Raw genomic sequence first — 144179 nt, forward strand, 5'->3', positions numbered from 1 at the left:
CACACACACATTTTTATGTAAATACAGTACTCATATATGAAATTCTAAAAGAATTAAAAAATCTGTTGTTTAAGAAAAGTAAATGAAAAAGAGGCTAAGGATGCAGCTCAGTTGGTAGAGTGCTCGTCTAGGATGCACAGAGAGCTTAGTTCAATTCTCCGCATCATATAAACTGGGATGCTGGTCCATGTCTGTAATCCCAGAACTTGGGATGTGGAAACAAAAGCATCAGAAGTTCAAGTTATTTTCAGCCACATGGTAAATTCTAGACCAGCTTGGAAAGCATGAGACCCCTACTGAAAAACAGTAACAAGAAAAAATGAAGATGGTAGACCAATAGTTCATCAGTTAAGGACATTTGTTCTTGCAAAGGACAGTGCTTTGATTCCCAGCATCCACATGGCGGCTCACAGCCACCCATAACTCCAAATCCAGGGGATCTGATGCTCTCTTCTGACCTCTTCAGAGTGCACAGACATACCTGCAATCAAAACACTCATACACATGAAATAATATCTATAAAAGCTTTCAAAGAAGAAAAAACAGCTGGGCAGTGGCACATGCCTTTAATCCCAGCACTCGGGAGGCAGAGGCAGGCGGATGTCTGTGAGTTCGAGCCCAGCCTGGTCTACAGAGTGAGCTCCAGGAAAGTCGCAAAGCTGCACAGAGAAACCCTGTCTCAAAAAACCAAAAAAAGAAAAAAGAAACAAAGAAAGAAGAGAAGAAGGAGGAGGAGGAAAAACAGCAAATCAAAGATGCTGTGGAAGGAGGACCCGGACCCGTTATATACTGCTGATAAATGTAAACTGGTACAGCCACTCTGGAAATCAGTGTGGCGTTTCCTCAAAAGCTAAGCATAGGAGCTGGAGAGATGGCTCTGTGGTTAAGAGCGGTTCCTGCCAGTGTCCCAGTTTGCTGTCTGCTGCTATGGTAAACACCCAAACCAAAGTGACTTAGAGAGGAAAGGGCTTGCTTGGCTTTTACATCCTGACCACAATCCATCAGTGAGGGAGTCAAGGGGTGAATTCAAGCAGGAGTGGAGGCAGGAACCATGAAGGAAGGCTGCATACTGGCTTGCTCTTTATGGCTTGCTCAGTTTGCCTTCTCACACAGTTCAGTACTCAGGATTAGCACTGTCCACAGTGGTGAGGCTAGAGCCTCCCACATCAGTCATTAATCTGGAAAATGCCCTCACAGGCCAGTCTGATGGAGGCAATTCCCCAACTGAGATTCCCTCTTCCCAACTGACTCGAATTTATATCAAATTGACCAATATCTAACCAACACATTGGACTAAGTTTGGTTCCTAGCTCACAATCACCTGTAACTCCAGTTCCAAGGGATCTGATGCCCTCTGGCTTCCATGCATTAGCTGTTGTTTTCCTTGGTGCTTGATGCTAAGTCTAAAACTGACCTGATTCTGGAAAGTCCCTTTGGCCACAGCTGCCTTCGTGTGCAGAAGCCTTTCTAAAGAAACTCACACTCACCGAAGTCTTTGGCACCTGTGACCACACAGCCGTGTTCCAGGGTCCAGACACACACAACTAACCTTGATAACCAAAGCCAGCATTTGCCATCCCAGAAAGTGGTCAGAACAGCCACCTCAAGCCTGAGGGGTGTCCTTGAGCATTCTCTGTATTTGCATTAGGAGCAGCTGTTTTCACTGGATCTTACAGAGTGAGGAATGAGGAGTCTGTACTAAATTTGTCTTGAAAACAAAGTGCCCGTGAAAAGAAAGCAGTGGCCGAAACAGAAACCAAAACGATAAAGAAGTGGACAGTCAGGGCAAGGAAAAGTTGCCCTGGTGTGATTGGCGGTCAGAAACCAGGTGACCCTGGGAATGGGACAGGACATGAAGGCTGCTGGGACCTCAGAGGTCACTTCAAGGACATCTGGGGAAGAGTGGTCTCTGTATCTGTAGCTGTAACAAGGAACTCTACATTTTAGTGGTCCACAGGGACCACATCTTCCTCATATGTCCCTCCCTCCCTGGGGTAAATGGCCACATCCTTGAACACTGGAAGCAAGAAGTCCTGTTTCTTTGCTTCAGCTACGACTCCCCCCTCCAAGTTCATCCAGATGTTAGCACCTGCTTCCAAGGTTACTGCAAATGATAACCCACTTCAGTCCTCCTTAATTCTCTTGAGCCTCTGGACATATAACAGAAGAGGTGAGAAAGGACCCCGACTTGCCATGTTTATGGTGGGGGGCAGACTGCACCCCAACCTATGAGGAATGGTGCCTTCATTTCAGCTGTGTGGGAACAGAGGCAAAGGATGCTTGCAGGGAGAGTGAGGGTTCACAAGGCCTGCTAGCTCCACGCTCCTTTGTCCTGGAATCAGCCATCTTATAAGCAAGCTGCCAAAGCCTCGTGCAGGAAAACAACAGAGCTCCAGCAATGTCAAGTAGCTGTACAAACTACCTAACCATATTAGGTCTCAGTTTTCTCATCTCTGAAATGGACATGGCAGTAATGCCTACATCCTTGGTCTGCTAAGGGAATTACACTGACAAGGTAAACAAAGTCCCCATTGCAGAATCTAGTGTGTTGTCAGGATGATAGACAGCCGATCTGGACATTGCCACTTTCCATCAAGCAAGTTATATGAGTGAGGATCCAAGTGCTTGGGAAGAAAGGCCACCTGAAGGGGAGAAACCCTGAAGGAACCCAGGGAATCTGAATGAAAGGAGCTGGTTTCTAATCCCACAGGGATGAGGATTCGGCCCGGCATGTCTTGAGGTTCTTGGCAGGCATTTCTGAGCAGGTGCACAACCCGCCACTCATCCTGCCTCCAATTGTGTGTTCTCTAGCAGGCCAAACAAAGGAGTGAACTCTAGACCCCAGCATCCTGAGGGAGCGATGACATGTCTTGATGAACAGGGTAAATCCAGACACCTCTGAGGGCCCTTGTTACATTCTTGAACTGTAGGAGAGGCCTCTGCTTGGGTTTCGGGTGTTCTTGGCCTCCTCACTGACCTGGGGCACTATTTCCTCCTCCTCTCCCCCCGAGCCTCCCCCACCTTCTTAAAAAAAAATGTTTAAAGGGTTTTGTCGGTGAATGAACTTATTCATGAAGCAGGCATGATGACAGTTCGCAGAGTTAAATGGGCACTTTAACTGTGTGTCTAATAAATCCGCAACAAAAATAAACAGAAGGGAGGAGGGCTGGGGAAAGAAAGAAGTCAGGCAGGCTGGCAGGCATGAAAGGAGCCTGTCACACTGATTTACACAGACCCTTAGAGAGCAAGGTGTCCAGCCCCTCCGAGGCCCAGTGGACCTGCAGGCCAGTCCCAAGCAGCCAGGTAGAAGCCAGCTCCAGAGCACACCTGGGTGGGGTGTGAATGGTGGGCAAGAAATAATGCGTCCGTTGCCCATCCGAGAGACAAGAGCGAAATGCAAGGAGGCAAAACCAGACTAGTGCTGAACCACCTCGGGATCCACACCCAGATTACAAATGGCATGACCAGGCTCTTTCTGCCTACCCCAAATCATCCTCCACCCAGGATTTGGGAGACGAACCGGGATTAGAGACATTCGGGTGAATTTAACAAACACCTGTTGCTCCTGTGTTAATCAGCACTCCAGGTGTACAAGGGGCCTGCATAAGACCTTTACCCTTTCTCAGCCAGCCCAGCATGGTAAGGACATGCTTTGCGGTGTATCTGCCGTGAATCACCTTCCTTGCCCAGGAAGAACGCCGTCACACAGGAAAAGAGAAAAATGTCTGTATAGTGAAAACATGTGAGATTACAGATTTCTCTAGGATTTGAATCCATTTGAGGGCAAATCCACCCTTCCTTTTCTTCTTTGCCCATCTCTTGCCCCCACTTAATGCTATTTTAAGACTAGGCTCAAAAAAATGGATGTTAAAATGCTTGCTGGGTTGTGCCTATGGCTGCTAATGGCTCTCCGGAGCCCCAGGTGCCCGGGCTTCAGGTTCTGCCAGCTCTGGGGCCCCTCTCAGATCGGCTGCCGTCTCCATCGGCTTCCACTCTGCGAAATGGAAAGTATGCCTCTGACCGTTGCTCATCCTGTGCTTTGGAGCTCGGCTCCATCCTAAAGTCAAGGCTGTAGGCACAGCTGTAGGCACGGCTCAGACCGTCTTCACCTTCTACCCAATTCTAGGGCTCATCTTCCCACTCCTCCTCTTGTCTTCGTAGGCCAAACAGCCTCCTGACTCTCCACCAGCTCCCCAGTATCATTTTGTTCTAGACAGATTTTAATTTCTGTTTTAGATAAATACTCAGCAGGCATTGACCTTCCCCCAAGCCACACACCACCCACACTGCACGGGTCTCTTGATCGAAAGCACTTTGAGGATATCTTCAAAGCCCTGTCCAGACTCTTTCCAGAAGGAGATGGCACCATCAGTGGCCTTTGCATGGATTCGCTGTCACCCTTCTTTCTGCACGGCTCACCCAGGGGAAGGTGGCCCAGCATTATTATCTTGGGTTCTGGAAGAATTTTAGCAGGCAGTGAAGCTCTTTTCTTTGACCTTCTTGACTCCGAAAACTACAGACAACTCCAAACTCCATGGACAGAGCTGCTATTCTGAGGATGGCCAGGGACCAGGAGAAGTACTTTATGATGAGGGGCCTCGGACTTCATGACAGTAAGCAGTGCAAATTTCTGTAGAGATAATAATAATAATAATAACAACAACAATGATAACAATAACCATAGCTTAGCAGGAAGCCAGGAGAACACAGACCGTCTAATTGTACAGCTGCAGGCCTTTGGAGACCTCAGCAGAGAAAGAGGAAGTGCCAGCACATAAACTGAGAAACAGCCTCAGGGGATTTATGCGCTAAAGAGGGGAACAAAAAAGAATCCCTGTCCTCCTTGGGAAAATGGCAGGATGCAGCAGCACTTACAAAAGGCGCATTAAGAAGAAGAGGTGAGGGAGGAATGAACAGGTCAGACTGGCGAGAAGGTGGGGTTAGTTACAGAGCACTCTTAGGAGGTGACTTCACACTGTCCTGCTGAGGTGTGAGAAAAAGGAGTGGAGAAAGGACACTGTCTCTTGGGCACAGGGCATGCTGGGGTCCAGTGGCTCAGAGACAGAGTCATATGACTCCAGGAAGCAGGATGTCTCTGTGCCTGGAAAGAGTGCAGCAGGCATCGAACATGACCATGGAGACAGCAGTGAGGATCTCGGGAGGAGTCAAGAAGCACCAGCCAGTCCAGGCTTTAGTCAATGCGGGCAAGGAAACGCATAGAAACCCTGAGAGAGGAGTTCCTGTATACAGTGCGTTTCAGCTCTGCCCCTAATATCCATCTCTGGTTCCTTTCAAATACAGTAAGGAAGGACCTACAGACAATTTTGAGAGGATTAGGTCTTGACCTAGCCACAGATTTAGGCAGGAGCTAGATGAGTTTGGGGGTTTATGGCTCATCCTGTGAGACCCATTGCATTACTGAATTCTGCATGGTTTGGGTACCTCTTAGCAAATCTTTAAACCCAGAGCACAGTCATGTGGTTAGATCAGCTCACTGACAGTCTACAGTGGGCTTTACAGCAGGAGTCTCTTTTCCACCAGAATGAATGCACCTGGTGAGAGCCGAGCCAGAGAAATCTCCTCAGAAACCTTCAGTGGGACAACAGCATGCCCATCACAGGCCTTTGTCTGGGAGGAAAGAAGCCAGGCTTATGACGAAGACTCTTCAGGGCCTGGGACCCTGGCTTGGTCCTCAGCATGGCTCGCAAGCCACTGCAGGACCCAGAAAATGGCATTGGTCTGTCTCTGACTAATGGGCTTGTATGAAACTGAAAGAATCAGCCCATTTCACGGCCTATTGTGGAATAGTGTACACTGTGTGAAGGTCTGTTGCTGTGATTGGTGTAATAAAAAGCTGAATGGCCAGTAGCTAGGCAGGAGAGGATAGGGGGAATTTCTGGGGAGAGAGAGGAAGAGGAGGAAGAATCTAGGTATACAGATTTCAACAGCAGGCTCGGAGTAAGTTGGGTATGATGTACTGAGGAGAGGTAACTGAGGCACATGGCAGAATGTAGATTAAAAATATGAGTTAACTAAGTTATAAGAGTGAGTTGGAAATAAGCCTAAGCTAAAGATCTAGCTTTCATAATTAGAGATAGCTTTCATAAGAGACCCACCTGCCTCTGCCTTCTGAGTGCTGGGATTAAAGACGTGCGCCACCATTGCCCAGATCAAAATCAAAATCTCTTGGGTCAGTTGCTCCAAGCAGATTCTGAAAGTGCCTAAGCTCGTTCTCTTCCTCTGGAAAACTTCAAAAATTGGCCAGAGACTACCCCTTACATTAAAATCTGAACCCTTGGTGACCATCGTCCTTATTTCAGAGAAGAGGGAGAATGCATTCACTTAGCAAGGCCTGTAAAAGGAGAAAGGAAGTTAAGAGGCACTAAGAAATGCTGGGGGTGTCACTCAGTAATTTGTTCGAGAATTGCTTAGAACAACCTATCTACTGGGACATTCCAGAGAGACTTGTGAGGCTGGTACCTGGATGTCTATCACAGGCCCTGAGAAGTATGTTAAAAGGGAAAGACAGAGCTGGAAGAAGGGAAGGGCTTGGCTTACAAATGAGGCCTAAGCCCTTTCCTTTCCGCTGCTGGGGAAAGAGACATCATGCCCATGTTCATGTCAGTATTACTCACAATAGCGGAGGGAGATGGCCGTCAGTCCCAGGGTCCAACTGACAGATGGATAAAGAAACTGGTACATAACTACCATGGACTACTTACTATTTAGCATGAAAATGAGGGACACAATAACTGGGTCTGAAGGTCATCATATGAGTGGAAAAGGGGAACAGCTATAGAAGACAACCCTGACATGTCCTTACTTGGTTTATAGCTGCTCAAGCAGTTGAGGGTATGATAGAAGTAGAGCGTAACCATGGAAATGACCAGATGTTAGGGATGGGGGACTAGGTCTGCAGAGTAAAGGATACAAGATTTCATGGAGCTGAGGAGATGGCTCGGTAGTTAAGAGCACTGGCTGCTCTTCCAGGGGACCTGGGTTCAATTCCCAGCACCCACACGGCAGCTCACAACTGTCTTTAACTCCAGTTTAGAAAATCCAACAAACTCACATAGAAATACATGCAGGTCAAACACCAATGCACATAAAATAAAAATAATCATTTTTTAAAAGATTTCAGTTAGGATGAAAAGGTTCAAGAATTTATTGTTCAACATGGTGATTATGGGTTTTAGAGTATTAAGTAATTAAAAGTTGCTGCCAGTAGATTTTCATATTCTAGTCACAAAATAATGGTATATTAGATGATGCAAATGCCAATTTGCCTAATGTAGCCATTTTACATTGTGTGCCGATTTTAAAGTATCAGGTACGCCTTAAGTATGTATAATCTATATCTGTCAATTAAAAAAATAATAATAAAGGCCCCGCCTGGCACATCTTTGATTCATCAGAAAAAGAGAAAAAGAAGCATTGCTCATCTGAGCTAGAGGATAAGCTAAGAGCTTGTAAGTGGAGGTACCCTTGGGCTGGGCCTTACCAAACACAAGGAACGATAATCCCAGGTCTTAAATTCACCAGTGAAATGTCTTCAACCCCTCCAGGCAAGAAACAAACCAAAGAGGATGGGCCAAGGCATAAGCTGGAATGAGAAGCACCTGGAACCCAGCATGTGGGAAAAGCAGCATGTATGTGCACCAACAGGTCGTAGTCAGAGCACAGTAAGGGGCATAGTAAGCCCCTGGGGCAAGAGACAGAAAGCCCTCATCCACATGCTTACTCTGGCCACTGTGCGTAGTATTCTTTGGCTTGTTGTGACACCACCTGGTCGGCAGATTGTAAAATTGTACTGCGGGGTGGGTAGAGGTGAGGGAGACAGCTTTCCGCACACTTGCTACAAGCCACCTCACACAGGCAGCCGGGTGTGGTCTGCACAAACTGGTTCTCAGAGGCCAAGTCCTTGACTCCTTTGTCTGTTCACAGGAGTAAAAAGAAAGATGGCCTTCTCTGCTCTGCTCAGTAGCAGCGGGGTAAGGTCCGCCGCGGCCGCATCACGGCTGCTGCCATCTCACTGCTTGTCAATGGAGAGAGGCAGGCAGCCCAATGAGTGCACACAGGCAGGGTTTTCCCTGTTTGCCTCTGCAGTGTGTTATAGGACCGGTTCCGAAATAGTAATCAGCTCTGCCTCCTAGTTGAGGCCTTGTTAACAGCTGGCTGGTATTCATTCTCCAAGCCTACTTGGCAGAGTTGACAGTAACCGATGACTGGCTAGCCACTAGCTAGGCGTTGAGTCCTGAAGGGCATCACAGGGAAACAACCCTAAAGGGGACCCTGAGAAATCAAGTTTCCCAGCCAGAGTACATGAGAGTCAGACAAACCCTCCTTGTGACATTTGGTGCCTGACACTGCCCCGGTCTTACTTAAAGTGGGGCATCATTACTGCCTCTCCTTTGTTTTCCTCTGATGCTGGGAGTGGAGCCCCAGGCCCTGAGCATGGAAGAAAGTGCTTAACCGTTGGGCACCAGCCCCAGTCTGGGACATTGCTTTTAGATTCGACGTGACTTTACACGGCTGGGCAGTCTGTTCTTAAGTCTTCTTTTCTTAAAAGTTGGATACTCCATACAGAAAAGCTGGGAGGACCAGCGAGAAACCAATACAAATGATTGTGTTTAACTGTTGGGGGTAGAAGCAAAGCTTATTTTTATAGTTCTGACCTTTTAAAGCATATCAGTTAGTTATTCAAAAGATAAAACAGGGCCAGCCTGCAAGACAGCCGAGCAGGTAAAGCCACTTGCCTCCAAGCCTGATAACCTGTGTTCAGTCACCAGAATCCACATGGTAAGACAGAACTGATTCCCACAATTTGTCCTCTGGCTCCCACACATACTGTGGCATGAGCACCCCCACACACACACAGAAAGAGAGAGAGAGAGAGAGAGAGAGAGAGAGAGAGAGAGAGAGAGAGAGAGAGAGAGAGATAGATTCAGGCATTCACACACACATGCAAATAAAATAAATATATTTTTAAAAGGCCACAACAACTTTTTTTTCTCACAACTTTTAAAGTTGAAGCCCCAGATGTACAGCTGCTGGCCATGGGGTTTCTTCGTGAGGGCAGCCCAGCTTCCCAGCTCCCTCACCTTGTGACCACAGCATAACTTCTGGGGCTCCTGTTCTTAGGCATTAGTGGTCTGGCCCAACCTTTTGCTTTGTAGATGGGGAAAGGAAGGTCCAGGGAACCTGGCTACCTCTCTTTCCATAGGACACTTCCCAAAATAAAGAAAGAAAGAAAATAGAACAAGACAATCCTCTTGAAAGATTTATTTTTAATTAAAAAATAAAAGTTATCTTAACGTATCTGCACTTGCAGCTCCAGGGATGGCAACTTAATGAAGCGGAAAAGCCAAGGCGCCTAAATTCTTTGTCATCTGACCATCTTATAAAGGTACAAAGGCACACGTCTCCAAACTGACAAGCAGAGAGGTCCCTAGTAACTCGCAACTCCCTCCAACTCCTTTTTTGCCTGTCTTCAACAGTTTTCCCCACCCCACCCTCCAAAAAGAACCCCCAAAACATTCAATTCTCTTAAAACTACAGAAATAAGCGCTGGGTCAGCAAGGAGCCTGGGCAGGCTTCTCAAGCCCGCCCACCTACCTCTCCCTGCTTTGCTGACTGGCTGCCCAGAAGGAAGCAGGGAGAAGAGAAGCCCTCCCTGCAGGCCAGCCCAGCTAGCATGTCACACTGACAGGCTGCTGTATCCAACCCCACCGCCATCACCCAGCCTGGGCAAACAGCTCCAAGGCGCTATCTCCCTTACTCAAGGGTATCTGTGGCTAACACAGCCTTGCAAGAAGGGCAAGTCCCAAGGCAAACAAGTCTTCATCAAATGCTCAAGATGAAAACGCCGCTGGGAGGAGGGAGACGGTTGGCGCTCCACCCACGTGACTAGGCTTTAGGGGTCTTCTCTCCTGAGTCTCCTTGCCTTCTCTCTCTTCCCTTATTCCCAGTCTCCCCCTCCCCCCAACGAACTTTAGTTTAGCTTAATGGTGGGGGTTCAGAAGCAGCTTCTGGCAACTCCTGGGGCTGGTGAGATGGTTCTGCCACCTCCAGGGGGACATGGCATGCTTTGGGTTCCTGGGTATCACAGGGCTCCTCGTGTCCCTGCAAGGACTCCAGGTGCTCTTGGCTCTGGGCCTGGCTGTTCATCTTCTCTTCGGCTTCAATCTCCTCTGATGTGGGAATAGAGTTCTTCTTGGGACGCCCCTTAGGTTTTGTGGGTGCTTCCTGTCCACCTTTAAGAACCTATGTGGGAAAAGAGAGAGAGAGAGAGAGAGAGAGAGAGAGAGAGAGAGAGAGAGAGAGAGAGAGAGAGAGAGAGAGAGAGAGAGAGAGAAGTTATTGAATCCAAGAAATCCCTCCATCCTGCACCCTCCTGGTCCTGGTCCACCCTCACACAGCATTGTGTAGTTTCCCTCCCAAGAGCAAAGCCAAAGGGTTTAGCCACATGTATTTTAAGGCCATCCCCTGAAGTCAGCTTCTTCCGTGTCCAGTGGACTTTGAGTTGGCATCATATACTTTGGCATTTAATACCCTGATCATAAACACAGAAAAAAAAAAGTCACCTCCTTTGGAAAGGAAAGAAATTAAACCTCAAATGCCAATGTGATAACTATCAAAGTGATAGATTAAAAGGACGAAATCTGTAGCTAGCAAGCAAGAGAAGAAACACATTGTGTGAAAATGGAGCCTGATCATCTTTTCAAGACAACCTCACAATTCAACTTAAAAGCTCTAAAACATGAACCCCTAAAAAAAAAAAAAAAAGAAAGAAAAAGAAATTCCTCAGGATAAATTCTCGACACTCACTCATGTCTAAAAAAAGGTTGATCTGCAAAACATAGTAAACCCAACATTGGTTATAAGAGCAAAAGTTAGAGTGGGTACCCTAAAAGTCAGATAATTACAGTAAATTCCAAAGAGAGATTCTTGATAACCAAAACAATTGTTATAGAGGAGAGTGTTTGCTTGGGAAAGATTAGGAATATATTTTTACAAAGAAACAAGTTACAATACAGCATAGTCTAACTTTGAGGTTAGAGAGCTGTATGCTACCTTGTTTGCAAGATCAAGATCATGGATAATGTTTCATCTTCTATATTATGTTATTTTCTAAGTTTTCACCAAGGACCATTTATAAGAATTCCTGTTATCAGAAGAAAAGGTGTTAAAAATAAATACATTCTACTGTCTTGTTAAAGAGGTAGTTGGCCATCACACAAAGAGTTGTAACCACAAAGGCTAAATTCCAACTCTGCCACTTCCTAGCTTTGTCTGTGGGAAGCTCTTTAAAGAACCAAAGCCTCTGTTTCCTAGTCTGTAAAATGGGACTCGAGAGTACCTTCTACCACAGGGTGACTGGGAACAACCCATTGTGTACATGAGAAGCCAGGATGGCTACTGAATGGCAGCTCTCTTCTGCTCAGAGCAGCCTCTCCCTGGCTGACGTCTTTTGGAAGCCTACCTGCCCTGCTCTCCTGAGTCAATCAAATTCTCTCCCCGTGTGCCCTATGAGAACTTCCATAAGAACGCCAGCTCTACATGCATATTTGCCAGCCCATCCCACTAGCTCCCTGTGCGCAGCAGGCATGTGACAACTATTATGGACAGAACCTTTCTCAATAAACACTTCAGAAAGTTGAAGAAAGATCAAAAAGCTCATCATGGTGACATATGCCTGTAATCCCAGAAGTTGGAAGGTGGAGGCAAGTTGGGAGGATTAGAGTTCAAGGTCATCTTTGATTATATAACAAGTTCAAGGCCAGCTGAGCTACATAAGACCCTATCTCAAAAAAAATAGAATTTAGGGGAATGGGAAGGTATATATGTATATATATATATATGTATGTGTATATATATATATATATATATATATATATATATATACTGTATACATGTTGGTATAAAAGATTTATATACTTATCCCATTTTGCCATCCACTTTGTGATCTACCCAAGAACCTCCATGAGACCGATAGAAATCACTTTTTCAATGTTCATAGTTTACTTTGGAAGGTAATATGCAGCCCTCTCTCCACTATCTCCAAACCCCGATTCTCTGTAATTAATGTTCTGGGCAGCTAGTGTGAAGAGCTTTGCAAGGGCTTGAATTAAACGGAGAAAATGTAGGAGATATTTTTTGCTACTTTCTATATTAATTAGATTCATATCTCTGGGGCATACGACCTGAGATGAGCAAACCTGTCTGAAGGGAAGGTTTCTTTTCACTCAGTTTTAGTGGTTTTACTTCATGGTTGGCTGACTACTTTTGGACGTATGTTGAAGGCAGACTATCATGTGAGGGCATGTGATCGAGCAAGTTGTTAATTTCATGTGATCAGGAAGCTAAGAGAAACAGAAGGAGCTGGGGTCCCTGTATCCACTCAAGAACACTTCCCAATGGCCTAACTTCCTTCCACTAGGCTCCACGTCTTAAAGCATCCATCATTTCTCTGCCCCCAACAGCATTACAGGGTAGAGATCTAGAGATGGAGCCTTCTACGCACGGGCCTTTGGGGCCATGCTAGATCGGAACCACAGAACATCTCTAATGTATCATTGTCTTCTCATCATTTGCACAGAAGCTCCTTGGGGGCAAATCTCTCCGGACACTTCCGCTGTCAGGACCTTTCTATGTAGTCACTGGGCATTTATCAACCCTGTCTCTCTCTTCGAGGATAAAAGAGGACCTTCTTGGGCTGAACTTCAAGAATGAGTACAGTAACTCACCAAACTTTAACTTCTTATTAAAACAGCTTTGAGATATAATCTGCATGCTTCATGTATTTAAACTGCCCAGTTCAACAATGTTTAGTTGTAATTGTCAACTTGGGCAACTATCATTGCAATGCAGTTTTAGAGCATTTTTCCTCATCCCCAATAGAAACCTTATATCCATTAGCACCAAATCCCCATTCCCCACAACCTCTTTACCCTGCGCCTCGGCAATCAGTAGTCTTCCCTTTCTCCTTATAGATGAATCCATTCTGGACAGTTTGTATAAACAGAATCCTAACATGTGGGCTTTGCTTACTTCATTTGGCATAGTGTTTTTAAGATCCACCTAGGTTGTAGTATGTTCTACTACATAATATTCACTGTATGTGTGTATCGAAGTTTGATGACTCACTCATCAGCTGATGGACAACTGGGTTACTTCCACCTTTGGCTCTGTGAATAATGCTGTCATGAACATGGGTGAACAAATACCTCTGCAAGTTTCTGCTTTGACCTCTCTCTGGTCCATACCCAGAAATGTAATTGCTGCATCGTATGGTAACTCTATGATTAATGTTCTGAGAACTTTTTCTAAAGTAGCTGCACAACTGTGCATCCCGACCAACAATGTGTGTGGATTTCAGTTTTCCACTTCCTCTCCAACGTTTGTCATTATGCCTTCCTGATCATAGCCGTCCTTGCCAGTGAGAAGTGGGGTCTCATTGTGCTTTTGATTTCACTTCCCTAGTGGCTAACAAGGTTGAGCAGCTTTTTGTGTGCTTATTGGCTATTTGTACATCTTTTCATAAAATCCAACTTAGTTTTTCTGTTGCTGATACTTTTTTTGTGTCATATATCAGAAGGCCTTGTTTAGTCCTAAATAAAGATATTTATTTATGTTTTCTTCTAAGGCTTTTATGGTTTACCTCTTATGTAGATTTGTGATCTGTTTTGAGTTAATTTTTGTGTATGAAGGCCAGGAAAACTATGTATTCTCAACAAACACCCCTTTTCCAATGCAATCCTTCTTGACTTACTTGAACCCAACTAGATAGCTCACACGAGACAGGAAGGAACCTTTAACAAGGGATAGACACGAACAGAAATCACCTCTGGAGAGACGACACCCCGTCTTCCTTTTCGGGTAAGTCAGTATCTGATTTTGATGTCAGTGCTTTTGAAAGTGCCTGGCTGTGCCAAGACAGAATCTACATGTTGAAAGCAGCTCCATCGGGTATGAAAGAGGTTATACAAAACGCAGTTGCCCCATGCAGTAATCAAGTTAGAAAAGGGCAGGTCTAAGGAAGCCACCTAATTGGCAAAGGAAAGCCCAGCAATTAGAGAACACCACCCACACGGCTTGGATTTACCCCACCTGGCTGTTTTCCTACAGCATGAAAAAAAAGTCAAAACAATCAAACCATTTTCTAAATGGAATAAAACATTCCAGTGCAAGCAATAATTAGAAGACAGCTACCCTCCTGGCCGCTTTCCGAATCGACCTCTGGTCCCTGCCTCCCAGCACACCTGAGACATGCAATTATCCCACACCCGACCTGCACCAGGACTGCACACCCCCGCGAACTCTGCAGCCTTCTCTGGGGGCTTGCTCCCTCACTAATTCCTAGAGACAGTTTGTTCCTTAGTTCAGAGAGGGCAGGCAACCCACTGGACGTGAGGTCACATGCTTCTCTGTCTCTCACAAATACATCTAGAACAGTGTGCTTTATTAGCTGTGTCTGTTGGCAGTCCCCCTCTGAACTCTAAATTGAGAAAGGAGAATGTCCTGTAGCTGAGGACGTCAAGATGGATCTTTTTGCTTTCTTGCTGAGGTACTAAGAAGGGGTTCAGGCAGTCACCTCAGAGAGAACAGGATGGCAGTGTAGAAGGGTAAATCTGCCTTCCTTCCTCTTCCAGACAAGAAATGGTTGACAGAAAGGGCTTTCAGGGGTCCTGAAAGTGAGCCAAGGGCAGAGCTACGCTTAAACAGAAGACCCCCAAACCACTCAAATCTAACATTCTTACCAGCAATTTATTCTGCTTAATGTGCAGTGGACATGTAGGACACGCCACTGTTTTTTCTGTTTCCTAGTCATCTGCACTTACCCAACAGATGCCAGGTTTATAGAGTTTTGTTTCTCTCTCCCCTCTTCCCTCCAGCATAGTGGGGACCACAGAATTGATGATGGTTTCAGTGATGCCAGAGGAAAAATGTCTGGGTTCTCCTGCATGAATCTCTCTCAGAGCATTACTGCTCACATTAGTTATTTGTCCCAGGCTGAAGACCCAGTGTCATACAAGGTCTCAAACTGTATCCCAGTGCCAAAAATCGGACCAAGAGACCAACAACCCAGGACTCCTCTCAACCAAAAGAGCAGCTTGAGGGGTCCTGGAAGCCTGTAGAATTCACTTTGGCTTTACCTATTGTGGCCTCCAAAGGTTCGGATTATCTGGAAACATGGATTTTGTAGATAACAAACAATAATAATAATGGCAGCTAATATCCCTTATCTGTATCTTGTGTGGCAAGCGCTGCCCTAGATATTTTGTAGATGTTACCTCAGTTAATAGCACAACTCTGTGAAGTAGAGTGGGGTTTTATCAAGGAGACACATAGTAACCTGCCCAGGGTCATACAAGTGACTGTTGACTCTCTAGAGACAAAGCAAAAACTAGGAAAAAAAAAAAAGCATGACAGTATAGAACACCCACATTCTGGCCTGGGATTAGATCCTCTTTCAGAAGAAAATTGAGTTTTAACACTGCAGACACTGATTAATGAGATGTTTTCAGCCTGATACAAATGCTGTGGATCCACAGAAAAGCGATGTAGGATAAGCACCCCATCTAATGTGCAAGATTAAATTTACTCAACCCGCTATAGGTTACAGATGCTGACCAGTCAAAACTCGTCAGAGATCCTATCTTGCTCTTGGCAGCCTCAGGAGTGAGTCTGAGAATCAAACACTAATCTTTTTCCAGTTCCAATTAGGTTACTAGCCTTGAGACATCTTTATTACCCAATTATCTTTTTCTTTCCTTCTCAGTACCTGAAGAGATAGCCTTGAAAGAGTTTTTAGCAGGAAAATAAGTGAAGCAATCCGGAGCTCAACAATGCCTGGCTGTTCTGAAGGAGTCGGGACTCAACACTCACAGCTGAACGCCAAGCCCTTGTGGCTCCCGCCATTTTGAAGTTCCTAAGCACCCCAAAGCGTTCTGCCTGCTGTCAGATCCCCGACATCACAGATACATTTCCATTCATCCACTGAAAACAGCTTCACGGGGCCTCTTCCGCAAAGCCCCCCTTCTCTTCTGCTTCTGAAGCCTGTCAAACCTTGGTTACTTTGTGTAGCTTGGTTTTCAGGTCTGTGTCCCCGACGTGACTGAAAATATTTTTACAGTTTGTATGTTTTGATTACTATTTCTAATTAGCACGCCAAGCATTAGATTTCACTAAGTATTTTCAAATATCATTTGCTTGTGGTGACCTTCCCTCTTTCTTCCCATTCTCGGCCTCCCCTCGCACTCCTCGCCTCGTCTTTCCTGTCCCTTCAACACCTTTCTCTCCTCTCACAGCCCTTTTGAGTTTCCTGACTTTCACACTCACAGCCACCACATGGAAACACAAAGAATCGCAAAAACGGTTTTAAGAGGACAGATTCCGCTTGTCACTTTGTCTCTATTACCTGTTATAAATTACTTGCTCCATATGTTACTATTGCTAACATGAACTAACAGCTTTGTTCTCTTCTCTCCAGAAGGGACCTGAGTTTGGTTTGCCTAGAATGTTCTCCGAGGCTCAATCTGCAGTTACTTCCATTTTGATGTGTATGGTTGATAATCACCACCAACTACCCCACAACTGTGCCAGCAGCAGAGTGGCTCATGAAAAACAAGTGACGTCAGGGCCCAGGGCGCACGCGTTGTCCCACGGGGGACTGGGCGGTGCTGGCCCAGAGGACTGGTTGTCAGTTCGTTATTCAAATGACTCATGAGAAGATTGCTGATAACCAATTTAAACAATACTCTGCTACTCGGGAGACATTGATTTCCATGATGATGATTGATGAGGAAAGAGGTAGGTGGTGGAACTTAAAAGGAAAAGAACCAAAGGGACGGGCCCAAAACGGGCAGGGAGGGGCACGCAATGGGAATGCAGTCCAGCACCTCTCACTCCCAAACTCGGTTCCTTCAAAGAACGACACTCCCCCGACCCCAGTTTCTACTCTAAGTTTTGTGTGTGTAGAGCCTTATAGAACTTTTAAAATGACTCTACTTGTCTGAATTTCATTGTCCTTCAGTTTCAACATCTGTCTGCAGCTGTCATCACTACCTCATCTGAACTCTTTGGGGGCTCATCAGCTCAAATGAAATAACCACACTGAGTCTTTCTGCACCCCCTTGCTGCTTCCTGGGCCTTCTTCCTCCAGCTCCACAACAAATTCCACTGGAAGCAGAGGTTATATTTTCTTTTCTTTCCCATGGTGCCTAGGACAGGGATGGCTAGGTGAGGAACAGCAATGTTTGGATGAAGGATGTTGCAGCATGGTCCCAGAGGTGGGACTTCAAGGAAGTGACCACATTATGAGGGCTCTGACTTTATGACAGGTTCATAAACTGATAGGCCACTGGGAGGTGGGAACTGGTTGAAGGGAGCAAGCTTTGAAATAACCTGGCCTGTCCCTAGCTCTGACATAGGTCTCTGAAATCAGAATCCCCAGGAGAAGGGCTTATCCTGCTACACAGGTGACTATGACACCCACCAATTTTAAAGATCCCTGCATTCAGGGACATAGGCACAGAAATGTGTCTTTTTTATGATTTTTGCTACCGCCTGGAGGGGAACAGAGTTCTTTGGAAGCACTAGCAGGTGGGATTCAGAATAGCAGCTGGGAAGCTTGTAGGCTTTCTTCTTTGATGTCTAAGGAAACTGAAGAAGTGGGAAAAAAGACTATCTCTCTGGTTAAGAGATGAAGTCAAGTTCAAACAGCCTCCCTCCCAGCCAGCACCTTGGAAGACCTTCCTGTCTTGATGCCCAAACTACCAATGGTCCTTCCTGCCTCCCCACAGCCCCACGGTGGGAATTCCTCCCAGAAGGATGGGTGCAGGGTTACACTCTTTGCCCTTTCTTACCATCTTCTTCCATTTCATCCTGCGGTTCTGATACCAGGTCTTCACTTGCAGCTGAGTAAGTCCCAGAGACTGGGCCAAGTCCAACCTAGAAGGCATGAGATATAAAGGAAGCGTGAGGAAGAGAGGAGAGAGCAAGAGAGGTAAAGTCATGCCGGCACCGGGCACTTGCTTCTAAATCTCAGACTGTCACCATTAGACCAGTCTGTCCCCAAGAGGAAGAACGTCTCCCTTCTGAGAACACTGTGCAGGGAACTGGAATGCTTAGAAATAGTGACCACACTCGAGAACACAGGCGAAAGTCCTTCTCCTACACATATTCTCTGTCTAAAATGAACCTGGACATCTGAGCCTTCAATCTTCACCCTGATGCCCAAACACTGGAAATTAAAAAGTAAAGGTATACTTCTACAGAAATTCCACTCATCAGTCCAGATCCACTGCTGGCAAGTCCCCCAGTTCCCATGGCCTCTCTTACTCAGCAGTCCCCCATTGGAGCATGTTGTCAGCTATCTTCAGAGCATATGTTACTTTAGCCTCCCCAGCTCGAGACCAAGTCTTTCACTTAATTCATGTTCACAAAAGTACCTACTATTGCATGCTAAATCCAGAAGCAGGGTTCATGCATAGCCTTGTATATGTGGTTAGGTGCATGCATGTTGGTGTATGATGTGTGGACACCCAAAATTGATGTCTGGTATCCTCTTCCATCAAACTCCACTTTATTTATTGAGACAGGATACCTTGCTGAACCCAGGGTTCTCTCATTGCCCCAGGTATCTCCTGTTTCTGCCTAAATGCTGGGATTACAGGGAGCAGCCACACCCGTCCAGCTTTCATGTGGGTTCTGGAGGTCTGAACTTCAGTCTTTATATTTGTGAAGCAAGTGACTCATCCACTAAGCCATCTCTTCAGTCCCAGGAATTGACTGTAGCTGCCCTAAATTATTATAATGATTGGAATGTAAAACCATAACGAGTCCAATGAAGCATTAAATCCATAGTCCCTCCTGCTTTCTATGCTCATCATGTTTCTACTTTTCTCTATGGTCTTCTGAAAAGCCCTTAAGTGAAAGCCATTGTCATAGAGTGTACAATGGGAGGTAATTCCGACAACACAGCAACCATTTCCAGAGTGTGACAGCATCCCAGACACAGGTTAAGCCCCTGTCCGGTGCTATCTTTTCATCATGCTGGTATAATTATTCCCATTTTACAGATAGAAGATTTAAAGCTTAGAGAGAGATTAGAATTTCTCAACCATATAGCCAAATTCTTCCTGACACTTGATTTTCTTTTAAATAAAGTTTATTGGAACACAGACAAGTTTTTTGCTTTCATATTGCTCATGGCTACCTCTGTGACACATCAGCAGACTCCAGTAGCTGTGACAGACCACGTGTCCCCCAAAGCCTGAACTGAACAGTCTTCTGTCTCTATTTTTGCTGAACCCTGGATCCTGGACTGAGAGTGAAATCCACCCATGGCTGACCTGTATGCCACCTTCTGTGTGAGGACCACCTTTTGGGTGATGGCCCACCTGACAACACTTCTCTACAAAGCAGAACTGTCAAAGGGACACAGATGCCACAGCCTGAGGGCACAGCCATCACTCCAAATGGAGCACATGGGGGAAGGGGCAATTAGTCAGGTTTCTACCCTTAGTCCTAAAGACTGCAGCCAGGGACCCGTGTGGTTACCTGGACCCCATGTGGAGGGACATGAGACCTGAGAAAACATGAGCTGACTGTCTGCAACCTCCCTGAAGCACCAAGCCTGCGGAGTGAGGCAGCTATGACTGGTCCATCAGCTTGAGCGACGACCACCACTACTCGAAGCTTCCCGGGTTTCTGAGAATTGCCACTTGCCGATCTAGGGCCTGCTATTTCTTGCAAGCCTGCAGAGGCTCAAACCTAAGCCACAGGGCAGTTCAGGTGCGATGCCTCAGCTGCAGCTTTCTCCACCTGAGGAGACCTGGCATTGGCAGGAACATTGAGCTCCGACCCTGGTATCAGCCAAGTCTTAATGCTCACAGGCACAGCTGCCCAGGATTCCTAATCAGGGTATATTAATTAAGCCTCTAATAATAATTTTAAAAATAGAATCTGCCATCAAAGGAATGTTGAGCCTGTCTCAAAGCTCCATTCACACGTACCTGGTCATCCCTGCAGAGGGGCTACTGGCAGCTGAGCATTTTATAACCAACCAAAGCATTAAACTTCCAGTGCCAATAGCACTTAGCTCTTCCCATTAATGAAGCACTGTGCCCTAAGCAGTCATTCATATGACCCAGGGGGATCCCACGGTTCTGGTCCCAGGGTCATTCTAGGCTCTGGTGGACCTAAGGGTCCGCTCAGGCCCCTGCAGGGTTTCCCTGAGCCTGGTTCACCTGAGGCCATCAGGTGCATTAGTCAGTGGAAGGCTCGTGGTTCTGCCACAGCATTAGCAAATGCTGTTAGCTCACTTGGGAAAAATGCATCCTTGACTCACACTGGCTGCAGAAATGTCTCACTGTCATCAGCTTTCTCTCATTACCTGCCACCGTTACAAATTCTCACTTCCCTGCACATCCACTCAAATGGAGTCACCTAGGAAACCGGGGAAACAAACACGAAGGAGGCGGGCAGGCACTGTGGGAGGAGGGAGTGCTCATGGCTCTGGTCACGTAGGGAGGTAGGGAACATGGGGAGGGCGGGTTGAGGCATCAGCCTCAATGCCAGCCAGATGGTGTCCTCCTCCCTAGGCAAGTGAATCAGTTCTGTGTGGGTCACCTGAGAGATGCCTGGGCAAGCATCAGGAGGCCCCAACAGATTTTTTTTTAAGAACTAACATTTCTAACTTTTTAGAAGTCCTCTGGTGTCTGAGAAATAAGCCTAACTTTTATCCGTACTTTCTGAAGGAAGCCTCTTAGATACCACAACCTTACAATTAACAATGATGGCTGCTCCACTGGTTACACGAGTCCGCGAAGCTTAGTTACCTGCTGTCAGGGCAGCACGTGTATTAATTCCCAGTTCACAGACCTGTCTGCCCAAATGTGACTCCCAGTGTAAAAGTTCAAAGCAAAGCTCACTTCTCCCCACCAATCCCAGCCTATTTCCACCTTTCGGCTTCCGTGAATAGCATCCTTGTTTCCTAGTGGCCTGCCTCATTCAGGGACCACAGGACACTCAACTCCCACCCTTCTCCCTCATCCGGCATCAGTGCTGCCCATTCCATTTTCAAACATTCCCCCCTTCTCCTCTCACCTCTCTATTCCCAATGTAACATCCTGCAGCTATCCCTTGATTCGTTCCTAACTGGCTTCTCTGCCCCATCACCTATCAGCTGTGGTGCTACCAAAGCTCTGATTCTAAAACGTAAATCTGGCTCTTATGGGTCAGTGACTGCCTCAACAGCAAGACCTTGTTCTTCAGCCAGGCATCTGAGGTCTTTCTTACCCACTCACACGCTAAGTGGAAAGACTCATGCTTGCGGTTCCTTCAACCTGCCCAGGGAGACAAGAGTCTATGCCTTTTGAGGGCATCCCCTCTATGTAGGATGCTCTGTCTCTTCTGGACCCAAAGCTCTTCTTAATGGCTTCCCTGCCACACTTAGCAATACCTTTGGGTTTCTATGGCAACATAAGGCACCAGTTCTGGCTCACTATGCTACAGCGATGGCAGTCATTCTGCCCCATGATTCCTTCAAAGCAGGGCTCCATTCACTGCCTTCTGGACCTCTGCCACCCTGCTCTGCCAGCACCCAAGAGACCCTCAGCAAGCAGCCGGCTTGTGGAACCAGCAGACAAATTCTCCCTGAAGGAGTGATTTGCAGATTGCTCTTTCACTTCCATTTTGTTTTCTAAACAACTACTAAATAGCTTGAGACATTCATTTGCATTTACCCCCCATTCTCTTTCATAGGACTGGGGTCAACCAAATATGGACAAAGCAGTTAGCAAAAGAAAAAAAAAAGGATTTTTTAAAAAGACCTGGAAAAGTCCCCCCAATAAACAGTCTCATTCCCTGAACTCAGCCATCTTGGGTGAGATAAGGCAACACACCTCAGCATATTTTGTAGTTAAGATACTGAAGACAGAGGGTGGGGTATCAGGGCTCTACCCTGAAAAAAAGCAAGGGTTACAATAGCCCCACATGAGTTGCAAAGGGGTCTAAAGAGGAGACTTCCCTCCCTCTCTGCAGGGATCTCTGCCAAGGGGCTCTGCTTCAATCCTGATCAGACACACTATAGTGTCAGAAACCTCCTCACCTGAATCAGCTCAGGCCTTTCCAAACCAAAGCCAGGCCAGCAAACTGAGTCCACTAGGTGTTCAGGGTGGAAAGGGAGGGCTGAAATCACAGCTTTGGTGTCCAGGACTAGACCCACTGCACGAAAAGTTGGGAGCTTAACAAACCCAGCTAGTTTCCTGGCAGAGAGCATGGGCAACTATTTGCCAGATGTTTCCCTGCTTGTTACACTGAAGAGGTTTATCTAACACATAGAGGAGACAGAGGAGAGCATACATTCAGGCTCTGGGCTGATGCACGAGATTCAGGTGGGCTGCCTCTTTTAACCCAACGTTGACAGGACTTGAGCAAAGGAATGGAATCTGAACCGAGAGTGTAACCCAAAACTGAATGTGCCCTCCGTGAATCCACACCCCACAGAGAGCAAAACTCTTCTTCAGGGTGGTACCTACGGAGAGTGCCTTCCTTATGCCCTCACCTGTCTGGCGTAGACAGGTACTTCTGCTTCTGGAATTTCTTCTCCAGGCCCATGAGCTGCAGCTCCGTGAAGATGGTGCGACTCCGGCGTGGTTTCTTCTGCCGCTGCGTGGGTTGTTCTGTCTCAGACTCGCTGCTGGCTAACGCCTCAGCGCCAGGGGTCTCGGCGGCAGTAGCGGTAGCCTCGGTGACTGGATGGCGGGGTAACACTGGGGTGATTCCCGGGCCGGTGGGAACCAGGTGGGAGATGACTGTGGGCTGTCGGGTGATCACAGAGAGGAGAGGATATGCCCGTAAGGAAGGAGAGCCTGGAAAACAAAGAATCAAGTCACCACAGAGTTCAGGAGAAACCAGGGACGAGGAGTCTGAAGACAACCCCTTGCTAAGACCTGCATGAATGCTGGGCCTCTTGCTGGTCAGAAGATTCAGGTGAGGCAAGCAAAATGAAGAGAAAAGCAGCTCAAGATCCTGAGCCTCAGGGTGGGGCCAGCTATATGGAACTTGCTCTGGCTTGGTGTTTGAGGCCATCTGTGCCCCACTTAACCAAGAAAGGTTCTTGGACTTCCTCTCTTTTAAATAACTCCCCTTCCCTCTGTGAACGCCTAAATTCTGGGTTCAGGGATATAGGTCAATGGAACTATGCAAATAAAAAGCACTAGCTAAGAGGCTAGAAACATGAACTTCTGAATTCCAATAACAGATCTGTAATATGCAAATTTCCTAAACAAGCAAACAAACTCCTATGGTCTTCACCAAAGACCTGCTTATAAAAATCAGACTCAAAAACCTCTGTGCCTTGAATCATAACGATGTTCAGAGCAGGAGGATGCTTAATGATTATCCCACTCAACTCCCTCATTTCAGGGCAAACTAGTCTAGAAAAGTTAAGTGACTTGCCTAAGACAACATAAGCAGGAAAAGCAGATCGAGGGGTCAAACCACAGTCTTCTGGCTCCAAGTCCAGGGCTCTTAGCATCAGGGTCATGAGTCACATGTTTATAAGGGGGAACCAACAGATGTTTGGTTCACATAAAAACTTGGCTCAATTATGACTGGTTACCAGTGGCACTGTTTAAGGAGGGTTCTCGGGCTGGGTTAGAACTGTCTGGGGTTGATTAACAATGTCTGCCACAGGCAGGTGGTGGGTGCAAGGGTTCAGGGACATATGTACTGGTTTTTCACTGCTTCTTAGGAATTTCAAAGCAAAACCGCTTTTGCAGCTAACAATCTAAGTCTATGCAGTGCACATAAAAGTGAACACTTTCCTTTCACTGTTTAATAGTATGAGGTTTAAAGTGTCCAGACTATCACCTTTGTATCTCACTCTGTCTCTCTGGTCTCAGTTTTGACATCGAGACAATAAGAGTAGCTAGCTTCAGAGAACTCTTCACATTCTGACATACTGATGAAAACAGAGAAGACTAGGGGCTGTCCTTTGAACCTCGGTGCATCCCTGCCAGTGGCCACAAGGCAGAACAAATGAGAGTCAACCAACATTCACACTAGTCCTGGGCTGAAACCAACTACATCATAGCAGCCCCCGGGTGCTGCCGTGAACCGGCTCTCCTCTAGCTTGGCATCGCTCTTGTATTCATCCCTGTGTCTGTGTTCTGGACGCCAGGCCTAGTCATGAAAACAGATAACCACCCTTGTCCTTTGAGCATGCTCTAGTGAGGCCCAGCAGAAACCACAAAGTTGTTAAGTAACAATAAATCACCAAGTGCAACAACTTCCAGGAACCCTAAAGCCAACTCTGACACTTGAGGTTTTGTGTTGTGGATTCATTTTAAGAAACAATAAAAATCAGGGCTGGAGCAATGGCTCAGTGGTTAAGAATTCTGTTCTTCCCAAGGACCGAAGTTTGGTTCCCAGAACCTGTGATAGGCAGAACACATCTGTATGTAATTCTAGTTCCAGGGGATCCTAGGCCTCTGGTCTCCAAGGACACTGCGATCACTTACACATATCCGCATACTGACACATAAAGATAATAAAAGTTAATTTAAGGAAAAAAATTCATCTAGAAGTAGTACTTTATGAGCTGAAAACCAAGATCCTGGTTGTGGACTTTTGATCTCTCAGCACACATGAGAATTGACACTACATAAGAAAGTCTACAAGCTTCTATGAAGACAAATGTTTCTCATCTCAAATCACTTTCTAACAAACTTCATTCTTTGTGAAACAAGTTTCTGACCTAGGAATTTAAGAGTTTACCAGGTAGGAAATGGAAAATATCTACTTGTAAGTCTAGGTTTTTATTACTGTTCTCATTTGTAAAGGAGTTGAACTTTTTTCTTTCTTTTCTTTCTTTTCTTTTTTTTTTTTTGCTAAAAGTGGTATAATATGTTGTATTGATAAAGATGTGGAGTAATAGGCATTCATATACTGTTGCTGGGAATATAAAAGAGGAAAAAGCATTTCACAGGTTCATCATCAACATCTACCAAGTCACTAGCAGAAAACTTCAGATGAGCTCTACTGTCCTTGTATACAGGGTTGTGTGTGCCAGCATATCCACTACAGTCTTGTTGACAGTAGTGGAAAGGGGACACAATCCACAGACCTATTAAAGAGGACAATGAACTGGGTTTTATTTGTAGTGTGAGCTATCTGTATAATCTGATAAACACATAGATGAATGGATAAACTAATTATCCAAATATATATTATTCAGTGAGAAAAATACAGTATAAGATTTGTGTCATCAGAAAAGCTGTATGACCACTGTTACAAATGCATTCTTTTTTAGAAAACCATTATCTCATGAATAACAATAACAACCCCCAGGGGGAAGGGAAAGTAAAATAGAATAGAAAGGAATCTATTGGTATTGATCTCATCGAGGATGTAATCCTCCCAGAGTACTCTCTGAGCATGGACTATGGGCCATAGCCACTCTGGAAGCCAGGGTTACAGCTATGAATCAAGTGAAGTTTCATCTACATGGTGTTTGCATATTGGTAGAGAAGGTAACAGAGTCACAGGTGGTGGCGAACTCTCTGAAGAAAGATACAGCAAAGGGAGAAGAAACAGAGCAGGCGAGGGAAGGAGGTGCTTAGAAATGGAGTCAGGGAAGGCCTCTGAGGAAAGGTGGCCTTGCAGAGGACAAGTGTGCTAGAGTCTGCAGAAGACACAGGGTTGAGCACCAAGGCACAGAACCAGCATGTGCAAACCCATTCAGTGGGACAAGCTTTGAGTCAAAGACTACTAAGTGGGCAGAAGTGAGAAGAACAGAAAAGTTCAGAGAGACCTGATGATGTCAGGTCACATAGAGACGTGATTCCAAAGGATGAAAAGCCATCCATGAGAGTCCAGCTGGGCAAGGAATCTGACGTATTCATTAATCTGGCCTAGTCATTAATGAGCTTCCTGGAGACTGTGGAGAGCAGGCCACAGAAGCTGCTAGGGAAGCTACAAAACCAGTGAGAAGTCCAGGCCAAATCCCAGGCCCTAGAGCAGCAGTTCTCAACCTGTGGGTCATGACCCCCTTGGGGGATTGAACGACCCTTTCACACGGGTCAAATATCAGATATCCTGCATATCAGATATTTACAGTATGATTCCTAACAGTAGCAAATTTACAGTTATGAAGTAGCAATGAAAATAATGTTATGGTTGGGGGGTGGTCGTCACAACTTGAGGAATTGTATTAAGGGTCGCAGCGTTAGGAAGGCTGAGAACCACCGCCCTAGAGGCATTTGTGGCCATGGTGCAGTCCGATTCTGGGTTTATTTCACAGATACTATGACAGGGTCTGGTGGACAGTTTCGGGTGACAGCCAGGTTTTCTGTCTCAGCAAATGGAGAAATGGCACAGAACTTCACCACAATGAAAAGCCTGATCAAAGAGCAAGGACTGCCATGGTAGACAGGAGCTGTTAGACATCTCTGAGGTGTTGAGTAGGCAGCTGGGTAAACCAGTCTGGAGTTGAGGGAAGCACGAAGCCGGAGGAGCTTTGACTCACGAAGTGTATGAGACATTTTGAGCCATGAACTGAATGAGATCACCCGGGGAGTGAGTAGAAGAAAGGAATAGAGATCCACGGACTGAGCCTGGGGCATATCAACGTCTGCGTTCATGAGGAGGCAGAGATGCCAGCCCCAGACAGCAAGGAAAGGACAGAGGAATCGAAAGGCAGCATCCCCTCGTGTTCCAACACCCAGATGACATGTCTGCTGCATGGACCCTCTGTCACACGCTTGTGTTACTTCTGTCAATGTTAAAAAGGCAGAATTCAGTTAAATGAGCCTTAAGTTCCATTCTCATTCTAAAGTTTTGATTAATTTTCAGTCTTTCTTGAGCTTCTAAGGAGCCAGGCAAAGAGAATCGATGTTTTGTGACACTCTCAGAAAGCAAACCGGGAGTTCTGTTAGGCAAAAGGGACTCTCTCTTCATCATATCAAGGGTCTGCAGAAGTTTTTCTTTATGCCGGAAGATGTTTGAATCTAGGTTGAATTATGTTCTTTCCTTTAGAATAAATTTCACTAAATGTAGAAAAATAAGAGATTTTTCTACAAGTGAAAAAGAAAACAGGCTTGGGTGGGAAAAAAAAAACCCTATGCTTCCTAAATTATTTAAAAGTTTACTCAAAATAGATCATTGATCCCAAACACACAGAGAAAAATCTCATAGCTTTGGAGGAGTAGGCTGAGAATTCTTAGTAGTGGCACCAAAAATACAATGCATTTTTTAAACGGAAAAAAGAAAGATGATCTTCATCAAAATTAAATCTTTAATATACAGCATGTTTTTTCATATGTGGAATCTAGACGTGTGTGTGTGTGTGTGTGTGTGTGTGTGTGTGTGTGTGTGTGTGTTGCAAGGGGGAGGGGGGAAGGAAAGAGAAAGGAAAAAGTAGAGGCAAAAGATGTCTTAAGAGATTTCGAGATGGGTAATGGAACATATTGAGACAGAAGTGGAGACTGGGAAGAGAGAAAGAGGACCAAGAAGAGGGGCAGCAAGGGGGATGGGGGAGTGCAGTGGAGGAGCGAGATGACTAAGAATAAACTATAGTGACAGACATCTCACTACTGACACTTGCGTTACTTTGTGTTCTAACTTTGGCCATGCGAAAGGTAATATTAAGGAAAGGAAAAGGCATGCCAGATTGGTGTGTGTGTGTGTGTGTGTGTGTGTGTGTGTGTGTGTGTGTCAGAGGGATATGTATCACAATTCATAAATGATTTGTATAGAGAGTATATTAAAGATTTCAATTTGATAAAAATGAGCAAAAGTAGGCAAGGTGTGGTGGTCCATATCTGTAATCCCAACACCAGGGAGGTTGAGGCAAGAGGACCACAAATTAGAGGCCAGTCTGGGCTAGATAGTGACAACTAGTCATACGTATTTTAAATATATCTTTAATGACACAGATTTGAAGTTTTATGTAAAAACATCATCAAAGGTGATTAGGATGATTAGTCACTGTGAAATCAAACCTGAAATTCCACCATACAGGGTTAGAAATGTCCACAACTTTTTATAAGTTGATAGAATCAAGTGCTGACAAGGAAGAGTAGCAACTGGAATTCTTACGCCCCGCTGAATGTCCAACCTTCTTTGGAAATAAGGCTGGCAGTTTCTTACAAAGTTAAACACAGAGACACTATATGACCCAACAAAGCAAGTTCCTAGGTGTTGATCCAAGTGAGAAGAGCACACAAAACCTACAAGCTGATGCTTACGACAGCTTATTAGCAATTGCCAAACACTGGAAACAATCCAAGTGCTTCTCTGCTAGAGGGGGATAAATAAACCAGCATTCTCAATGAACACTCTATACTACCCAGAGAGGAAAAGAGAAAACTCTGGATGCACAGAGCACAGGGGAATCTCAAATGCATTGTTCTAAGCAAAGCACTAAATGCTGCATGATTTCATTTGCCTGACGTTCTGGACACAGCATAACTGTGTTAGGAACTGAAAGGTGCTGAAACTATTTTGCATCTTGATTCCAGCAGTAGTTATACAGCTTTTTGTTTTCGTCAAAACTCATATCCATATAATACTGAAATTTTACTGGATGCAAACTAAAAGAAATGGAAAACAGCTCAGATTTTTTAAGGCAATTTTTTAATTTCCACACATTTGTATTCTCAGATGTCATGGATCTGTATGTAGGGTCCCCCCACCCTGGGTTCTGGAGATTGAGCCTGGGGCCTCACATATGCTAGGCAAGCATTCTGTCACTAATTAAATGTCTATCTTTTGATAAGTTTTTGTTTGGGCTGAAGAAATAGCTTGGCTGTTAAAGGCTAGGCTCACAACCAAAACTATAAATTTTTGTTTATTTGGTTGTTGTTGTTGTTGTTGCTACTGCTCTTGTTTTTTAAGATAGGGTCTCATATATCACAGGCAAGCCTTAAACTTTCTATGTAGCTGAAGATGACCTTGAACTCATCATCCTCTGCCTCCATCTCGCAAGTGTTCAGATTATGGGAGTGCACCACCATACCTGGCTGTTATTTGTTATATCTACCTTAATCATTTTGTTTTTATCACCAAATGAACACACATCATTTAAAAAAAAAAAAGGAATACAAAGCAATTCAGAGTGTATAAGGTAAAAGACACCCCCTCACTGTTGTTAACGCCAAGTTTCTAAGATAAATGCAGAAGTGCTGCTGTGTGCGTGCAAACACACGTATACCAAATCTAGTGATATGTATGAACTTTGAAATGCATAGCTGTGAGATGTCAGTTCAGTGTAAACAATTCTAACACCATAATATTGGGCTATTCAATCGCTTAAAATGCCAGCTTTAAGATTTTGTAAACTGCCCCCCCCCAAAAAAAAGAAGCTGGGAAATTTTGTTCATCAGAATTCCTATAACCAGAATCCTGAGACTCTTGCTTCCTAGACAAGCTGCCAGACCGGGGAAGGAACTGCCCTTCCCAAGGCGACCTCTACACAGGAGTCACACAGAGAATACAAGACAGGAGAGGAAAGAAGGAAGGCTATGACAGGACAAGAGTGGGGGGACATGTTTTAGAGGGTGTTGAGAATCTGCAACTTTGATAAAAGTGGAGGCTATAAAGAGAATGATTCTGGAAAGGGTATTAACTAAGAGGTGTACTACATAACATCCATGGAAAGCTTAGAAGGGTTTCCTACCCAAGGCTTTTTTTTTTCAAGACAGGGTCTCTTGCTATGTAGCCCAGGCTAGCCATAAACCCAAGGCCCTCCTGCTTTTTATCTCCCAAGTGCTGGGGCTGAAAGTATGTAGCATGTATGGCTCCATGCCAAGCAAAAAACAGATTTCTATCATCTTCAAATGTAATTCTACACATACAGTGTACCACTTAGGGCCCTAGAGGTGGTTGGTTGATATTTTATATAAATACAGTCTGATTCTGAAGTCTGTTCTACTGTATTAATTTCATTTTGACTACTGCTAGACATGGGAGCACACTCTTGACACTCTGGAAGCAGAGGCAGGTGGATCTCTGTGAGTTCAAGGCCAGCCCAGTGTACATAACAAGTCCTAAGCTAGCCAAGGCTACATAGAGAGGGCATGTCTCAAATAACAACAAATTCACTTTATTCCTATAGGTTCCTTAAGATATTTTTTATAGATAGACCAAGTTCCCCTTTATTCTTTTCATAAATCTTGACTGTTGTCATTCATTACTTGTCTAATTGAACTCTTTTAAGAAACAACACACACGCACCCCCAAAAAAAAATAAAGAAGCAAATACCAATAATACCTTAGTAAAATTATGCTAACCTCAAGATTAATTTCGGAAAGGAGAACCTTTGATGATCTTACCCTCTAATGAAGGTGGTTTCCAGAGATTTGTGCAGTTTGCTCAATAAAAACTAAAACCAATGAAAACCTCTAAAATCCTTTCTCTCTCTCTCTCTCTCTCTCTCTCTCTCTCTCTCTCTCTCTCTCTCTCTCTCTCTCCTCATCTTCTGGTGGGGCGTAGTACCTTAGGGCACATCAGAATCACCAAAATCTATAATATCAAGTATCTTAACTGAATATGCTAATGCAAATTCAGTGACAAAAATTACATCCAGCTACCACCACCTAAGAGCACTTCTAAGGTTGAGAACATACACAGAGGGAGGACCACCATCATGAGAAATAGAGTTGCAGTGAGACTCAGGCTTCTGTGTATTTGCTGTATATCTCTAAAGTGTAGAAGCGCCTAGCATGACTGGGCTAAGAGCTGGTGGGTAATGAGTGTGCATCCAAGTCACGAGTCTCCTGAAGGGTAAATCCATACACACAGAAAAGTGAGGCAAAATGCACTCAAGTCAGATGCTCCTGTCTTTTCTTGTATGACCTGATTTTCATCAAAAACAGCTCTGCTCAGAGTTTTAGTTTGACAAACCAGTTGCATCACCATTTCATATTCCCACCAAAGTGCCGAGGTGGTCTAGTCACATGCCTACATTTTTACCTAAAAGTGGGGGGGGGGATTTACAAATGAATGCGTAATTCTTAGAAATTATCACTAAGAATGTTGACTGAAGACAGCTGCCAGGCTAGCCTGGACCATTCACATGCACTTGTGAAACCCAGGCAGTTATCTGCCTGAGAGGGAGTGATGACTGTAATAAACTGGACACTCTATTTAAACAAACATATTTTTCGTTGACAGAAGGAGTGTAAACATGACCGCACTGGATACATTTTCTAATAGCTGTTTTTCTTCAGCTTAAACAGTGTTTTCCCATAGGAAGAATAGAACGTAACTGTGTGTATGCTATATCTACAAATACTTCCCTTGCTGAATGTTTGACCTTTCTGAGACTCTGCCTTTGGATTTTAAAACCTGCATATATTAGTGGTTGACTGATGCCTAGGAACATCCCAAGGGTTTGAAGAGATAGGCTAAATAGAGTAGTCACAACTCTGGATTCATGGATTCTGCACCCATGAGTTTACCCAACCTTAGGTTGAAAATATTTTTTTAAACAATTGAGTCTGTACTAAACATGCACACCTTTTTTTCATTATTCCCTAAACAATTAAGTATAACAACAATTTCCATAGTGTTTTCATTGTGTTGAGTATTAAAGTCATCAGGATAAGGCTTACGTTATTTGGAGAACATGTGCCCTTTTATACAAGGAATCTGTCCATCCATGTGTTTGCATATCCACAGAGGCAGGGTGACCTAGAATCAATGTCCGTAATTACTGAAGGATGACAGTACTTCCAGATTCCACACACTGTATGTGAGCTCACATGTATGTACATGCCAGAGCAGGCATGGACGCCATCCAGAGATGCCAAGTCCTACTATATCTCACTTTTAGTCATGGCTGTACTTGAACCGTAGGGCAGAGACCCCAGACAATAATACCTTCTCCTACAAATCTCCTGTGGTCTTCTCTTCCATTTCTTCAACATACTAGTTCCCAAACTGCCTCTCCACACCCACATTTCTGGCTGACACAGCAAGGGCCAAAGGTCAGAATGAATAAGAATCTCTAAGCTGCTGATTGACTCATTTATGTTCCAGGAATGTGTGACCTATATATGTGTAGAATGCTTCAGAGCAACCCAAGCCGCACACACAAAGAGGTAGATGCACTCAGTCAGCCTGAAAGAGACTTGGTGGAACAACTGGGTGGCAATAGCTGAGTTCCCTGGGGGATAGGAGGATCACATGATCACTCACATCGAATAATTCCAATAGGGCTTCATTTCTCACAACTGGGTGGTAGATTTGAAGGAGTCTGGGGGAAGGGTCTCTGCTTCTGACTCTTAGAGTGATCTGGGGCAGATAGATGTCAAATATTCCTTTGTTTTAATGTTATCATCTATAAAGTCAAACACATACCAGTTCTTCCCATGTGTGACTGTGAGAATTAAATGAATTAAAATATGGGAAGTGCTCAGTGGGCACCAGATTGCTCTTAGTCCCCTTTGTGTCGTCTTTGACTCACTTACTTGTGATTGAACCACAAAGGGAGTAGTAGGCTTGACTTTCTTATCAAGAAAGCAGGCTTAAATTTGGCTTGGTGGTACAGGCCTGTAATCCCAGCTAGTCAGGAGACTGAGATGGGGGATTGCAGGTTCAAGGCCTGACTAGTCTGGGAAGTAGTCAGACAGCTGTTAACTGCCTCAGGTAGAGCACTTGCCTAGTACACATGAGATTCTGGATTCAAACCTCAGTGTCAAAAATAAGGAAAGAAAAGGCAAACCTACTTATGGACCACGGGCATAGGCCCTTGCCCTCTGTGTATTCAGATGCAATACAAAAACCAACAACCCAGAGTCAGCCAGTTTCTCTTTGTGCAGTGAAAGGCTTCAAAGGCCCTGGCAGCCATGTGCTGGTACTGACCACAACCAAAGAGCAAAGACATCAATGTAAGCTGGCCAGAAATTCTCCTAAAACCACCAGAAGTCCAGGAACAGTTGATTTTATAAATCTAAAAGGAAAAAAATAACAGAGTTTGAGATGTAGCTCAATGGCAAAACACCTGCTTAGCATGCAAGAAGCCCTGGATTCACCCAGCATCACACACACACACACACACACACACACACACACACACAAGCACACACGCACGCACACACCCCACATACATACTCACACACACATATATATACACACTCACACACACATACACACACAGTCACACACAGCATACACACATACTTACAAACACACACACACACACACACACACACACACACACACACAATTCATTGAACAGCCTGAGCATCCCAAGACATAGCCTTGTCAAGGAAATGGGGAAGGAAAGATGAATTTCAGGACACAACAGACAAAATGAAAGTCCGTGTCTATGAAGTGCAGGAAAACAAGTACACAGTTGTTCAAATGACGAGTTGTGACGAGTGAGCTGAGGGTAAACAAGAACTGGGCATGAAGTTCAGTGGCTGTGAGTGTTGAATGAGGGGATATAAGGTGGGAAGAAAACACAAGGGGGTGCTGGATGGCCCTTTAACTCTATGAGATGCTAGGTTTCCAGTCTAGCACAGTAAGTGAAGCAGGCTGTGCTCCCGGGTCACAGTGTGGCTGAAGAAAAGAGAAGCTTTTTTGAGAAGCCAACTCAAAAGCCAACAAAATGTCTTAGCTGTTAGCTCCCTCATTAAAAGGGGGTGTTGGCAATTTAATGAGGTAAGTGTAGATGAATTTGAAACATGGAAGAAATTTATTTAAAAATCCACATGAAATGGCCTGATGTCAACTCTAGAATAACCATCTCTATGGTTATAAAGCAAGCAATCAAGCAAGCAAACAAACCCTGAAGAAGATTCAGAAAGGTTCAATTTGAACAAAAGGCAAGAGGAGAAGTCAAGGCGATGTGCAAAAATGAAGGGAGACCAGGAGGTAAGCAGAGACCAGAGAAACCCTGGGAGGCTGGTTGCATCACCCTCCTGATTCGTTATGCATACAAGCTCAGTCTTGTCACATTCGACCTGCAATTTTATCAGATCTGTAGATAGCCACAAAAGATTAGGCTATGCTGGAAGCTGAGATCAATCAAGATGGCCAAGAGGATGGATTCCTGGACCTTTGTGTACTGCTAAAACACAGATTGTCTCATCCCCCCAGCACTGCCAGTCTTCAGCAGTCCTCAGCTCCCTCTGCTAAGGACACATGGGCAATGGCCTGGCCTTCCTCCTCCCTCCCAGCCATCCTAGAGTCTCTGTACAGCCACACCTGCTCTCATCCACTCCTCACAAGCCAGCGCTGACAGAGAGCTGCCCAGAACAGCTGTTGTTTATTGCAGAGACCGAATTAATCACTCCTACCTTCACGTACCCACACCTTTTGTTTATGTCCTTGTTCACCCTTACTTAATTCAAACCTTAAGTTACAAGATAATTTATTACCCATCTGCTTCTCATCAACTTACAGATTTCTCTATCAGAAGACAAAATCAGAAAGGTATCTTCATAGAATTTGGACCCCCATTGAACCGATTTTTACCAGAGCCAAGAGATTAAGGTCAGGGAAAGTAGTTCTGACCCACTGGGCTCTGCGGCTTTGGTCAAATCATGTTTCACAGCTTCTATTTTCTCCTTTTAAAATGTCAATAGCACTTTTCTCCAAGCATATCATAGGGCAACATTGGATAATAAGTATGAGAATCAATGAATAATTATTCCAAAAATGGTTCTCTCTCTCTCTTTTTTTAAACACTCATTTATCAGGTCCAGCTGAAGCCTCCTATTTTACAGATGCCCATATTCCCTAGGAAATAACAACTCCACTTTCTTGTCCTTCAGCACCCCCCCATGCCTCCTGTTCAGTGGTTTCTAGTTAGGGTCTGGGGTTCGTGGGGGACAGCACTTGTATAGTTAGTAGAAGGAAGCCCTTAATTCAGCCAGCAACGGAGTATGCAGCAGGCGGACCCAAGCAAACACAAGGTGTGTGTATTGGGGGTGGGGGGAGATTCTCCTGCAAGAGCAGATCTAATTGAGACTTGAAGGGTGCAATTGGCGGAGATGCCAAGACAGATAGCAAAACATCTAAGAAGGAATAAGTCGAAATGTAAGACATGCTCACACAAAAGCATACGAATCTGCCAACCAGCATTAAAAACTACAAAGGAGGAAGCACACAGGCACAGGTAGAGGAAACAGAAGAAAATGTACCTGTGCCTTACTCCAACACCCTCCGAAGAAGTTCTTGTGTTGAAACTGGTTCCACAGAGCGAAGGCGAGCGAGAAGTACTTTGGAACATGAAGGCAAGTCACTAAGTCAGCACACCCTCAAACAAACCCTTGTCTGGTAAGGGTCCAAAAAGAGAGTTGGGGATCAGAACAGTGCCCATGGTTGTGATGAAAGACACTGTGATATTTTGATGTCATACACCCAGTCCTATGATCTCTGTGGGTAGGTTTCCTCTTAAGTGTCTCATTAAAAGTTAGGCAGCTTGTGGTCAGGAGACAAAACAGTTGCAAAAACTTCTCCAGTGTGAGGTGAGGGAGAAAGGGAAGCCCTATGTAATGGTGGGGTCTTTTAAAATTTTTATCTTTATTTATTTGTAGGCACATATATGCGGGTGACAACGGCAGCCAGAAGAGGGTGTAGGGGATCCCCTGAAGCTGGAGCTACAGAGAAGTTGTGAGCTGTCCAGTGTACGTGCTGGGAACTGAACTTGGGTCCTCTGTGAGAGCCACAAGCATTCTTAACCACTGAGCCATCTCTCCAGATCCCACTGACAGGATCTCAGGGAAAAGAATGAAAGTGTTCCTCTCCCTTTCTCTCTTGCTCAAGCAAGGGTACCCCAATTGTGAAAATTGTGTGTCACATATAAACACTTACTCATGTTTGAGGCTTACTCTTGAAGGTGCATATCAAGCTGAGATAACAGCAATAAGATGTTACAGCACCATAAAAAGCAATTGTGCAGACCATGGTATCCAGACAGGACTAAAGACAGTTTCTCCCTTCAGCAAAATGGCTTTGGGCTTACCTACACCGAAGCAAACCTTATAGATTAAGATTCACTCTACCTGCAGCAAATCCATTCAGCTTGTTCAGCTTCCAACCACATTTCTCTCTGAAATTCCCTCATCTGTAAATAGGGAGGTGGATGATTTTATGGCCTTTTCGGTACCAAAATGCAGTGGTTTTATCTGTATGTCATACTGAAAAACAAGAGTCTGTCTATATTTCTCAATCTGATTTGAAGTTTTTGCTTTATAATTCTACTTGCTCTTATTATATTTCTCATAGGATATCAACTAAACAAACTCTAGCTGACTTAAACAAGCATTCAAAGAGCATGAATATTAATACATGCAGATAAACGTCTCCAGTTCTACTTGGTTCACAGGAAGTGGGGTGATAGCTATTTACTTATCTGATATCCCCATAGGTGATCCTGATTAACTAGGAGGCAAATGACTCCATCTGCATAATTCTCAACTTGCACAATTAAGACTTTGAGGCTCTGTGATTTATACCTAATGACACACTGAAAACAAAACGTGAGGTTATTGTTTTCTAAGCCGGCCTTTGATGGATGAGGCAGCAAGCATTGAACACAGCCACACAGATAGTCCATGTCTGACTCAGACACCAGAGCTCAGACCTTTGGAGGAGAGGACTGTTCATCTCACTAGATTGCCTTTGTAGACAGGGGCCACCAACTGCTGAGTACTGCCACCCCTTACTCTGCTTCATGTAGTCTGTGTATCAGAAGCTTGTGTGCTAGCGTATCAGAGCTAATAGTCGCATATATCGCCAGCCAGTGTATAATGCTCTGCTTAGAAAGTTTCCCTTAAGATCAATACATATGTAGGAAGAGGCTCGGAAAGAAAGGGTAAGCTTCTGATTGGCTGACAACACAGCAGTACTGATGTTGGCATTGCCTCGTTCGCTAAAAAATAACGGTGATAATCACAGTCTCTTGAAGACTCAATCTCTCTACAAGAAAGGAAGCTCATTGAGCCATTCAACCAACTTGACATTTCTTAAATAAGACCCCTAATCTAAAGGCAATGGGCATAGAACAAAAAGGAAGAAAAGTTCACTGGGTCCCACCATGTGTATTTCATCCCCTCCTCCTCCTCCTCACAACACCACCCAGTGACTAGGGCATGTGTCTGGGATTTGAACACAGCCTTTTCAATTAGTAGACACTCTCTTCTAATTATATAATACCACCTTACAAAATTCCAGAACACAGCTCACCAGGCGCTTGCCTTTCTCACACTTACATTCCCTAAACACTCAGTGTGCCTTCAGACACTGTTAAGACCTCCTGCTTCTTCCAAAGTGTGCTCAGTAGCTATGCCAGATGTTAGCTTACATTGCTAAGAATGATCAGACCTTGTCTGAAGGCCTTCACGATTTTTCTGACACGGTACCTGATTCCCAAAAGAGAGAAACAGTTAAAGGATGCATTTTGTTTCTTCTAGATGACAATTGTTCCACAATAGGCAATAATAGATTTCAGTGTAGAGAAACACAGAAATATGTGTCCCCTAAAACAGACGTGTGTATTCCCACATACAGAAAAGCTACCAAAAGTCCATGGGTTTCTAAAAGATAAAGGGGGCCCAATGTGGAGAGGTTCTTCTCTGAGGAGAACGAAGGCACTCAGGTTCCAGTTCAGGTAAGAAAAGGACAAACAGCTGTGTTTCCCAGGGAACAGCTTGGGTTGAAATAATATAACGTTCTAAAAATCCATCTAACACAGAAATAATGACCCCATTACCAAATCCAGAGAACTGAGCCAATACACACATGGGTGATGAACTCAGATTTGCAGCCAGATGCTCAGGTATTTCCTCATTTTCCATGAGCTGTTTGCCCACTGACCATGTGAGAATGTATATTGCTTGAGGGTTCCTTTAATAAGTCAAGTTTACTTCTTAAACTGGTGAGGATATAATAAGTGCTTCAGGAACACAAGTATAAAAACTAACGTTAAAAGGGGTGTAACCCCTCCAAAGATTGGCCCTGGATTATAGGCTCAAAATTGTTCCCCCAACAGAAAAGGGTTAAGATTAATACACAGCAGTGGCTGGAGGATGGCTCAGCAGTGTAGAGCACTGGCTGCTCTTCCAGAGGACCTGGGTTGGATTCCCAACACCCACATGGTGGTCACAACCATCTGGAACTACAGTTCCAGGCGATCGGACACCCTCTTCTAGCCTCTTTGGGCATCAAGCACACATGTGGTACACAAACACACATACAGGCAAAACACCCATACACATACAATAAAAATAAATAAATTTTTAAAGGGAAATAAATAAATAAATGACAGTGAAATTTTTTTACCATGACAAGTTCAAAGCATGCCTTTTAGGTAGGCATGCATATATACCTATAATATACCTATAATCCTGGCCCTCAGGCATTTAAGGCAGAAATATCACAAATTTAAGTCCAGACTGTCTATACAAGAGCCTGTCTTTTTTTTTTTTTTTTTTTTTCCCCCTTCGGAGCTGAGGACGGAACCCAGGGCCTTGTGCTTGCTAGGCAAGCACTCTACCACCAAGCTAAATCCCCAATCCCAAGAGCCTGTCTTAATATAAATTTTGGATCTCTATCTTCCTAGTAAGATGGATGTTAGAATAATTCTGAAATTCTGTTATAAAAGAGAAAATTATTAAAATGATAATTTGGTGAATATACTTCAGAGGCATTATCGTACCTGTGGTACAGTTAAGGGGGTAAGTTTGATTAAGAAAAACATAAAAAGGAAAGAGCAGCACAAATGTAAATCATTACTATCATCTGTCAGGGACCTGTTCGTGAGCCCAGTCCTCCCCAGAACATCCTGTTCCTGAGCCCAGTCCTCCCCAGAACATCGCTCTTCTTGCTGTTGGCGTCAGAGAACAAATTCCCTTCAAAAATGAAGATATATGTTCTGAAATATATCCACAGGTCTCCAAAAATTACAGCATCTATTCATTTCTGCAATTTCATCCAGCATAGAAAAAGAGGATTTTTGAAGGAAAAAAAATCTCTTCACTGAGCCCCAAAAGGAGAGTGTAAGGACGCGGCTGGCACTGTAGGGGTACGTGCCCTGAACTGAGCCGCCGTTCTGATTTAGGGACTAAATTCGTAGGTGTTCCATCTAGTGCTCATGGCCTTGAGGACAGAGTCCACCTTCTCTCTCTCACTGTACATCTGGGAGCAGGGATGGAGAGTTAGTCCAAGGGGTGTCTTTCTCTGTCCTGGGGAGCACATCTGAGAGAAAGTTGGGGCAGAGCGGGGTTTTCTTTTCACTGGACTTTGCCCATGTTTATATCCTGTGACTCAGCGAAGGACCAGTTGAGGCAGGAGTGCTGTACCATCCCTTAAAATGAAACAGACACTGGATAGATGCACTCCTAGAATACCCCACAAGTCTCCAACAAACAGCCTCAAATAGCAGCTGAGTTATATCACGCCGAAATCCAGACAGATACTGCCCATCCCTGAGGAGAGGAAGAACCAGTTGGTCTCTTACATTTTTATGCCTATAATGAAGTTAGTGAAGCCAGGTTCCAGTTGCCAACGTGTTAATTAAGCAGAAACTGCCACTGTCAACTTGTCAGCCCACCCACTCACCGGTTAGGGCTTCTATCTGGTCAGAGTTCAAAGCAGCCTCCACATATCAGCCCCAAGTGTTTTAGATAGACCACACAATTTCTTAATAGTATGAACTGATGAGGCACCATACAATTCTTGGTTTGAAAATCCTTGGGGCATTGCAGATAAAGGGAAGCGGCCAGAGACGCTAAGCTAAGTCACTTCTGAGAACTCTTGAGAAAGTTTCTGTAGGAAGAGCTGTCTTGTTAACTTCTCCATACTCAGGCCTGGTCCTCCTCCTTCTCAGAATGGGAGTATCGGCTAGCCTTTCTTAACCATCCCACCTCCATCCTTAACCACACCCTCCTCTCTTGATAACCAGCCCCCACCCCCAAATGTCATCTGTAGGTAATAAAAAACCCAGGCTCAGAAATGTCAAAACCCTATAAGATGCAATGATGGGTCTCGATGGTCAGAGCAGAGAGACCGAAAAAGTCCATTCAGATGTGTTCTGAGTCCCAGCCCCATCTAGGAAACGAACTGCAGGTTAGACGTGAAGGTGCGGTATTTCCAGAGCTCATGTGAGAACAGCCCCACCCACCCAATCAATCTTTCCTGTAAGAGACAAAGACAAACAGGCAGCCCGAGATTTATAAAGAAATTCTCACCTCTGAAACTAGATGAGTCTTTCTAGGGATGGACATGTGGAGACTAACAAAGAACGTAAAAGCCCAGCCCATGTCAGACCCAATATAGAGACATGGAAACATTGCCATTTCTGAGACTTAAGCCACAACTAACTGAAGAAATATCTAGGCTCATCCATGACTGCAGGATAAGACTTATCAAAGAATTTTAACATTTTTTTCTTTTGGAGGAGAGGCACAAGGAAAAATTGGAGGGAAGGGAAGAGATTGTTATGAAAAGAATCTTTTAAAATTAATTTAACAGACACATAAAATCATATGTATTTATGAGTGGACCATTTTATGTTTCCTTGCATATATATATATATATATATATATATATATATATATATATATTGCAGATGATTACATTATATATGCATTACATATACATTGTATAATACTCAAATTAGAGTAAACCTGTCTATCTCCTCAAATAGTTATTATTTCCTTATGGTAAAAATATTCAAAATCCTTTCTTTCAGCCTCTTGAAATATATAAACCCCATCACTGCCTTCTGTCACCCTTTTGTACAAGGGCACAGCAGTTTTTACTCCTGTCTTAGTACTACTGCTAATCAACTTCTCCTCATTGCCCCCGCCCCCAACTCTCCCAGCCTTGGCTAAACACCATTCTATTCTCAATATTGTATAATCCACATATAAACAAAAGAACTGAAGTCCATTTGTCATAGAGGTCTGTACGGCAAAAGCAGGCAGATATCTGTATGTTCAAAGCCAGCCTCATCTAACCCAGACTTCTGGGACATCTAGGGCTACATAGAGAGACCATGTCTCAAAATACCAAAAATAAAGGAGGTGTGGGGGGGGGAGAACATTTGTACTCTGTATTCACTGTAATTCTCTTCATGATATCTGGTAAATGGAAAATGTCCATCAACTAACTGGTGATTAGATAAAGAAAATGTAGACCATGCATATAATAGACTATTACTCAGCCATAAAAAGAGGGAAGAGCTGGGTAGTAGTGGCATAAGCCTTTAATCCCAGCATTTGGGAGGCAGAGGCAGGTGGATCTCTGAGTTCAAGGCCAGGCTGGTCTACAGATCGCGTTCCAGGACAGCCAGGGATACACAGAGAACCCCTGTCTCGGGGAGGTCGGGGGGGGGGGGGGGGGGACGGGTGGAGAGAGGAACTAAGGTTATAGCTCAGTGGTAAAGTGTTTGCCTAACATGCGTAAGGCTCAGGGTTTGATCCCCAGCAGCACAAAAAAAAAAAAAAAAAAAAAGCAAGGAATACAACCCTGTTATTTGCAACAGGACAGATATAAAACAATTTGGTAAGTGTCTTGTCTAAATACATCGTATACACTAAAGGATGTGTTCATCTTCTGCTCACTAACAATTCAGGCCTGAAAAAGAACCACAAGTTTCCAGAACTCAGTGCTTTGGTAGTGTGAACAGGGTACCTAGCTTTGCCCGGGGGGAAAAAGGAAAGAGGTTGAAAATAGACAGGACAGACACTCTTGCTTCTCTTAGGTGTCAGGCCAGCTACAGGGGAAGCAAGCTTACTGCCTGAGACAGTTCAGAGGGCTTCTTCCCAAGATTCCCTGCAGGTTTTGCTGGGGAGGGGGGAGGTGAAAAGGGGAGGAGGGGGAAATCACCAAGAAGAGGGCAGCTGGCCAGGCAGAGCCCACATAACAAAGTCAGAGAAGACGACATCAAAGAGGCTGGCCTATTAGGCAATAGGCATACACTTCAAACTCATCATTATCATCAATAGCACCATCAAACCGTCTATTAAGAACCTAATTATGGGGCCTATCTCAGGGAGTGAGCTGAGGAAGTTCCACAGCAGGGAAGCCACAGTTACCCATAAAGCTTATAATGGGGAGGGGGACTTAGGGGTCATCTTCTGTTTAAAAACTAAGTAGAAACAAACGGAAGTTAAACAGATCGAAATTAAAAGAGCAGTGGGAAGTAAAGGAGTAAGTGAGCACCAGTTATCATGGGAGATGCTTGCTGCCTGGAGCCAAAAAGGACAATGAGCTCACTCATTGAATAATTGCTATCTCATTATTTGGGAGTGTTGTTGACAGTACTATTGTTCACTTTAATTATTTTTGGCCTAAACTCTTTAGCCCTTATGAAAATCATTAGTAAGAATGCATTTGAATTTCTCACACCTAGTTCAGGTAGCAGCCCCACATACCTTTGATAGGAGTAATCAAGGCCCAGGGTCTTTCTCAAGCTAACACATGACTACAATCACAAGAGAGGTATAAACACACCCTGATTCACTGCCTGGTTCTCCCCACTGAGGTCATTTGCATGCCATGCTAACACATTTAAAGGCACTGGTGAAATACAGAAATAGAGCACCATGGGAGCTCAGGAAAGGATGTGCAGATGTTTCTTTCCCTAGACTTGGAGAAGATGATGTTTGGTAGACAATGGTCTGGAGTTCTTCAAGAAAGAGGTGTATTTAACTTGTTAGCTATAATTAACAAAAAAGAAAAGAAAACAAGGAAATAAGAAAACAATTTACTGGCCTGTTGAGAAATATTGTCAGAGTCCGGCATCAGAATCTGATTGTATTTAATTAACATAATCCCTTTATCTCAGAACTTCTTAGATAAGGCATATAAAATAGCTTAGTCACAGAGGCCAAAATTCAATTATACACAACACTGAGCTGAATCAAAGGTCATGTAGTCCTGATAAGCCTAAAACTAAGACAGAATTTACACCAGCTAAGAAAAGCTGTTTACCTTTTTCTTAAGTCTGTGAAGAGTATATAGTCTCAACTCTAAGACGTCCCTGCTTACTATAGTGCAGGAAGACACAGGAGTGTCAACCTCACACGTGCTGTCTGAACCTTTCCTGCTCTTTCCTGCCCTTCCATTCCCACCTGCTCAGGTCTCTCCGCCTTCACGCTTTGACTACGGAGATCTCCTTTTAACTGACCTTTTTAACTGTCTCCGGGATTTTCTTTTTTGTCTTTCAAAACAATGCTTTCCATCTCTTCCTACCTGCCTCAAAAACCTTCAAGTAGTCCACAGTATCCAAAACATAAAACTGAGTTCTGGGGAACGGCAGTGGAAGCTCTTGACAAACTGTCAGCGTGGGAAATGGCTCAGTGGATAGAGTGCTCACCACACAAGTGTGAGGATCTGAGTTCAGATCCCCAGCATCCATGGAAAAAGCCAGGCGTGGTGCATATCTGCAACTCCTGCACGGGGGAGCTTAGCCAACTCCAGGTTCAGTGAGAGATCCATCTCAAAAGCTAAGATGGAGGTATTTATTGACACTAATGGGTCATCAAGTCATGGTTCAGAAAGCACATGCTCCACATTGGCCTCTCCTCTGCCTACTCTGGTTCTGCCGATGGTGCTGACAGGCTCAGAATGAGAGCCACACAGCCCCACTTCAGAGTAAAACTCCAACTGGTAAGCCTTGGCTTCTCCACCTGCAAAACAGAGATAATAACAATAACGCATGCCTCCTGGAAAGTAAGAGGCGCCCTGTGTAAATGTTTAGAGCAGTGCTAACTGGGAAACTGAAATGCTCATTGGTCCCTGCTTAAGTTACTAAGTTATTCTCTGGAGTTCTTTATGACAAAACTCAAATTAGATGTGCAACTAGGAACTTTTTCCAAACATAGCCAAACTATCTTCAAATTCTTTTTGCACTCAAATTCGCAAACATAATTTAGCATCAAATATCTCCATTTCTTCAAGCTTGTTATTCGTACTGTCCTCAATCTAAAATAGAAATTTCTTCAGAATACAGACTGTTGTATCTGCTTCAGAACATATTTCAGACCAGGCACAAAACTAGCCCTCCGTTAGGAGGCATTATCCAACCATCCCAACTGTAAAGGCAGCTAGCTCCCTCTTCTAAGCTCATCCACATGAGTATATTTTTTTTCACTTTTAAAAGAATTTCTTTCCATGTATTTCTTCTTGTGTATGAAGGAGTGTGTGCCACAGTGTGTGCACGCAAGTCGGAGGATGACTTGCTAGAGTCAGCTCTCCGCTTCCACCACGTGGGTCCCAGGGATCAAACCCGGGTCCTCAGGCTGGATGAGCAAGAACATCTACTAGCCAAGCCATCTTGTCACCTCCTATATTACATTTCATAAGCTGCCTATTTGTGATTTATAGACATCTCATACTATAACTTAGATCCTGAATGTTAAGTTACGAGCTCCGACAGATCACTTCTTATCTGATTCTTTTCCATAAGACTCTGCCTCTCCTACGGGTTTCATTATAGTTCTACATCAAAATGACCCAAAGAACTTTTAACAAACGGTAATCCCCAGGCCTCACACCCAGGACTTCTGATTAACTGGCATGTGGTGGGTCCTGGTGATTGCACTGTGCAGCTAGAGCTGAGAAGTGATTTCCCATCGAGCTCAAATCATACAATTCTTGTGGAGAGACTGATGCTAAGCTTGCGGACTGCAGTGAAGCCTCTTGGTCCCTGTCTTCATGTTAGTGAGCTTACTCTCTCCAAACATACCCTTGTGTGGCCTTCATCTCAGCTTTTTCTGTTCTCCCTGGTTCCATCGAACACACGGGCCCACACCTCAGTTACAGACTTGCTAACCAAGCAAGCTCCCCGAAAACTTCAGTGCTATATGCTGCCCATGACTCCTCATCCATTTTATCCTCAGCTGCATCCCCTGTGCATGTCTCTAATACCCCCTCTCCATTCACCATGCTATTGCTGCACTGAGAGCCTAGATCTGTCTAGCACAGATCGACTTCAAGCCTGTCCAAGAACTTACTTGGAAAGAATCTTGTAATAATTCAGACACGTTAGAATGCAGCCACACAGCTTATGTTGTGAAGATATCGTTGTTTCAACATCCCAGCATCCATAAGGACTCTAGACTCCACAAAGCAAGGTGGAGCATAGAGCAAGCAGGTTCGCTGGGTGTCTGTGTGCAGAGCCTTAATATGAACCCTGCTGGGGTTCTGCTCTCCTCATCCATTAGACACATCTCAGGCCACCTTCCAACAGAAATCTATGGGAGCCTTCTCGGGGGGCGGGGAGGGGGGACAACCTTGGCAAAAGATCTACTACCCCTGATAATTCTGTGTGTCCCCCAGTTGGACTGCCTTCCCCGTGCCTGGACACCCTACAGGGGAGCACACCTGTTGAGGGGGTGTGCACACAGCCATTCTTGTACACACAGCCTTCCCACTCAGTGGCTTAGAGTTCCATTCTGGTATAAAAAGACACAGCCCAAGTGATTAAACATTGAAGCAAGCCTTGAACATGAAAGTCAAAAATAAAATAGGGAGAAAAAGGGAAATTGGTGCAATTAAAGACAATTCGGGGAAGTAGAAGAAAAACTTATAACTCATTAACATCCTCAGAGAAATGAGAAAATTTTTCATATTCATGAAATAGAATGCTATTTTATTTATAGAAGGAACTATTAGAGGATAAGGACAAACTTTTAGAACACAAAAATATGATAGCTGGGGCCAGTGAGATGGCTCAGCAGGAAAAAGACACTTGCTGCCAAGCCTAACACCCTAAGTTCACTCTCCAAACCCATACAGTAGAAGGAAAGAACCAATTCCCACAAATAAACCTCTGATCTTTTCTCATGTGCCATGGCTTATGCACATCTCCACATACACAACAGATAGAAAATAGAAGATAGATGATAGATGGATAGAGAGAGAGAGAGAGAGAGAGAGAGAGAGAGAGAGAGATAGATAGATAGATAGATAGATAGATAGATAGATAGATAGATAATTGATTGATAGATAGATAGATAGATAATTGATTGATAGATAGATAGATATAGATAGATGACAGTTAATGTTTTAATTTATGTCTAACAAACAACAACAACAAAACCCCAGTGTTTCCGTAGGTAGAGTTGAAAAAATAAAAATAACATGGGCAGTAAACTGGGCATGCTGGGCCATGCCTCTAACCCAAGTACTCAGGAGAAGGAAGCAGAAGGATCACAAGTTCAGGACCAGCCTAGACTAGCCAGCAGGACTCCATCTTAAGAATAAATGAATAGACAAATAAATAAGAAGTAAATTAAAAGCATATAACTATCAAATACACTAAGAAGAGTAAAGCAAAAAGCAAACACTGGAAAATCTCAACAGCAGTGTTGGGCACCATCTAAACATGTCATAGTCATCTGTAAACATGCTGCAGGTCCATGTGTTAGGGTCTGGTCACCAGCTTGTGGCACTACTGAGACATGATGGAATCTTGAGGAAATGGGGTACTAATGGAAGCTTTTGCATTCCAAGTTCTAGCCAATGTACCAGACCCAGAAATGCTTCTCTGGCCCTCTTCCACTGTAAGTGAGAAACAAGGGTTTTCCTCTGTAGTCAGGGAAAACCCATGTTGTGTGCATTTTCATCATAGCATTCAACATGATATTTTGGTTATTTCTGTTTGTCTTCCCTATTGGACTAGGGAAGTATGTTTTAGCATACTTTAGTCCATGGGTTATATCTTAGAATAACAGTACATAGGAAAAAGCTTAATAGTTCATAGATACCCATGGCTTGTCACATAAATGTATCTAATAAATAAATGCAACATGGAAAATGCCTTAGCGGCTGCCTGTGAAGTAAGGCTGGATGAAAAGTAAGATTTGGGATGATTATCGTCCAAGAAAGCCATAAAGCAGATGAGGCTTAGCCTCATCAAATGTGTCCTGTGAAGGTGCCTGGGGACTACACAGGCAGATAAGCTGGAGTCCTCCACACCAGCTGCGCACAAGCAGAGGCTGCATCCAGCATGGTGACCTGAGAATAAAGGCCCTACAATATATAGAATACTAAACCAAGTGACGTCTTGGTCTATATGCTAACAGGCTCTAGAACTCAGAGAGTCTACAACAGAGAACATGTGAAAAACACGTTTGTGCAGAGAAAATCCAAGAACATGCTTCCTATAGATACTGTCAGATTTTTCATTAGATGCTCCCTCAGTGCTTTCCTGGTTTTTCTCCACAGTGTGTTATAATAAACACAACATGGAAAATGCCATAGCAGCTGCCTGTGGAGTATAGATGAGTAGAGGGTAGAGTTTGGCTATAGTTCAAGACAGCCAAAACAAGCTGAGTCTTCATTAAGGAAAAATGGGAAAACTCATGGCTATATTTTCAACCCAATTTTAATTAGAATATAATCTATTTATTCTTCAGCAATTTCATACTTAACCTATTTTTTAATGTCTATGAGTGTTTTGCCTGCAGGTACATATGTACACCACATGTGTGCCTAGTGCCCACAGAGCCCAGAAATGGGGGCCAGGTCCCCCTGGAACTGAAGTTACAGAGAGTGGTGAGCTTCCATGTGGGTGCTGAGAACCCAACTCAGGTCCTCTACAAGAGCAGCAAATGCTCTTAACCACTGAGCCATCTCTCCAGCCCCTTAACCTAATTTTTTTTTTTTATTTACAAAATCTATAGACCTATTTCTTTAGCCTTTCATGTGCTCTTTCGGCCTATCATCATTTTCATCTCCATCCTTACCACCACGCCCTCTATTTTATACGGGTGCCAAAACTGAAGGTCAGTGTCCCAGTTGACTGTGAAAACAGGTTTCCCTCTGCTAAGACCATGAAAAGGGATAGTTCCAGGGGGATCAATGGTGAGGATGGTCAGCACAGCGTGAGAAGAACTGTGAGTCCGTCCTACACTGTCCCTTCTCCTCTCACTGGTGAAATGTCTTGCAATGTCCTCACTCCTCGGCTTCTCTGGGGACGTTCACAGCAGGTGCCTCTCCTACAGTGGCTGTCACTGCAGTGGAACTTGCAGACCCATCTCCCCCACTAGCCTGGCTAGGCTTTATCTCCTGTTCCTGAGGAAAGTGCAGTTCACCAGTTCAAACATGGTTTTGGAGTCAGACAGACCTGAATTTGAGCTCAGACTCGGGCACCAACAAGTTGGATAGCTCGGAAGGAATTGATGTCTTTGAGGCCTGATTTTCTAAAATGAAATGAGGAAAAAAGTTAAAGAAAACAAAACCTATTCCATGAGATTATCATGAGGATTAAATATTTATATGAGTCTTATTCATGAAGATCTCTTTGCATCTTCATTTAAGATTTATGGACACAGGTGATATTAGATGAATATGTGGTTGTCAGAGGTTAATACCATCCATTTACTTTTTTGATTATTTTTCTGAGACAATGAGTTACTCTCTAGCCCAGGATTGACTGGCTCTAACTATGTAGCACAGGCTGGCCTTCAATTCATGACAGTTCCCTGCTTCAGGCTCTTGAATTCTGGGATTAAGTCAAGCAAGCAGAATCAGTAACATTAAGTGTTCTAGATATTCATTAGAAAGAGTGAAACCGCCTAGCAGTGGTGGCCCATTCCTTTCATCCCAGCACGTGGGAGGCAGAGGCAGGCGGATCTCTGTGAGTTCAAGGCCAGCCTGGTCTACAGAGCAAGATCCAGGACAGGCATCAAAACTACACAGAGAAACCCTGTCTCGAAAAAACAAACAAACAAACAAAAAAGAAAGAGTGAAACCATCTGCCTGGAGTGTCCTGATAGAAGATGGCAAATAAGCTGGACTCTGAAAAGATTTTTGACCAGCAGACAAGGCATGAAAGCATTCCAGGCAGAAGGGGACCTCAGGGTGGAGGCTAAAATACAAAATGTCCATAATAGGTTAGAGAGGAAAAGTCATGGAAGGTAAGTGGAGACTTATGTTGAGATAAAAAATCTAATCTCTAAGTTTTCAAATTGTGTGACCTTTTCCAAGTCACAGCTTCTTCTATGATCTCCCGAGGTCCCACAGGGAACACCTGAACTTGTCATCCTATCATATGCATTATCCCAAATTTTTTTTCTTTCTTTTTTTTTTTTTTTTTTTTTTGGTTTTTCGAGACAGGGTTTCTCCGTGTAGTTTTGGTGCCTAACCTGGATCTCGCTCTGTAGACCAGGCTGACCTCGAACTCACAGAGATCCGCCTGGTTCTGCTTCCCGAGTGCTGGGATTAAAGGCGTGCGCCACCGCCGCCGCCTAGTGCATTATCCCAAAATTTAATTCTTTCTATCATCATTCAGTGTGAGGGTGGATCACCCATTAGGATGCCAGATCTGGTAATAATGGCCTGGGCTAAATGTATTAGTGAAGAAGCAGATCACAAAACAGAAAGAAAGTCGGCATGGCCTCTGGAGACTGGTGAGAGAGAAGAGAGAGGCTTCTCCAGAGCCTGGAGAAGCCTCTGTGTAAGGAAGCAAATGGCAATCCCATTAAGTCCAAAGAAAGAGACCCTTGAGAGAGAGGGAGGGAGGCAGGGAGGGAGGCAGGGAGGGAGGGAGGGAGGGAGGGAGGGAGGGAGGGAGGGAGGGAGCAGGGAAAGGAAAGGAAAGTTTGGGCTCAGCCTTGCAAACTCCAGCATCCAAGTTTATACTCACCACCCCCAGAAAGGCACCTCATGCTTCTGCCCTGAGTGTTGGAAGCCTTTTGGCATATTAAAGAGGATCTCAATTTAGGGTATTCTGTCCCAACAAAACCAATATGAGTTGTAATAATGCAGGTCAAAAATGCAGTTAATACACATAACCTGCCTCTACTGTGCTCAGAGTGCATACAACTAGCTTACAGTTGTGCAAAACCATCTAAAGCCTATTTGTGATAAAAGGTCAATTCAAGAAATCCTAAGTAGAACCACTGGCAATCCTAGGCCTTATGTAGTTGTGACATCTCAGAAATGATCCACGGCCAAGAGAAATGCCCCAGTGTTCTGAGACCTTAAACCCCTCAGATCATAAAAGGGCCTGGATTTCCCTGCATTAGAAAGAAATCTCCCCCAGATCAAGCTATGATCCCAGGGATGCAAAAGACAGACGGGGATGGAGAGCATCCATGCACAAATGTGTATACAACCCGCATACTCTCTGCATACTTCCAGACTGCACTGTTTATGCAGCTGTCCGCAAACCCAGCTTGTCTGTTTATTTTCGTCCTTAGAGGAAACAGAGAAGAGAGTTCTGCCTGTTAAGCACAGGCACATCAAAGAGTCCCTAACCAGCTTGGGAGAGTGCTCCACTCCAGCCTTGCACATAAGCAAAGATCAAAATGAGGCTGCTTCGGCCCTGGCCTGGCTCCCCAGCAACAGGCTTGTGGCGGCACCTGTTGGGACCTTCCTTTCACTGCTCACACCAGATGGACATACTTCTGCTCCCCTGGGAGTGAACCATGGGATAACATTGAAACCCTCAAAAGAAGTAGCATTTCACACCAGGTTTATCGAGGCCATATTCCTATCTCAGAGCACATAGCACCACACTGCTTTATGAACCCAAAGGGGTGGGGTTAAAAAGAAAAGGCCTGCAAAGGTCAATTGGCAAACTAAAGGTTATCCAGCCAGCCGTTTGTAGGCAGACTCGGGAAGGTGGCAAGCACTCGCTTTCTCTCTTGGGCCCAAAGGAAAAAGCTGGCACCTTCTGGGGCGTTTTGCTCCCCCTTCCTACAATGTCATCCTCTTAATTGGTTCTAATCACCTCAAGCAAAACTGTAGGGTGACATTTATATCCATCACCATTTTGGTTGGCTCCGGAGACAAGCATGCCCTTGTGAGCTATGAATGGTGCATTGTTCATCTCATCAGCCTGTGCCATACCTACTGCCTTCTCCAAGCTGCCTAGGGTTTGCTTGGAGTTATGGAAATAGCCATAACAATCAACACCATAACCAAAAAAAAAAAAAAAAAAAGGGCTTTGTGGCAGGTGTGACTTTGGGTCTCAATAGTTCTTTTCCTTTGGAAAATTTCAGGATGAGATACGTAAGAATTGTGTCTTCCATCCAATCGCTATGTGGAACAGGTTAGGGCCCTGACCCTTGTTTCAGATTTATCCTTACATCTGCTGACCTTTCATGTAGGAAAAAGACAAGTTGAATTTTGACACAGACTTCATAGCCATGGAAATGACCAAGGACTCTATCAGCAAGAAGCAGGGTGACTGCTAGGCCACTGCTTTCTCAACCAGGTTCTGGTGATCCCACCTGCCATCTACACCAGTTGGCAGCATGGTAACCATAAAATGGCTGTGCAGTATGAAAGCAGGGTACAGCACACTTACTACAATCCAGACTAGCAGGGAAATTCTCCCGGAGGGCTAAGTGGGGACTGTGGCCAAAGGTGGTAGGACATACGTCCTATGCATATGAAATGGTCCAAGAGCATGGGCTGAGAAACCAGCGCTTCCTGTTGAGTAAACCTGAAGTGACACCCACGGCAGATCCACCTTTCACACGAAACTTTCAAGGCGATCCAGCACAGGAACCCCCAGTTTCCACCAGGAAAGCAAGCTTGCCATGCTGCCCTCCTGTACCCACCTGTGTTCCACCCACCACTTCTTCTGTAGGAAAGAAGTAGAAGCCACTTCTAAGTAAATGACAGATGACAGTTCCAACTAGGAAACCTAGAGGCTGAGCAAAGCAGGTCTGTATGACAGGCAGAGCAGAGGGAAGGTGGCCTTCAGCTCCAGAACTACCTGGGGCACCTCCTTCCAAGGGTTTTTGAAGGTGAGGGCCGGTTTCTCCTCTAAAGACGCATTTGCACATCTTTGTGTTCACAGCAGTGCTCCTCTTCCTCTGAGCAGCTCCCTCTCAGCACTGCTGGGCCCTCAGCCTAATTCTCCTTCCCAGCATCTCGTCCCTTTGGTAGACCTTCTGCCCCTCCGCTGTTTATTCTGGTTCTTCCTGATTAATTATGGTGACTTATATGTGCTAGGGATTTAATTAGCAATCTGTTGACTGACGGGCCTATTTCTCACGTAGAGAACCTACTAGGAACCTGAGGGGGGTGGGAAGAGTTAAACATCCAGTTGACCATCTCACCACCAACATCTACTCAGTACGTACAAACTCAGTGAATTATTCCTTCAGCTTCCAAAACATTTCATTCCACAGAAGCGCTTTTCATCAATAGCTCATTTTTTTCATCATGAAGTCTTATAAACAGAAGAATGCTTCCCTGAACTCTTTTTTTGGGGGGTGGGGGGAGCTGGGGAAGTTGTGACATTCCAATATAAGTGACTGCTTAGTCATCCAGTGATCCTTGCATTCACTCACACATCATTCAAACAGCTGTTGGGCATCGTGTCTGCGGGTACTCATGTGGCACACCTGACAGTCGGCATACACACTTGCCCATTTGGTCACCATGGCAACCCTGTAGCGTGGGTATTAGCATGCCTTTTTTAGAAATGAAAAAACAAAACACTCAAAGTGACTAAGTCCATTGACCACTTTATCACACTGAGAGCCACGTGAGGGCGGTCCCTCTCGAACTACGAGCTGTTCTTAATGTACACCGACGTCTCCCAATGCAACACAAGACAGAGCCAGGCCTCAGAGCCAGGCCTCACCCCTGGGTAGCAGCAGTTACTTCACGTCAGCCCACACTGCAGTGATTCATACTTGCTCACACAATTCTGTATAAAGTCACTGGTCTTCTGCATGTTTGGTAGTGTTTCAGTCCATAAACAAGAACTCTGCCAACCTGTGTGCTAGAAGTTGGCCATTATTTCATTAAATGCCGATAATGCTCATTACAAACCTTTACATACAAGGAGTCCTGGGTAATTTGGGTCAAATACATCAAGCTTGCATTACTTACTATATATAAACTTCTGGCTAGAGTTAGTTGCTATTTCTTGTTCTGTCTCCACCTCCTGTATGCCAATCTATAATCAATACAACCACTTTTTCTTAACTACGGAAGAAGTCTTCTGTAGTTAAGAAAGACTACATGGTCAAACTACTGAAGCCTGCAATATTTTTAATATAAATAAAGGTATTTTTATTATCATCTTGAATTTGATCCCTTGGACATCCATCTTCCAAGTTCTTCATAAGGCCCAAACTCTCTATCTTCCTATCAACTAAGGAGGTTGCTCTGCTGTCATAGTAAAAATGTGTTTCTTAACTTACATCCATCTCTAACGACTGCCCCTTTTTCCTGCTGTCACGGAGTTTCTTAAGACTCTATTATCTCTACTTTCTCATTCCTAGTAAGTTTTCTCATCCCTAGTAAATTTTCAGTAATGCTTCTTTGTCCCAACCATTCCAATTAAATGGTATGTCAAGGTCATCAACAACTAGTTCTGGATTCCAGAAACACCTCCAAGCATGGAGGGTGAGTTTGCAGTCCCTACAAGCTGCTGGCGCTGCTCAACCCTGACCTGTAGTTTGGTAGTAGCCCCATCCGTCTTTATCCAGTGGGGCCCTGATATTTAACTGGTTTTCTTTTTATCCTCCAGTTGGGTTTGCTCAGGCTCCTGGCCTCTCCTTCCTGGTAAGTGCTAGAACTCAACCTGCCTCCTCGTCTCTTGCCTGCGTGTTGGTAGGAGCCTCCAAACGCCTCCAAATGGATTCTCCCATCATCACTCTTGTCCTTGTCAAGGTCATCTTTCAAAAACATTTTCCTTATATCCAACTCCAGTCATATTTTTCCCTTTCTTAAGTCAGTTTCATGATTCTCCAGAGCCTTACGACATGGCTTGGGCCCCTCCTCTCCAATCGCACCCCTCAATATTTTCTCTTTATAAAACTTTAAATTTCATGGACTTACCTGGACTCCCAAATGTATGTGCTGCTTCAAGCCACTTCTCCTTTGGTGACATTTTCTCTTTTCTCAGAAGGTTTGTTTCCTGCTTCACCTCATCATCTCATCCGCTTTGCTAATTCTTATCCATCCTTTAGTCATGTCTGGGTTGCTTATCCAGAAAGCGTTCTAAAGCCTTTTCCTGCTCCCTTCTGGGCACTCTGGGCCAACCCACTTCCTCTGCACTTCCAGTGTGCCTCCCTGCTTATTGCCTCCCAGGCAGAGCTTTCCTGGGTATCCGAGCTTTCTTCTTACTTGCTTGTACCCCTCCCTTTATTAGTTAGAAAGCTCTGTAGGGGGTAATTCATCCTTACAACTGCTTCTCCAATGCTGTGAAAAGGAAGCTCTTGATGAATGTTTCTAGAACTGACCTCACTTTTATTTCTCCTCTACCAAATCAAAATGTTTATGAGAGGAATCCTAAGTATCTTTCTGGTGTAAGGTCTGTGGTTCTAACCAAAGAACCAGCTCTCTGTCTTCAAAGGAAAAGTAGCCAGCTGAGTCAAATTTGCCCTGTCGGCTCTCCCAGCTATTACCCAGCATGAGCTCTGATCAACCTGAATGTCTTCCTATGAGGGAAGTTCTCCAAATGATAACAAATCATGAAGTACACCTCTGGAAAGCCTACAGATCTGGGGAAAGATGCAGATGCAACACTGGTTGGCTACTGTGGACAGACATGAGCTGATGGACAAGGTTGTCGAGATGTTCTTTAAAACTACAGAGTAATGGTCATGCTTCTCTCTTTGACAATAACTCTGGGGATGAATTACAAACCCACAATGGTAGCTTAGGGAGATAAAGTAGCTCACAGTGTTTTCTCTGAGCCACTGTGTTATGGAAGAACAAGTTCACAGCTCAACAGACCCCGGCTCTCACCTCATCACAGCCAGGTAGTTCCCTGTGCAAACAGTATAGTGTGATTATCCAAAGACAGCTACAGTGTCATTAGGAAACACACACAGTCTTATGGCATCACAACTGTATATGGAGTATATATTAGCAGAAATGTCATTATGTAGCCCATTATTGTAGGGAATGGAACTTACACTCAGCTTTTACCAATGGCTCTAAACCATACTCTATACAAGGTGAACTAATACATATTCAAATGATGTGTGACTCAAAATAAAAATTACTCAAACACGAAACTCTCAAATTCCAATGGGAACAGCAATAATACAGAATTTTTTATTCATCCTGCAACAAGGATTCTGTTTTGTTTTGTTACATTTTTTGAAACAGGGTTTCTCTGTGTGGTCCTAGCTATCCTGAAACTCACCTTGTAGACTTGAGTGGCCTCAAACTCAGAGATCTGCCTGCCTCTGCCTCCCCAGTGCTGGCCTTTAAGGTTTGTGCCACTACATCTAGCTTGCAACTATGATTCTAATGCTTTGTTTTAAGCTGTGGATTTTTAAACTCTGACATTTAAATCACAGAACATTTGTTGAGACTGTTTGGAGCACCTAAAAAACTTTTCTTTTGGATTTTCTGTTTCTTAGTTGATGTGTACATCAAGGACTTCTGCAATGAGGTTGATATCTCTGTACAAGAGGGAGAAGAGTGCAAAGGAGAAACAACCTAGCCATGTCACTCTAGGGGCTCATTACAACGTTATGAGTAAATGTCACAGGTCAAGGGAGCCCCTCTGTTCCTGGTAAAGCACAAAGCCAAAGTTGCATCGAAACATAGATACTATTGTGACCCTTCAAGGTATCTATGTCAAAAAGAAAAATAAATTGAAATTCATGAAGTAGCAGTAAGTAAGGATTCGAACATATGACTCACTGTGTCATCTTTTACCCACAAACATTAATACAAGTTTACAAACATACCATGGAAATACACATTTGCAACTATATTATCACTCAGACTCCATTTATATTTTTTATATGGGACATTTATGACACCGTGTAAGGACTAGTGATTAAAAAATAAAAAGTTAATAGCCTAAAAGCTTTGAGATCCTCAACCACCACAGTGTTGGTTTATATTCATTATCCCACTCAGGAAAAAGGGCATGCAGTTAGAAAGCTTCTGCCTCTCGTGGGGCACTCCTTCTAACCAGTCGATTGTCTTGTAGGCTCAGCTTCAAGCTAGCTACATTCCCTCACTGTTCCAAGTCCCAGTGGGATTTCAATGCCCCCCCCCCCCAGTACATCCACCTCCCAACATGGGATCTGTCAGAAGGCGTTGACATGGTCTCTTCAGACCCACTCACCTGCATCTCCTGTAAGAGAACAGCAGGATTTAGATGCTAATGCTCCATTTTCACGTCTTGCACAGTGGGAGTCAGGAGCAAGGACATTTTTGTAAGCTTTAGTTGAATTAATAAAGGCCATTAGCTTTTCATTGTTTTAGTCAAGAAGTAAGATCACTGTATCATTTTGGAGTTGGACTCAATTCAATGAGGTTTTTTTTCATGTAGATATGGGTTGAGTGCCCCTTATCCAGAATGCTTGGGACCAGAGGTATTTCACATTTAATATTTTCATAGAATTTACCAATTGAGCATCCCTAACCCAAAAATCCAAAAATCTAAAACATTTACAACCTATTACTATTATTATTATTATTATTATTATTACTGTTATTATTATTATTATTATTAATGTGTATATTTGTGGTCTATGTGCCCGCATTACATGATGTGGGTGCTGTGGAGGCCAGAAGAGGGCACTGGAGCTGGTGTAGCTGATGATACCCTGAGCTGAAGGCACCTGATGTGGGTGCTGGGAACTAAACCCAGGTCCTCCAGAAGAACAGTGTTCTTAACCTCAAAGCTATTCTCCAGCCCCATCACTACTCTACAATCTCAAAGCTCTTGGGTGTTTTGTTACTTCTTAAAGCTTTGAGGTTTTGTGCCTTTTGGACTCAAGGTTTTTTGAGCAGAGAAGCCGCTCTGCACTGTAACTTCTTTATTAATGTCTTTGAAACTTGATTTTGAATAAATGTTTTTTAAAACCCTGCAATGCTTAGACAATTTCCTGTACGTTAAAAGAGGCAAATGAGCTCACTAATAATTTCATTTCCAAGTGGGTTAGCGCTCTTAAACGCTATGAATTTCCCAGGGAATTTTCCACTATCTGCCAGCAAAGGCCAGACTCTCTCGTAAAAACGTGTTTAATTGCAGTTACGCACATTAGGTGCTGAGGGTTTTATGTTCCCTGTTTCTTGGTATATCATCTTATCTCTGAAGGCTTTAAAGGGTTCCGTGATTATTCTTTAGAGGACGCTAAGTAAGGTGACACCAACTATGCTGTCCTGCTCCCAGAAGTTTAATTGAAGAAGGAAAGAGTAGACTAGGGCCAGAGGCAATAGGTAGAGTTCCAGGAGTAAGTGCCCCTGCTGAGGATGCCACCAGCCTTTCTCCTAGGACATCCTGAGGCAAAGGTTCAAGAGTTCCGGTCTGAGACAGTCCTTGTCTACCGCTCTCAGTGTCCCCATCAAATTCCAGCATATTCTATTACTCCGATTTCTTTTTCATGTTTAAGCTGTTGTGAAGAGTTGCTATGCACGCTTAACAGCTGCCGCTTCACAGCTATCCCCCCACATCCACCCAAAGAGGCTACACTTTAGTCTTGTAGATTAACTTGAAATGAACTATTATCCCTCAGGATGAAATACAATCAAAATGAACTTAGAGAATTTAAATACACACACACACACAGCCAGCAGACACTTTAATGTCTATAAATAAGGCCTTAAATATTAAGGATTTTAAAGTTGAAGCAGAACATTCCAGACAACAACTCCAGCTGCATATTTTAAGTACTTAGTCCAAAAGGGGAAAAAAAAGTTGGGAGCAGCAACATATGAAAACTGCACATGTAGAGTCGGAGGACCCCAAGCCTGGCAAAGGTTCACGTGGACAGAAGAATCAGGGAAAGGTCAAGGAAGAGAAATTATGAATTGTTCATAGTAAGAAAGGAAAGGCCAAGAACCATCAGGCAAAGATAATTCTCAGCAGTTTACCAAAGCTCAAATCCACAGTTAGGACTGGGGACAGAGCCCTGAGAGAGGGTACCTGTCCAGCCAAGGCCAGCTCTTTCCTTGATCTCCAGTATGATAGAACAAACAACAGCAAGAAAAGCAGAGTTTTTAGTGTCTAGGTGCCAAAATACACCCTATGTGCTAGAGACAAAAGATTAAGAAGGTAGGCCTTTGCCCAAAGAAAGCTTAGCTTCCCTAGCAGGGAGGAGCCAATGAAAGCCATTAACATAGTGGACTGAGAAGCTGGTGACCCCAGAGCTCAAGCTGCAGAAGTATGCATCTAGAGTCAGTAGGGCCTCTGGGCTCTTGCCCACTCTGTTCTCTGGCTTTCTCATGCAAAATCTAAAGAAGTACATGTTGATTTTTTAAAAGTTATCTCAGAAGTGAAATGTTTTGTCCACAGCCGAGTCCGAGATAGCCAGCTCCAAGCCTGGTTGCGTTCCTCTAACGTTCGCGATTAAATAGATTTTAAGCATGTGGAGACTTCTCCTCAAAGAGTAGAAAGGCAAAGCCCACCCCACTGGCAAATGTAGCGTGCACCAGCTCCTGAGGGATTAAGGGACTACATTTCTTCCATGATGAACCATGGCTATTTCAGGATGAGGACACAGGCAGAGGGTGGGGGGTGGCCCCAGGGGTGTGACAGGGAGGGCTAGGGGATGTCAAGAACATGAAAAGCTTCACACCCAGCCCTAAATGGAGGCCCCTCACTTCCCACTAACCCAGGCTAATCCAAATGTCCTCCTGAAGATCTCCCTTGCAAAGCTGCTGTTTCCTTAAGAAGAAAAGCCTCACCCACACCCACCCCATCCCCCCACTGCACCCCACCCACCCCATCACACCCCACACAGCACAACACAGAGGGTGGACAAACTGTTTGGAGAGGCCTGTGCCTCTGGTGACACAACAGTGCTCAGCACTCGCCTGGAATACCATTGGTAGAGAGCAAGTTGTAAGACAATGGAAATATGGTCACCACCAAGAAGCAGAGACCCCTGCAGCCTCGGTGCAGAGAAAACTTGGTGTGATATTCACACCTCTAAGACTCAGAGACTGTATTAGAGACTTGGTGTCTTCAAATAATATTCAATATTCGGATGAAGTTGCATGGAGGCAAATACATATGAAGAAGCCTGTGGCTTTCAAACTGAGAAGAAATGACAAATTCCCAGAACTATTTTCGGGCACCACATTTAAAGGACACACAGCAGGACTCTTGGGGATCTTGATTAAATGACTTCATTACTCTGGGCATTACTTTTCTTCTCCAGTTAAAGCAGACTCATGGATAGGTCCTCTGCTCCAACTCGGCGCTTCTGCATAACTCTAGATTATTCCAGAATGGTTTTAGGGTCTACTTTTTTAACTAGAAAAAAAAATGTGGAAAAATTAAATTTCTTTTCCAGTCTATTAATAAATGTGTGGTACAGCGATCATCTTATGGATATTATATAGCAATATTGTTTGTTGTTCTGCACGGAAAAGCTTACTTAATGTTTAGTTTTCAGAAGAAAGTATTTCACATTCTATCATGATTTAATTTTTTATTTTTATTATTTTTTTTTGGAGCTAAGGATCGAACCCAGGGCCTTGTGCTTGCTAGGCAAGCACTCTACCACTGAGCTAAATCCCCAACCCCCCACGATTTAATATTTTAAGTTTACTCATGTTATGAAATATAAACATCTTAACTATTAAATACACACCTTTTGGTGTTTTTTTTTAAATCAATGCTTTGATTTACTTTATAAAATTAAACAAGTCATTGTTCAATTCTAGAAAAAAATTAACCCATAAACCAACTAAAAATAAACTTATGTAACTGGTAAATCTGTGCCCCAAGTTAAAACTGTATCTTTGAGTATTCAGAACGGATATAATTGCCATTGGCAATTATAAACTATAGAAAAAAATTATTTTATTTAAATGACTCTTCAAGTTAATGAGCTGGGGGAGAATTTAACGAGAAGTTTCAAGTAACAATATGTACAATAACAAGAACAGGAGGGGCTGGGGATTTAGCTCAGTGGTAGAGCACTTGCCTAGCAAGCGCAAGACCCTGGGTTCTGTCCTCAGCTCTGGAAAAAGAAAAAAAAAAAGAACAGGAAACAGCCAGGAGGCGGCAGCATACTTCTTTAATCCCAGCATTGGGGAGGCAGAGCCAGGCAGATCTCTGTGAGTTCGAGGCCAGCCTGGTCTACAGAGCAAGATCCAGGACAGGCACCAAAACTGCACAGGGAAACCCTGTCTCGAAACACCAAAAAAAGAAAAAAAAAAAGAACAGAAAATATTCCAAAAGTCCATCAATAAGATGAGGAAACAGAGTATGGTATATTTGTGCTCTATACAGTGTAATAAAAATTCATGAATTACTGCCACACACAAGAGCAAGGTGGAACCTTGGAAATACAACACTAGGTGAAAAGGTGAGTCACATAAAATACGCTCAATTACACTGATGTGACACCCAAAAGTGAATGAAGCAAAGCAGCACATGACAGGGACACAAGTATGTCAAAACTACAGAGCAAAGCAGTCCTAGCAGAGAGCTGAGACATGGGTGGTCTCTAATGGGACCGGCATCAGGCCAAGACACTCTTCTCCAAAGAGGCTGATGGTGTATTATTGCTCCTTTTATTGCCATTCTTGATGTTCTATCTGTATTTTATCAATAATTTTATATGCTTGTGCGTGTGTGCGTGCGTGCGTGTGTGCGCGTGTGTGTGTGTGTGTGTGTGTGTGTGTGTGTGTGTGTGTGTGTGTAAGTGCATTCAGACTTGGGATTGAACCCAAGGCCTCGTGCATGGTAAGCACACACTCTACCACTGAACCACATGCTCAACCAAACTTTAAAGCAGAGCCACAGTGATTGAAAAGTGATATCTGCATCCTTGAACAGCACCTAACTGGCAAGGTCTAATGGGCAAGAGTAGAGCGGCATCTCTGTCACTCACTGGCTTTGCAAATTTGGCATAAAGCACCTTCCTAGAACTTTGGCCACGTGAGATGTGAATGGCTCTAGAACGAAAAGAGAAATAAAAAGATATCCTTTTTAAGGATAATTTGGTACATTCTAATTTACAAATCAAACCAGTAACAATTAAATTAAGAGCAGGAGGGCCTCCAAAATAGCCCAGCAGGAGAATGTGCCTGACAACCTGAGCTCAATTCCCAGCATCCACATGATAGGAGAAAACAAGCTGTCCTCTGACCTTCACACCTTACACACACACACACACACACACACACACACACACACACACACACACACACTAAATAAAGAAAGAAAGAAAGAAATAAAGAAAGAAAGAAAGAAAGAAAATTTTCCTCTCAAAAACAGAAAATTTTTAAATATATGTACTGCTGAGGATCCACTATTCTCTACACAGCATATACTTTTAGAAATAATTTTTTCAGATAACCAAGATCTAAATTGGGCAGCAGTACCCTCAGTGTGTTAAGGTTTGGATTTGTCTTCTGACCCTTTACCCATTCTGTTTGGGGGTGTGACTTGGCAGAAACCCGAGATTGACCTCAATGCAAGCAACCTCACCCCACCAGGAGTTATTTCATCTTCTCCATCCTGTTCCTTCCAGGTGAGGGAGATCTTGGGTGATCCCTTCTCTGTCAAATGAGGTAAATTACCCTGTGTCCACCACGATTATGGTATGAATTACATAAATGAGCTCATGTAAAACATTTAGGGTGTCAAAGGTAGCATATGCAAGTGTTTGCTATGATGTTTGTTTGTCAACATTATTGTCTTATGAACTTCACCTAAGATTGAATAAGAAAATTTGTACTTAATGGGATTCTACCCACCAAAATCAATAACTTATTCCTCTGAGATTAATTGACCTTATGGTGCTCCAGCTCCCACTTAGTGGTAAGGGCTAAATCTAGAAGCTCCTCAGCCTAGAGTCTGGGTTAACCCTATAACACAGAGGCAGCTGTAGACTCTGGGTTAACCCTATAACACAGAGGCAGCTGAAGAGTCTGGGTTAACCCTATAATGCAGAGGCAGCTGAAGAGTCTGGGTTAACCCTATAGTGCAGAGGCAGCTGTAGGGTCTGGGTTAACCCTATAATGCAGAGGCAGCTGAAGAGTCTGGGTTAACCCTATAATGCAGAGGCAGCTGAAGAGTCTGGGTTAACCCTACAGTGCAGAGGCAGCTGAAGAGTCTGGGTTAACCCTACAGTGCAGAGGCAGCTTACTGTCACACACCCTGTTCCCTAAAGGGTTTTGCTCAAAGGCTGCCTCACCAGGAGTAAACATTCTAAATGGAAGCATGGGAGCCACGGAGGAGCTAGAGGATCACACTTTGTCCTTCCTGGAAGGATTTGTGAGCTCCTGACCCAGGCATCTGGGAACTCATAGGCATAGAGAGACATCCACTCCACAGCAGGACAGACAACCACAGCAAACTGCCTCATCCTGTGCTGCATTCTCCTTCCAGCCAGGGCTGTGGTAAATGACTACATAACTTTTTTTTGTACTTAATATTATATCTAGGGATGGGTGACATGTAAAACCCAATTAAGAAGCCTATGAACTGTCACCAAATCTCAGGCAGAAACTACCAGTCAAGTTGATACTCCAGACTGCCCTCACTTCACACCCTCAGATTCCCTCCAGGAAAAACAGTGTAGGTTGAAACAGCAAAAAGGGAATCCTAAAATTATTTTGTTGAATTCCCACCACTCTCTTGTGGCTGAAACTCACTTTATTGGGAGAATTTTTGACCACTCTCTCCACACAGAATTATTTTGAGAAAAAATTGGGAAGTTATCCTCAAAGCCCGAGCCTGATCTCAATTCTGCGAGTCCTTGCAAAGATCCCCACTGCACACTCACCTTCAGCCCTTCACACGTCAAAGCATGACAGCGGCACCCGGGGCCTTGGTGGATGAAGAGAGTTATTTGTGCGGCTTGGGATGACATCAGACGCTGTGGATCAGTGACAGCCTTATTTCACAGCTAGGAACTCACCTTCTAACAGCCTCTGTCAAGGGTTGGCAACATTTTCTGGAAAATAAACACTTAAGGCTTTTGTGAGCCACACTGTCTCTCTCTGTCACATCTCCCTTCCTCTACGGATCATCGTAAGAGATGCACAATATAGAAACCGGAGTGCATGGTTAAGTTCCAGTGAAATTTTTATGTATGGGCACCAGGTGAGTTTCATAAAATTTTCACAGATCATGAAATATTCTACTGATGTCTCTGTGAGCATTTATAGATATGAAAACTATTCTTAGCTCACAGTATCAAAAAATAGGTAGTGGGCCAGATTTAGCCAGCCCCTACACCCACTTATCTACAGAACACAGTAATGTATATAATTACAAAGACCATTTAGCTTCCCATATGCTTATCGTGTTTTTATCCTTTCAGAACTAAGTTAATATTCCTTTATCAGTCATTCCTCCCTAACACAATGGGGAGGTGGGGGCTTGTTTTTATCAATAATAGAATGTAAAACATTCAAACATTATAGTCAGGGAAGGTCCACAGTAATCAGGCATGGGAAGGGGGCTGGTTTATTTTGGCTTGGTTTGTATGCAGTGCCACAGGGGAATCCCAGGGCTTCACAAATGCTAGCCAAGCACTCTGCCTCTGTGCTACATCCCCAGCCCAGGAAGAAAGGTGGTTTGGGCAGGATTTCCACCTTGATCCCTGCTTGGCCACTGTCTGTGTTCACCCAGTACACAGTTTTCTTGTGTGGCACTGCATGAATAACCGTGGCTGTGTTAAAACACAGTCTTAAGGATCTTTCATGATCCAGGATGATGACACTCTTTAACGCATCATTAATGTGTGCAATAATTAGGCTACATGTGTGGCTGGGCAGGCTATTGCCCCATCAGAAATCAGTGGCTGCTGCAAGTTAGCAGGAACGCCTCTGGGAGAAGCACGTATGCACAAGGCTGTCTCCAAATACAGTGTTCCTGTCTTGCTTTTAACATTTGTTTTCCGCCTGAGGACAGCAGGTGCTGAGCAAGCATCTCGGACCCTGCTACAGTCCACTGGCTCGTGTCCTCATGCCTGACTTTTCATTCCCCATTTAGTAGCATTCCTCTTTCACCCCCCACCCCATTCCTGTCTACTGTCCCCCCATGAGAACACACACACACACACACACACACACACTTTGTCTGGAGACACAAGTCTCAGAGAATATTTTCAACAAGCTGCTGAAGATCCGTAGGTTCAAGTGAATCCTGTCCTAGCTAGTCAAAACTCAAGACTATGGCTGAAGGTCCTCCAGAGACTTGACCACCCTCCTCGCAAACACCACCCTACCTTGCCATGGTGGCACATCCACGTTCTCTTACCCTCTCACTTCCTCCTGCCTGGCCCCCACCACCATGAATGTGGAAGAGGACACTGGATCTTGTTTACAGGACTCAACATTTGAGCAGTTGGACAGATGCACGGCCCTGTGCATAGTGTTTCCTTTGTGCCACTGGATTCAGTCAGAACTGCTTGTCAGGGACTTTTCTCACACTATAGGGAATCACCAAATAAAGTGTCACCAGCAGATACTAAACTTTTTAAGATACTAGTGATCCTCTGAGACACAATTCCAGAAAGATCCTTGTAGAACTCTTATTTAGGCAATCCCTCCACACAACGGCCATGCCCCCTTACCACTTAGAAGATCACCAAAGCATTCACCACCAATTCAAAACTATAAAATAGGGGCTTTGTGTAGAACACACCCCAAATCACAGACCCAGAAATAAACCAGCAAAGCAAGTCACCCTCCAACTGCGATTTTCTTCCATCCTATCCAATTAGCAAAAAATATCTCGGTCAAGTTCTTTCCTCCTCATTCAGTATTCTGAAATACAAGAACATGAACTCCTATTCTCCCCTAGAAGCCGATCCCTAAACTCTACTCTTATGGAAGAAAAGAAACCAAACTCCTTGAGGAGTTCTTCTCTTTTTCTAATACTGTTCTGGAGTCTCTAACACCCAATGATGAAACATTTCCTATGGGTAATTAATCCTAAGCAACTCCCATTGAAAAGAAAGCAACAAAGCTCATTTTGTGAGGCTACAGTGTTGACCTGTTTGCACCACTCATTTAAATTTATAAAACTCTGAGCTCCCATTGTAAAACAGAATGGTGGGAGGAATGAAACGTACCTATTCAGGAAGACCTGAACTCAGACGCCTCACACAGACCACCCACGTTGCCCTAAAAGGCAGTCAGTGCAGTGACGTAATCCAGAAGAGTGCCTAGAGGAAAGTGGGTTTATTTTTGAGAGAGAGTTAATTTTGCTTGAGTTTAATTCATAAATAATGGTAATCTCTCCCTAAAGGGCTGCGCCTCAATCAACTGAGAAGACATTCTTATTATAAGATAATTATTTTTAATACAAGCTATCAATTACTGAGTGCTTTGTCTCCAGGAATGATGCTTAATAGCTTTATAAACACTTACCTTATTTAACTTAAACAACGAGCCCTATTGTGTAGTCATTATTGTCTCCATTTTATAGATGAGGAAATCAAGTGTCAGAGAGGTTAAGTGGCTTGCCTAAGGTCACACAGACAATAAAGTACAAACCCAGGACTGTCTAACTAAAAGCCTGTACCCAGTATGCCTCCACTAAATAGTTTCATGTATCTGTAAACACAGGACACCAATTACATCAATTTTATCCTTACGTTGTTAGCCACGATCCAGTGATTCCTAATGTGTGGTTCCAAGAAATATTTTAAAAACAAAGATTGTGCCAGGCTGTGGTGGCACATGCCTTTAATCCCAGCAATTGGAAGGCAGAGGCAGGAGGATCTCTGTGAGTTTGAGGTCAGACTGGTTTACAGAGTGAGTTCCAGGACAGCCAGGGCTACACAGGGAAACCCTGTCTCAAAAAACAAAGATTGTGACCATTTTTTTTAATGAAATCTTGTCATTTACAGCAAAATTAATGAAACCAGACAGCAGTATATTAAGTGAAGTAAGCCAGGCAAAGAAAGACAAATTATGGCTGCTGATTAGAAACTGAAAATGTTGATCTCTGAGGAGCTAAAATGGGGTAGCAGATAGAGAGAAAACGGACAATGGGGATCAAAAAAATGGTTAGATGGAAGAGGAAGCATCTTTACTCTATAGCACAGTGGAGGGTGGCAGTTTATAACCATCTATGACATATGCTATGGGTATTCTATAGCACAGTGAAGGGCGGCAGTTTATAACCATCTATGACATATGCTGTGGGTAACTAGACGGAGCTCAAAACACAGAGAAGTGAGAAACGTTCAAGGACATGGAAATGACAATTACAGGTTTTCATTACTATATGTGCATGATGTATTGAATTATCATACTATTCTCCACATGCGTGTGTCAATTAAAATGGAACTAAGTGGCAGCTGGATCTGAGTTGCTAAGCGTTCTCTATCCAGTTCATGACAATGAAGGACTGTAGATTCAACCCTTGATTCTTCTGTGAAAAGAAGTGAATCATAGCTTAGTGATGCCCAAGAGAGACTCAGCGAATGTCACCCAGGAACAGGTGAGTCACAGAAGGAGATGACAGCAGATCTGAAATGCCAGATAACTTCATTTCCCACCCAAAATCCCATTGCCCCATGGAACTTTTCTGGAATCACTAAAAACCTCGGCCACAGGGAAAATTTTGGACTTCGTTGTGTATATTATAAACACACACATACACAAATATATATATTATGAAGCCTGCATAAAAGGGGACAGATTTGAATTCTAGTTTGCATGCCTAATAATCACATGAAGTATGTAACTTTACATTGAAAGAGACGTGTGGCCTAGTCTTAACTCGGCCATTTGCCCATCATTTTCCATAAACAGTGGTAATGGGGACTACTTCATACAGGGTCTCCATTTAGTTCAACTGCCCTTATGTCTGTCTACAAGCTCTTAGCACAGAGCCTGGCACACAACTGCCTTCCCCACACACACACATCCTAAACAGCAAAACACCTTCTGTTTAAGCTCATTGTTCCAAGCATCAAAGGCAGAATACTCCAGTAGAAAAACACATAGCTAGCCCTCAGACAAGGTGATCGGTCACGCTACAATCTGAGAAGGCAATTTGGAAAATAAGCTTTCAGTAGACTCAGCTGTCTAATGCACAGAGAGCACTAGTGAGTTACCATGATATCCAGGAAAAACAGAAGTAATGACACCCTCAAATACAATCTCCTCAGGGATGACATACTAATTTTTTCAATTAAAAAAATTTAATCATGAAAAAGAAGTAACTTAGATAAAATGGCTTTTCTCCCCTCAGTTTGCTAATGCATGCCCCATTCCCTGAATATCCTGAATATCCTACATCTTAACTCTCCTTGTCTCAAGTAGTTTACTTTTTTTGTTTGTTTGTTTGATAATTTGTTCTTTGAGACAGAGTAGCCTTGAATAGGCTGGATCTTGTTGTGTAGACCAAGTTAGCCTAAAACTCATAGAGATCCACCTGCCTATGCTTCCTGAGTGCTAGGATTAAGGGCATTCACCACCATGCCTAGCTTAAGTAGTACCTTCTTAAAGATATATTTTATTTTTATTTATATGTATTATGCGGGGTGGAGTGCCTAAGGAGGCCAGAAAAGGGCATTGGATCCCCTGGAGCTGGAGTTACAAGAAGTTATGAGCGGCTAGATGTGGTTACTGAACAGAACTATGATCCTCTGAAAGAGTGACGAGTACTCTTAACCACTGAGCCACCTCTCCAGCCCCTGTCCCAGGTAATTTCAACATGAAGGTTTAAAAGCAGATCTCAGATGTGATGCCAATGAGCAGACTTTCATAGCTTGCAGAATGATGTCCCTTGCATTTTTCTCATAGACATATACATGGCTGCCTGGAAGCTCTTTTGGAATCCAGTCATCCTTACCCTTATCCAAAGATGATACGTTTCTGCACCCTCCATGGATATATGAAAGTGTAGCTGTGTATTCTGCTGGCTTCCTTCCATACATATATATCTGTCATAAAGCTTAATTTATTAACTACAGTAGGTGAGTAACAATAATAAAATAGAACAACTGTATTCATTAAAAATTCATTAATTTTATACATACTATATTTATGTAAGAGCAATGCCCCTACCAACATCTTATTGAACTGTTCTTACCCTTCTTGCCATCTTGTGGGATATTAACTGTATCTCTGCTCATACATTTATTTGGACATAAAGGCATAGTTAGGGGAATGGGGGATGCTCTGGCAAATTCAACTGTACCAACGACTTCACATAAAGGAGGGCAAAGCTCACAAAGGGCTCTATTTTTGCCAAAATATCTAAAAGCAGTGTTTCTAAATTAGACCTGCCATGCAATGATAATTAAAATGTCTGGACTGCTAAGAGAGCTAAATAAAGCATCTGCCACTAGAGTTGCCATTACAGAATAATGTAGTTGAGATTAGCACCTCCAAACAACAAGATGACCATTTATTACTGGTAACAGACATCTCTCTGGAGATCACCATGGTAACATTCATCCCTTCCAACAATCCCTAACACCACACACTGAACGGTTTTAAATTAAATCATGGTTACAAAACATAAAGAAAACTTAAGATGACATACCAATAGTCTTATCTCCATTGCCAAAGAAACTGCAATTTAAGATTACATTTTTCGATATTTAATCGCAACTATCGTAGACAATTTTTGTAAATTAAAATACCAATACCGATGAGCTACTGGCCAAAAGCCAAGGGTAGCATATTACCATATCAGCAAATATTTATAAAAGTAGGATGTAAGGCAGAGGCAGTTTGTTATGACTTTAAGCATTGTTAACAATAAGAAATCCCAATAACTCAGACTTACATAATTATCAATACATATTAGCAGGCAACAACATTTAAGAGCTAAGAGTTCTAAAAATTTCTTCAGAATTTTAGAGTTTCTTTACTTGCATGCCAAAGCATTGATGGGGTATAACAGTTACCCTGGAGAGAAATAACATTTTCAACCAGGCTGGGAAGGTGGGCAAGACCCCAAATCCAGCTTCAGAAGCCGCAGTGGCTGTTTAGTATGAGCTGTTCATGTATCTAATTATAAAGCGACCTTTGCGTCCCCACTGTGAAACTGTCGACAAGCTCTGTATTTAAGAGCTTTTGTCTCAGGACGGAAAGCTATTGAGAAAGCCATCAAAGGTTCCACAAGATTAAGAGTTTCATGGATATGTGTGGTCCCATATCCTATCACTTTTCAATGTTTACATTATGAAAAGTTTCAACTATACACTGAAGTGCAAATATCATGGACATCTGTGTACCCACAACCAAGTGACAGATTTGTAATGCTTAGACTGAGTCACAGAAGGCCCTTTTAAATGGTAAACAATTACCTAGAAAAATAAAAATCTGTGGGTAGCTCTCTCCACTGCCACCCTCCCGCCGGCTAATATCCTGTGCTACCCTGAATGTTTTCAGTCACTCTATAAACAGTACTGGACTATACACACCAATCTACAGCTTGTTCATCCCCAGCATTTTTATTTCTAAAAATGATCCATGTTGACACAAGCACATTTAGTTCATTTATTTTAATTACTACATAAAGTTTATTGCATGATTACAGCACATGTTATTTTATTCCCTGAAAGGCCAGTTAGGTTGTTTGTTTGTTTTTAATTTTCTTAATCTAAAAAACACAGAAATGAATATTCGTATCCATGTCCTAGTGCACATCTACCATGACTCCTCAAGGCACAACCTCTCAAGGCACTGTACTGCAGGGTACATATATCCGTGGCATTACCAGGAACTGCCAACTGTTGTTGTTGTTGTTGTTTTGCAGTAATCTAACCAAGACTGGCATCCCGACTCAGCCCGCACAAAGCTCCAGGTTTGATACCACCACCAAAAAAAAAAAAAAAAAATCTGATAATGCCCCCCAAAGTAATCAGACTAAATAACACCCTAATCATCAGCGTCTGGGGTTTGAGAAGGTCCACTTCTTTAATCTCCATCCTCAACTGAGACTGCCAGATCCTCTGTTTTGCCTACACGGTGGCTATAAGACAGCATCTCATTACATTTTCCTGACCACAGTGAGGCTGAGCATCCCTGCATTTTACTGGCCATCTAGACCATCAATGTGACTTAACTTCTCAGGGTCCTCACTAGCAAATGGAGATAATAGTGCCCCTTCTCAGGGATGTTTTAGAACTGATTACAAAGCATTTATTCCAGTGCTATAATGTGTCCGTAGATTTAAAAAAAAAAATCACTGGACCAGCTAGATGGCCTAGTAAGCAAAAGAGCTTGCCACCAACTCGGACAACATTGAATTTGATCACTTGGATCCACACAGTGGGAGGAGAAAACTGACATATTCATGCTGTTATGGTTATGCATGTGAATAAGGAGGTTTGAAACATAAAATGCTTCTGCCATTTCTCCCAAGTTTGTAGTCTCCTCTGGATGATTACTGCAAGGCTCCGAAAGCAGACTCCTTGCAACTCCTCTTGCTCAATCAAGATAGCTCCCCAAGATAAGAAGCCCGGACTGTCTGTTTCTAGTGTCCATTCAGGAAAAGTGCAGCCAGCCACACAAGGTGTTATGTAAACTAGACCTCAGTCAATACACATGTGACTGGCACCTTGTTTGTGACAGGATCATTATCTTGAATCTCAGCAATTGTTTTGCCACAGAGTAAAGGGAATTCTGAAAAACAGGGTGGTAGAGGTTGACAGGAACTTGCCAAGCCCAAGTATTTCCTGGAGTGGAAATACAGCCAGGCCTTCATAAACTCCACAATTCCCAAGGCCGTTCCATGTCCCCCACAGGGCCACAATGATCTTGCATATGGAAAGAGAAAGGGCAATCATGCATTTATTGAAAAACTAAGTCATGTGTTATAAAAGCAATAATCAAAAGTGTATTGACTCTGTGCATGGTGGTGCACACCTTTAATCCCAGCACTCTGAGAGCAGAAGCAGGCAGATCTCTGTGAGTTTAAGGTCAGCCAGGTCTACAAATGGAGTTCTAGGCTAGCCAGGGCTACGCAGCGAGACCCTGTCTCAAACAAACAGAGTATATTGAGCAGGCAGAGTGGCACTTATCTGTCTTCCCTCACTCAGGGGGGGCTGAGACAGTAGCATTTCAGATTTGATGTGGGTTTGGACAGTGAATTAAAATCTAATATAGAATACATAGTGAAATCTAATGTTTAAAAATAAATAAATAAAAGGTGTGCTCTGCCTGGACTCATGACATATTTAATGCCCTATGATCAATTGCCTCTGGACTCACTTCACTTGCTTCTGACCTTTCCTTTGTGAACGGCTGTGCTTGTCTTTGCAACCTTACCTGGCAGAGTCGGGAAACACACACAGCTGCATGCTCTCCCTATCGCGTAGTCCTGACATCAGCACCCGCTGGTGACTGGCAGGGCCTCCTCGGATGTGCTTTCATATCATCTAAAGTTCATGATTACTATCCCCTGCAATCAATTTCAACTGGCACGCAGACACCAGAAACTCCTCAGTAACTATGCTCAGAGGTTCTCTCTCCTCTCCAGAGCTGACTCAAGACTCAACTGTAGCCCAAATATAATTAGACTGCCCTCTGAAACTATCTAGGTGCAAGGCTTTCTTCCTCACAGGAGTGCCAAGTTTCCACTTTCCAGAACTTAAACTGCCATATAAAATGCTCTAGCAAGGATGAGTCATTAGACACTGGAATGGAAAATTAACTGTGTTTTTATTTAGAGCACTTATTTTAACAAGACTCTTTTTTCTAACTATTATTAAATTGCAATAAAAATAAATTAAATTCTGAGAGTTTACAAAGACATTCTGTTTTGAAAAAAAAAAATTGAACACTCTCCTGGAGAGTATTTATTTTATTAATGCAATGAAGTTTGTGTAAGGTTCAGATCAGAATCTCATTATTAATGAGTCCTAATGCTGATTCTATATCAGCCACACTTGCTGTGGAGAGACACATTCGCAGCTCTCTGGCAGCTAACACAGCGGGCACTGATGTGTAGGCCCTCTGGGAACTCCCTCAGCCCTCAGTCCTCTTTTTTCCCTGTCCTGCTGCTTGTGGTAGACATGCGTCCTTGCAGCAGAATGCTTTGTGAGCAGTCTATGAGCACCAGTGGCTTTTGCAAGTTCCTGGGTAGGAAGGAGGATGCTGGCTCATCCAGATGTGACCCCATCTCAAGAGACACACGGGAAACAGTTCTTCTACCCAACAGAAATGCCAAGCAAATACTTCCTAAGAGAAGATGCGCAAATCTCCTATCACCCAAATCCTTGTAGCCCTTCAATTGTATCCCAGTTAAGTGCTGGTAAACTAGCTCAACCATGAGCCACAAAATTTACTCCGGGACAGGACAAATGGCAGAAATGGGAGAGCTGGCTCCCCCGCTCCCACACAAGGTGACAAGCGTGGGCCATCGGAGCTGCTCACTTGTCATTTGCTCCTCCTGCAGCCCTCCCAAGCTCAGAAGCTCCAAGCCATCCTCCGAAAGAGAAATAAACCCTCAAAATGCTTTGGATATGACATTTCATCTGCCGCTTATCCACCCCCCATGAATGGTAAATGATGGGCAGTTCCAGGCTCCAGGGAACTCCACTTAAGGTGCCTAGCATGAATCAGTATTACCTGTTTATTGTCTGTGGACAGTGATTTCAGAAGTCACCTTTATTTGGGTCTGTACAACAAAATGCTCTAAAATATCCTGTGGTAGAAGATGGAACCTGAGCAGCCTCAAGATTTCACAGAAATCCACTCTTTCTCTTTGTCTCTATTACCTTATTTTTTTTCCTTTCTAGTCTCGCTTTACAATTTAAACAACCACTTCAATCCTAACTGCTTCTCATGTAGACTGCTGGAAAACCTACAGTGTGCTAAAATTAACGTTGCACTGTCTATTTGCATTATAAATTCAGTCTTCCATCTCAGAGAATAAATAGCCTGCATGCCTATATGTAACTGGCCTTATAAGTGAGTATGTCTGTGTCTGTGTGTGTATTCCACGCAAATATAAATATTCATTTAATTAAATTATTGAATTCAATGATATAAAGGATTGGAGCAATGGAAGAGGCATTTTAACTCTGCACAAAATTTCCATTCTTTTTTCCCACCTGCCATTACAAAGATCAGCGGCAGCCCAGACTCTGCTAGTAAACAGTTCATAAGCTCTTAAAGCCAGTTCCTAAGGAACCCCTCAGTGTCTCAATTGAATTTCTTTAAAGAGAAATTATAAAATTTAAGAGGGGGTAAATTAACAGCTCCTCTCTGAATCTATCCTGACCCTGAGCTAGTCTCCGTCACTGTATGTCCCTTGGTGTGTTCCCCCTTCAAATGGCAATGGGAGAAACCACTGTGAGTAATTGTTACTAAAGCCTGCTTGCCTGTGGCAGCATTGATAACGATCATTTTCCCAGACCCTGCTTTACGCGTCTCCATTAACATTCCAGGGCCCAATTCTCAAGTTCCCAATATGCTACAGGATTTGGTCTCCAACTAAAGGAGCTGAGGTTTGGGGAATCAGTGGAAGGAGCTTCATGAAGCAGTTGCTGGTTCTCTAACACGGCCACAGAGTCCTGCACGTCTGGGCCTCAGTTAACTTTTCACCGGTGTGACAACCCAGTCTTTGTGATAAATGTGCCCAAGGACACCACCCCAAAGAACTTGTTTCTCATGCACCCACCAGAGGATAAAATGTTCTCAATGCCACCTCCTAAGATAATCACCCTGTCCCAAACGCCCCTTTTAATTGGTTGACTGTCCCCTGGGTGCGACCGCACGAGTTTATCCAGGGTGTGTAACCAAGATACAGAAATCTTTCTGATTTCTGAGAATCCTGACAAGGGCAATGGTGTAAAAAGTGGATTGGATATGTTGAAACACCAGTGTGATGCTGGCACTCTGGAAAAAAAAAAAAAGATAAGTCTATCTTCTGCTTAGGGAGATTGACCTCTTGACCCATGCCAGCTCCAAAGCCATGGCCCGGCCTAAAGGATTGACTCTGAAGGTCACGAATAGATTCAGCAGAACCATCCTACCCAAGAAGGGGAAAGGAAGTAGACTAAAGATTGCACTAGGGTAACTGAAAGTCACAGGTTGTTGTGTCCAAATATCTGTGTTCTCCTCCCCAAGATGAGCAAGCGGAAATGTAAGCTCCTTCTAAATAGCAACATTAAATTACAAGTAATTAATACTGTAGGTGTGTTTCTCCATAACCTCACAGGAAAACCCTTAGGGTGAGCTGTTACATGTTTGTGTTTGTGGAACTAGTTACCTGTTTTCCCTGAACGTCCCTCAAATTTAGAAACTCTGACCATCTCTAAAGATTTAAACACAGAGGCAAGGTTTTCAAAAATTCCAGTGCCAATGGCTTTACAATCTATCCACTGTGAGGGGCCAGTTTTATTCAAATGACTTTCCATCAAAAAGAGTTAATGACAATCCAAAACAGACAAATCAGAAAGTGTACCTCGTTTGGGTAAACTTTGGATCACTGCCTCCACCCTAATATTTGAGAGATGATCACTGACTTCCCATTGGCAATATATTTGACTGTATGAGGATTACTGCTATCAGTTTTAAAGATAATACGTACAGGTCACACACACAATTAAGTCAAAAGTATTCTGACGGTGAGAACAGCAAACTTTGTTTAAATGGAGTCTTTCTTTAGACTTTTTTTCTTTTGTAATTTAATGATAAACTTTCTTTAGTTTGGCTTAAAGAGAAGAATTCTCCTCAGCATCTATTAAGGTAATTTAGGGGGAACTACTGGGAAACAAGATTTAGAGACCACTCTCAAAGAGTAAAATTATTGTGTTTTCAGTAAGGGGCCTGTTAAACAATACTTTTTGATGATTAGTATTCCATCAAGGGGAAAATGTTTAGTAATAAATTACTTCCAGGTGATTATCTGCCTAGTGAAAAAGATTTCCATTCCTCTGTTTACATAAATACATACTCATCTGCCTGAGGAGATTTGATATCATGCATTGCCACTTGGATTACTAAATCTAGCAACATGGACTGCTTAATTAGATAGAAGACTTTTAAATGTGGCTTTTGTTCCGCCCCTGTACTGTGTGATTATTGTACATGCTGGTAAGTCAGTTGTGAAGAATTTCTAGTCTTAGTTTTCAGTCTTTTGCCTGACAAAGTTCTCTTCTGCTGCAGTTATGTAAGCTGGTGGACACGGGCAAACAAAAAGATGAGAAAATTCGGCAACTTTAATTCCACTATAAATTTCCACTTCCTCTGAATTTCCTGTACACTGCTCCTGCCACACATGCTACAAATCTGTCTGTATACAGAAAAGTATGTTGCTGTTTTGTTATAGATACCAGCAACTTATGGTTTCTATTTTTAATTGATTTTTTAAAGATCATACTTATCCTAGCTAAGATTTTTTGAGCCTGCATTTGATAGTTAAAAAGTACAAAAGGGCTCTGAAAACATGAAGCCCCAGAGAAGTCACTAATGGACTTCCCATGATCTTACATGTAAGGCTTCCAGTGAAATCGTAAACCCATGGAAGGTTTAAGATCCGAAAGTATGAACTGCTGTAGCCAGTTTTTATGAGTTTAATTCCACTAGCAAATCCTACTTTCTATATTTTAAGTCTCAACTACAGCAAAATCAAGACGCATTTTTGAAAGGAACAATCCAGAGGAAGAATGGGAAAATAGGCAAGAAAAGCACAGCCAAGAACCCCTTCTGCTGTAGACAATCAAGGAACTTCCAGGAGCACAGGACTAGCCTGCGACGAGGACATCTGTCAACTCACTTTTAGTACTCACAAAACTGCCTTTGAATCATTACATTTTCTCTGTTTTATTTCCCACACAAGGTTCAATAAATCATGGAACTTACTCAGCCTAGACTAACGGCATGACGATTTTCTGGGCCTTTTTCTCCCTCTCTTTTTCCAGCAGGTTTTTTTTTTTTCTTTCATGACCCAATTCTGTGACTCCTACAAGCCATGAAAAGCTGCCTTAGAATTATGGCAGAGCCCCTGAAAGTCAGCAGGTACTAAACCACCCCTAGGTCCTCAGGAACTGTATTTTCCTCCCAGGAGTCTCTCTCCTGGGCAGTGACTGAACAGGGTGCACAGGGGTTTGCCACAATTTGCATTATTGTAGCAAATAGATGTTCTCAAAAGAAGATTCAGCCTACTTCTCCCAGCCCAGCCTATTCACAGACTACTCATCATGTGAGGCACCACATATAGCCGACACACAAAAGTAAAAATGTCAACATGATGGATAGCTTTTGTGCTGTTTCTAAAATCTCTTTTGTGTATCTTATTTATTTCCTTGTTTGTAAAATTCAGTATTACAAGGTTTGTTGTAGGATAACAGATCCAATTCTATCTTGCTGACAAAATGTGTAATCTTAATTTTATAGCCAAACAAATGTAGGAATATCTTGCTTTTGGAAGGTCCTTGCTGTATTTATTATAGACTTAGTGACAGGTTTAGCGGGGACTGTCAATCGAAGCAAGGGAGAAATAAGATTCCAAGCGTTATATATATTTAGCAGCTTTTCATCCCAACAGTTCCCATAAGAAGTCTTTGAGAACCCCTGTTAGCACACACTTCAATTTTTCAAAATATGATTTCATGAACTTACTTCACGGCAGTCATACAACAAGCATAATGCCGAAGACCCCTCTCGTTTGGAAGCAATAAATGTTTGCTTTTAATGGAAAGCATGGTGAAGAATTTCTTTGAAAAAAAATTGCCTCAACGTTTTTTGTTTTGTTTTGTTTTGTTTTTCTAGCTGCTCCCACGGTTTTTGGAGCCTGAATCCCCACCCCGCCAAGAACGTTGAAAGCCGGGGCTTCTCTCCCTGCACTCAAAGTTTTCAATATTATTGCTAAATTCTGTCTCTTTCCTATTGGTCTAGCTTTTGTGAAGAGGGGACACCAGGTCTGAGAGATAGTTTTACTGTTACTAATGTTGGGTTTAGTCACTTAAAAGAAACAAGGGGTTGATCCTCTGCTTGTGTGGAAACGCAGCATAGTCCAAAACTACTTCCCCAGAGAGAGATCAATTTAAGTCAAGTTCGGTGAATTCAGGAGTTTGTTCTGAAGCCCAGGAAACCGATTTACTTGTAAAATTACAAAGAAGACATAAGAAGTTGGGCAAGAAGGGGAAGACCACCAAACTCAAGTTGAAACCCACAAACGCACTGTGTGAAACCACCTAGGCACTGAATCTGGTCAAGTGTTTTGAAGTTTCTCATTGGAACTCCATAGCGCCAGAAAGGAGGGAGTTTCCTCCAAGAAGCAGGACCGGGCGCTACGGAGGTGTCCCACTCCAAGGGCCTTTTGGTCCTAACCTATCTCCCATTAAGGGAGCAGTACCTGCCCGGGCCGGGTTGCAAACGCTTCGCTTTTGAAGGTCCGCCGCTCGCGAGTCTGTTCTACTTACAAGGACGCAGGAAAAGAATCCCTTGGCCCCTCTCGCTCTCGGTTTGAAAAGCAGGGGCGACCGCACAAGGGCGAAAGTACCACAGCCCACTATCTCCCAACGATTGTCTTACCGGTACAAGAGTGCAGGGGTTTGGGTCGCACCACCAACGACGGGCACACAGAGTAGAGGGAAAGTTTCTCAAAGTAGTCGCAGGTCTCCTTGGAGAGGATCTCATCGATCATGAAAGTCTTGTAGCGCCGCCTGGCTGCTTTGAGCTGGCCGGGTGAGCTCAGCCTCAGTTCCGCGTGGCAGTGCATGGTGAGCCCGGACTAAAGCCTGACGACCTGAGTGCTGCGAGCGCCGGGTCGTGCGGGACCGCGGGGGCTGGTGCGCGCGGGCTGGGGCCTGAGCCCCGCTCTTCCGCAGCCAGAGGGGCGGCGGGGCCCGGGGAGGCGCGCGGACCAGAGAGGGCACGGGCGCGCCTGCCTGCAGTGTCTACACCCACCCGCCGAGCAGCATCTTTGACTACAGCCTTTTTGGGACACCGCAGCTGTCAATCAGCGCGCACTTCCTGCAGGGCCAGGTGCGGAGCGCGAGCCGAGGGGCGTCGGCTGCTACCCCGCCCCTGCGTGTCCGTGCTGTCCGGGCGCTGACCTGCGCACCCAGGGTCGGGCTGCTCGTGCTCGCCGCCTCCCGCTGGTCCGAGTCGAGCGCTCCGCACGCTGGCTCTCTATTTTAAGACACTCGCTTCGGCTCTCCTCTCCCCCCTCCCCCAGGCTCCAGGTGTGTGTACCGGGTTGCGCGCGCGCGCGCGCGGGTGTGTGTGCACGCGCAGGACGGCCGGCGCGCGCCGTCTCCTCCTACGGCTCAGGCGTCCCGCCGCCGCTTTTCCGAGCTGCATCTTCCTCTGTCCCCGCTTAGAGCCAGTCCTGCCAGAGGGGGCACGGCTCCCAATCCCCTGCGGGTAGCTATGAACGCGTCTCTTGCCACATAGCAGTGGAGTCCTCGTCCAGGCTCCCGAGGCTCCCGGCCCCAGAGCACTCGCTTCCCGATGACCACTGTACCTAACTTGTCCCCGCCTGGGCGGTTTCCCAGGACCACGGCGTCCCCTTCTCAGCCCGCAGCTCCCAAGCCCGCGCTGCACCGGTGCGCTCCCGGCGTGGGGCGTTTGCGCCGAGGTTGTAAACTTGATTGCCTCTGGATCCCAAACGACAAATGACCTTAGCGCAGTCCGTTACCCCAATAATAAACCGAGGGAATAATGTGTATTTGTGTGTGTTTAAATTCTGTTCATAAAAACGGTTTTCTTTGCTGGAAAGGGCTGAAACAGCGGGATCGCGGCGTGTCCGAGGCCCTTCTACAGTCAGCCCAAATTCTGGCTTTTCCTTGTGCCCAATCCCGGTTTTCATTCCCAGGCATGACGGACTTCAGGTGTTTGGGGATGGTTTGCCTCTTTTTTTTTTTTCTTAGCGTCCTAATCTCAGAGTCTGTCCTAATCAATGTCTGGACGAACTTTTGTTTTCAACCACAGTCCTTGGGTGGAAGAGACCAGGCCGGCACCTACGCGCCCGGGACAGCTCCTGCTGTCAGCGACGCGCCCTGCAGTGGAAAGCGACCTCCCGGTGCACCCCCGGCCCCAAGCTGTGTCCCTGAAGCGGTGTACGCGAGCCAGTGGGACACAGAATTTTGGACACGGACAACGGGTGATGCTTCCTCGATGCTCGCACCCTGAGGGTGACCACGAGTCTTCTGGGTGTTCTCAGGGGCTGCGCGCTCCGAGCATGGCTAGCTGTGGAAGCAAGTCGGGACGCGCACCCCGGCCGGTGGTTAAACTCGCGAAGGGACAAACTTGTTCAACTAATGATGAAGCACTTAGGGAAAATAGTCATTAATAGACCAAATCACAACCGAGCGTTTGCTATGGCCGGCAGCCGGTACTGACGATCTTTATTTCCCACGAGTCTGCGTCTGCCCGATTCCCTCCTCGCCATTTGGAATTGCTACTATTTCTTCTCCAGACAGAGGCAGCCCGCCAGGACTGCAGCTAGGTACCCCAGTGGCAGCGCGTTCCTTGCTTTCATCCCTGGACCTGTGGCCTATCTGCTGTGAGGGATCGAGGACCTAGGATCTGTCCCTGATCAGCCTGAGCGCTGCCACCCTTCGCCGCGACCAGCTGCGCGAGGAGACGAGGCCAGAGACCGGGGCGCAACGCTCGCTACCAGGGCAATCCTGGGAAGCTCTCTTCGTCCCCAGGACAGTGCCACACTGTAGGCGGCCTCAGAGAAGCTGAATGCTTGGCGGGATCTGCGTCTAACCGAGGCAACAGAGAGGCGGGCTTACGGGGTTCGGAGCCCCGCACCGGAGTGGCCGCGGGGCCGGAGCATGAGAGTGCGGCGGTGCTTAAGCCGGCAGGTTCCCCCGTGGGCGCACGGAAGGCGGGCGCTCTGGGTCACTCTGCCGGAACCCAGTCAATGTACTGCGCTCCTTTCCTTCAACCTTTTGCTCGGCACTTTTCACTTCTCCCGCTAACTCTTCTTTCCCCTTCTCATTTCTCCTTTCCCCTAATTTGTGGTCGCATTTGGGGCCTCTCTTTTTAGTTCCCCTCTCCTCTTTCCTTGCTGTTCTCCCTCATAGCGCGTCCCTGTTTCTTTTTTATTTTTTCTTCCTTTCTCTTTTTTTTTTTCTCCACTTTCTCTCTTCCCAAACTCGGGTCGGTCGGGGGTGGCATTTGTGTACCCCGTACCAGCGGAAGCTCATTAGAAGACACAGAGTTTCGAACCCTTATCCCAGATGGCAGGAATCAACCCTTGGACTGGCCTCCGCCCCCCTGACAAGTCTCCCCTAGGCAGCCATCTTTCAGTCCTCTTACTCTCTGCTTCCACAGAGCTGCGGGCACAAAATTCACTTAGACCCTGCTGTAGATTTGGTTTGAAATCTAGTGAATTTTGGTAGCCAAAGAAGTAGAGCATCCCCCATCAATGTCTTCGATTTTTCTCTTTTTTCCCCACTTTTTACTAGGAAGGCCAGAAATCTCAGAGGGGTCTGTAGGAGCAAATCCCTGCTGGAGGGAGAAGTGAGTGGTTCTGGATCTTGGAATCTGGAGTCTTTGGAGCTCTGGTATTCATTTCCCAAACTGACCTTGGCTTTTCTTTTGCAAACGCTAATCCTAGTTTCTACTCCACGAGGTTGGCCTTTTACGAGCCTTGCCTTTGATTGGAATGCCCTGCCACCTCTCCCCTCCACCCTTCTCTAGCAGAGAACAAGAGACCCATCTCAAACATAACCTCCTTCCAAGAAGCCCTTTCTCGTCCCCAGGCCTGTCCCTTGCTGTTCCTGCCTCAACCCCCCATTTCCTTCACTGTGTTGTCCTTTCCATGTCCATTCTACCCTCTGAACAATGAATTCCTGGTGGCCAATGCTTGTTCAACATTATTCATCTCCTACCATCAATGTCCACATACTTTACTCCCTGACACATGGTCCCTTCTCAGTAAAAGTGTCCTGAATAAAATGATTGTATGAAAGCTCTGGAAACAAAATTATATAATGTGTTTGATGGGACATCAAATCTTAATTAGTTGTACTAAATTTGTCTTTCTCGTTAAATGAATCTCTCCCCTTTCCTTCTTAATTTTGAGCTTTGATCAAATGGCATGCAGCCCAATTTCTTTCTTTCTTTCTTTCTTTCTTTCTTTCTTTCTTTCTTTCTTTCTTTCTTTCTTCTTTCAAGCTCCTTCTTTCCAGTCCCTCTCTGCCACTCTTAGACTGTAAAGCATTTCCATGGGAGGAAGCACACCCCAGCTGTCAATCACAAAGTGGAACTTTGTTCAGAATAGTCAGGGGTTTTGTTTCCAAAGTTAATGAAGTGGCTGGAACAACAAACATCTGCCAGAGGGGCTCAAACCTTTTCCAGCTGCTGGAGACTGGCAGACACTCTTTGGAGTCCCCATCACCATACCCAGGCAGTGTCTGCCTTTGCAGCCACAGAGGAACACACACAGAGAGGGACAGACTGTTTACACTGAGTGGTGAGCATACAAGGTGAGAAAAATTCACACCCTGGTTTCAGAGGATCACACACACCCCTCCCCACTTTGGCCCCTGATTCCTGAGACAGCCCAGCCAGCACGAGAGAAGGGTCCAAGGGTGAAAGTTGGACCGGATGATCTAAAAACCAAAGATTCCATTTCCCTTTAGATCGTACACCCAATATCTCTACTCATCAAGAACTCTCAAAATTTAATGAAATAATCCTTCTAATTCCAAATGTGACACTTAAATTACATGTAGGACCTAGCTTGGGTGTTATCACCTTAACTCTTAGTTAACCACCCCTTTACAATCTTGATTATAATACAATCAGGTATAATTATGACAAATACACCAGTTCATTCCCCAGCCATCATTTCTTCAAAGGGAACCGAGGGAGCAGAAAGCATTTCTCATAGTCTGGTCACGTGTATTTAATAACTTGTATTACAGCCACTAAGTTTTGAAATAGTCTCAGACATGTAAAAGCAAAATAGGGAAAGTCTTGTAAGTTAATATTCCCCTGGGCCCCAGGTCCATGCCAAAACCTCTGGCTGTCTGTGCAACCCGGCCCGGCAGCCTCAAATAACAAGTTAAAGGAGGTGTACGAGGAGGCCAGCTTATTTTTAATGATGATATTAATTTACAAAACTGCTCTGGTACACTGTAAGGCACCTTTTTAAGAGAGGCCACAAATGCAATCCACTTGACCAATGAGCTTAGAAAGGATGAACTAGAGCCATCAAGCCTTGCCCAAAAGCCAAATTCAAACCAGGAAAAAAGTAAGACAATAGCTATGTCTAGAAAGCCTTGAGCATTAATACAAAGATGAAAAGGTTCAGGAAATGATATCAGTAGTTCCAAATTTGAGAAGCTTAGTATACAGATGAAGATTCATAGATTCTCACAAATACAGACATACACACACACACACACACACACACACACACATACATACACACACACACACACACACACACACACACACACACACACACACACGCGCGCGCGCGCGCGCGCGCATGAGCATGCATACATGCTTGAATGCTTTGTTTGTTTTTTTTTGAGATACTATTTTATGTATCCAGGCTTCCCTTGTACTTACTTTGCAGCAAAGGCTGGCCTTAAACTCCAGATCCTCCCATGTCCATCTCCCAAATGCTGAGATTATAGGGCTACCTGGCTGTGCTTCTCCTTGTTAGCTGTACTATGCTGATATCATTTAGACATGTTTCAGCAAATGGCCTATGTGCCTCAGTTATTCCAACTGGTGTAGCCAGGGAACTAAAATTTGTCATTGTGAAGTTTATCATAATATTGTGCGAAACACATGGGAAACCTGGAGCATCACTGACAATGCTGACCCCCCACCTCCCCGTTATCCCTTCGCTAAGGAGAAAGTTGCAACAAGAGAGCAGCAGCAGTTCAAGAAACACAGTGGAACTGCGTCTGGGGTAAGAAAAATAAACCTTTGAGTCAGGCCAATCTGGGTTCCTCTCCTAGCTCAACACTGAGCTATTCTCTGACCTCTGGTCTCCAGCCACCTGTGTATATGGAGAGCAGGCATAAGTTCCAAGGAAGATCCGTGGGGCTCCACGTACCCAACACTGACTCAAGAATTGCTAGTCTCCATAACACCTTCACTGTTTCAATAAAATAAATGATTTTCACCACACAAAACTGTTCCTTGAAAGGCGTGAGGGCCTGCCTTTCCTGCTTCATATGCCTAGTGTTGGATTTTCTCAACGTTCTCAGCCCAGAATCAACCAAGATATTAAGAGTGGGAGGGCAGAAACAGAATTTAGCACAGCTTGTAAAATGCTTGCCTGGGTTCGAGTCTCAGTACCACATTAAACCAGATATGACAGCATGTGCCTGTGATGCCTGCACTGAGGAGACAGAGACAGGAGAATCAGGGGTTCAAGCTCATCCTTGGTTACAAAGCAAGTTTAAGGTTAGCCTGCAATACATGAAACCCTGTCTCTGTCTCATATATATATATTTGAGGGCAGGACTAAAGTAAAGAAACAGCCTTGGCTACCTGGGACCCCTAAAAGCATCTGGTCCTACCACAACAGACTAGGCGCATCTGCAGGTTTACCCAGGACTTTACAGTTTCCTAACCAGTTTACCCAGCACTTTACAGGAGCCTGGATCACTTATGATTCTTACGTTTGATCCTGCATCCACTAGGAGACATCTCATCCAAATCATTTCATAAAATATGCTCTTCTCTTCTTGCTCTCAAGTAGTTTTGAACTGGATTGTGTGTGTATTTTCTGTGGGCTTCCCCAACCCAGGGCAAGTAGCCAACCAAGAGAGATGGGTTTCTAGAGAGCCAGCAGTCCCTGGGTGATTAGCATGGGCTGTTATGCTAATGAGCACAGAAGGCTCCCTGTCAGGCAGCCCTGGAAAAAGACTTGTGGAGCCAGTCTGCCTTCCGAGAGCACAGCACAAGAAGAAAAACAAGACTCATGGAGAGCATTGGGTGATTAAGCATTGGCAGGGTTGTTACTCTGCTAATACAGAACAATATTTACCAAGAACACTGGGTGCAATATGCCAATCAAAGAGTGTAATGGTCTCTGCACTCCAGGCCCTTAAGAAAGAGGAAGTTTGTACAGAGTCCTGGACACAGGTGCTAATCACCTACTTAGGTCTAAGTGCAGAGGGTGTGTGTGAGTAAGTGTGTGAGGCTGTGTGTGTGTGTGTGAGGCTCTGTATGCCCATATGGTCTTGTTCCATAAACTTTTTGTCTGTCTATTCTCTCTCTCTCTCTCTCTCTCTCTCTCTCTCTCTCTCTCTCTCTCTCTCTCTCTCTCGTCATTGTGGGTTTGTTTTTGTTTTTGTTTTTCTTCAATGAAGAGAGGAGAAAGAGGGGGAAAAAAAGACATTTTTAAATTGTATTTATTAACCAAATTCAAGAGAACTAGCCCCATACTACAGGAGGAAACACAAAAAGCTAAGCATGCTCAACAGCCCAAAGTTTCACACTGAAAGCATAGTTCTGTCCTATTCTCAACCGGTCTTTGCTGCATGCAAAGAGATGTAAACTGTTTCCATTTCTAAGATCTATTTATAAGGAATATTCTTTATCATCTGTGGAGATGATAATATACCAAATGTACTCAAGGAAAAACAGAGAAACAAAAAGTATGAAAAATTCTGGCATAAAACAATATCATATGAAATAATCTAAAACTAAAAATGCTAAAATATCTTTCCTAGAAAATCAGTCAAAGGAATCTCTGTTGTTGTCTTTTCTTTTTTAATCAGGGTTTTTTCCCTGTGGAGAAACATTTTACTTAACTTCCAACAGACAACCTCAGGACAATTTTTCCATTTCTCTGATGTTATGGATTTTCTTTCATTTCTTTCAACAGTTATAGATATGTACAGACCTAAAACAGGCTGTAAATTACCGAAGTAAATGAACGAGATGGTGCCAATCTCTATTCATTTCAATTATGTGAGCAGACTACCTTTTTTTTTTTTTTAATTCAAAGTCATCACGGAACAGAGAATCAATCCCTGACCCCACTGCCAGCCCACATTCTGATACGTTTACTTAAATCAATTATTGAGTTACTTAGGTTATGTCTCCAGGAGCTGCCAAAACATCTGGTGGTTTCAATCAGGTCAATGAGAGATTGTGCCAAGTCAGGGGGAAAAAATTAGTCCGATTACTCATTTGTATAGGCAGAACAAGGGCTTGTTTTCCTTGCATACACAGTAAGTGGCTATAGCTCCACGGGCTTAGGTTTTCTCTTCAGAAACCAGAATACAGTCCATAATTCCTGAAAGGGGTTGTGATTTTTATCAGTTAATGCTTGCAAAGTATTCTGACAGATCTTCAGTCCACAACGTAATGGGTGTGAAGCTGACTTAATCATTCTGTGAGACAATTCTGTGTTCATTTGAATTCTGTGTTCTGGAAGTTGGAAGCAAGCCAACGGACCGAAGCTGTTTGGTATTCCCTGAATGCTGAAAAATAAAAGTAGCCGTGCTAGCAATCACAGAATGGTGTCCTCGCTGTAACAGAACCCAATCGTGATTTTCATTGCCTAAAGCATGTCTAGCCACAGCTTTTCACGGGAACCTTCGTGCACAGAATGCTTCTCTATAAGATCTAGTATAACCTGGGATCAACAGAGAACTTTGATTTCTTCAGCCTCTCATATGACATCCTCAACTGATACCAGGAATTTCAAATCATTATCTTTATGAATCATAGGGCCACAGTCCCAAGAGAATAAGAGGGAAAGCCCCGAGAGCCTGGCATTCTGAGGACGTTGTCCTGATTTCCCTTCCCCATATGTTACTTGGGGAGGAAATACCCTACGATTTATAACATTCTGTTGAATGATTTGGTTCAGAAATCTGCACGAGACTACAGATTCTCCCTTGAGGAAAAAAAAACACACTAGAAAAAGAAAACATTTTCCTATTGATTTGTGACATTGGGGGCAGATTACCTAGCTATGTCTAGTTTATAGCTTTCTTATCTGCATATAGTTTTAAACTGAAAAGGAAAGCCAGAGACGATTAGAAATGATTATTGTCATACCATACAATATAAACTTTGTGTGAAGGTCAGGGGTGACTCACTTTCCTACTGAATATTCCAGAGCACGTAATCATTTATGTTGGTGTGTGTGTAGAACTTGTTAGATATCTATAGCTTAATAGTTCAGAGTTGAATGTTAATGAACTAGTTTTTTGTTTTGTTTTGTTTAAAATCTTCTAAAGGGGAGAATGTAGTTCTTTGCTTCAAGGACAATGAAATTTAAAAGAATTCATTTTCTCAGTAGGAGAAAGATTTTTTTATGGGAACAATATTTAGAATCTCAGTATGAGTAGAATCTTGCTTCATTTAAAAAATAAATAAGGTTTGAAGAGATGACTCAGTAATTAGTAGCTCTGGGTGCTCTTCCAGAGGACCTGGGTTCGATACCCAGCACCCACGTGGTGACTCATAACCACCCATAACTCTCATTCAAGGGGATCCATCACTGTCTTCTTGCCTCTAAGGGCACTAGGCAAGCATGTGGTGCATATCCATGCAAGTATAGCACCCATATACATAAAACAAATTTAAATAAATAAGCAAAAACAAATTTTACTCATTACTCAGACTAATGATAAAAGTCTGGAGTTCACACTACTTGGGCAGAGTGGGTGCTGGGATGGAGCCCAGCCAGCCCCGTGTGTGTATTCTACACTGAGTTATACAACCAGCTCCTATGCTGTTTATACCTTATGGGGAAAGTGCGCCCTGAAGAGAGTGGCTTGGAGAACAAAGGGGGAGCAGGGCATGAAAGAACACTGGATAGCTGAGAGTACATCCTTGGACAGACTACGACAACCAACTCCTAAAACCTCCGAGTTACTGACAAGCAAGAAGAAAATGCCAGACCTGCAGTTCCAACTCTAGAATGGCATACCTGCCTTCAGACACATGGAGGCTAGCAGCCCACAAGTGAGCTACTGCCCGAATGACAAGCTGAGAAGTCATTTACAAGGTCATAGTCTGGAGCACAGTTAGACACACATAAAAGAGGCTAAGTGACTCACACGCTGTTTGTGGGCATGTGGCCTGGTATGACACTTCTGGAGGGCTGCTTGGCATCACGTCTAATTCAAAAGCGATCTGGCAATCCCAATCTAGCAACTGAAACCACAGCTGTGGTTCTCCAGTGCGATATGCACATAATGCTCTGGGTCCTGGAGTCCTCAACTTCTCCTAGAGTTTAGAACTGTCAACAAAGAAAGGTGTGAGAATTGACCTTTCTTTGTTTTTTGAATTTTTTGGTTTGTTGTTTGGGCTGTTTTTGCTTTGGTTTGGTTTTTTTTTTTTTGGGGGGGGTGTTGTTTCTTGAGACAGGGTCTGTCTATGTCCTTTGAGCTTTGGCTGTCCCAGAACTCACTCTATAGACCAGACTGGCCTCAAACACACAGAGATCTGCCTGCCTCTGCGCTGGGATTAAAAGAAAGTGCCACCAAGCCAGGCAAGAATCGACATTTTTAAATAAGCAGTCTGCTCTTGGTTTTACAATAAAAGTGGGAAGGTCGTGAGCAGGAAGATATATGTTAATTGTAAGATTCATTTAAATTGCAAAAATTAGAGACAATTCTGAGCCTCATATTCTTGTGTTTGATATATATATATACACATATATATGCATATGTATATATACATACACACACAGATCTCTTGAAGCTCTTATGGGATTTAGAAAAGATACACATTTAAACAATGCCTGACATAAAGATGAACAACTGTTAATTATTAATACTGAATTAAAAAGTTCATTTTTAAAAAAAGAAAAAGTCCATTTAAATAATATAATGTAAAGTACAATTTAATTTTTGAAATATTGTTCATGGACATGTATGTACATGCAGACATGTCCCAAAACATGTTCAAATAGAATTTCTTGCTGGCGGATATTTACAGGATTTATCTGAAATTTTAAACAAATATTTCCACTAATCTACTTTATATTATCTATATAAAGTAAATATATATAATATATACTATATATATTAAAATGTGCAATTGTCCCCAAAACTATAATAGGTTAAAAAAGTGTATACTTAATAGCTGGACATAGTAACACACACCTTTAATCCCGGTACTCTGGAGGCAGAGGTAGGCAGATCAATGTGAACTTGGGGCCAGCCTGGTCCACATAGTGAGTTCTAGGCCAGTCAGAACTACACAGTGAGACTTTGTCTAAAACATTTTAAAAAATAAATAAAGAAAGAAGCAAAAGTTATATACTGAAGTCTAACAATGTAAAGTGTACATTAATAATATATTTGAATAACACATTTACAGAAGTATTTTGTGTACATTGCTTCCTGGAAGCCTCGAGCAATCCTATGTATGGAAACCAATGTGGGTACTACTCCTGGTTCACACTGAGGAAAAGGAAGTCACATGCTTCCCTTAGGCTTTCCAACAACAGCTCAATTTTTAGAGCTGAATGCCAGATCCAGGTTGTTTGGTTTTGTTTGTTTGTTTGTTTGTTTTTGTCCAAGTTCAGAATACCATCTATTGGACAATGTTTTCTTATTGATCCCAGTTATGTTTACAAAAAAAAAAAAAAATTCCACTGTTCATTTGTCTGCCCCACGGTTTTGTTGTCTTTTTATGTCAAGCCATTGATAACACTGAAATTATTTGAATATTAAGAAGACTGACAGCAAAACGTATTTATAGAAACCTAATCATCTCATGGGCCACGAAGCTTCAGTTATGAAGTAATCTAAATATAAATAGTTCCAATTGCCTTTTGGAATTAACAGAAATTTCATGAGCAAGGAAAATTAGTTGACTAAGTATGTGGAGTAAAAGCTGCCAACTGGATGGCTGTGAGCTCTCCTAAGCATTGTCGGGCCAGCAGTCCAGCGAGGAGCCTGGCGGAGATTCATCAGCAAGCAAATTTAGCTGTTGACTCTGCCTGGAACCCTCAGGAGCCTGAGGCAGAGACGACATCTCAGAGCTGCAGTTTGGTGGTTACTGCCCTCTGGGCCTCTGTGCGGTGGAATCATGGCTCCCTCTATTGGCAGGACATGGGAATGTCCCTAAAGACGGCCCCTGGGGTACCAAGTCCTCTCTAAATTGCGTTCTCTAGGAAGCATCACTAACCACTATTCTTCCCAGATCCAGAACCAGCTTTAGATGTGACAAGGAAGACTCTTTGCTGATCTTATATTCATTTAGGTCCTGGTAATCCCCACCATCAAGGACTTGAATATGCATCTAAAATAATTTACTTTGCAACAAAGGTATTGAAAGAAAGATATGGGAGCAGATAAGAACACAAGAAGAATGTCTACAGTACCCTACCCAACGACCTGGGCTGTGTCCTGATGCTTCTGTGGGAGCCCAAGTCCAAGCTCCATTTGTGGACCTCAAGCAATACTAAAAGCCCACTCTGGCCTGAGGGAGTTAGCCTCAGAGACCTCATTAGTGCATTCAGCAAATTTCCGATGTGATCTACACTATGTACTTACAGTGTGTTTTAGTGTATGTGTGCCAACTCCAGGCCAGCTTCTGAGGATTGCATTTAACATCACCCTGAACTTACAGATACATCTGGTCTCCTTTAACTAAGGCTGTAAACCTTCTGGGAAAAGGAGTAGAGAACATGGCTGAAATACAAAAATATAAGGCACAATATGTTGATAACGGGATGCACATAAAAGAAAATAAACTGTAAACATCTCGTCTTTCCTACCATGGAGAAAAAGCTCTGGCCTTAGAAATGACTAGGTCACTGTTGACTTGGCAGCAGTGACATTGGTGTTTTCACATGAAATGCCTATTTCCTTATTCTCCCCTTCTCTGCAATAGGACATACCAAGCTAACCAGTCTGGCTAGGCATGAATAGCAAGTTTGTATGTCTCTACAGCCCTCAGCCCTGTGGAACCTTTCAGAGCAGAGCTCCAATTCATGTGGCTGGCTGAAACCAGCACAAACTACAAAGCACTGTGGATAATCATTAAGAAGCTGGCTTGGGTACTGCATTCCCGGTGACTGTTTAGCCAATCAGATATCAGAGCTTGGGAACAGGACATTGTTGCTTCTTGATAGTTAATACCACATTGTTCAATAGCAGCATGTTTCCTTTGCACTGCATTGCCTTCTCACAATCACGGCTATGTATTATAATTCTGTGTGGTAGAGAAAGTGCACATAAATTAAATACAGAGATAATTTATCTAATTATTTGTGGAGTTTCAGTTCTGTTCCAGAAGCCCTGGGGTGGGGGGCGTTGTCAGAGGAACATGAGTAAAAAACAGACAGTCCTTCCTCAGAATAGCAGACAAAAGAGTCAACAGGCAGCTACCTATGCCCAAAGGGTGTGTTTGGAACTAGCCCAGTCATAGCCCAGTTTTAGAAGAGATCACAGAAGAATTTCAGAAACAGAAAAGAAAACTTCCATCTAAATTAAGGTCTCAAAGAAGATGATAAGTTTGCAAGAAGTGAAGGGGATGTGAAAATCATTCAAGGTCGACAGGAGAAGCATCCAAAGTCCAGAGGCAAGTGAAAGCGTCTGGTGGCCTGGAGGTGGCAAGTGTGGCTGGAATGTAGTTATAGAGAGGGCAAGGTCAGCAGAGGGCAGGGTAAGAGGATGGGCAAGACCATAAAGCATCTTCTAACTGTCACCGATTTAACCTTATCCTGAAGACCTACAGGTGTCCTGTCACCTCCATGGCAAGAGAGTGATGTAAACAGACATGTGTGGATGTGAGAAAAGCAAAGAGAGATGGGAAACCACTTAAGAAGTTACAGTATGAAGGTCAGTGAGTAGTAGCTATTTCCTGAAGTGATGGAGAAGAAGTGAAAGGAGAGATGGAAGCAGTTTGGGGACATTTGAACCTGTGAGACTTGAGGATTACTCTGATGTGAGAAAAACCAAGTCTGGAATGATTGCATTTGGCCATGCATAGTGACCCTTCCTGTGATCCGTCCTGTAATCCCAGCCTTGGGAGGCTGTGGAGCGGTACTAAGGAGTTCAAGCCTAACTTAGACTCCGTAGCAACCTCAGGCAAGCCTAGGCCATTATATAGAAAGACATTTCCTCAAAATGAGAATGAGAGCAGGGTGTGGGGGTGCATGACTTTAATCCTAGCACCCCGGAGGCAGAGACAGGCAGATCTCTCTGAGTTAGAAGTCAGCACACTCTGCACAGGGACTTCCAGGCCAGCCAGGGCTACACAGGAAGACTCAGTCTCAGAAAGGAAAGAAAAGGAAAGGAGAGGAGAGGAGAGGAGAGGAGAAGGGAGGGGAGGGGAGGGGAAGGGAGGGGAGGGGAGGGGAGGGGAGGAAAAGAAACATTCTACGTGGATGAGTTAAGTGTTGTACTGACTGAAATAAGCCAGATACAAGTATATAAATGTATAGGCCTGTCATTCATAGAGGCACATGTCTATAAATCTAGCATTTTTGAGGCTGAGGTAGGAGGACATGGCTTGAGGTCAGCCTGGGCTAATATTGTGACCCAGTTTCAAAGAAAGAAAAGAAGAAGAAGGAAGGGGAATGTTAGAGCCCACCAAGGTTTCCTAGTGGCTTTACCCAGCAGGACTGCATAAGAGGATGAATAGGCCACGGGCCTGTGTGCCAGGTGTTTGGAAGGGTCTACACTTGGCTGTATCTAGCAAGGGGGCGGTCTTTTGCCCCTCCCCTTGGCGTTGAAATAAAAAGCCCTTTTGAATAAAGTTCAGACGGTGGATAAGGATCTAGGTCCATCCGAGGCTATCCTGTGTTTCTGTTTCCCCCGCCCCCCATACTTCTAAGTCTCTTATCCCTCACTCCTCAAGAGTACTCTGGGGTAAGTAAATGTGGAAGTTGGTTTCCCACAGGGAAAGAGAGAAAGAAAGGAAGGAAAGAAGGAAAGAAAAAAGGAGTTTTATACCAAATACCAGAATAGATAAATTTATAGAGACATTAGGTAGAGTACCAGTTAATAAGACTTTTGGGGGAAATGTAAACAAACATGTGTTAACTCCAGGTAAGGTACCAACAACAGATGAACGAAACGATTCCCCCACACACAACCCACCCATTAACACCTGCGGCAGGTCAGGGAGATGGCCCTGCCCACCACCAACTTCAACACTTGGGAGAGCAGGCCCTGCACTTCACCTGGGCAGCACAGTAGAGCCAATCCTGTTGGTGGAGATGTGGGTGAGTCAGCCCCAGAGTTGTGAGCATGGGAAAGCTGTCTCTATTACTCATCTGTCATGTGGTGGCAAGGGTGGGGGAGAGAGGAGAGATGCCCCCTATTTCCCACCCCCTTCACCCATCAATGCCTGAGGCAAGTGGGAGAGCTGCCCACCATCTGCTGCAGCACTGAGGAGAGTGGCCTCCACGCCATGCCTGGGCAACAGAGTAGAGCTGGTCCTGGAGGTGTAGGTGTGGGAGATTCGACTCTGAGGACAAGAAAACTGGAGAACTGGCCCCACCCCTCTTTGCTCACTGCTGCTGCAAACAGTGAACTCCTCCGACAAGGCAATGCAGGGGATCTCTCTTTGGTGGGGAGAACAAGGGAGAGCTGGCAGGCTGACCAACCCTGCAACTACCCAGTCCCAGAACCAGGGTTATGGGTTGGCCCATGCCAGCCAAAGTAACAGAACCCATCTATGTTCTGCTAGAGCACGTGAGCAAGGGATCGGTCCTGCAAACCCAAAGCTTCAAGATTCCCATAACACAGGGCAACAGCAGGGTAACTGAGAGGAGGTCTAATGAGGGCCCAGCATCGAGAGTGTAGCGGAAACCAGAGCCCTCAAACCAGATCAACAACTCTTTGCAATGAACACTTACAAGTAAAGATATAGGGATAAAAGGGTATACTGTGTGACTCACTGTGTCACACTACAGCTTCCATGACGAGATTCTTTTCCCTTTTTTCTCTTAAATTTTATGGGGGGGGGGCTGCAAGGGCATAGGGTGATACAGGGAGGGAAATTGAATGTGATCGAGATGCATGATGTGAAAGATACAAAGAATAAAGAAAAAGAAAGCTAAGAAAGAAAAAAATTATTTCATGCAAGTCTAGGTGAGCCAATGAGTTTATTATAGTTACTTATAGGGACATGAGAAACTGGTGACCCAAAGGCACTCCTGTCACTGAAAAGCCCAATCAGCATGGGTGAGGACTCAGAAGTCTGCATCCCTGACAAACTTCCAGGCAGCTTCTCAGCAGAAGAGTCTCCTCTGAGTCTTACAAGTTTTGTGAGCTTCTAGACATTGTGTCTATGTTGGGGGGGGGGTGAATTTAATGTTCATGTGTGTGCACCTGATTTTAATATTGTCGATTTGACAGGATCTGGAATCACCTGGGAGACAAGCCTCCAGGCAGGCCTATGAGGGCATATTTAGATTGTATTAGCCTCTGTGCATGCCTGTGAGGGCGTATTTAGATTGTATTAGCCTCTATACATGCCTGTGAGGGATTGTCTTGATTAGGTTAATTCAGGTAGGAAGACCTACCTTAAAGGTGGGAGCACCACTCCATGGCCTGGACTATATAAAGAGAAATCTAGCTGAACACAAGCCTTCATTCTTCTCTGCATCCCAACTACAGATGCCATGTGACCAACTCCCCCAAGCTCCTGCTACCAGGACTTCCCCGCCAAAATAGATTGTAGCCTTTGAACCATGAGCCAAAATAAATCCTCTCTTAAGTGGTTTTTGTTGGGTGTTTTACCACAGCAACAGAAAAAGTAACTACCAACTCTCTGCTCAATCACCTTCACTTGGGCCTTGTTCTAGCTGGATTTATATATTTCAGCTGTGTTCTTTCAGTATTTACTCTTTTGTTTTTTTATTGAAAATAATGTTTTTAGACAATATACACTGATTCAACTAAGTATTGACAACTCTCGGAGGGAAGTTGAGGTGTTTTTCCTCCCCAGGGGCAGGGAACTGTGTTCTACTGTTAAACCCTCAGCCCATGTGCTCAGGGTGCTAGGTGAGAACCCCAACTGAATATCAACTAAAAATTCAGCCACAGTCATCTCTAACTTCAATAATGACTCTGGAGTAAAGTGACAAGGACAGCATCGCGTGGTCTGAGGACATTAGTGTCTAAGGTTAGTGACAGAATGGATTAGACTAAGGATAGGTGTGAGTCAGTCGGTCTCCTTCTCTCCCTCCCAATATCTCAGTCCAGGTTGTCTTTAAGCCCATTAATTATCTCATCTTGAGTTCATGATTCCCCTTCTCTCTACCGCCCAAGTGCTAGAATTATAGGCATACACTGCCACACCCAGGCCAGGGATTACTATTAGCCCAACTGAGAAAAAAATCCAGGAGGGAAAGTAGGAAGAGGAGGTTGGGATGGTGTTAAGACTCACAGGGTTTAAAGATAATCAAAGCCAGCCAGCAGTGGTGGTGCTGCATGGCTTTAATCTCAGTGCTTGGGGAGGCAGAGGCAGGCAGATCGTTGAGTTTGAGGCCAGCCTGGTCTACAGAGGGAGTACCAGGACAGCCAGGGCTCACAGAGAACCCCTGCACAGAGAGAGAGAGAGAGAGAGAGAGAGAGAGAGAGAGAGAGAGAGAGAGAGAGAGAGAGGAAGTTAAGAAGTAAATGGGAAGGGATGGGAAAGACAGAAAAAATGAGGTAGGAATGAGAGGGCAGTGCACAGATGGTGTGTAGGAGAGGTAGTAGATGTGGAATGGGTATAGAAGCATACAGAATAAGCATAAACAATAATGAACAATATAAACTAATGCAAAGCCATGAAGAGGAATCAAATTTTTAAATAAACATAAGATAGATTTTGAAAATTATTAATAGTGGGCAGATAAGATGGCCAAGCAGGCAAAAGAGCCTGCTGAGTAAGCCTGGAACCTGCATAAAGGTGGGAAGAGAGGACAGGTTCCCCAAAGTTGTACACACACACACACACACACACACACACACACACACACGACAGAGTAATAAATAAATACATTTTAAGGTTTATACCTTTTAAATTATAGCATTGCTCCCTTTGTGGAATGGGTTTTGAGTTATGCAGAAGCAGCAGGCGCAGTTGACTGCTCCAGTTCAAACCTGTAAAGCATTTGCTGGTGTACCAAATGCCGAGTCCCAGTGGAGTGCACCTTTTAAGTTGCGCTTCTGCCCAGTCACCAGTAGGTGTCAGCCCACCCCTTGTTTTTCTCCCGAGCCCTCAGCGTGAACTGTTGTGGGAAATCTCCACCAGTTATTGGGGCACACGCATTGGGTTTCTAAGTTCGGTTCTGATGTGGCCCCTCTGTTGGTCATATTTAGAGCTGGAAATGTTTGCCAGTGCTCCACTGTGTCTCTTGGTGTCTACTCTAGAGTTCTCCCAAGTTTCAGATCAAGCCCATTCACGTGCGATGAATTCATGGCTCTGTCGGACATTTCCTCAGCACATTTCTCAGTCCCCATGTTCTCGGCTTACCCAGGCAATGGACCATCAAAGACAGGTTCATGTGTCACACGTCAGCTACCATCTCCCGTCACTTTGCTGGGTGTATCCAACCAGTTTCTTTTTCTTTCCTTTTTAAAAAACACTTTATTAGTGTGTGTGTGTGTGTGTGTGTGTGTGTGTACGCGCGCATGTGTGTTTTGCCTGCAAGTGTGCCTGTGCACCACATTCATGTAGTGCCCCCAGAGGTCAGAAGAGGGTTTGGATCCTCTGGGCCTGGAGTCGCAGATGGTTGTGAACTGTCATATTGGTCCTGGGGATGGAAATCCGGTTCTCTGGAGGATCAGCCAGTGCTCTCAACCAGCGATCGTCATTCCAGGCTCAACCGCAGTTTCTTACCAGCCATGTCTTTACAAATACTGCCTCCCATTCTGTGGGTTGATTTTTTTTCTTCACTTTTTAAATTTTCTTTGAAGCACAAATACTTACATTTTGTTGAGGTCTTTTTATTTTTTAGTTTTCTTTTCTAGATTACACTTATAGTGTGGTATTTAACTAGGCTTTGCCAAACATAAAACCAAAAGGACTAACTCCTAAAATGTACTAGCAAGAGTCTTATCCTTTTAGCTCTTAAATTTTTCCAAACGGCATGAGGAAAGAGTCCCTTTATCCTCTTTCCTATGGACACCCAGCTGTCCTAGAAACATTGGATAAAAAGATGATTTTCTCAACCATGCTATCTTGGCACTGTTAGGATTAAAAAAAACAAACAAACAAACAAAAAAAACCAAACTTCACTCCAAAGGGATAAAAGATGGTTTATTGTAAGCCAAATTTGAGAGCACATGACCTGGGAACATGATTCAGGTTGCATCAAATGACATGCTGCACCTGGAAATGGTTCCATGAAGTTTTATAGTTACAGAACAAAACAGTCACAAATCAATACATTTATACAACACACTGGGAGGGTGGTCAGGAAGGCCGGAGGACAGAGCAGACTCCGGCGGTGGGCAGCCAGCAGGTGGCTGTTCGGGGACTTCAGATGTTCCAAGATAATTTGGGCTCTGGATTCCAGCACATTCTCTTCACAACTAACTCTACACAGTCATGAAATTCTACTCAGTCCTCAGACTCTTCAATATAGGTAAGATTTTTTTTTCAGGGAACCTCAGTTCATAACAGCATTTTAAAAACAAATCAACTGGCTTTCTGTGCGGATGTCGGTCCCACGAACGCGGTGAACGTTCGTTCCTAAGACCCGCCCGACACTCTGCAAGAAAATCCGCAAGCACCAGCCGCGCAAAGTGACACAGTACAAGACGGGCAAGAATTCTTTGTATGTCCAGGGGAAGCGGCCTTAGGACAGGAAACGGTGGCTAGGGTGGGCAGACTAAGCCTATTCTCCACAAAAAGGCTAAAACTACAAAGAAGATTGTGCTGAACTTGAGTGCTTTGGGCCTAACTGCAGGGCTAAGAGAGTGCTGTTAGGAGATGCATTTGAACTGGGAGGCGGTGAGAAAAGAAAAGGCGGCTGGTCGCCCTGAGCCAGGGCCGGCAGAAGACAGCCACAGGCCCCAGCAGGTACCACTCCGATGAACAGGTATGCGGTGGAGAAATGGGAGGGGAGGAGAAGCAGCGTGGTTCCTGCACTGTGGAGAGAAGTGGAACTGAAGTACACAAAGGAGGTGAAGAACAGGCCGGTCTGGATGGCCTGGGCTGCCGCTAGGGGCCATGATGACATCTGGGCCCTGCTGCAGCTGAGGGCCATGTGTGGGACCGTAGTCCTACTGAAGCAAAGGTCTGTGCTGATGTAAGTGGGTTGTGTTACCACTAGGGGGCCATGGGACCATGGGAGAATTGGTCCTGTCCCTCATGACCTTTGCCTGACGGGTGGGGTTGGGGGTGGGGGGTGGGGGGAAGGAGGATTGAGGGGTGTTCCTGGTGTTGGCTCAGACTCAGCTACCACCCAGGCCCTCATCCAGGGCCACTCCAACACCTACCCCATCTATGACCTGCTAGAGCGTGTGAAGGGACCAGTCCTACTGGTCCATAGCTGCAGGATCTCCATGACTTAGGGCAACCGCAGCATATCTGAGAGGAGTTTCGATTAGGATCCAGTATCGAGGGTGTACGAGAAGCCAGAGGCCTCAAACCAGACCAGCAACTCATTGCAATGAACATTTGCAAGTAAAGCTGTTTGGGCAAAGGGTAGACTGCATGACACGCCACAGCCCCCAGTGCCACTAAGACAAATGACGATGTGATGGAGAGGCAGGAAAGACAGGGGAGCTAAATGGGTTTTTGTTTGTTTGTTTTTATTTTGCAGGGATGGCGGTGGTGGGTGCAGGGAGGCTACAATGGTGGAGGGCGGGCATGGAAGGACTGGGGAATGAGTGGGATTGGGGTGAATGATGTGAAATTCCCAAAGAATCAGTTTAAAAAAATTATTAAAAAAAAAAAGAAGAGAAAATGCCAAGTGATCCAGTTCTAAGCTGATTTTGTTATGAAGACAACAAAATGAATGAGCTATTTTACTCAAAAAAAGTCACCTGACCAAAAAGCTGAAGGTTTCATTCAGAACACCCAGATTATTATAACTGAGCTATGTGTCTCTCTTTATGCCTGTATCCAACTTTTTTTTTTTTTATTCCTGTAGGTTTGTAGTAAGCTTTAAGTCAGGTGGAGCCTCTCCCCCAATGGAGTGAGACACAGTAACTGCTCTGCATTAGGATTAAAAACTAAGAGAATGTCCTGCCCCAGGATGCTAGCTTGTCCAGTTTGGATTGCCATGTACACCTCTGTAAAACTAAAAATTGCCTCGCCTGGTTACTTTCACTTTGTTCCCTTGTATCTTCAACAATATAAGACGTATAAATAATAGATAAAATAATAGCGTTTGTGCTATGAGATATTAAGAAGAGTAAATATTGTGAAGATTTTGATCTTCTAGAGAAATATTTAGTGCATTTTTGGTTGTGTGCAGGAGAAATGTATCACATTACGTGGAAATATGTACTTTTAAATGTTTGTTATATTTTTTTGGTTTAAAGATTTGCAGGGGTACCAAGTTGACTTCAGGCAACCTGTGATGGTTAGTTTTATGAATCAACTTGGCTAGACAATTGTATTCGTTACTTTTGTTGCTATGATAAAATAGCGCAATCAAAACAGCAACTTATGGAGGAAAGGGTGTGTTTTGGTTTAAGGTGGGCCTACAGCAGTCAGTCAGGGCCTGTGTTTATATCCATAACTCCTGTTACCACCGAAGGCTGTGTGGATGCCTGGGGTCTGGGCCGTCACCTGGGACCATATTGGCATCTGAGGGCCATGCTACCTCTGAGGCCATGCTGATCTGAGTGGCCTATGCTGCCACCTGGGTCCGCAGTGATGCCCAGGCCCCAGTTGCTGCCAAGGGCCATGTCTGGATTCATGGTCCTGCTGCAGTTAGGGGTCTGTGTTGATCTCTGTGGCTCATGTTACCACAGGGGGCCGTAGGAACCATGCATGTTGAAATTTGAGGGCCGTGTTGAGCCAGCTCTGCCCTTTGCTGTCCCTGGGATAGCTGGCTCTGCCCCTCTCTGGACACTGCAGCTGAAGAGCTGACCCCACATGGGAGAGATTGCCCCACCCCTCACCATGGGCATGGAAGAGCTGGCCCTGATGGTATAGACATAGAAAAGCTGGCTCCGCTCCTGGCCTGAGAGGGAGTGGTCCCAGCAGCCCGGACTGACCAAATTAGCTACCACCCAGAGCCATATCCAGGGCTTTGAATTGGCACACCCTAACATTTACCCCATTTATGATCTTCAGGACTGCATGAAGAGATTGGCCCTGCAGAGCCATAGCTTCAGGATCTCCATGACTCGGGGCAACAGCAGGATGTTGGAGAGGAGTCTCGATAAAGGTCCAGAAGCTAGAGACCCTGAACTTGACCAACAATACATTATATAGCAAACATTTGCATGTAAAGCTGAGCAGACAAAAAGGGTATATTGCATGACACATTGCAGCTCCCAATGCCACTAAGATGAATGCAGAGGCAATGGAGAGATAGGAAAGACGGAGGAGTGAAGTGGGTTTTTTTCCTTTGTTTTGTTTTTAATTGATATTTTATTTTCTTTGGGGGGGGACACTCTTGAGGGGGGAGGGATGGATATCGAGGGACTGAGAAATGAGCAGGATTGGAGTGCATGTGAAATTCCCAAAGAATCAATAAAACATTATGGTAAAAAAAAAATCTGTATTTTGCTGAACTAGAAAACCTAAAAGAAATGGATGATCAGATAAACTATTTAAACAGCCCTATAACCCCTAGTAAAATAGAAGGAGTAATTAAATGTCTTCCAACAAAAAAAAAAAAAAAAAAAAAAAAAAGCCCAGGGCCAGATAGTTTTATCTCAGAATTCTATCGGATTTTCAAAGAAGAATTAACCCCAATATTCCACAAATTATTCCACAAAACAGAAGCAGAAAGACCATTATCCAATTCTTTCACAAGGCCACAGTTGCTCTGCTAATACCTAAACCACATAAAAATCCAACAAAAAAAAAGGGAATTATAGACCAATTTCCCTTATAAACATAAATGCAAAAATTGTCAATAAAATACTTGAAAACCAAGCCAAGAACACACCAAAAAGATCATCCACCGTGATCAAGTAGGCTTCATCTCAGAAATGTAGGAATGGTTCAACATCTATAAATCAATAAATGTAATTAATCCATTATATAAACAAACTGAAAGACAAAACTGTGTGATCATCTCATTAGATGCAGAAAAGACCTTTGACGAAATCCAACACCCTTCATAATAAAGGTCCTGTAGAGATTAGGGATACAAGAGACATACCTCAATATAATAAAGGCAATTTACGGCAAGCTCATAGCCAACATAAACTTAAAGAAACTCAAAGAATTTCTACTAAAATCAGGAACAAGAGAAGATTGTTCATTCTCTCCATACCTATCGAATATAGTACTTGAAATATTAACTAGAGCAATAAGACAAAGGAAGGAGATCAAGGGGATACAAATAGTAAGGAAGAAGTCAAAGTATCTGTACTTGCAGATATGATAGCATACATAAGTGACCCTAAAAATTCCATCAAGAAACTCCTACAAGTGATAAATACTTTCAGCAAAGTAGCAAAATACAAAATTATCACACAAAATGTATATATAAATGACAGACTGAGGAAAAAATCAGGAAAGTAATACCTTTCATAATAGCCTCAAAAATATAAAATATCTTGGGGTAGTTCTAAGTGAAAGTGAAAGACTTATCTGATAAAAAACTTTAAGACATTGAAGAAAGAAATTGAAGAAGATATTAGAAGATGGAAAAGGGAGGAGGGATGGATCTTCCTAGGAAGGGGAAACAGAGTACATGGTTATGGATGGACAGGGGTGAGGACTGGAGTGGGGGAATCAAACAGGGAGGGAAGAAGAGGATGAAGAGGGTAATGTGAGAGAGACAGCTAAAACTGAGGGCCATTAGAGGAGTCACGTGGAAACCAACACAGTAGAAGCTTCGTATAATATATACATAGATGAAGGCAATCTAAATGAAATCACCAAAGAACAGCAAAGACAGCCTCAACTGGACATCTCATCACCAGATGAAGCTTCCAGTACTGGTAATGGGTTACATCTAATCTAGTTGTTGGCCAAAGGTGTCCCGTGGAACTCCCCAGAAACCCAGGCTTCTCCACAAACAGATGCCAAGGCCCTACTGCTAAATGCTGTTGCAACAGCAGCACAAAGCTTGTGGGGGAGTAACCAACCAACATCTGACATGAGTTCAGGCCACTCCATGAGGCGGAACCCACACCCAGCACTGCTTGGGTGGCCCAGAACCTGAGACTGGACAACCCAAGGACCTAGGGGAAAACCAAATATTACTGTTCTGCTACAGGAATGTAGCAATAAAATGACTCCTACTGCCATCCTGCTATGTTCATAGATTCATGCACTGCTTAACCATTGTAAGAGACAATTCCTCCTGCAGCCGACAGGAACAAATACAGAGAGCCACAGCCAGATGATAGGCAGAGAATGAGATATTTTGGAACACTGAGCCCTGAATGGGATGTCTCCATCAACTCTCTCCCCTCAAGGCTCAGGGAATTCTGTGGAAGAGGAGGCAGAAAGAGTGTAAAAGCCTGAGGGGATGGAGACACCAAGGAAACAGTGTCTTCCAGACACAACAGGACTGGCACACATATAAACTCAGAGATTGAGGCAGCGTGCACAGGACCTGCCCAGGTCTTCGCCAAATGGGGTCTTAGAGCTAAAGGAAGCAGACATACACCCCATCCCTAACCCAGAAGCTATCTTCCATCGATAACTACTTGCAAATGAAAAATGAATTTTCACCAAGGGAATTTCACTACCCCAGCAGTAGACAGCCAACACAAAACAAACTCAACGGCATCTTTTGAGGTTCTTTATCTCCTAATGTTAAGTCCTAAGTCTCAATGTTTGTTTGCTTTATTTTTCCTACCTTACAGGCCCTTTGTGTCTATATTAACTGTTGCTACATGACTGCACATGTGCTGTCCAGCAGCCAAGCAAGAGGCTTAGTCATCCCTTATGTCCTACGTAATGTGCATGCAGCGTGATCACATAATCTATGCTCATGTGTGGCATACCTATGTGAGCCCATATGTGCATGTGTGGGAAAATCCATAAAAAGCAGGTCACAGACTCCTCCCTCCTCTTCCTCTCCTTCCTCTTCTCCCTCGTCTTTCTCCCAGCACCATCTTCCACAGGCCTAAGCACATTCTCCTATGGTCCTTCTCTTAATAAACTCTTTTTTTTTTTTTTTTTTTTTTTTTTGCTTTTTCTGAGACAGAGTTTCTTCATGTAGTTTTGGTGCCTGTCCTGGATTTTGCTTTGTAAACCAGTCTGGCCTCAAATGCACAGAGATCGGCCTGGCTCTGCCTCCCAAGTGCTGGGATTAAAGACGTGTGCCACCACCGCCCAGCTTCTTAACAAACTCTTATAGTGGGTTTTGTTGTACCTTGTGGCTTTTCTCGCACAGTAAACAGTGCCATTTAATGAATAACATTGTACCGCATACAACTAACATTAAGGCTTCTAGTTCAGGGTTTTAATGGGATTCCTGAGTGTGTGTGTGTGTGTGTGTGTGTGTGTGTGTGTGTGTGTATCTGCATCTGTTGGTTTTATGTGGTGCTTTTACCCTGCGATGAAAAGTCATGAGGCCTGACAAAACCCACTATAAGAGTTTTATTACAAGAAGGGAGGGACAAAAGAGAATGTGATCAGGCCTCTGGAAGACATGTGCAGGGGGTGAGGAGGAGAGGAAGAAGGGGGAGGGGTCTGTGACTACCCCACACATGTGCATATGGGCCCACCACACATGTGCACAGATTACATGACCACACTGCGCACAAATTACATGACCAAGTAGTACACAGATTACATAGGACGTACAGTCTGGAAATGACTAAGTGTCTCACCAGGGCATGCATGATCATGAAGGCATGACTAGAATTTCTATCATCCCGTACTCTTTATTCTTAGAAAACATGGCAGATGAGTGGGTATGGGGGCATTGTGTCTCCTGAAAACTGCTTCCAGCTAACTTGGTGGGTATTGGTTGAGTCTTGGGAGGTAGAGAAGGAGGCTTCGGAGGTGGCCAGACATCCTGGGGTGGTGGATTGTCATCTGCTCCTCTAGAGCCATCCATCATCTTTCTTGGGTTGTGACTCTGGCTGCTTGTGTCTGTGAGAGGGTACTGGTGAGACAGAGAAAAGCTTAGAAAAAAAGAATTTTATATATATATATATATATATTTATTTATTTCCTTTAGGGGGTCCCAGGGTGAGGAAGGGGGTCCAGGGACTAGGAAAGTTTGGGTTATACTTATGTGAAGCAGGTCCGACCTGTCCAGATATTCAAGTTGGTTTTTGGAGCTCAGAAGAATTTTTAAACATACTAAGAAGCAACCATGGGAAATTTAAAATCTTGGGCTGGTGACCATAATATTGTAGTGTTTAGTACTCTGCTATATTGGTTAGTGTGTGTGTGTGTGTGTGTGTGTGAGAGAGAGAGAGAGAGAGAGAGAGAGAGAGAGAGAGAGAGAGAGAGAGAGAGACAGAGAGAGAGAGAGAGAGAGAGAGAGAGAGACAGAGAGAGAGAGAGAGAGAGAGAGAGAGAGAGAGAGAGAGAGAGAGAGAGAGAGAGAGAGAGAGAGAGACAGAGAGGGAGATTTGGAACGTGCTCCTCAGGGCAGCTCGAGAATGGGTGAGAGGAAGAGGAAGATGGGAGCCAGAGTTGAGTTGGGCGGGAGCAGCCCGCACTGTACTGGAAAGCAGAGTGGAGGTCAGATAAGCAGAGATTCTCTGGAGTCAGAGATTCCTCAGGTTCAGGAATGCACATGGGCAGGAGAGAAAGAATCAGGAAGGGAGGCCTGAGAGCTTAGGTAAAAAGCTTGGGGATAAGGTAACTGTTCATTTGCCCTTTTGCTGACAGAAGTCAGATAATTCCCGTGAAATATCGGGGTCCAAGCAGCCATTACGTGGCTGTATTTATTGGTATCCCAGGGACGTTGCAGGTATTTTTCAGAAGAGGAGTGGGCCTAAGAGGAGGAAGCTTATGTCCCATGACTGCAGCTGAGAGAAGGAGAAAAAAAAACAAAAAACAAAAAAAAAAAAAAACCGGGATCTGAGACCCCAGTCTTAGACATCTCTGAGGTTAGGGAAGGATCTGTGAATCGGCACAAGTTACCCCACCCTTCATCAAGAGAGAGGTAAGGGCCAGGGGCACATGCAGCCCGAGGACCCCTTTCCCTGGGGGTCCGACAGTAAGAAATATATATCAGGCTACAGTCATGGAAATGGCGAAGGACTGGAAAGAAAAAACTCACCAATCTGAGCAGCCGGTGTTGTGCGGAGTGGTCTGGCGGCTGGGCAAATGAAAAAAGCAGGTAGTCGTAGAGGGAGCAAAACCTCAGCACAAAACCTCTCCCGGCACAGAGTACTGGGAAAGCCTGCTTCCTCTCCGCACCTCTGTTGGTTTTATGTGGTGCTGTTACCCTGCAAGAAAAGCCACAAGGCCTACAAAACCCACTATAAGAGTTTTATTACGAGAAGGGAGGGACAGAAGAGAATGTGATCAGGCCTCTGGAAGACATGTGCAGGGAGGCAGGGAGAGGAGAGAAAGAAGGGGGAGGAGTCTGTGATCAGCTTTTATGGACTACCCCACACATGTGCATATGGGCCCACCACACCTGTGCATAGATTACATGATCACGCTGTGAGCAAATTACGTGACCAAGTAGTACACAGATTACATAGGCCGTACAGCCTGGAAATGACTAGGCAAAAATGACTAAGTGTCTTGCCAGGGCATCTGCTATCATGGGGCATGGCTAAAATTCCTATCAGCATCTCTATGTGTTTCTTGTGCTTTTTTCTTTGGCTCATTAGTTTGGTTGTTTTCTCATATTGGACTTGATGGAAAATGGCGTGAATTATGGGTTTTGCCTTTTTAAGCCCTTGCAAAATGTGGGAATTCAGGTAAGGACCTAGCCAGAGTCCATCCATTTGGCCAATATTTGATTAAAGCTTGCTTCAAATTTGGCTTAAGATTGTGGTAGTGGTCTTATTCTTGACCAATGGGATTAACAGTGGAAGGGAGGAACTGGGAGGAGTCGGGGGAGGGGAAATCGTAATTAGAATATATTGTGTGAAAAAAACTGCTTTCAATAAGAAAAAAAAACATGATTGGGCAGGCAGCGATACACGAAGGAGGCCAACAGTGAAGAGCACTTTGAAGGAAGTGTGAAGCAAAGAAAGTATTAGCTCTGAGTTTTGGCCCCATGGATGTATTTCATCACAGGTCATGATGAGCAGCCCTGCCCAGCTCTCCTGTGAAACTCATGCAAACTATTATTAGAGAAAGAACTCTTTTAAGTTTCCTAGAAATAGTCCTAAGAGCAAATGGCAAATGAAGAAACAGCAAATCAAGAGAATCTCTGCCAAAGCAAGAGTCTGTGGTTTAAACACAGCCGGTTCCTCGTAATCACCCTAAGAGGAGTGGGGATCATTCTAAAGCCTCTCCTTTTGGTTATCAGAATCGCGAAACAATGGATTGGAAGAAACTGGAATTTCCCGAGGAGTCACTTGCTGGGAGAAGCAAAAGGCAGATGCAGCCAGAAGAGTAATTTGTCTCCCTGAAAGGGAGTTCACAATTCTGTCAGTGCGTCAGACTGCCTGTGGGAGAGACTGGACCCAAGGCAACGATGAATCAGTGGTGGGCAGAGCTAGGCCTTGACCAAGTCTGCTTAGCTATGCATAACATATCTAGTGCCCTCTACTTAAACCTGAACCTTATGTTAGGACGCCAAAGATGGATGGGGGGCAGGGGGCGGTGGACCCCTTTTTCTCTTCTCAATGGGGCCACAGTGAATAAGTCTCCTCTCTCTGCTTCTCACCATTATTTGTTTCTTTAATTGGCCTGTTGAGAATGGGGAGACAAGCCTAGCTTGTTAGCTGCCAGGGCCCATGCTCTGACTGCTCTGATGCTAACAACCCTGGCAACAAGCCCTCTCTCATCACACCATACCAACTCCACCACAGCTACACAGCTAGCATACAAGAGTCCCTTCTTCTCCATCCCCAGTAGGAAGACTTTCTTCTCTGGAGGATCAGGATATCAGAGTCTCCCATCCTGTCTCCATGACTTCTTTCTTTCTTTCTTTTTATTTTCTTGCCATCACATGCACTTTATTGACTCCACTGTGGACAGATGTATGTAGGTAACATGTGCATATATGTAGAGTAAAAGCTCAAAGCTTCAGTCTAGGGGGAGGGCCAGCTGTGGACTGTGGAGCACAGGGCAGGACTAGAATCCAGGATGTGGCATTCTCTGTAAAAAGGCTTGAAAGACTGCCACAGAGGTGGTGGGGACAATAATGATGCAGACAATGACCAATGGATTCGGAAGATCAGGGAGCTGATATTCAGGCGTTTGACAGTGGAGGCGTAGGCCTGGGCTCCAATCCCATCACCCACCGTCTTCCTATCCCTGGACTTCATAGAGTGGGCATAAATAGTGAAGCTCCAGCAGCAGTGGGTGTTCAAGAAGAGTGCACTGAACCAGACTACATGGTCAGGCACAGAGACCTCTCTAGGCATGTTGATCATGGTGGTTCTCACAACAGCTGAGTTGTGGGGTTCCCCCAGTTCAATCACTGCATACTCCTCTTTGATTGTCTCCTAGTTTGGGGGAAGTCTGACATTGGTGGCCAACAAGGCTTGGGAATTATGGCTCGTGGTATTGACTCAGAAACAATCATCCCATCTCCATTACTTCTTGTTAGAGCTAAGTCCTGTGGAAACACACCAAAGAGATGGCTCCCTTCTGCTGCTCAGTCTACTTACAAAAGGGAGGTCCAACCTTGGGCTTGGCATGTGGAAAAAACTGGAACCCTGTCGCTTTCGAAATGGCCAGTGCAGTAGTGGATCTGTGCCAGAAGAGGCACAATGGGCGGGCCCTTGGAAACTGCCCTTCCCCCTCCACTGAGCACTCTAGGGCAGCGATGTCCTTTACAGTGAAGCTTGCTGTCCTTATCCTCACCCAGAAGCACCAGGAGCCATGGATGACAGGCGCAGGAGATCAAGGTCCAAGCTAAGCCACACACTGGCTGCTTTGTGGGACAGGAGTTCAGACTACAACAGCATTTTCTCTTGGGAAAATGCCGAGTGCTAACCTCAGAAACCATTTCTATAGAGGAGGCATGATTTTATTACATTTGTCGGTAGAGCGATTTATGTACCCAGAAATTCTTGAAAACAGATAAGCAATCACCTGGTATTTGTGGTCAGAAGGAAGAAAGCCCTGCAGAACCACAGACTGCCCAGGATGACTGTTTGTTAGGCAACAGAAGCTGGGCCTCCCGGAGGAGCAACATCAGATTCTTACTACTGTGAGGTGAAGAGGGGGAGGTGGTATCATTGATCCAGAGTTCCCAAACAGGAAAGTTGCTGAGGCAGGGGAGTGGAAAGAGGAGGGGAAGGAAGGTAAAAGCTTTGAGACATTAGATATTTTTAATATTTATTTTTATTTTTAATTATGTGTATTGGGATGGTATGGACAAGAGTGCAGGTGCCCCTGGAACTAGTTATAGGTGGTCATAAACCACCCAATGTGGATGCTTAGACTTGAACTTGGGTCCTTGGCAAGAGCAGTGTGGGAAAAGAAAATTCTTAGTGTCCTATAAAGAAGCACAGGAACAGAGTCAAAGTAACTCTACATAATGAGCTACATAGTGAGACCTTGTCTCAAAATAATAATGATGATGATTGCTGTGGGATGATCTGTATGTCAAGTGTGTTGCTGATTGGTCAATAAATAAATCACTGATTGGCCAGTGGCTAGGCAGGAAGTATAGGCAGGACAAGGAGGAGAATAAAGCTGGGAAGTGGAAGGCTGAGTCAGAGAGACACTGCCAGCCGCCATAATGACAAACAGCATGTGAAGATGCTGGTAAGCCACAAGCCACGTGGCAAGGTATAGATTTATAGAAATGGATTAATTTAAGCTGTAAGAACAGTTAGCAAGAAGCCTGCCACGGCCATACAGTTTGTAACCAATATAAGTCTCTGTGTTTTCTTGGTCAGGTCTGAGAGGCTGTGGGACTGGCAGGTGAGAGAGATTTGTCCTGACTGTGGGCCAAGCAGGAAAACTCTAACTACAGATGATGATGATGAAAAATAGCTTAATGTATCATTTTCTCTGGTGCTTAATTGTCATGTCCCTTAAGTGTCCAAAATCCACTACTAACACTGGCAGTAAAAGGCCACATTGAGTGACTGACTTGGAAACAAAATTTAGAATGGTTAAGGGCTCTGAAAGTAGAAGGTCAGTCGGTGACGGCTGTTGTCCATCAGTCAGGCATGCCCATTCCACAACAGCTCTGGTCTTGAAGATCAAGAAGGAATTGGTAGCAGCCATTAAGAGATTGGCTTTATAAAAGACATCAAGACTAACAAAATCTTGAGAATATCCTGTGTCCAAAACAGAGAATCTTGTAAGGACAAGTGTAAATTCATGTCGATAATAGCCTTAAAGATGAGTAAGTTAAACAATCCAATGAAGAGACAGAGATTCTAATTATTGAGATTCTAATACTATTCAGATTGACCTATAGGTCACTGTAATCCCCATTTGAGAATCCACTGATTTTTCTGTGAAACTTAATAAGCTTCTTTTAAAACTCTTATGGAACTGTAAGGCACCCAAAATTAAGAAAGTCATTCTTGAAAAGGAAGAACAAAGTGATAGGACTCAAGTTTCTCAACTTCAAATCTTACAGCAAGAGACTGAGGATGACTTACTTAGTCAACGAAATGCCATGCGAGTGGAAAGACTTGAGCTCCAACCCCTTGTACCGACTTCTAAAAGACAAGCTTAGTCTCCTGTGTCTGACACACGAGCAATGTGGGTGTAGAGACAGGCAAATCCCTGGCACTAGAAGGCCAGCCAGTCTAGAAAATCAGTGAATTCCGGGAGGAAAATGCTGTCTCAACAAACATAAGGTAGAAAACGATAGAAGAGGAAATACCTGACATTGACCTCTGATCTACACACAGGTGCATGCACACGCATGTACACACACACACACACACACACACACACACACACACACACACACACATGAAATGTGAGGTATCAATAAAGTTTTTATCAGCCAGATGGTGACTGCACTTGTTCCGGACACAAGTGCAGTTCCCAGCCTTTCTCAGGGTGGACTTTTAACCACATCTTAGGTTGACACCCCTCAGCAAGAACAACCAGAAGCAGAACTACAGAAGCCGAAAAGCAAGATCACTACATTTGGGACTCTGATAGATTAGGTCTTTCATCTCCTCTTTGAGGTGTTACTGCCTATGTGTTGGGTTCCAAGGCATGAGTGGTATTTCCAACGTGGCATCAACTGTGCTAAGGTCTGAGGGCCTGTTACAAAATAAAAATAAATACAGTACTAAGAACTATAATATCATTCAAGTTATTTATTGATTATTTATTTTTGGCTTCTTGAGATAGAGTCCCCATTGACTTACCTGGAATTTTCTTTGTATCCCATGCTGGCCTTGAACTCATGATCCTTCTGCCTTAGTCTATGGAGTGCTGGAATTGTAGGCATATACTACTAGGCTCAGCTGAAAATTATTTTTTAAAGTATTAAAATGGGATTAAGTATTGGCCTTAGTATAAAGACTTATTTCTTCCACTTAAAATTTGGGGATGTGTGTGTTTACTTTAATATAAGTGAAATAATTCCAAGAGTTTCTAGAAACATGGTGAGATCCAAGTGCTGGGCCTTTTGGGTCCAACTTATTAAGTTGGCCCTGGTCTTTCTACCTTTGTTTCCCTAGTCCCCAGTCTGTCCACAACGGATACTCAAATGCTTCTTTTTAATGAAATTAAAGTTCTAGACCCACCTATTCAAAACACAAAGTAGTTTAGGAATCAAATGAGAAGCCAGGCAGTGGTGGCCCACACCATAATCCCAGTACTTGGGAGGCAGAGGCAGGCAGATCTCTTGAGTTGAAGGCCAGCCTGACCTACAGAATGAGCTCCAAGACAGCCATGGCTACACAGAGAAACCCTGTCTCAAAAAAAAAAAAAAAGAAAGAAAGAAAAAGAAAAAGAAAAAAGAAAGAAAGAAAAGAAAAAGAACCAAATATCAAATGAAAAAGGAGTTTCAGAAGCAATTTATAAACTGAGAGTTCTAACTGAGTGTGGTGGTATAGAGGCAGGTGGATTTTTGTAAGTTCAAGGCCAGCCTGGTCCACATAACAAGTTCCAGGACAGCCAGTGTGACACAGAGAGAACTTGTCTCAAAAAGAACAACAACAACAACAACAACAAAAATACCTGAGCGTCTAGACAAATAAAAGGAATCTGGGGGTGAGGAAAGAATGTTCACTGGGGGGCTGGAACTAGCATTTCTTCCACAGAAGGAAGGGCAACCCGCCGAGGATATCATTAAATGGGGAAGCAGAGAAAAACTTTGTCTTCCTCAGCATTTTACAGAGACTCAAGCCTGTGGAGTGCTCACTGTTAGATCTGGACAGCTGTCAGGGGACTCAGCAGGGAGGACGGACAAACCTACATGAAGACATGGGGCAGCATCAGACTGCAGAAGCTGATCCACAGGCCCAGCTCCACCAGATGGCAGTGTGTCGACGGGGAGCCTGACGGGAGGCCTGGGAGCCCGATTCCATGACCCTCGGCTGGTGCTGGAGCAGAGGACTGTCTCTTAGATTGCTGCTGACAGTGTTTCTTCTCATTGTCTAATGAGGATTTTTTTTTTCTTAACAGCAAAGAATACAAAAGTGAGTCCATTACTATATTCTTTTCTCACAGTAAAAACTGTGATTGGGAGCCGGGCGGTGGTGGCGCACGCCTTTAATCCCAGCACTCGGGAGGCAGAGCCAGGCGGATCTCTGTGAGTTCGAGGCCAGCCTGGTCTACAAAGCGAGTTCCAGGAAAGGCGCAAAGCTACACAGAGAAACCCTGTCTCGAAAAACCAAAAAAAAAAAAAAACTGTGATTGGGCCTGGGAGTTATGACATAGGAACAAATTTGTAACAGGGACAGGCACTGTGTACCCATTAAGTCATCAGCATTGTTATTGTCAACTACAAACATCGCTGGATTGACCTTCCAAATTGTCTGAGTGATGCTGTAAGTTGTACAGACAGCCTAGGCTAATAGTCTTTCCAAGAACATTCTCTCTGAGGATGAGAGCCTTGTTATGCCAAAGGTCATACTCACCAGGCGGGCAGTTTCCATCCTTCCCCGCCGCCGCAGCCAAGGACATGCAGAGAACTTCTGCACAGCCCCATCACACTTGCTGATGTAAGCTGCCAAACAGCTCCTGGAACATGAGTCTTGCTGTTAGGACACTGGTCTCACTCTGTTAGGGCTGCCATAGCAACCTGCAGCAGACTGATTGACCTACACAGCTCAAACTGATTCCTCACAGTTCGGAAGGCTGCAAGTCCAAGTTGGTAGGACTGGCTTCTGAGATCTCTCTTTGGCATATGGAGGCCATGCTCTCCCTTGGTTTTCAGACAGCCTGCTTTCTGTGCTTATCAGTTCTGCCATTTCCTCTTCGTGTGTGGCCATCAGGCTGGGTTAGAAGCTACTCTAATACCTCATGCCTCCAAATCTGGTTGGATCCCACGGTGCCAGGGCTTAGGGCTTCAGCACACAACCCTTGGAGGGTCACAGCTGAGCCTGTAACAGTAATGCTCAAATTCTTACTCTAACGCTGCCACTGACCGAGTGGGCAATGTGCTGATGTTAATTAACTAAACAAGTCACTCTCAAGGCCGCAGAATGCCTAGCTATAAAACTGAGGTGGCTACCTGTAATCCCTATGGTCTCGGTCTGTGGTTACTTCAGTCTGAATTGTAAGTCTGAAGTTTGCAAAATGAAGAGCAGCTACAAAGGACAATTGTCTACTTGCATGGACATCAATGTGTGTCTGCTCACCCGTGCCTTCATGGACTCACATCTGTAAAAATGCCTTCATTAGTTCAGCAAGGCCACACTCCGAGCAAAACATAATGAGAATGTATTTTGGGTAATTTTTCAATATTTGAAGGAAACAAATACACTTAAGCGTCCCAGAAGTAATCAGTCTTCTGTAAGTTTTCCAGTTGCCCCATCCTCTTTATTTTCTTAGACTTAATTTCTATGTGTTTTGTTTACATGTATGTATGCACACTACATGCATACGTGGTGCCTGAAAAGGTCAGAAGGCATTCAGTCACCTGGAACTGGAGTTACAGAAGGTTGTGAGCCACCACATGGGTGCTGGAGATCAAACCAAGATCCTCTACAAGAGCAACAAGTACTCTTAACCACTGAGCCATCCCTCCAGCCCCCATCTCATTTTCTGTCATGAGTCCTTGCTCCTGTATCCACCCCTTCTGTAGTTCTGCAGGGTGATCACAGCCACCAGTGCTCAACTGTAATGTTACCTCCTCCATAAAACCGTCTTCACATTCCTAGAGAATGTGTCTGCTTTCCATTCTACCCATAAAACCCGCTATACATTTCTGTAGTAACAAATATAGAGTATCCCTCATCTGAAATGCTTGTGGCAAGAATTGTTTCAGAGTTTTTCTATATTTTAGAAAAGATGCATAGATGTAATGGGAAATCTCAGGCATGAGACTCATATCTAAACCCAAAAATCCATCCATCCATGCTTCTTACACACTGTTATAGTTTGAACAAAGAATGTTCCAGAGTCATGCATTAAAGGTTTGCTCTCTAATGCATCCATGTTCAGAGGTGAGGCTTTGGAGAAGTGATGGCTCATGAGGTTCTGATTTTTTTAAATTGTGTTTATTTCTTCACAACTTCATACATATATAATATATTTTTAACATAATTCCCCAACTCTCTCATTTTTCCCCTTCCTCCTTGCAATAGACTCCATTTCTGCCTTCATGACTTTTTGTATATATATGTAGCCCACTACATTTAAGTAAGATTGCCTGCATGAGCATGAGTGAAGGGTTGTTTGAACAAGAACAACTTACCAGTGGACTGAGGAATACTGTGGAATAATCCTTTTGTACACTATGAAGATTTGTCGATGTGATTGATTTAATAAAGAAGCTGACTGGCTAATAGCTGAACAGGATAAAGTTAGATAGGAGAGCCAAGCTAAGAGAATGCTGGGAGGAGAAGGGTGGAGTCTGGAGTCACAAGCAGGTGTGTGTGTGTGGGAGAGAGGGAGAGAGGGAGAGAGGGGAGGGGAAGTAAGATGAGCATGTCACACTGAGAAAAGACACCAACCCACGTGGCAAAGCACAGATAAGAAATATGTGTTAATTTAAATATCAGAGTTAGCTAGTAACAAGCCTGAGCTTTGGCCAAGCATTTATAATTAGTATAAGCCCCAGTGTGTTTATTTGAGAGCAGTTGTATGACAGGAAAACTCCAGCTAAAGAGGAATAGGACTCCCTCTCTTTCATCAACTGTCTTAGTTATTTTTCTATTGCTGTGAAGAGACACCATTATCAAGGCAACTTGTAAAAGAAAGCATTTAATTCAGAGGGTTAGTCCATGATCCTCATAGTGAGAAGGCTGGTAGCAGGCATGGCATTGGAGCAGTAGCTAAGAGCTTACATCTGATCCACAAGTGAGGGAGAGAGGGATGGATGGACAGAAAGACAGACAGACAGAGACAGAAGGGAGGGGGCTAATTTGAAATGGCATAGGCTTTTGAAACCTCTAAGTCCACTCCCAGTAAGACACCTCCTCCAACAAGGCCACACCTCCCAATCCTTGCCACACAGTTCCACTAACTGGGAACCAAGTGTTCAAACATATGAGCCTATGTGGACCACTCTCATTCAAACCACCACAGCAACCTTTATGTGCCTATAGCTTCTCAGCAAAGGGTGGGACCTCGGAGCTCCTCTCCCATCCGTGATGGAATGTCAATGAGCCCAGTCTTGTGCAGGTAGCCAATGCCTCTCTCGGTTTGTAGGTGAAACAGCCATGTCATGTCCAGAAGGCAGCATTTCATAGGACTTCTTCCCAACCTACCTCTAGCTCTTATATTCTTTCTGCCCCACTTTCTACAACATTCCCTGAGCCTCTGAAGGAGTAATATAGATATCCTGTGTCTTAGTTAGGTTTTCTATTGCTGGGACAAAACACCACGACCAAAAAGCAAATTGGGGAGGAAAGGATTTATTTGGCTTACACATCTACGTTGTAGTTCATTATTGAAGGAAGCCAGGACAGAAACTCAAACAGGGCAGGAACCTGGAGGCAGGAGCTGATGCAGAGGGATGCTGCTTACTAGCTTGCTCATCATGGCTTCCCCACAGAACCTAGTCTAAGAGTTTTGGCACCATATGCATACAGTGAGGACATGACTACTTCAAGGTATTGTTGAGGGGAAGGTTTTTATTACAGGTATAAGAGAGAGCCCAGAGTGGAGATAGAAAGTAGTAAACTGAACATGGTCAGCAGACTGGATTTGGCTATGAGAGGGGTAGCAGGGAGCAAGAGAGGAAGACAAAGAGAGTATGAGCAAGAGAGAGAAGCAAGAGAGGGGACCAAAAGAAGACGACACAGAGTGTACATGGTCAAAATGGTAGGGTTATATAGAAATGAGAAGCTGGGGGGAGGGAAGCCCATAAGCTGGAGAAATTTAGGATAGGAGGTGGGGTGAGAAGAGCTGAGAAGAGCCTCAGGTACTGACTGAGTCTGGAGGCTAGCATGGTACGCTAATAGGCACCACAGACAGCCATTTGTCTGGAATTTCTTTTGAACCCGGCACCTAGGACCACCAGCCCAGGAATGGCACCACCCACCATGGGCTGAGCCCTCCTCCATCAATCACTAATTAAGAAAATGCTCTACAGCTGTATCTTACGGAGGCGTTTCCTCAGTTGAGATTCCCTCATTTCAGATGACTCTACCTTGTGTCAAGCTGACTTAAAACTAGCCAGTACAGCCTGTTTAGGGCTGAGTACTCAGCAATTTCTTATTCTTAGCAGAGGATTCTGAATTTGTCCATGAATTAACCTATGAAGGGAAGGTTCCTAATTTGATGGGCTATTAGGAGGTGATGGAGACTGAGGAAGCAAGCCCAAGTCATCCCTTGGGCTACATCTTGCCCTTGCTCTACCACATGGGACCTCCATGCCCCATCGTGTTCTGCCTCACCACAGGCTCAGAAGCAAAGAGTGCTGAAACTCCTAAAACTATGAACCAGAAGAAACCTCTCCTCCGTCGGGTTTTTTGCCACAGTCCTAAAAAGCTGACTAACACACATATATACCTGATCCACACAGGTGGGAAGTAATTTTGTGCAGTCTTTTTAGTTTACCTGTGTTTTAACTATAACCTATCAAATGAGTCGGGTGGAATTTCCCCACTGTGGTATCAACTTAATAGTACAAAACTTTCAGGTATTGGACCTTTTTTTTTTTTAGGTTTCAGACTAAAGTATTCAACACTCAGTCCCAGTCAGTGACATTAACTACCTTGGTCTCTGCAGTTGTTCTTCTGAAATGTCCCGTGTTTGTTCCTTAGCAGGACTCTGGTAGCCGCTATCCTCAAAGTTGAGGCCAGTTCAGGGTATCCAATCCAGACCTGGCTTCAATAATGATGGACTATCAGTTTTCCTGGAGGACTGAATGCTCTCTTTCTGTTCCAGTGCTAGCCTGCTCTTATTTAGAATACACAAAGAACACCAGACATAGTGGCACAGGCCCTTAGTCTCAGAACTAAGGAGGCATAGGCAGGTGGCTCTAGTGAGCCTGAGACCAGCCTGGTCTACATAGAGAGCTCCAGGATATCCAAGGCTACAGAGAGAGACCCTGTCATTAAAAAAACCAAAAACAAATAAACAAAATCTATACGAAGGAAATTACTACAAAGGTAGGGCAATACTCACAAAGACCCCCTTCTCCAGAGACTGCCAGGAGGTAGATGACTGGCCCTGTATTTATCAACAGCCATTCAGTATCTCAAAGGAAAACCACAAGAGCCTCCTTCTGTCCTCTGCCTGTACTCCCCTGTCCTGGGCATATATCAGATAGATTGACCTGGTTAGCTAGAGAGATGAGGCATGCCTACATCCAAAGCAGGCTGCCAAATAGTCACATTATCTTTTCCTAGAGCATCTTCCAAGCCAGCACTCCCTACCTGATGGATGACATGTCAGAAAGAGAGAAAGAGAGGCAGTGTGGACACCCATTCAAGATAACTACATCTGCACTACTTAGGAAAGCCAGCCTGGGAATTCCAAAGGAGACACAGAGGACTGCCTTTTGGCGTCGAGGACAGTTTGCCCAAACTTCAGTGACCAAGGTCCAGGAACTGGAAGTAGAGCATTCTGTTAGAAATTAATAGCGGGCCAGCAGCTAACTAGCTGTATGACTACAAGAAAATCAGTAAGTAGTTCTCTCCAGTAATAAACAAACGTTAAACTCTACCACCTCCAAGATGCCCCTTAGCCATAGAAACCCAGTTCTACCAATCCACTCCAGGCAAGTGTGGAGTTTCCTGGCAAATTATTTCTGGAAAAGAGGGTGGAAAGAGACAGAGAGACAGAGACAGAGACTTTTCAGGGGAAAAGTATTAGGTAAAGAATTGAAATCTTTTCAAACTGGCTGAAAAGAAAGCAGATTCACAGTACATCATCCCACCAACTGACCGAGGGAAGGGACACAGATGTGAAAACATGTATTTATTTCTACATCAGCTTTTTTTGCTGGTGAAACTTTTCATCTATTTCAATTAAATAAAGCAATGAATCTGCTCCATAGGCTGCCAGAATAATGATATGACTGGAACTATCATTTTGTTCCACTTTAATCAGACATTTTGCAGAAGAGCAAGGATAGAACATTTTAATGCAAAACTCATAGAATAGGAGCACATTGATATGAAATTTAAATGGGATAAATTTTCTTTGATGGCTAAACTTAGTAACTTGAGTCTTGTGGCTGGGGGAGTCACATATGTAAATTAACTTGAGCCTGAGACTAGTTTAGACGCTGTCAAATTTCAGGCTGTTTAACCGTTGGGCTTTGGGTTAGTTGAGGGCATGTTGTGAGCTGGGAAGGTCTTCTGCACTCTTTCTGCTTCTCAACTTTGCCCATGCCTTTCTTCCCAACCCCGTCTTTAGTGACAGCTCTCCTGATTGTATCCCTTGACTTCTCGAGTTCCCATTTTCCCACCTGTCATAATTCTCAAATTAGTTTCCTTTTCCCCAAAACATGTAATTTTCTAGCTAACATTTCTCTACATTGTTTTCATGAAAGCAGGGCTGCCATGGCCTCCAGTTACTCAGATCCTGAGAATCAGCCTTCCATGACAGTGTCCTCCTAAATAATCTAAGTGTCGTTAGATTGACACGTGTAGCGAAGGGGCCACCAGTCCTGGGCTGACTGCACTGAAACTTGTAGGGGAGTCCCTAGAGCTTACCTGTAAGTGATTGTTAATAAATGCGAGTGGCTTCTGGGGAAAACACTCGCATAATTATAAATAAGTGTTGGAAAGGTTGTTGCTGTATGCAGTGAGATAAGCCTGTAGTCCAGGCATGTTTGAATTTGAGTCCAGGTCTGGGCAATAGGATGAGATCCAATAACCAAAATGATAACAACAATGATACTGAGGAAGAGGAAGAGAAGGAGGAGGAGAAGATGACTAAAGAAAGGTCAACTGGGTAGTCAGCACTATGAAAATTTGGGGAGGCATTAGAGGATTTGGTTTAGTAATAGAGCACTTGTCTAGCATGTGCAAGGCCCTGGGTTCAAGTCATAAAGCTATTAAAGATGGTTTATAAATGAAACTTTTGTTAAAAGAAAGAGAAAACAGAAAAGTTAGAGAAAATGGAGTATAGAAGATGGATAGAATGTAAACAAAGCCAACTACGTTCTGAGAGATGGGGGAATAGCTTTGGCAAGCTGTGCTGTGCAGCAAGGTGGCCACAGTCCATCCAGATGCATCGTGTCTGGACATCGAGTCTCAAATCGCTCCAGGAGTAGATTTCAAAAGTATGTCAAGTACAGGAACCCAATTTTCTTGATGTAAACATTCCATAATACGTACATCTATTAGACCATCTCATCTGTGCCTCATTAGCATATACTGTTATTATTTGTTAGTTTTAATGTTTTGATTGAAAAAGGAAAACTCATTATTTCAGAAAAAGTTCAAGCCATGTGTGATGTTTAGCACAGAAGAGAGCGGAAAGCAGGTATCCCACGGGAATACATGGCTGTCTTATTGTTTTACCCCAGGAGGTGAAGGAGAGGAATCACGACAGGTTACAGAAAGGCAGATTTCAACTCCACGCATTGTGGTTTGGCGAAGTGTCCCCTGAAAAAGCTCACATACTGAAGGTTTCATCTCGAGCTGTGGTACTATTGAGAAGTGGTTAGATCCTGAGACTCTGACCTAATCCATGAGTCAATCTACTGAGCCTTCATAATTCAATGGCATTATTGGAGGCATAAAAACTTAAGGGGGTAGAGCCTACCTGGAGGAAGCAGATGGCTGGGTGCCTTTAAAAGTGTGTCCCCAGCTCCTTCCTCTGTGTCTTTCTGCTTCCTGATTGCATTGAAGTGAGAAGCTCTGTAGTAGAATATTTTAAGGGGTGTTATTTTTGTTTATGTTGCATTTGTTTAACTCTGTGAAGCTACGTTACTATGCCTGTGTCGAACACCTGATGGTCTAATAAAGAACTGGCCAGTAGCAAGGCAGGAGAAAGGATAGGCAGGGCTGGCAGACAGAGGGGATATATAGAAGGAGAACACTAGAAGGAAAGATCTAAGCTTGAGGAGCCAGAGAAGGAGGAGGACTCCAGGGGCCAGCCACCCAGCTACACAGCAAGCCACGGAGTAAGAATAAGATTTACAGAAGTAAGAGAATGGGAAAAACCCAGAGGAAAAAGGTAGTTGGGATAATTTAAGTTAAAGAAAGCTGGCTAGAAACTAAGCCAAGCTAAGGCTGGGCATTGATAATTAAAAATAAGCTTCTGTGTGTGATTTATTTGGAAGCTGGGTGGCAGGCTCCCCCAAAGAAGTAAAAGACCAGTAACAACACAGCTCTGCCTCACCATGCCCTCACCACCATGATGCCTGACCTCACCACAAATCTGAAACAATAGAACCAATCAACCACATGTAACCTTTGAAACCATGAGACAAACTAAACCATTTTATCCTTTAAAAATTGTTTGTAGCTTCCTGCCTCACAAGGTGCGTGATGGAAGCCAGCCAGGCTGTGTCACTATGATGAACAAATATGTGCTGGAGAGGTGGGAAAGATAGAAAAACTGAGACATAGGACCACTGTGGTCCGTGATGCCACCAGAGGCCATGTTGGTATCTCTGGTCCATGCTGCTGCTCCACGCCGTAATGAAGCCTGAGATCCATGCGGACATACTCAGTTTGTGCTTGAAGCCTTGGTGATGTCCTTGGGCTTTGCTGCCTTGTGGAGAGCATGTTGATGTGAGTAGTCTATGCAGATACCTGAGGCCATGTTGAGGCCTATGGTCCATGCTGCCACTGAGGCCCATGAGTGGGTCTGTGGTCCTGATACAACCAGGGACCATGTTGATGTCTTTAGCCCATGTTACCACCCAAGGCCATGCAGATATTTGTGGTTGGTGCTGCCACCTGAAGCCATGTTGATAAAGTGAGTGGCCCATGCAGCTACCTGGGGCCATGCTGATGTCCCTAGTCTGTGCTGCTGCTGGGAGCCATGTGTGAGTCAGTGGTCCTGGATGCCCCCAGTAGTTAGGTTGATGTCCATGGTCCACGATACCACCTAAGACCATGCAGATGTCTGAGGTCTATGCTGTGGCCTGAATCCATGTTGATGTCCATGAGTCACACTGCTGTAGAGGGCCAGGCTGAGTGAGTGGCCAGTGCAGCCATCTGGGGCCATGTTGATATCTGAAGTCTGTGCTGCCATTGAGGGTCATGTCTGAGTTGGCAATGCAGCTGGGTTGATATGGCCAGGTTGATGTCTGTGACCCACATTACCATGGAGGACCATAAGGATTTCCATGGTCTTGTTGCAGCCTGAATCCATGTTGATGTCCATAGGCCCCACTGCCTCTGGGGGTCATACAGATGTGACTGACCTGTACTGCCACCTGAGGGTATGATGATTTCCATGATCGGGGCTGCCTCTGAGGGCCTTGTCTGCGTCTTTGGTCCTACTGCAGCCAGGGACCATGTTCACGGTCTGTGCTGTGGAAGCCCTTGGTCCATGTTCCTGCTGACTGTGAAGAGCAAGGAAGCTACTCTGGCAGTGGTATCAATGACCGCAAACAGACAGCTGAGAAAGAGGGACATGGAAGGCTTCTGTGACAACTCCTATCCCCACTCCAGCCACCTCCCCCCAACCCCCCAAAAAAAATTTTAAAAAGCAACAGCCTAAACAGGAAACCATCAAGGAGAACTCTTTAAAGTGCGATAAGGATGCTGAAGTGTGGCCCTCCACAGTTGATGGCTTCTGGCAGGGGTGCAGGAAGGGAAGGAATTAGTTCTATTTAAGGGGCAGGGCCACTGAGAGTTTGACTATGCTCCAGTGAGTATGTAGATAACACAAAGTGAACTGCTTGCTTTCTTTTTCTATTTTTAAGTTTTATTTATTTATTTTTTGGGGGGTCACAAGAATGGGGGGCAGGAAGGGCTGGAAAGTGAATGTGATCAGGGTGCATGATGTGAAATTCCCAAAGAATCAATCAAAATATTAAGTTGGGAAAAAAAATGGTTTGTGTCAGCTGGTTGTCTCAACAATGAAAAGCTGCCTAGCAGAGGATCTGAGAAAAAGATTCTAAAATATCAGAAGTTTCTATTCATGGGATGGACTAGTCCATGAGTCAAGAGCCTGCATTTGACTAAACATGATCAAATAGAAACTCACTGGTCATCTGAAGAAAGCATTTTTCAAGGGGGAGATTTGTCAACAATCATTCATTGAACACTGCTCTTCTTCTTCTTCCTCTTCTTCCTCCTCCTCTGTTGTGGACTATTATTTGAAGATGTGTTACATTTGTTTATGCTGTAGAGCATTTGTTTAATGATGCAAAGATGTGTTGCATTCTTTTATCTTGCATTTGTTTAGCTCTGTGAAGGTGTGTTACTGTGCCTGTCTAAAACACCTGATTGGGTCTAATAAAGAGCTGAACAGCCAATAGCAACACAGGGGAAAGGCTAGGCGGGGCTGGCAGGCAGAGAGAATAAATAGGGGGAGCGATCTGGGAAGAAAAGAGGGAGGAGAGAAAGAAGGAGAAGAGGGGGAGGACCTGAGGGGCCAGCCACCCATCTACACAGCCAGCCATGCAGTAAGAAGTAAAGGAAGGTATATGGAAATAGAGAAATATACAAGCCATGAGGCAAGAGGTAGATGGGATAATTTAAGAAAAGCTAGCAAGAAACAAGCCAAGAATAAGAGAGAACAAGCCTCCCTGTGATTTATTTGGGAGCTGGGGGGCGGGCCCCCAAAGAGCAAAGAGCTGAAAGAGTAAAAAATTAAAAAAACAACCAACTACACTCCTCCTTTGTTTTTTGGGGAAAAAAAGATTTATTTATTTCTATTTTATGTGTGTGAGTGGTTTGCCTGCCTGTGTCTATATGTGTGTGTGTGTGTTTATTTAACATAATTTCTTTATTGATTTGTTGGGAATTTCACATCAAGCACCCCAATTCTGCTCACCTCCCAGTCCCCCCATATCTTCCCCTCACCTTTGTAGCACCTCCCAAAAGAAAATTAAAAAAAAAAAAATCAGACCAAACTAAAACAAGCTAGCAAACAAACAAACAAAAACAAAACAAACAAAAAACCTCTTCACTGCTCCGTCTTTCCCGCCTCTCCAACACCTGTCATTCATCCTGGTGGCACTGGGAGCTTCAGTGTGTCACATGGTATATCCTTTTGTCCCATCAGCTTTATTAGCAAGTGTTCATTGCAGTGAGTCACTGGTCTGGTTCAAGGTCTCTGGTTTCTGGTACACCGTCATCACTGAATCCTCACTGAAACTTCTCTCAGATACCCTGCAGCCACCCTGAGTCCCAGAGATCCTGCAGGTATCGTTCCACAGGACCAGTCCCTTTACGAGCTTCAGCAGGTCCTAGATGGGGTAGATGTTAGGGTGGGCCAACCCAAGGCCTCGCTGTGGGCCTGGCTGGTAGCTGAGCTGGTCAGTCAGGACCACTGGAGCTGCCCCCCCCAAAAGGTAAGGGGGAAGAACCAACTCCCTTACGTCTATGCCATCATGGTCAGTCCTCTCCCGCTGTGGTGAGGGATAGAGCCATCCCTCCAGAGTTCAGGGGCCAGCTCTCTTGCTGCCATGTCCAGCGAGGGACGGGGACAGTGAAGGGCAGAGCTGGCTCAGCATGGCCCTCTGATTTCATCTTGAATGGTTCCTCTGGGCCCCTGAGGTGACACAGGCCACAGACATCAACACAGACCCCAACTGCAGCAGGACCACGGACCCAGACATGGCCCTCTGCAGTAGCTCAGGCCCAGATGACATGCTGGCTCTGTGTGGAAGCACCAGTCACTCAGACCAGAATAGCTCTGGCAGTGGTATAGTCCCTGCATATCAACAAGGTCACCATTGTGGCCCCAACCTCAGGCTTCCATGTGACCCTTGGTGGCAGCTTGGGCCTCAGATTTCAACACAGACCCCAGCTGCAGTAGGACTACGGACCCAGATGTGGTCCTCAGCAGCAGCTGGATCTGGATGTCACCATTGACCCAGGTGGGAGTGCAAGCCACACAGATCAGCACAGCCCCAGAGGCAGTATGGCCCTTGGACACTAACACAGCCCTAGACCTCGGGCATCCATATGGCCTTCGATGGTAACAGGAACCTCAGACATCAGCACAGACCCTGGCTGCAGTAGGACCACAGACCCAGACATGGCCTTCGGCTGCAGCTCTGGCCCCGAGGTCACTATGGCACTGAGTAGCAGTGAAGGCTACTCAGATCTGTATGGCCCTGGCTACAGCATGGCCCTCGGACACCAACATGGACTCAGGTGACTAACCCCAAGCATTCACACAGCCTTTGGTGGAAACAAGAGCCTCGGACATCAACCCAGACCCTGGCTGCTATAGGGCCAGGAACCCAGACATGGCCCTCAGCAACAGCCCAGACCCTGGTGACAGCATGGCCTGGGGTGGGCAGCACAGGCCACTCAGATCTGTATGTCCCCAGCTGCCTGCATGTAAATTATCATGTATGTGAATTGAACATTTTCTTTTTTTAAAAAAAAAGTATGCGTGTTTGGGTGAATGTGTATAGTATATGTGTATGGGCATGTGAATGCATCGAGGCCATAACAGTATGTCTGGTATCGGGCTTTATCATTTTCTACCTTATTCCCTTGAGGTAGGGCCCCTCCTGAACCTGCAGCTAGGCTAGCAACCAAGTCCCAGTGGTCCTCCTGTCTCCGCCCACCACAGCACGAGTACAGCCACAGCTGGCTAAGGCTGGAGGATTTGCATTCAGCCCTTCGTACTGACTCAGCAAGTGCTCTTAACTCGAGCATGTTCCCAGCTCACCAGGGAACAGTTTCTGCACTCGATCTCCAGACTGGGTTCCAGAGACCTACAGATGATATGGGGTGCTCTTAGTCAAACAGGAAATAACAGGTAATGATAGCATAGGGAGATTCTTTCACTAGCTCACCACTCAACAAAAATGACCAAACTTGTGTTTTATTTGTGGGGGGTGGGGGGGTGGGGGGGGTGGGGGGGCATGAGTGTGCTGCATAGTGCATGTGTCAGAGGACTTTCAAGAGTGACTTCTCTCTTTCCGCCTCTGGATTCCAGGGATCAAACACTGGCCATCAGACTTATGCGACAAGCACTTTTACCAGCTGAACCGCTTCACGGGCCCCAAACTTGCTTCTTAGGTACTCAAAATTTTCAGCACCAACCTCATCAGTCTAAATTCCCAAATGTAGGTCTCTGTCTCCTGGGGAAGAGCCTTCTTATCTAACCAAGAACTAGAGGATGTTTTTGTTTGTCTTGAGGCAGTCTTTTAATTTAGCCCAGCTGACGTGAAATTCATGAGGTCAGTGCTCAGTGTCTCTGTGCTGGGAATATAGACGTGCACCATCACTCCTGGCTTGAAAGGAGGAGCTTAAGTTAGAAGATAACAGCAGCCTCTTAGCAGAGTCAGATTTGAGTGATCCGACAGACGGTTACCTGGTGCTGCCATGGGAGTCTTCTAGATGGAGAAACAGACCTATGTGCACTAAGTTAGTATTAGACCATATCCAAAGCAAGTAGGGTCACTTCTCTCTGTGTGTGACTCCAAGGCGCCTTTTCTTTCCGAACCTGTGTTAGGTAGCTGAGCAAAGAGGCACTAATGATCCCATTCTGCTAAGGCAGGCCGTAGGAGAAGATAGTGAACAGGCCATGTTTGAAGGTCCAAGACTACGGCATCTGATCGTAGCCGAGCCAAAGCCAAGCCCAGACATGTTGCTGCTGTGTGCTCAGTCACTTGGGGCTCCTCAGTGATGTGAGGTAAGAGAACTAGAGTTTCAGAGGGCCCCTTAGTGATTTTGCTTATAAAGCCAAGCGTCTTGATAAGACTCGAAGAATTGGGACAACTTGTGCTATGTACTATGGGTTCATGTCACTCAATGGTTAACACTGGTCCATTGCTTCTGGCTCTGTGTGCACTGCTCTTATTGGCATTTACTCACAGTGACAACTCAAACAGGAGCCTAGAAGGTCAACACTGCTTCTGCTTCCCTTTTCATCCCAGCCCTGTCTCTTGGGGCCAGGATGCTGATCCAGTACAGATGGGATTCCTTTGGCAGAAGTGACCCTGAGGCTCTGAGAGTGTCCTAAGGGGGAAATTTCATTTTGCTGTTTGCAGCGCAAACAGGATGCCACATCCTTCAAGCACAACAGAATAATGAACCTCCCGGAAATGCCAAGAAGTCCTTGAGGAGCTGAAACAGCCTTGATTCCGGAGAAAGGGAAAAAAACTATAATAATGATATTACCCCAAAGAAACTACTTAGAGGACTCAGTTGTTTTTTGTTTTGTTTTGTTTTGTTTTTGCTTCTTTTTTCTTTTTTTTAACCTGAAAGTAAAGCACTGTGAAAGAGACACAACCAAAAAGGAGGTCCCTTGAAAGAGTGGATGTTGCAACATTGTATCCAGATGGCTCTTTCTAGCATAGGCTAACCTACTAGGGAAGGAAATGGGTAGGAGGTAACATTCACACCAGGCAAACAAAGGGAAATGTGCATTTAATTTTAAACAGTGTTCTTGGGCTCCCTATGGCTGGAAGCACCAGACAAGAGAGGGAAGAAAAATAACAAAATTGTTTGGTGTGTGCCACTGTGAGAGAATTCTCTCTGCAGTCACCGCAGACAGTTCCCATGTGTTTACCTGAGGTCAGTAGATTCCAAAGGGGGTCCAAGCTAGCACTGATTCTCAGAGTATTACAGATGCAGGGCAGAGATGTCATTTGATCAAACGATTACAGAAATACCTGGCTTATCATAATTTTCAATGCTGCTATACTGCAGGGTATCTAGGTACATTGTAACATTCCAAAAAGGGGGCAGTATGGGGTAGCTCCCAAATTTAGATGAAAAGGTATTTTTCATAGAATGCTCCATGGACCTAGCATTCTAGCTGACCTCCTGTACTAGTCTCAGCCTCAAACATTTCAACCATATTCCTTATACTACTCAGTTGACTTTTCCAAGCTTATCTTTTTTGCTGACTCTGAGATACCACAACATCTGGGCCAATCTTCCTCCACTCTTTCTTGGAAAAAAGACAAGTAGTTGTTGAGTGCCAGCCAAAGGCAAGACTGTCCTGAGCACTTACTCAGGAGTCCCTCAGCATCCATGGAGAATTGGTTCCAGAGCCCTGGGGGCACCAAAATCCCCAGATGTTTAAGTCCTGTGCATAAGATGCCTTAGGATTTGCATATAACCCTCGTATAACCTCCTGTGTAGTTTAAATTCTCTCTAGATTATATATAATGTGGTTGCTATAAATCAAGTTGTTTTATGGTATTATTTAGGGAATAATGACAAGGAGAAACAAACAGTACAGATGCAGTGTTTCATTTACTTATTCAGTTATTCATTCTTTTATTTAAGACAGAGTCTATAACCCGGAAGAGCCTTGAACTCTCTATGTAGCCAAAGATGACATTGAACTTCAGATCCTCCTGCCTCTGCCTGTCAGCTGCTAAGATGATAGTTGTGTTCTACCACAACTGCTCTATGTGATGACACTGGGGATTAAATCAGGGGCCTCATACATTTAGCCCAGGCTGGCCTACATTTGTAGTGCATCTGGGATAGCCTTGAACTCCTGATCCTTCAGTTTCCTTTATCCAAGTTCTCAGACAAGCAGAGTATGTCACCAGAACTAAAAAAAAAAAAAATATTTTAACCATGGTTGCTTGAGTCTATGGCTGTGGAAGCTGTGGATTTGAAGGGCCAGTTTATTTGTTCATTCAACTTCCCCCAAAACTTCACCAAATAGATCATTCTTTTACTCTTTTTAAATGTGCATGGATACTTTGCCCCCATGTATGTGTGCGCACCACCTGTATATCTGCTGCCCATGGAGGCTAAAAGAGGGTATGTTAGATCCCCCAGAACTGGAGCTACAGACTCTTATGAGCTGCCATGTGGGTTCTGAGACTCGAACCCATGTCCTCCGGAAGAGCAGCCAGTGCACTTAACCACTGAGCCGTCTGTCCAGTCTCTCTTTTAAGTGTTTACAAATAGAAAAACAGACAGGGTTTGGTGACTTGCCCAAGGACCCATGGCTTATTAGCAGCAGCATCACAGAATGGACACAGACATTGAGCTATGGAGCTGTAACCCACTCCCGACGCTACAGACTGGCCCTTGGGGATCCCCATTTTTGTTTCCACTCCCCAGGCTTTGCTCATGACACATCTGCAACCTCCTCTCGGGCATCTCCATTCTTCTGAAAATAGGCAGTGAGCCTTGATCCAAGGAGAACCTCCGCGAGTCCCGATAGAGAGCTTGGTCCTGAAGGCATAGGGAGTCACTGGTGCCGTTAGGAAGATGTGTGACAGGTGTGTGCTGTGCAGCTGAAATCTCTCACCTAGAAAGAATACGGAACAGGTTGGTCCAAGTCTGACAGTCAAGAGGAGGGAATAGTTATGAAGACTAACTAAGAATTCATTTAATTCCTACAAAAGCCCAGAAGGTTGGTGTACTGCTCTCCCCACTCCCGTCCTACCAATGAAAAAGCTAAGGCTCTGACCCAAAGTTACCCAGCTAGAAAGTAGGTCAGGCCAGGTTTGGGGTTGAAATTTGTTTATTGTTGAAATGATGCCATATTATTTCCAAAGTTCTCCTGAGTGTTTTTATACTCTTTGTAAACTTTCTTGAGAAGTAGTCCATAACTGTTTTCAACAGAAAGGAGACAGGCTGGATGTTGTGAACCATGAGAAGGGTGCTGCCCTTCTCACACGCCTTTGAGCCCTTCTGGTGAGTCCTCACGGGGTCTTGAACTTGGGCAGAAGTAAAGAGATGCTGGCAGCAAGTCAGCTTGAGAACTCCTCAGGCAGGAGACTCCTCAGGCTGGTGCAGAATGAGATGTGAGAGGCAAAGGTGAAAGAGGAACCAGAGTAAATCCTAGGGTTCAGTCTGGAAACTGGGGTATCTCCCCCAGCTTCTGTTGCTTCCTGTGACCTCTTCTCTGGGTTGCTGGTTCCCAGTTCTGCAGCTTAATCTCTAGGTCCCAAAGTGACACTGTCCTCAGAGACACCATCCCTTGGGCTGGTAATCTACTTGGGAAACAGTCTCCAGGCCTCTTTTAACCGTTCCTCCCTGTCCTGCTGGGAATGGAACCTAGGGTTTCCAGCGTGCTAGGCAAGCTCTCTACACTGAACAATATCCCTGGCACCATTAAACAAAACAAAACAAAACAAAAAACCCTTATAGGTCTTATACACACACACTCAGGGCTCTGCACTGCCTTTGCCAGGACAGATGGGTTCCATGTCACTGTATCAAACATCTTTAGCCACATCAAATCCCACTTATATTATCCCTCACTTTGTAGATGAAGGCCTGAGTCTCAGAGTGAATGACCATCCTGCCCCAAAGTCATACAGAGAATAATTAGAACGGTCATTCAAGGTTATTACTTAGTGGAATCCTGGTGGTTTAGAGTGTCAGCAATCATAAATACAGTGACATTCTCAGAATCCAAAACTAGGGCATTTAGTCTGACAACCCCTAGTGCATTCCCAGAGACAGAGAGAGGGTGATCTGAATTGGTACTGCCCCAGAAAAAAAGAAGGATTTGTGGTCCTGACGGCAAGAAATCACTCAGTCCAATCTGCTCATTCATAGTTGAGGCCCCTGAAGCCAGGAGAGACTCAGTGACTTGACAGAGGAGGAGGAGGTGGTGGGCAGAAATGCTTTCTGTTTTCTCAAGTCTCAAGGTTGAGTCAACAGGCGTGGGTGGGCAGAGGACAAAAAGGGACCATTGTTCCAGGAGCACTCTCTCGGATGGACTGGGCTGACCCACAGTGCCTGCTATAATCCAGAATGGGTGCGGCTCTCCCCTACACACCAGAGAGCACATTGGAAGCCCGATGAAGCTGGGGGTCTCAGTTCTTGCAGATCGAGGCAGAGGCAGTTAGGCAAAGAAGGCCTTTGGACAACCACATGGAATTTGGGGATTTTTTTTGTTTTTGTTTTTTGGTTTGGTTTGGTTTTTCAGAGTGTGTCATTCCATGTGAAGTAGCTGATGTTTCCTAAGGTTTTCTTCTTTTCTCTCCAGAAACAGGATATTAAACTGACAAGATGCAAAGCTAATAACCTCTCTGGCATATCAAATCCTAGTGTAAGTCGGGGCAAGCAGTCAAACTGACAGGAATTTAACAAAGATCTACATAAGCCCTGCGACGAGCTAGGCAGCATAAATATTTATTAGTGAATCCTCAATTTGCTTCTAACCCCTACTGCATGTACCGTTTGACCTCATTCTATATTTAGTAAGAAAAGACACTAGGAAGAGTCAGCTCAAGGGCTCCTGGTAGGTGGGGTCCACTCTCAGCTAGCTGTCTTTGCCTGGAGACTATTAATCTCCAAACCAACACGATTCCACATTAAAAAGTGCATCTCATAGCATCCTTTTAACAGGGCTGCTATCTGAATTGGGGCTCTGGGTAGCAGATGGAATCCTTCCAATGGTCAGCCTAACCTCTCCTCTATGCAAATGCACAACCTCGATGCTGATAGAGAAATTGCTTCCTGGGAAACCAATTTCCTCCCTATTGTCCTATGTGCTGCTAGGCGACACGGCTGTGTGGGGCTTGCCTGCTCCACTAAGGGGCGGATGCTGCACAGGCAGTGTTGCTGAGCCCGAGGTTTGGAAGATAGGTCTGAATGGGAGTTGTGTTCCACTTCCCTGGTTTAGACATTTTTTCCCTGCTGCTTATTTTCCATTTGTGGAGCTGTTATGCAGCCTGCAAGGGCCTGGAGCTAGTGTTCTCAAAGCCTTGCACTGCCCACATTACACCCACTATTAACCAGGGCTCAACAATTATTTCATTCATTACTTCGTTCATTCATTTCCTTTAAGTTTGTTTCCAAAGCAGCGTAACACGCCGGTCGAGCTCATTCTCTATTCCACTGGCGGAGAGTCTGGGTAGAAGGTGAATGGCCTCACTGCAATGTGCTCCCAACACCCTGTTCAAGTGTGAGCACTTTTCTCTGTTCACTGTCTGCCTCAGCCTTCAATCCAGCCTTGAATGAGAGCAACTGACAGTGAACTCGAGAAGAGCTAATAAAAACCTGATCTCCCCGATAGCATCTTCTTTAATTATTTAGAGAGAGGGACAGGCTGTTTAAAAACACTTCCTGTTCTAGTTCTTGGGTTGAAACTCTCAGACCAGTGACAGGCTGTAGAGCGGGGAGTAGCAAGGGGTTGGCATTGTGGAGAAGGTGCAACCGAGAAGATGCTTTAGAGTCGTGGTTCTCAATCTTCCTCATGCGGCGGCCCTTTAATACAATTCCTCGTGTTGTGGTGACCCCCCCCCCCCAGCACAAAATTACTTCTTTGCTACTTCGTAACTGCAGTTTTGCTACTGTTATTAAGAGTAACATAAATAATATCTGTGTTTTCTGATTGGTCTTAGGTGACCCCTGTGAAAGGGTCATTCAACTGCAGAGGCGAGAACCCCTGCTTTAGACGTAGAAAGGAAGGTGGGGCTGAAGACCTATCATTTGGAAAAATGCTATATTTACATTCCTTCGGCCACCAAAAATATTAGCAAATATTCTACATGCTACAGAGCAGAAAAGAGAAGACTGAGGAACAGTCATGTCTAACTCCTGTGGGACGTGGTGGAGCCTGGGAATACAGAGTGAGTGTGAGAGTGTGTCGGGTCAAAGGCCTGTCACTAGTTGTGTGACCTAAGACACGTCTTCAGTTTATCTTCATCCACATAATATCAACTACCTGATAGAGGTGATTTGAAGATGAAATGGGGGAATACAGGGAAGCCTGAAAGAGCTTGCCAAAGTCTTGATCCATGGTGAAATATACCAGGAGGGAATCAGACCACTGCCATAATTTTGAACCAAATTTGAAGCAAGCTTTAATTAAAATCTGGTCAAGATGATGGACTCTGACCATGTCCATTCCCTGAAAAAAGCCCCAAGTCACATTTTACAAAGGCTTAAACAGGCAAACCCATAAGGCCACTGTATCAGGGGTAAACTTATATCCTGACGAATTTCCTTCCTGCATACCTCCCACCTACATGTGATCAAGCACATCCAGCACAGATGGTCAAACAAATTTGTTTAGGGGAGTGAAAACACAAACAATAGCCTCCAGCATTTCGGGAAATATCTGTCCATGGGCAAGGGGCTTATAGGTTAGAGGCATTTTGTTTCATGGATCTCCTAGGCACAGTAATTAAAACATAAAACAAACTTTGGCGTAGTTGGCTTTGTTTTGGCTTTTTTTTTTTAACTCTTTGTGGACCTACCACCCAGTTCCCAAATAAATACATGGAGACTTATTCTTACTTATGAATGCCCGGCCTTAGCTTGGCTTGTTTCTAGCCAGCTTTTCTTAAATTAAATTAACCAGTTTCTCTTCTTCTATGTTTGCCTCTGGGCTTTTACTTTTCTCTGTTCTATATACCTTTCTTTCCTTTTTACTCTGTGGCTGCTTGTGTGGCTGCATGTATGGCTACGTGGCTGGCCTTTGATGTCTTCCTCTCCTTTTTTTTTTCACTCCTCCCCCTTCTCTCAACTCTTATTTATTCTCTCTGCCTGCCAGCTCCACCTATTCTCCCTTCTGCCTAGCTATTATTGACTGTTCAGCTCATTATTAGACTAATCAAGTATTTCAAACAGGCAAAGTAACACAACTTTACAGAGTTAAACAAATGCAACATAAGAGAATGCAATACATCTTTGCATCATTAAACAAATACTCCACAGCATAAACAAATGTAACACATCTTCAAGTAATATTCCCCAACACTTAGGCTCTCACAATTTGTGTGTGTGTGTGTGTGTGTGTGTGTGTGTGTGTGTGTGTGTAAACTTACAAATGAATAGTGCAATCAATTAACAGAAGAAAGGCAACCAAACACCTGACATTGTTTCTGGTAGATTTCTTGCTTTTTTAGGCTTTATACCCCAGAACATACTCTTGCATCCCTCATACAAGTTTAATAACCATGTACTTAATTAGGATTAGATACAATATTCAGGGAAATTCCAGGCATTTTAATGAAAAGTCACAGAAAGAAACCCCAGAAGTAGGGCAGCCGGTAGGAGACATGGAAGGTCCAAGCTGCACTATGGTGTCTGCTCACAGGGTTCCCTGGTCCGTGTGGGATTGGCCAACCAGCTCTTTTCCTGGAAGAGAAAACACTCAGCAGAGAGACGAGAGGGCTGATGAAGAGGAGCCTGCCTCAGTCTGCCGATGATGCTAACAAACTATCAACAGTTGGGCAGTTTAATGGACAGCAGAAATACATTCTCCCAGGTGGAGGCTGGGAACTTCGAGACCAATGAGCCAGCAGGGTCAGGTGTTCGGTTAGGGGCAGTGTCTGCTTTTAAGATGGAGCCTTGTTACTCCACCCTCCAGAGGGGACCAAAGCTGTCTTCCTATGACAAGAGGGAAGGAAGGACGCAAGGAGCTTAAGCTAGTTCCCTCTAGCCCTTTCATTCAGTATTAATCCTGTCTAGAAGGTCACAGCACCTGTGATCTAATTACCTCAGAAAGGCCCCACCTCTTAATGCTGCTCCACTGGGGAACAAGTTTCAACGTGACTTTGGGAAGGGACACAGGCATTGAAACTGTAGCAAGGTACAACCTGCCACATTAACAAGGGAGGGAAACAATAGAAACAATAGCCACCTTTGGAGAAACCACCCTGAACTCTTTCATAGTCCTGGTGAATGCTTTGAAACTTACTTCGACAATTGAATGGGGAAAAAAAAGAAAGAAAGAAAAAGGAAAGGAAAGGACATGACTGTTCCTAGGTATGGTGGAGGGGAAAGTTTATTACAGATAAAAGGGAGAGTGTAGGCAGAGGCAGGGGCATCTGGGAGAATTCAGAGCAGACATGACCAGACTGAGTTAGGCCATGTGGAGAGAGGGGGAGAGGAAGAGAGAGGGGAGATGGGGGATCCAGGTGCAGCAGCCAAGACACTAAAAGTATAAAAGGGGCGGGTAACCAAAATGTCTGGATTATATCCGGAAGAGCCTGTGGGGGAAGGGCAGCCCAGCACCTGGGCTGGAGAGTTCAGGGAAGAAGGCAGGAATGCCAGCTATACCCTGAAACACGGAGGGACTGAGGGATGCTGGGAGAACCCGGAGGCCAAATCCACTTTGATGTGTTAAATAGGCACCTCAGCTGTTTGTCCCGGGTTTGAAACTTAACAACAATATTTATGAAGTTAGTTACATCTACAAACCTACCTGGGCAAAGCCCTGGAAAATAGTGGGATGAATAATTTTACTTAATATTCATACAGAGTTTGCTGTGTCCTAGGCACCTTCCTAAGGCCCTTATAAATAGCAGCTTGGTTAGACTTCAAAACAACTCAAGGAAATGGATATTTTATTAGCCCCATTTTTTTTTTTTAACCAGGAGGAAACTGAGGCATGATGGTAAGAACCACACTTCATGAAGAGTCTATGATGTGGGCAGGGTTTTGGTAGTTCTTAATGTAGCCCTTAGTACCCTGTAAAATAAGATTCTTGTGATTAGTATTTGTACTTTATAGAGAAAGAAGCTAAGTCCAGAGAATCCAGAGAACTCAAGTAGCCTACTTCCAGTTACATGTGCACTACGTGGCTGAATTCCGCTACACCAAACCATCTCCAGGGTTTCCAGGGCTCTCCCTCAGGGAGTTTTGATGAACATGTGATAATGTAACTGGTCCATCAGGAATGGATACATTCTAAAGAGACACTCAGTGTGCCCCTCTTGAACTATCAGACTATTGAATTATAATTTCCCCAGTAATCTAACCTGGAGACATCAAGACATGGAACTTACCTCAAGGAAAAAGATTTATAATTTTCTAGATGGCCTTGCAGGACAGACCTGTAGCTGAGACAATGGTAGACAGGGACCACACCTTGCCCCACTGTTTAGTTATACCTGTCTCTTGCTTTCTAGTTAAACATTACCTGTACCCTTATAGGCAAACTTGTAGGAGTTGCTGGCTCTCATTGTCCCACTTCTCCATACGGCCATATTGAATAAATCTCTTTTTTTCTGCTTTTCACTATTAGTTTAACTCCTTTGATTGGCTTATTGAGGAGGACTGGGACTTGGCTTCTTGGGGGGGATAGGCTGTGACCCAGAAGTGCAAGGATTTTCTCCATCCTGTTCCTCCCCTTTCCCTGCTCTGTCACCTTATAAGATTAAGTGCCCATCTTGGTAGGGTTGAAGTAGAAAAAACAAAACAAAACAAACAAACTCCTGGTCAAGAGAATAGACTTTCTGGCCTGGTTGGAGTCCCACCATTCCAACTGGGCTGGTTCAGTCTCTTTGCTAAGATACTACTAGGAAAGTGGGCTCACTTTAAGCCATGCTAAAGAGATAGGAATAGTTTTTTTCAAAACAAAACAAAAAACGCATTTTATTAATCAGATTTCTTCATTTTGCTTTTTGTGTGAGTGTTTAGCCTGCATGCTGGTGCATGCAATGCATGTTTGAATGTGCACCATATATATGCTTGGTAATCACAGAGGTCAGAAGAGGGCATTGGATCTCCGGAACTAGAGTTATGGATGGTTGGGAACCACCATGCGGGTGCTAGGAACTGAGCCCAGGTCCTCTATAAAAGCAACAAGTGTTCTGAACCTCTAAGCCATCTCTCCAGCCTCAGAATAATTAGTTCTTTAATGAGATAGCATGCTTTTCCTTCCCAGCATCCCCACCCTAGTACATGAGCTTATGGGCAGCAGCCATGTAAGGGTCGTAAATCTTCTGCATGTCCTTTCTTTTCCTTCTCTCTCTTTTCTAAGCAAGCTTTCCCTGACACTTTTGGCTCCCCCCACCCCAACATTCTGGATTGCTGGTCCTCCATGTGTGTGACCTCCATGCCAACTTCAATGGTCTGACCTTCCCTTCCCTCCTTCTAGGAAGTGATGAAGTTCACGCTTTGCTTGCCTTGGTTTTTGTTTACTTGGTTTGGTTTTGGTTTTTTGAGACAGGGTTTCTCTGTATAGCTCTGGCTGTCCTGGAACTCACTCTGTAGACCAGGGTGGCCTAGAACTCATAGAGATCTGTCTGCCTCTGGGTGCTGACATTAAAGGCATGCACCACCATGCCTGACTAAAAATTGTTTCATTTTTAATTATGTGCCTGTGTGTGGATCTGTGCATGTGAATTCAGGTGTCAGTGAAGAACAGTGGTGTCAGATCCCCTGGAGTCTGGTTGCAAGCTCTCCAACATGGGTCCTGTTGGGACCCGAACTCGGGTCATCTGAAAGAATGCTCTTAACCACTGAGCCATCTCTTTAGTCCCTTCTTTTAAACTCTTAATAAAATTGTCCTTGAACTTCTGTTTGAGTCTATTCTTAAGTCATTTTATTTATTTTTTTAAATTTTTATTAACATTTTTTCCTTTATTTTACAAATTGACCACAGTTTCCCCTTCCTCTTCTCCTCCCATTTCCCCTGACACTCCCATCTACCCACCTCCCCATCCACTCACTCCTCCTCAGTCTCCATTCAGAAAGGGGCATGCCTCCCATGGGCTTGAACATAGCATGGCACATCAAGTTGAGATAGAACCAAGCTCCTCTCCCTGTATTAAGGCTGGACAAGGTAATCCAGCATGAGGAACAAGTTCCCAAAAGCCAGCTAAGAGCCAGGGACAGGTCCTGATCTCACTGCTAAAAGTCTTATGAACAGAACAAGCTACACAACTGTCACATATATGCAGAGGGCGTAGGTAGGTCTCGTGCAGGCTCCCTAACTGTTGGTCCAGAGTCCATGTGCTCCACGAGCTCTGGTCAGTTGTCTCTGTGGGTTCCTCCATCATGACCTTGAGCCCTCTAGCTCATATAATCCCTTCTGCCTCTCTTCAGGAGGACTCCCAGAACTCGGCCCAGTGCTGGGCTGCGGATCTCTGCATCGGCTTCCATCAGTTACTGGATAAAGGCTCTGTGATGCCAATTAGGACAGTCACCAATCTGATTACAATAGATGACCAGTTCAGGCACCCTCTCCACTATTGCTAGGGGTCTTAGCTGGGGTCATCCTTGTGGATTCCTGGGAGTTTCCCTGGCACCAGGTTTCTCCCTAACCCCCAAATGAGCCCCCCTTCTCCCCCCCTTCCCCCCCCCCCCCCCCCCCGTCAAGATATCTCTTTCATTACTCTCCCTCTCCGTCCTGCCCACATCTGCTCAACTGGATCCCTCAAGTTCCCTCCCCCCATCTTCCTCATCCCATCCCCAGTTTCCCCAAGCGTTCTCTTCTATTTCCCCTTCCCAGGGAAATCCATGCAAGCCATTTTATTAACGAGGCTAAGAACCCCAAAAGGGGACGTCAATTTCCCCTGTATCAGTTAAGGGTGCAACAGAAGAATCAGATTTATAGGGAAACTGCAGCCACTCTTGCTCCCTGCCTTAGCAAGGCTGTGGGTCCTAGAGGTTTAAGGATAGCTATTTCATTCTACTGTTCTAAACTCTGCTCCCATCCCTACTCCCTAGCCCAACCCCCACCACATCTAGTCTGCCCTATTGGATGAAAAGTTTAAATGCCCCTATAGTGAGTAACTCTGCCGACGAGGACGATGACATAGTAAGTCAGATCACGCCGAATTAGTAAGCCCAGGTTTAATCTGAGCAGAGCATTCCTGGGTGGTTCCAGGGGAAGAGGAGAAGCCATGAGGGGAAACCAACCAAGGGGAAGTCTTGGACCAGACCTTAAATACCCTCTGGGGTGCAGATGCTATGTGGCAGGCTTTCTCAGGGGTGGAGTTTGGAGAGGGCAGCTCCAGGAGATATCCCCAACACTGTATATCTCTCCCAGTCTCTGGGAGAGGATGAAAGGATCTCAGTGGCCCAAGAGAGATAAGAAGGAGGTGGCCTACAGAGTGGGGAGCCAGAGGACCCCAAGAAGATGCCTAGAGGTCATTCCCGGGGAAGAATTACCAAGACAGAGAAAGACCAGGGCTCGTACAAAAGCCTGACTATCAGTGGGGATTTTAGAGTTTGAGTCAGGGAAATCTCCAAAGTTCCGGGACAGAAGAAATGGACTTAAGGAACACCTTTAGTGGCTACTTCTGCCTCCCCCAACCCCTTCCACCTCTATGCCACAACCAGAAGTCCTGGATTTGGGACTTTAGAGTCTTTGTAGTCATCTTGCTCTTTGTCCTCTACTTCCTGAATGGGTCAGCCTTCCTAGGGCAGGACCTGCATTCCTCACACCACCCTTTCAAAAGGGACCAGAGAAACCTGTTCTAGCCAGTTGATGCTGGCAAGGAACCCAGGCGGCCAGCACTGACACAGTGTGTTGGTTAGCTGGAAACGCTAGGAGCCAATGGGAGAATGCCTACAGATCACATCAGACCTCCTGTTTGCTCTCTCTTCCCCACCCCAGACCCTTGCCTTGTCTGGGAAGGAGCTGAGGAGCACCCCTCTCAGCCAGTGTGTGGTAAGGATTAACTCAGACACTGGGAGAACAGACAGCATGGAGAGGCAGGTGCATAGGAAGCAGGGAGTAACCAGTCTGGGACAATTGCCTGGAATAAATACAATTGTCTGTCACAGGCTTTTCTGTGCCAGCCAAGCCTGCTGAGCTGACCGTGTTTAAAGGGCCAATTGTGGACTTAGAGGCAAGCTGATATCATTACTGCAGTAACTGATCGCAGCAAGGAACCTAAGGTTCCTCATGAGCTACAAAGACAGAAGGCCGGGGGAGGTGGGACAAGAAAGACCCAGCCTGCAGACTGGACCGGTGCTAGGTGATGGTTTGTTACTGTCAGGGGCTAACTGCCTAACTACCAGTGTTGTCTCCAGTGGTTCATTTTAAAAACAAACCAACAAAATTGACCAGAGACATTACAGCATCTTCCCAGATATCGGGGGCCAACCACAACGTGCACCTGTCGCCTTTGCCACTCATCTGTGATACGTGTGACCTGAAGAGAGCAGACACCTCTGCCTGGCTTGTCCCTCTGACCCCACCAATGTTTACCATCGCTCAAAGGCTGGCTTTCTGTATCGCAGGAAACTCACATCCGCCTATTATCTTCACTACTCTGAAATCCAAACTGTGAAGACAGAAAGATTTAGTTGTATCAGCTGCCACATCACCCTCACTTCACCTAGTGCCGTAATCTTCCTCCTACTTCTTGGGGGACGATTTACAATCTCTTTCTCTCCTCTCCTTTTAGATACTGTTAGGAAACTCTCATTGAATTAGAGGTCCCATGGGAGAGGGTACTAGTATGCTGCCCTAGAGAGAGCCCATCCAGAGCAGAACAGGACAAACAGATGAGTCTCCTAGGAAACTCCCCCTACCTTACTTGTGTGAGACTTTTGTTTGCTTGAGACAGATCTTATAAAGCCCAGGCCGCCTTGAGCTCTCTCTCTATGTAGCCAAGGGTGACTTCCAACCTCTGGCCCTTCAGTCTCTACTCCACAAGTGCAGTGATTGCAAAAGGATACAAAGTTATGGCAGTGCTGGGGACTGAACCTCTGTCCCCTGCGTATCAGGTAAATACTCTCCTAGCTGTGCTACATCTAAAGTTTCCCTCCCTCCCTCCCTCTCTAATAATCCCTCAGGGCCAATCAAGGCGATCTTCCTCCACACCTTGGTGTTGGAGGTCACACCCAGGAAACTTGGTAGGTAAGAGTTCTATCGGGCGATCTGTGCCTCAGTGTAAGGATCGATTTTGACTTCTTACAACAAGAAGGGAGGTGTTAGATCTGAAACAATGGAGGTAATTCGGAAATAAGAGAAAGCAGACAGACATCCCCAGAAGCAGAAAGGCTACATTCTCTCTGAGGAAATAAAACTGCCTGTACATGATATGGGGGTCTTAGAGTTTTATAGGAGGGAAAGAAAAGGGGAAACTTTGGGGATGGACGAGTCCATTGGCAGGTCAGTTCTCCTGCAGTCTCCGAGGTTAGATACCAGAGGGTTTGGTGTGTGGAGCTGCTAATAAGAAGCCTCCACAGTGTCACCAGACAAATCAACTTCCTTGTCCAGAGCTTCTCAGTCCACCCGAGGCTTGTAAGTCATTAACCCTTCCAAAGGGGGGGGGGCGCAGAAAGGGAGGTGGAGACGGAAGGAGAAATGGAGGGAAAGGGGACTTAGGTTTTGGCTTCAACCTCCATCAAAGCCTCTGACTCTAATGCGTCAGCCTTGTCGGTACCAGCTGAGATCCTACTTCATATTTCTGCAGCCTGAGGCAAGGATTGGCAAGTCATTGGTTGTGCCACCTCACTGCCCTGTGAATGAAAAAAAAAAAAAAAAAAGGAATAAAAAGGAAAGGAAAGGACATGACTGCTCTTAGGTATAGTGGAGGAGAAAGTTTATTACAGATAAAAAGGAGAGCATAGGCAGAGGCAGGGACATCTGGGAGAATTCAGAGTGGACATGACCAGACTGAGCGGAGCCATGTGGGGAGAGGGGGAGAGGGAGGGGAAGGAGAAGAGAGAGAGGGACCAGGTTCAGCAGCCAAGAGACCAAAAGTACAAAAGGGACAGGTAACCAAAATGTCGGGATTATGTAGGAAAGAGCCTGTGAGGTAAGGGGTAAGGGCAGCCCAGTGCCTGGGCTGGAGAGTTCAGGGTAGAGGTTGGGGTAACCGCCAGCCATACCCTGTAACAGGGAGGGACTGAGGGGTGCTGGGAGAACCTGGAGGCCAGGTCCACTTTGATATATTAAATAGGTACCTCTTGGGTTTGAAAGTTAACAGCCTGCTAATTTTAGCCTTTCTTCCTTTTGTTTTTCTTTTTGGGGACAATGCCTGACCTATCCCAGGCTGGCCTTGAACTCTCTACGTAGCCCACCTTGAGCTTCAGCTCCTCGTGCCACCACCCTGCTGAGTTTACAGGTAAGCACCACACCTTATAAATAAGAATGGATTTTTTTTTTCTTTCTGCTTTTAGATTTTGTTTTACTTTTTAAAAAAATGTGTCTGTGTGTGGTGCCCAAGGAGGACAGAAGAGGGCATGAGATGTCCCGAAGCTGGAATTACAGGCCATGGAGAACTGCCCAGCATGGTTGCAGGAAACTGAACTCAGGGCCTCTGGAAGACCAGCAACCCTTCTTAGCTGCTGAGCCATCTCTCCAGGCCCTGACTTTTCTGTCTTAAACTGAGAATTGAACCTAGGCTGTGCAAGTGCCACATCACTGACTCTGGCTGTATCTCTCAAGGAAGCCAAGTTACATATTAGCCAGAAACAGGAATTAAGTAAGCCAAAGAAAAGAAAGGGAAGGATCCTGCTGCTGCCCCAGTAGAGCCGGACGTCCCTGTCCTGACTTCCCAGAGAAAACAGACTCCTTTTTGCTTGTGTGTTTATTGGGAAGTATGTAGAACTAGCCATGTTCTCTGTACACAGTGTCCGTAGCACAGAGTCAAGACAACCTGTTTCTGATTTCTTTGTGCACAGGGTCCACCTGTCCAGCTTAACACATAAGAAATTAACAAACATCTCAAACTTGAAGGCTTCCTGTTACTCCCTGGGTTCCTGTAATTCGGTTTTACCCTTCTCTGCTGTGACATTCCTTGGCTGTGCTTCAAAGTCAGGTTAGCTCTGTCTAACCTGAAAGCCAGCGGCAACAGGAGGAAGTAAGCGTCTTCATTTTCTTGTGTCCCTGCTTACCAAATCAGGGACTGCCAGACCATGCGCTGAGATGCTCCAGAAAAGCGGACTCTGACCTTTTGAGGGATTCTGACAGAAACAGCCTCCAGGGGAAGACACATGCTCGTTATTATTATGGTGAACGTATTGGGGGGAAAAGCCAAAACAAAATACGATGTCTGATACCTAAAAAGGTTCTTGGAAAAATTTGGGCTGCCAGCAGAATACTCAGCCAACCAGAGTTTTTCTGATGACATCATACTCCACAAACGAGTTTTATTGGTAGGAAAGCCCTTAGGTATTGTGGAGTTTCCACTGTAGCACAAGGAAAATTGTCTGTGGCTTCGTTTAAGGTTCTACTGAATTCTACTGTGCCAGTATTTCCAACCAAGCTGAGCTGTTTGGGGCACTTGTTAAAAGCTGACGAATTATGGAACTTTCTTTTCTCCGGCTCTCCAAAGCGGTTGATTCCAAGTCTACAGTTTTGTTGTCCTGGAGCTGAGCGTTTCTTGCGCAGAGGCCCTAGGACCTTGCATCAGTTCACCACAGAGGTAGGAAGCGAGGCCACCGCGGGTCAGGAATCTTTGGTGGGGAAGGAAGCGAAGCCGGCTACACGCCTGCCTTTCCATCCGATGAATTCACTTTGCAGGCACGTTCTAAGTCCGCTATGCCCTGAGATGCTGCGCTAAAAATAGTTCCAAGCTTACTTCCCTCCTTTCCAGCCTGTAGTCCCCCAGACAGAGGCCCTGCTGTCTGCCAGTCTGCGCTGGAATTAGCACATGGTGTCAGGGCTCTGCTGCATCCCTGCTGGTGGAGGCTGCGGCCTTTGCCGATCGGCTGTCTCCACTCCTGTGTCCTTTGGTTACCTGTGTCCAGGAGACCGACCACACCCATCCTTAACTACCGATGTAAAGGATGTCATGGGCTGACTCACTCTCTCTGTGTTATTTCAGACAGCAGGCTGTTCCTGCCCCCAGCACCTCTCCACAGAGCAGCTTTTCCTTCTCTGGAATCCGCCCCACCCTCCCGTGGATCCAGGAAACCTCAGCTCCGAAACTCTCATACCCGCAGTCAATTCTGTTCTCTCAGCGGCTGTCTTTGCCACCCTCTACCCAGCTATGGACTCTCTCGAGCTGTGTTCACGATTCTTGGACAGGTTTACGTATTTCCGAGTTTCTGAATATATGTGTTCCCCTCCCCCTCATCTAGACATACTAGAAACATCACTCCCTGAACCTGAAATCAACCAACCCCGGGAATCAAAGTGGGTTAATATATTTATGGTGTAGAAATTTTGTGGGATTAATGACAGAGAGGAATTTGGGAAAGATTGGTTAAACCTAAATCCTAGAATGTAAATGTTTAAGTGTTTTATATATACACGTATATAAGTATATACAGTCTCCTGCCCCCATTTTCCTTAGTACCTAATTCCTAGGAAGATGGGAACATATACCGTTTTCTGATCAGAAGTCTGCAGGTGAGGTAGGTTGGTTTGTTTTTCAGACAAGCTCTCCTGGTGTTGCCCAGGCTGGCCCTAAATCCCAGGCTCAGGTAATACTCCTAGTTTAATCTCCAGAGTAGCCAAGACTACCAAATGTACCTGGCTCCAAATAGGCAGTTTGGGCATAAATTACAGTGTGTCTTAGGGTTACTATTGCTGTGATGAAACACCATGACCAAAGCAATTTGGGGAGGAAAGGGTTTATTTGGCTTACACTTCCCTATCACTGTCCACCATCGAAGGAAATCAGGATCGGAATTCCAATAGGGCAGGAACCTGGAGGCAGGAGCTGATGCAGAGGCTGTGGAGGGATGCTGCTTACTGACTTGTTCATGGCTTCCTCAACCTGCTTTCTTATAGAACCCAGGACCACCAGCCCAGGGGTGGCACCACCCTCAATGGGCTGGGCCCTCCCCCATCAATCATTAATTAAGAAAATGCCCTACAGCAGGATCCTATGGAAGCATTTCCTTAGTTGAGGTTCCCTCCTTTTAGATAACTTTAGCTTGTGGCAAGTTGACATAAAACCAGCCAAGACACAGTGTAATAAGATAAAACCATTTAACAATCTAGCACTGGCTTCCTAAGGGCCTCAGAGCAGGAAGAGAGTTGGAGTGTGCACTATTCTCAATGGCACACTCAGGTTCAAGGCACAAGAATTTTCAAGGGACATACTGAGATGCTCTCACTTGCCATGACAAAGGGCCTTTCTTCCCTTACTTCAGGGCCTGTTCTTACTTTCAGGGGACATTCCACCACTTTGTTCCTATGGAGGTGTTAACAATTAAGGTACATCATAAGGAGGGAACTAATAAGAACACAGGGGCCCAGCTTGACTTGTTTTACTGAAAACAGCCTCCCAAAGGTAGGAAAGTCTCTGCAGGCCCCAAGAAGCTTTAGATGGAGGAACAGAAAGGAATGGGAGGACTGTGGTGTAAATTCAGTGATAAGGCATTTGTTTAGTATGCACAAGACCCAACACTACAAATTAGTGAAAGAAAAAAGAGAGCAAAGGGAGGGAGGGAGCAGAGAGAGAGAGAGAGAGAGGAAGGAAGGAAGGAAGGAAGGAAGGAAGGAAGGAAGGAGGGAGGAGAGCAAAGGGGTAGGCAAGACCTGCCTCATGGCCCCTTCCCTTCGGGCCCTTGCTAGCATCATCTTTTAATGCACCCCCAGAGGCTAAAACACTGTCTGAAGGACTCAGGTTTTTAAAGTAGGGGTTGTATCCCCATATAAAGCCATGCAACCAGATGCCGGGGTTGTGAAAAAATTGCCAATGGCAAAATGTTTCTGAACATGCAACAATAAAGACTTATTTAAAATCAAGCAAAATAAAATAAAGTCAAGCATGTAACGAATCTGAGTTGTTTCTGGCAGTGTTCACCCATGCGGCATACAGCAAGCTCACTGAAGCCTTGCTGTGCACGTACAACATGCATGCTTCTGTACTGTGTACACTGTCACACCGTGAACCAGTGAACACTCCTGAAACACCTTGGCTCAGATTACAGGCAACTGCAACCATTTTGAAGTGTTTTCACTGCACATACATGGTTTTCTACTCTTATGGAAATGTCATTCCTTCTCCTGGCCAGCTTTTGCTATGTCTCAGTCTTCAGACTATGGTATCTTGTGCAGACAGGTCCCCTCACTTAGCTAAAATGGGGAATGAGACACCTTCAATGCTGCCTCATCTTTGTTCAGTCTCCTTACCCTTTCTCACAGCAAAGTTCGTTGTTGGCTGACTATTGGTATTTGTTTGGTTTTGTTGGTGGGAATTCTGCTCAAGGCCTTATGGATGAGCTATATCTCCCTCCCACTGTTGACTATTCTAAAGTCTGTAGCAAGCACCCAATCATATATTCTGTTACATATGTACACTCTATAAAAATTAATCCGAAAGCCTGGTGTGGTGGCACACACCTTTAATCCCAGTACTCAGGAGGCAGAGACACACAGATCTCTGAGTTTGAGGTCATCATGGTCTATAAAGTGAGTTCCAGGACATCCAGGGCTGCACAGAGAAACCCTGTCTCCAAAACCAAAAACAATCAAACAAATAAAGAACCCTAAATTTAATTAGGTACCTGTTATGCTGAACTTTGTGATTTGGGGTTGAGAAAACACAATCACCACAAGTATGTGTGGTACAGACAGTCCTCACTAAATTTCCCATGTGCTCCCTTCTAAATTAGGCGAGGAGTGCAGCGAGCAGTGCAAGCTAGTTCTGCCCAGTAAACTATGAAGAGAATCATCTCCATCTTTCTTCCATGGCAGAACTGGTTTTTTGTTTGTTCTGAGATAGGGTCTATTTCAGAGGTTCTCCACCTGTGGGTCACAACCCCCTTGGGGGTCAAACGACCCTTTCACAGGAGTCCCATATCAGATATCCTGAACATCAGATATTTACATTATGGTTCATAACAGTAGCAAAGTTACAGTTATGAGGTAGCAACAAAAATAATTTTATGGTTGGGGGTCATCACAACACAAGGGACTGTATTAAATAAAGGGTTGAAGCATTAAGACTGTTGAGAACCACTGCTTTATATTGTAGCCCTGGCTGTCCTAGAACTCACTATGTAGACCAGGCTGGCTTCAAACTCACAGAGATTTGCCTTCCTCTACCTCATGATTG

The 144179-nt window shown here is 44.5% G+C and overlaps 1 protein-coding gene and 1 pseudogene across 1 annotated transcript; both read right to left on the reverse strand.

Moving 5' to 3' along the window:
* Nucleotides 1-9337: 9337 nt before the first annotated feature.
* On the reverse strand, nt 9338-77528 carry Barx2 (BARX homeobox 2). The gene is made up of 4 exons (XM_059266737.1): nt 77342-77528; nt 22571-22877; nt 17868-17952; nt 9338-10263 (listed from the first exon to the last, which is right to left on the reverse strand). Exons 1-4 carry the CDS (start codon nt 77526-77528, stop codon nt 9997-9999), a joined length of 846 nt encoding a protein of 281 aa, XP_059122720.1. The 3' UTR covers nt 9338-9996.
* A 28496-nt stretch (nt 77529-106024) lies between these two features.
* Nucleotides 106025-119788, reverse strand: LOC131914652 (interferon-induced transmembrane protein 2-like; annotated as a pseudogene).
* Between the last annotated feature and the right edge of the window lie 24391 nt (nt 119789-144179).

The sequence above is a fragment of the Peromyscus eremicus genome, chromosome 7, assembly GCF_949786415.1.
Source record: "Peromyscus eremicus chromosome 7, PerEre_H2_v1, whole genome shotgun sequence".
NCBI classification, from domain to species: Eukaryota; Metazoa; Chordata; class Mammalia; order Rodentia; family Cricetidae; genus Peromyscus; species Peromyscus eremicus.

Coding starts and splice junctions, on each gene's coding strand:
- Barx2 (XM_059266737.1), bottom strand. CDS start 77,528: ATGCACTGCCACGCGGAACTGAGGCTGAGCTCACCCGGCCAGCTCAAA. Junction 22,878..77,341: donor ACCCCTGCACTCTTGTACCG/GTAAGACAATCG, acceptor TTTGTTTTCCAG/GCTCTCCTTCCTTACGGGCA. Junction 10,264..17,867: donor GGATGAAATGGAAGAAGATG/GTAAGAAAGGGC, acceptor TTTCCCACATAG/GTTCTTAAAGGTGGACAGGA.